Here is a 144,179-nt window from a genome sequence, read left to right on the forward strand (position 1 = left end):
AATGAGTATAAAGTGTGTGATTATATATATATATATCTTTTTTTTTTTTTTTGGACCGATGAAAAGGGACTTTTTTTTTGCTGATCTGAAAATGATCCGATCCGTGACTCCTGATCCGAGGATCGATCCGATCCGTGAGTTTTTTGATCCGTTGCACCCCTACCCTGAATGGTAGTTTGGAAATGTGGTCACCCTATCTGCAGTGAGATCTAGCTGCACACTGTGCACAGGATACAGTATACTGAATCAACTGCCTGCCTGTGGTATATTAGGAAGAGAACAACAGGAACAGTCTGCAGTGAGATCTGTGCCTTGCCATCATTCGGCCAGCTGAATAGTGGGCGGCAGCGGCGAAAATATATAGATTCATACAATGCATGAATCTATATATTTTAGTGGCTGTGCGAGAGCTAGAGGGGGCGGCGCTCCGGCGCCCTCTATGGACCAATCGCTCCTGGCTGCAACTAACAATTATTTTCATAATCGATTAGTTGGCCAATTATTGTTTCGACTAATCGGATAATAACCTTAAAAAACATGTGATGTATAATTTAGGTAATATGTAAAATTAAAATGTATTCTTAAATATTTATATGCAGTGGTAAATATAAATACCGTATTTTCCGGCGTATAAGACGACTCGGCGTATAAGACGACCCCCTAATTTTCCAGGAAAAATTTTGATTTTGGGATATACTGACCGTATAAGACTACCCCCTTCCTTCTAGTCTTTCTGGAAGCTGAGGGGGAGCCAGAACCGCTGACAGAAACAGGCTTTTTCAAATCTCACTGTGCCATTACATTCCTCACTGTGCCATTCCATTACATGCCCCCACATTGCCACTGTGCAATTACATGCCCCCACATTGCCACTGTGCCATTACATGCCCCCACATTGCCACTGTGCCATTACATGCCCCCACATTGCCACTGTGCCATTACATGCCCCCACATTGCCACTGTGCCATTACATGCCCCCACATTGCCACTGTGCCATTACATGCCTGAACTTGTTGCCCCCCCAGTGCAATAACACTCACTTTTTTTTCCCAGCGGTGACAGTCCCCCATGCTGCGAGCGTGAATGATTTCAAAGCCGCGCCTTCACTTCAGAGTGTTCTGTGATAGGCGGCACACAAATCTTCCCAGCAGCGCCTCTGTTCTGTTTCCGCCTATCACGGACGTCTTCTCATCTCGTCTGAGGATGAGAAGGCATCTGTGATAGGAGGAACACAGAACAGAGGCGCTGCTGGGAAGATTTTTGTTCCTCCTATCACAGAACACTCTGAAGAGAAGGCGCGGCTTTGAAATCATTCACGCTCGCGCTCGCCGTATGGAGACTGTCACCGCAGGGGAAAAAAAAGTTAGTACTGAGACCGTACCTGGCGTATAAGACGACCCCCGACTTTGGATGCATTTTTTGGCATCCAGAAAGTCGTCTTATACGCCGGAAAATACGGTAACCAACTAAATGGTTAGGGAGCAAAATCTCTAATCCACTCTGAGAATAACAGACAGGCGAGATATTCTGTATATACTATTAGAGGTTGAATCTGGTAAATATCATCAGACTCAGAAATCTAATTTAACCACTTAAGACAGCTAAAGGACCCGGACAGTTTTTGCGATTCGGCACTGCGTTGCTTTAACTGACAATTGCGTGGTCGTGCGACGTGGCTCCCAAACAAAATTGGCGTCCTTTTTTCCCCACAAATAGAGCTTTCTTTTGGTGGTATTTGTTCACCTCTGCGTTTTAAATTTTTTGCGCTATAAACAAAAATATAGCGACGATTTTTTTAAAAAATGCAATATTTTTTACTTTTTGCTATAATAAATATCCCCCAAAAATATATATTTATATTTTTATATATATATATATATATATATATATATATATATATATATATATAAAATTGTTTTTCCACAGTTTAGGCCGATACGTATTCTTCTACCTATTTTTGGTAAAAAAAATCGCAATAAGCGTTTATCGGTTGGTTTGCGCAAAATGTATAGCATTTACAAAATAGGGGATCGTTTTATTGCATTTTTATAAAAAAAAAAATGTTTTACTACTAATGGCGGCGATCAGCGATTTTTTTTTTCGTGACTGCGACATTATGGCGGACACTTCGGACAATTTTGACACATTTTTGGGACCATTGTCATTTTCACAGCAAAAAATGCATTAAAAATGCATTGTTTACTGTGAAAATGACAATTGCAGTTTGGGAGTTAACCACTTCAGCACCCCCTTGTGGTTATGTGTGATCTCATGTCCTGTTTCTAACTTTAGGGGGGTGTGGCTGTAGGTGTGACGTCATCGATTGTGTTTCCCTATGAAAGGGAACACACGATCGATCACGGCGCCACAGTGAGGAACGGGGAAGCTGTGTTTACACACACAGCTCTCCTCATTCTTCAGCTCCGGGGACCGATCGCGGGACTCCAGCGGCGATCGGGTCCGCGGGTCCCGCGGTCACGGAGCTTCGGACCAAGTCGCGGGCGCGCACCCGCGACCCACGGCTGGGCACTTAAAGAGGACATACCTGTACGTGCTTGTGCCCAGCGTGCCATTCTGCTGACGTAAATGTGCAGGAGGCGGTCCTTAAGTGGTTAAAGAAATAAATAAAATAAAGACTGTTTTGCCAATTTTCAGACAAAACTGTAATAAATAATGTATGACAGACGCCCTTGTCATAGGCAGGTGGCTTGATAAAAGCTACCTGCGCCTGCTGTCACTTATGTTGGCCATACAAAAACAATGTCTTCCTTCAAAAATAAAATCATTTTAAGAACGTTTGTTTGATTTTCTAATCGTTAGTTGGGTCAAAGCGACATTAATTTTCGACCACAGAGATGGGAAATTTCTCATGAGCAGAATAAAAAACTTCTTGGTCAAAGGAATTTTCTGACATTCATTCAACTAATGTACAAAGATTTTTCATATGAATATTGTTCTCCGAAAATCGATACATGTATGGCCAGCATAAGGCTCGGTTTACACCTATGCAGTTTGCTTTTGATCTGTTTATGCAGTGCTCTTTACTGTTCATTTTTGCACACACAAATTTTCTGCGATTTTGCATTTTTTTATGTTTTTTTGGGGCCAATTTGTTGTTGGGCAAATACAAAAATGCAACTCACTGCAAAAACGCACTGCATGCCTTTCAGCCGCTTCTCCATTGAAAAAAAGTCCTTACATTTTTTTTTAAATACACAGCGGCTGAAAAAAAGCACAGATGTAAACATGTCCCATAGAAAACCATGTTAAAAGAACTGTAGTGAGTTTCTGTAAAAAGCACCAAAAAACACATGTGAACCAGGCTTAAGGCATTTATAATAGGGTTAAAAATAGTGGGGTTAACGAGACTAAAATTAGCCCTTTATAGTACAAATAGAGCAAATCATTGCTACTATAAGGGGTTCATGTATACTGTGAATCAGTGAAAGTAATAATATATACTGTATTACTTATATCATATATATATAATAATAAATACACCCAGAAGAAGGATATATGGGCATTTTAACTAGGAGTCAGACATGAAGGGTGCAGGGGGATATACCGTATTTATCGCGGTAAAGCGCCCACCGGCGTATAATGCGCACCCCAAACCTAGCAGGAAATTCTAAGGAAAAAAAAAGAAATACTTAGTTTGAATGCCCCTCGTCGGTGTCTTGCCCCAGGCGTCCATTGGCGGCCTTGTCCTGTCCGGCGTCCGTCTGCGGCCTTGGTGGTGTCCTCCCCGCTTCTCCGGCACTGTCCTCCCCGCTTCTCCTGCGCTCCCACGTGGTCTCTGAACGCCGCCGCCGACATATACCGAGCGCAGTACACTCGGCTAGGCTCAGCCATGCTTGGCTCCTCTCGCATAAAGGCTTGGAGGCGGGACAGGGCGTGACCGCGAGCAGAGCCAAGTGTACCCGAGTGTACTGCGCTCAGTATATGTCGGCGGCGCTCAGAGACAGCGCGGATCGGCGTATAACGCGCACCCACGATTTTCCCCTGATTTTAAGGGGAAAAAAGTGTGCGTTATACGCCGATAGATACGGTAAATCTTTTATAATAAAGTAGTAATAAAAGCTGAGACTTTACTGGTAAAAGTTTACTTTAAATGTAATTATAATGCCTTATATTACCTCCACCTTCTCTGGGTTCAGTGTTGCTGATCTTCAAAACACAGATAGCCAGATTCAGGTAGAGATACGATGGCGTATCAGTAGATACGCCGTCGTAACTCCGAATCTGCGCCGTCGTATATTTAAGCGTATTCTCAAACTGAGATACGCTTAAATGTTGCTAAGATACGAGCGGCGTAAGTCTTCCTACGCCGTTGTATCTTAGCTGTCTATTTATGCTGGTCGCTAGGGGCGTGTACGCTGATTTACGCCTAGAATATGTAAATCAGCGAGATACACCTATTCACGAACGTACGCACAGCCGTCGCAGTAAAGATACACCGTTTACGTAAGGCGTTTTCAGGCGTAAAGATAAACCACCAAAAAGATGGCGCAGCCAATGTTAAGTATGGACGTCTTAACCGCGTCAAATTTTTCAATTTTTTCGTCGTTTGCGGAAGTCGTCCGTGAATGGGGCTTGGCGTAATTTACGTTCATGTCGAAACCAATGAGTCTTTGCAGCGTAATTTGGAGCATGCGCACTGGGAATACGTCCACAGATGGCGCATGCGCCGTTTGTTCAAAACGTCATTTACGTGGGGTCATGCTTTATTTACATAAAACATGCCCACCTCTTTACAATTTGAATTAGGCGGGCTTACGCCGGCACATTTAAAAAAAAAGAGGGACCCCACAATCAGGAGAATGTCAGTGTTTGTAAGTCACCACATCCCTAGAGTTATGGAAAAAACATGAAATACCCCCTCAAGGGTGGGACTTTATAAGTGACACAAACACGTGAATGAGTAGAAAAATATATAGCAAATTTATTTAAATAATTCAAGTCAGGACATCGTACAGTGTCCTGGCAAGGATAAAAGACCACATGCAAGTGGTATACAGATCCTATTTGTAAAGCAATAAAACAGACATGAGACAAAAATTGGTCCAACCCGACAGCCGTTTCGGTATCTGTGATCTTTCTTCAAGGGGTATTACAGACGATCATTGTGTCAGCCATACAACTATGTCATTTGTCAAAACAGATATAAGCTACTTACAGTCAATAAGATCTGTAGATAGAGTCCTGTCTCAGTGTGAAAGTACGCCAAAAACAAGGGGAGAATGCTGTATATGGAGATCAATGTCTGTGTGTTCATGGGGAGGATATACAATCATAGTCTACCAAAAAGGTCCACGCCTAGGGAAGGAGGGAAATTTTTTTTTTTTTTTATATAAATATGTATGTTTCATTATTTGTTGCATTCAAAGAGCTGAATGCAAACACACATTTATAGCAAGGAGGAGTAACCCCATAGAGCTGGTAATCCAAAAAAGGAAAGTAACTTACCAGATATGGAAATCCATATAGGAGAGGGTATGCATGTACCAGAGAACAGAAGTTCAGCCACAAGGAGACAAACTACCCAGATTATCCTATAATTCAGGAAGGGTGGATTGCTGGGTGATCGCAAGCAGAGATCACTGGAAAAATGAATTTAAGAGTATATATAAATAATATGTATGGCTTGTCTGGTGAAGTGTGCATAAAGGCACAGCACCAAAAACAAACAATAAGCCAAACATCAACAACCAGTGGTCCTACCTGCATGTGAGAAGTCTCCATAAGTCCAGCAGACGCCATGACAGTCAGAGACAGTAGCGTCTGCAATGGGCTTAAATAGAGCCCATTGGTGGCTATGGCGCATGCGCGCGCGCAAGTGCTCCGTAGTGACGCAATTGCGTCTTGGGAAAAAAAAACGGGATGGGCTTGAATAGAGTACATTAGCGGCTTAGGCGCATGCGCGCGCGCACGCGCTGCGTAATGACGCAATTGCGGAAATGACGCAATTGCGATGAAGTCCGCAGGTGGACACCAGTACATCAATATCAGTGCGGTGACTACACTCGAACATTAATGCCTATACAGTCCAAATAAATTTAACAGACGCCATGATAGTCAAAAAGCATGGACGTCTACAAAGGGCCCAAATAGAGCCCATTGATGGCACAGGTGTAATGCGCATGTGTCGATCAGCATGGTGACACCATTGCTGCAATGACACATATAATAGCGTTGGCATGATGACGCAATCTCGACAGACGGGCATGAAGTCCGCAAGTGGACACAATTATATCAATGTCAATATGGTGATTCCATATATGACATTGATCAAAAAATGAAAATAAAATAAAATAAAAAATTGAAAATAATAAAGGGAGGAAATATCACTTAAATAAGTGATGTTGCCAGTGCAAATCCACCCTTACACAAGTATATAACCCGAATTAGGATGACAATGCCATCAATACGGGACAGGAAAAAAAAAAAGGGGGGGGGGAGGAAGGAAGGAAGGAAGGGGGATGGAGAGGGCCTTTCGCACAGGGCATGCCGGATATCGCCCAAAGGTTGGGAAGCAGCCGGCATGGAGTGTGCGCTGACGCACGAAAGCAGAAATGACTGCAAATATGGGGGGCAAACATAACAAAACCCAGGTGGTGAACCGTAGGTGCGCATGAAGTGCCCCCCACGTGCGTCAGGTGGAGGCCAAACAGATACCCTCACCCGCGAAGTATAATACAGCAAATAAGTGTACAAAAAAAATGGTCGTACATAGTTGAGCATAGTCAGAGGTCAAACAAAATGGAGAGGAGGGGGATGGATGTGGAGAAGTCTATTCTTCCCATCCCCCGGAGGAGAACCCCTCCAGAAAAGGGCGATAGCTAACTATTTCATTAAGGCCTGGTTTTCTGGTAGCATCTAGCATGGCTATCCATCTTGTCTCCCTCTGCAACAAAGTCCTATTCCAGTCGCCCCCTCTACTGTTGGGGTGTATTCTATCCAAAATAAGGAATTTGATTTTAGGGATCATCCCACCATGGGCGTCTCGAATATGGTGCCCCAGGGGGAGGTCCGGGTCTGCTTTCCGCATACATGTAATATGTCTGGAAGCGCGTTTAAAGAAAGGTTGTTTCGTTTTTCCAACGTAAAAAGCCCCACAGTAGCATGAAAGTAAATATACCACTCCAGGTGTTTTGTAGTTCGCAAAGTGGGAAGTTCTGAAAGGTTTTCCATCAGGTAATAGGATGTTGTCCCCAATGTTCATATATTGACACAGATTGCACCCTCCACATCGGAAGGTGCCAGGTCTTTTACATGGATCTGTGCGGAATTCACCCACGTATTCACTCTGGGTAAGGCTATCTTTAAGTGACTTGGTTTTACGGTAAGTGATCAAGGGTCTTAGTGGTACATAGGGGGCTAGTAATGGATCTACACTTAACAGGTGCCAGTGTTTAGAGATAATCCTGCCCACATGTTTGCTCTGCCTATTAAACCTAGTAATGATCCGAAGGGTATTTGGATTTGCGTCGGTCAGTAATTTCTTACATTGTTTCTTCTTGATAAGTAGGTCATTTCTTGGTCTGGCACTGGCTTTCCTAAAGGCCTTTTTGAGGCAGGTTACGCCGGCACATTTACGCTACGCCGCCGTAACTTAGGACGCAATTGCTTTGTGAATACAGCACTTGCCTCTCTAACTTGCAGCGGTGTAACGTAAATTACATGCGCTACGCCCGCATAACTTTAAGCCGCCGTACGTGAATCTGGCTATCAGTCTTTAAAGTGTTTTTTTTTTAAAACAAACTTGTTATACTTGCCTGCTCTGTGTAATGATTTTGCACAGAGCAACTCTGATTTAACTCTTCAGTGGTCCCCCACCGACACTTCTGGCTCCTCCTGTCTTCAGAGTGCACCAATAGCAAGCTGCAAAGTATAGTATAGAGTGCCCCTATAGCAAGGTAAACAAAAAAAAAACTTCTGCCTTTAGAGCCACTCACTTCCTGCCCAGGACTATATGTTCCATGAGGCATTGCTCCTCACACATTCACATTTAGAAATTCTCAGACACTTACTAACATGTATGGATGGTGTACTGACCTGTATGCTTCACTGTGTTTACTGATATGTAACCAAATAATACATTCTATATGCAGGCCAACTAATCAATTATGAAAATAGTTTTTCATTTTCATAATCTATTTAGTTGTCGATTAATCGATTAGTTATTTCAGCCATACTGTTTATCAGTCTGCAGAAATTAACAGGTAAACTCGCCTAAAACAATGCAACACTGTGTTGTGGGCCTCAGATGATGTAGTAGCTGTTTAATTATTTTACTTAACGTGTTACTAAACCCAGGATCCTGCATTCACTATATCTAGTCTCACACAGTACACAGAACATATAAATGCTATTATTTTAGTAAATATAAACTGCTAAATACCCTTTCTCATTAGCAGTATATAGCCGTCTTTTGACTTCTATCAGTGTCTGGTTAAAGCATGTAGGGGGAGTTTTCATTCTACTCTGACTTGCCTATGAGGCTGCAGGACCCCTGACCCTCTGCACAGTGCTGATTGGCCCTGTGCTGATCACATTCACCCTCTCAAGAAAAAAACAAAAACTCTGTTAGACAAACACACCAAGCAGAGCATGTGCTGAGTAACTCCAAAGGCTCTGTCTTGTCAGGAGATGGATTGGGAACAGTGGAAGAAGGGGATTATCAGAGAAGACAGGATCAAACAGTCTTTTTACACAATGCAGACGATTAACCCCTTAGGCTCTACAGTGAGTGTAACAAGCATGGTTTACTGCATCTACAGACTGATTTTAATGCTGTGTTACTGTTTCAAAAAGCTTAACATTTTACAGGGTAGCCTTGCTACTAAGTGATTAGAACTGTTCACATGCAGCAGGAGGAGTTCTGGGTTTAATTGCTACCATAGTTCTATCTGCATGGAGTTTGTTACTGGTTTCCCCCAGTTGGCCATTGACCAGAGGGAGTCTCTGTCATGACTACATTTTGAAGAGGAAATTCTTCTCTTACAGATCACTTTCTGAGAAATTATCAGTCAGCACATTCCGTCCTCCATGTACCAACCACAAATCATCAGGAGAATTGCAAATATTTTCCAGTGTCTGGACTGCCTATCGACTGACCAGTTAAAGGAACAATAAACATATAAAAAGCACTATCATTTATGGAGGGCGTGAGTATTCTGAGCTGGGCTTTCTATGGCCACACTGTAACAGAGACTTGACTGGGGTCTTACTGGAATTTCTAAATGGAACATCATCAGCATGAAGTAGAAATCCTGCTGAAGGAATAATCTTTAGACCTGTTCAGTGATCACCTAAACTGGCCATAGATGGAGCGATTTGCTTTCCTGCAACTACGGCTGCAAAAAAAGAAAATAATTTGAATCCCCCATCAACACAGTGTTGATGAGGGAATCCATCCTGCTGCTGAGCTATAGTATTCTCCTGGCAAGGGGAGCCATCCCGGCCGGGAGAACACGCAGTGATTAAGCTGCTGGCAATAGTCTCATGAAAAATCTGACAGGCTGGTTGTTCCTAAGTTGATCGATCAGTCAACGTTGGTACAATCAGCCTGACAATAAATAGTTTGAATCTGGGCCAGTCCCTGCTGTACCGGACAAGATTCAAACTATAGCCAGCTTTAGCCATTTACATCAGTCTTGCACAAGAGGAACATACACTCTAATGTACACCCGACAGTTATAGTATACAGTATTTCGTATACATAGCTCTGACATATTAAACAATTCTGTATATAGAACACTGAGCCAGTCACATCAGTCTCTGCACCAGAAGAGCTTCTACAACAGGTGGTGCTGTTTTGCTAGGTGCTGTTTGCTCACTCTGCTCTAAGCTGAGAGAAGCAACAAGCTTCGGCCTGTCCTGCAGGCTTCTCCCCCAACCACTATGTGGGTGGGGGAGGTGAAGGTGGATCCTCTCCAGAGGCACTCAATGTGCTCAAGCTGCAATGAAGCCTGAGCCTGTCCCTATGCAAGTGGAGTTCTTACCAGTCTTCCAGAATAGAGTGGTGACCAGACAGTCTGGTGACCAGACCGTATTGCTAAGGAGGAACAGAAACTCGCTGTCATGAAAGAAGATCCCAGGAAAAAGAAATCCCTGCATAGTAAGTCTGGAAACATTAACCACTTAAGCCCCGGACCAAAATGCAGCTAAAGGCCCAGGCCAGGTTTTGCGATTCGGCACTGCGTCGCTTTAACAGACAATTGCGCGGTCGTGCGACGTGGCTCCCAAACAAAATTGACGTCCTTTTTCCCCCACAAATAGAGCTTTCTTTTGGTGGTATTTGATCACCTCTGCGATTTTTATTTTTTGCGCTATAAACAAAAATAGAGCGACAGTTTTGAATATATATTTTTTACTTTTTTCTATAATAAATATCCCCCAAAAATATATAAAAAAACATTTTTTTTCCTCAGTTTAGGCCGATACGTATTCTTCTACATATTTTTGGTAAAAAAATACGCAATAAGCGTTTATCGGTTGGTTTGCGCAAAATTTATAGCGTTTACAAAATAGGGGATAGTTTTATTGCATTTTTATTAATTATTATTTTTTTACTACTAATGGCAGCGATCAGGGATTTTTCACGTCAAAACCAATACGTCCTTGCGGCATACTTTGGAGCAATGCACACTGGGATATGTACACGGACGGCGCATGCCGTCGTAAAAAAACGTCAATCACGTCAGGTCACCAAACATTAACATAAAACACGCCCCCCCATCCTCATTTGAATTATGCGCGCTTACGCCGGCCCCATTTACGCTACGCCGACATAAGTTAGGAGGCAAGTGCTTTGTGAATACAGTACTTGCCTCTCTGACTTAAGGCGGCGTAGCGTAAATGCGATACGCTACGCCGCCTTAAAGATACGCGCCCCTACCTGAATCTAGCTATAACAGTGCAGAGCAGGAATGTCGCATGAACATTGAAACTGCAGAGCAGGAGGGCCGTATGAACACTGAGACAGTTTTTTCTAAACAGAAGACTGTACTTGATGATGGGACTGCTGGTAAATGTGGTACTTCTGGGATTATGGTGAGCGGGACTGTTGTGCCGGAGAGGTGGGGGGAGGATCAAGTGGTGGGTAATTTACCAAACCACATTTCAGAGGTTCCTACACAGCCAGCCCTTTCACATGGACAGATAGACTGGTGCTTTTAGCTGCGGATTCTCAAGTTATCTACCACAGCTAAAAGCACACAATGCTTTCCTATGGCCCCATTCACACACTGCGTTTTAGCTGTGGTTTGGTTACATGCAGTTTGGTGCAGATAGAAAAAATAAAATTGTCTGCGTCCAGGAACGAGTTGGCGCAGCTATCTGCACATAACCACAGGTAATCACAGTGCACTGTGTCAGCTGCGTTTGGTATGGATCATGAGGGGGAACTCCACGCCAAATTTTAAATAAAAAAACGGCATGGGTTCCTCATCCAAGAGCATACCAGGCCCTTGGGTCTGGTATGGATTTAAAGGGGAACCCCTACGCCAAAAAAATGATGTGGGGGTCCCCCCAAAAACGCAGCCTGGTCAGGAAAGGGGGTGGGGACGAGCGAGCGCCCCCCCCTCCTGAACCGTACCAGGCCACATTCCCTCAACATGGGGGGTGGGTGCTTTGGGTCATTTTAGAAAGTAGACACCCCAAGCTATTTGCCGAAAGGCATGGTGAGTATTTTACAGCGCTCATTTATTTTTGAAAATGAAGAAAATGAAGAGGCCTACACGTTTCTGAGCATGACAGATAGTGAGGAGGAGGTCACGCATCTGTCAGATTCTGTCTCAGAATATGATTCTGTAGACAACAGCGGCTCCCTGACAGATAGCTCTGACGAGTTGTGGTCCCTGCCAAAGTCAGGCATACCAGACCCCGATCTTCTGCTGTCGATGAGGTGCAAGAACCGCATGGCTCTCGTATGGAGCAGAGAAGTACTAGCGCCGCAATTCCTTCTGGGGAAATGTTGTGCATAAAATGCCAGGACAGTTCAACCCCCCCCAAATTACCCCATTTTGGAAAGTAGACACCCCAAGCTATTTGCTGAGAGGCATGTCGAGTCCATGGAATATTTTATATTTTGACACAAGTTGCGGGAAAGAGAATTTTTATTTTTTTTGCACAAAGTTGTCACTAAATGATATATTGCTCAAACATGCCATGGGCATATGGATACCACATGTGTGAGACTTTTTGAGAGCCTAGCCGCGTACGGGACCCCAAAAACCAAGCACCGCCTTCAGGCTTTCTAAGGGTGTAAATTTTTGATTTCACTCCTCACTGCCTATCACAGTTTTGGAGGCCATGGAATGCCCAGATGGCACAAAACCCCCCCCCCCAAATGACCCCATTTTGGAAAGTAGACACCCCAACCTATTTGCTGAGAGGTATAGTGAGTATTTTGCAGATCTTGCTTTTTGTCACAAAGATTTGAAAACTGAAGAAAAAAAATATATATATATTTTTCCGTTCAGATACTATACCACTAAGGGAGGCGTATGGTGCGTGCATGGGTGTTAGTGCTACTGGCACTAATCTGACGCTGCCTGGGGCGACGCAGACCCTATCTGGCGCTAAAACCAAACTTTGATCACCCGCCGGGCGATCAGGGGGTTAAACCTTTATTGGGAAAAATATGGCGGGTGCCTTGACGCTATAAAAAATAAACTAGCTAAACTGCGTCACCCGTGACACTTATACTGTGATCACTGGTGACAGGGGGTAACCAATGGGTTAAACCTTTATTGGGGGGGGGGGGGTTAGGGGGGGTCCCTAGACCTATTAGGGCCTAAGACTAATTACCCTAACACTTATTTTAGTCACTAATGACACTAGTACAGCGATCAAAAAAAAATCTGATTGCTGTACTGGGTGAAACAGTGACAGGCAGTGAAGGGGTTAATTAGGGGGGTGTTCGGGGGTTAATTGTGTGCCTGCGTGACCTGGTCAGTGTAGTGTTGTGCAACTCACGTTTAGATGTTCTCTCCCTTTCGGTCTGGAACGAAAAGACCGACACGAGGGAGAGAACATCACTTCCCCTGTCAATGTTTACACTTACAGAGACAGGGGAAGAAAACCATTGGCTGGGAGTGATCACCAGGTCCAGGCCAGATTTCATTGGCCTGGGTCCGGAGATTGATCAGTTCTAAAACTAATCTGATCGGCGGGGTGGTGCGAGGCGTAGATTTAAGTGATCTCGCGCAGGGGAGCCGACCTGCCGCCGTAAAACGGCGGCTGGTCGGCAAGTGGTTAATAAAGGGGCCCCCAGATCCCGTCCCCCCACCCTATGTGAATGAGTATGGGGTACATCGTATCCCTACCCATTCACCCGGGGGAAAAGTGTCAATAAAAAAAAAACACACTACACAGGTTTTTAAATTAATTTATTAGGCAGCTTCGGGGGTCTTCTTTCGAATTATCCACTCTGTGGTTCTTTTTGCCTTCTGCCGGGCTCCTCCGCTATCTTTTTCCAGCTCTTTTACTAGCGGTGGCACGGTCTTCTGTTCTTTCGACTTCTGGGGTCTTCTGCCGACTTCTCCCGCTCTCCGGTTCTTTCTGCGTTCTGCTGGGCACCTCTATCTTCTTTCAGCTGGGATATCACCCATGGACCACGCCCCATACCTATATAAATCATTGCGCACCCGGCATTACAGCAGGAGGAGACATTGAACAAGAGAAGAGGGAAGAAGATTACGGAGAAGACCGGGCCATTTGACGGTGTGCGGTTGACAAGCGGTTAAACTTTAGTTTCACTTGTTGAACTCGGCTGCACTGTAATCTCCCAATATCTCACGAGATTACAGGCAGCCCACCCACTTTTACACAGATCTCGGCCGTTTTCAGAGGAAAAACTTCTCCTCTGTTCTCCCTCTGAGAACTTCAGTTCTCAGTTTATTAAACCGGCTGCAGAGGAGATAATTTTCCCCTGAGAACTGCCGAGAACTGAACAGAGAAAAAACGTCACAGTTTATTAAACGGACACCTGTGTGAGGGCTGGGCTCACTGGAACACCACAGAGATCGCTGTTCCCGATCACCAAGAACAGCAGATCTTCATTGATGTCTCCTGTCAGAAGGGGGATTCACCTTGTTTAAACAGGCAGATCCCCTTTCTGCCTCTGTGTACCATGATCACGGGTCAATTTTACTTACTGGCCTTGTCCCTTGCGCACCAAGATTTCTCCAGATTCTTGGAAACTTTTGATGACATTATGTACTATAGATGATGATATAATTAAAATCTTTGCAATTTTACCTTGAGGAACATTATTCTGAAATTGTTTGATGCAGCTTTTCACAGATTGGTGAACCACTGCCCACCTTTACTTCTAAGACACCCTGACCCTCTGATGATTACCTTTTTATACCCAATCATGTTACAGACCTGTAGAGCAGATCAACTATTACAGGACAGTTGTCAGGTTAAATACCGTATATACTCAAGTATAAGCTGACCCGAATATAAGCCGAGGCACCTAATTTTACCACAACAAAATGGGAAAACTTATTGACTTGAGTATAAGCCTAGGGTGTCCATCTGCATGCCTCACTGTGTCCATGTGCATGCCTCACTGTGCCCATGCCTCACTGTGTCCATGACTAGACTGATGTTTAACATGGGAGTCTATATAAGGGGTGCCCGGCTTTGAAAAATCGGTGCTCCCCAGCCCTAGGTCCCCCAGACAACAAACTTTGCACACATGTAGAGGAGAAATGGTGCTACATGTGTGCCAAGTTTCGGGTCCAGGAGACCTACGACTGGCCGGTACCAGGGTGCCCAGCTTTGAAAAATCGGTGCTCCCGACCGTAGGTCCCCCGGACAACATACTTTGCACACTTGTAGAGGAAGAGTGGGGCTACATGTGTGCCAAGATCCGGGTCCAGGGGACCTACGACCGGCCAGTACCGCGTCCCCAAAATCACCAGAGAAATTAACGTTTAACATGGGAGTCTATGGAAGGGGTGCCCAGCTTTGAAAAATCGGTGCTCCCGACCGTAGGTCCCCCGGACAACATACTTTGCACACTTGTAGAGGAAGAGTGGGGCTACATGTGTGCCAAGATCCGGGTCCAGGGGACCTACGACCGGCCAGTACCGCGTCCCCAAAATCACCAGAGAAATTAACGTTTAACATGGGAGTCTATGGAAGGGGTGACCAGCTTTGAAAAATTGGTGCTCCCCGGTCGTAGGTCCCCCGGACAACAAACTTTGCACACTTGTAGAGGAAGAGTGGGGCTACATGTGTGCCAAGTTTGTGAGCCAGGACTGGGTCCCCAAAGTCTGTGAGATCAGGCGCAAAAAGGTGACTCGAGTATAAGCCGAGGGGGGGCATTTTCAGCACAAAAAAATGTGTTGAAAAACTCAGCTTATACTCGAGTATGTACGGTACATCAGAAATGATGGTCAAAAGTCATGCAGAGAAAGTATAAAGTCTGAATGGAGCATGTTAAAAAAGGAAAAAGAAAATAGAACTGCTTTGAGACATAACAGTATTTTAAGTGGCCGACAGCCAGCAGTGTCAGTCACTTCCTGAGATAATGAGCAGAGTATCAAGTACAGAGGCTGACTACTCAAAGGCAAGACTTATGCCACATACACACCATCACTTTATGTGATGAAAAAAAACGACATTTTCTGTGAAGTAAAAAACGACGTTTTTGAAACTTCAATTTTCAAAGACGAAGTTGCCTACACACCATCGTTTTTCTCACAATGTTCTAGCAAAGCAAGGTTACGTTCACCACGTTTTTCCATTGAAGCTCGCTTCATAACTAGCTTCTGGGCATGCGCGGGTGTAAAAACGTTGTTTTAAACGACGTTTTTTGCTACACACGGTCAATTTCTGTGAAGTAAAAAATGACGTTTTGAAAAACGACACATAAAATTGAAGCATGCTTCAATTTTTTTTTGTTGTTTTTCAGAAGACATAAAACGACGTTTTCCCCCACACACGGTCATTTAAAGTGACGTTTTTAAAAATGTCGTTTTTTTTCATCACATAAAGTGATGGTGTGTACGCGGCATTAGAGGCACTCTTCATACCTCATCTTCCCTGATGTCACACCACCAACCCTCCCTGACTGACAAAAATATGCTGCACACTGTATACTAGTTTTCTGTAAGCAGACAATCTTCCTGTTACTGGTCACAGTGCAGTAAGCAGAATATAGTTAAATTGTATTATTTATTATATTCATGCTGCCACTGTATGTAATCACAGTGGAAATTCAAGTGCATTTAAAGTGTTCCTAAACCCATAACAGTAAAATCAGTCTGTAGATGCAGTAAAAAACCATGCTTGTTATATTCACTGTGGAACCGAACGGGTTAATCCTCTGCATTGTGTAAAAAAAGATGTTTGATCCTGTGTTCTCTGATCTATTGCTTCTTCCACTGTCCCCAATGCATCTGCTGACAGTACAGAGCCTTTGGGCCACTCTGCACATGCTCAATCGTCACTGTCCAGACATAGGGTCAGGGTCATGCCGCCTCATAGGACAATCAGAGGAAAATGAAATCTCCTCTTACAAGCTTTAAAAGAGAAGTATGGGTTGTTGTTTATTTATTTGTTTGCCTATTCATACTTGCCTCGGTGGATGCAGCATCAGACTGATGCTGCATCTGTCCCCCACCGCCTTTTGACTGAGAACTGAGTCACCGAACATCGCCAATGGCTCGGTTCTCTTGCCTCCCTGAGCTGAGAGATGCTGCCTGTCAGTCAGTATCTCTCCTGCTCTGCTCCTCCAAGCTCATTGGAGTGCTGAGCTGTGCGAGGTGCGCCTGAAGAAATGTTTAAATGTCCCCTATGGAGATTTTTAGGATAAAAGTTCATTCCACGAGCGGGCGCAATTTTGAAGCGTGACATGTTGGGTATCAATTTACTCGGCGTAACATTTTCTTTCACAATATAAAAAAACATTGGGCTAAGTTTACTCTTTTCTTATTTTTGAATGAAATGTTTTTATTTTTTCCAAAAATAAAGTGCGCTTGTAAGACCGGGGTGCAAATACTATGTGACAGAAAGTATTGCAACGACCGCCATTTTATTTTCTAGGGTGTTCGGGAAAAAAAAATATATATATATATATATATATATATATATATATATATATATTATGTTTGGGGGTTCTAAGTAATTTTCTAGCAAAAAACACTGGCCCAGATTCTCGTATATGGGCGTAAAACTGTGCGGGCGTAACGTATCTCATTTACGTTACGCCGCCGCAAGTTTTACAGGAAAGTGCTTTATTCACAAAGAACTTGCCTGTAAAGTTGCGGCGGCATAGCGTAAATCACCCGGCGCAAGCCCGCCTAATTCAAATTAGCTGGGTAGGGGGCGTGGAGCATTTAAATTAGGCGCATTCCCGTGCCGAACGTACTGCGCATGCGCCGTCCGGAAAATATCCCAGAGTGCATTGTTTCAAATGACGTCACAAGAACGTCATTGGTTTTGACGTGAACGTAAATGGCGTCCAGCCCCATTCACGGACGACTTACGCAAACAACTTAAATTTTAAAATTTCGACTCGGGAACGACGACCATACTTAACATTGGTTGCCCCTCATATAGCAGGGGCAACTTTACACGGCGCAAATCTAACGTAAACGTCGTAACTTCACTGCGTCGACCGCGCGTACGTTCGGGAATTCGCATATTTTGCTAATTTGCATACTTGACTGGGAAAACGACGGAGGCGACATCTAGCGGCAAAAAAAAAAATGCATTTAAGATCCGACAGCGTAAGAGCCTTACGCCTGTCGGATCTAATGGATATCTATGCGTAACTGATTCTAAGAATCAGTCGCATAGAAAAGATGGCCCAGATTAGGACTTACGACGGCGTACATTGCGTTGCGCCGTCGTAAGCCCTTTGAGAATCTGGGCCACTGATTTTAACTTGTAAACACTGGGCCGAATTCAGATACGAGATATGACGGCGTATCTCCAGATATGCCGTCGTATCTATGCGCCTGATTCAGAGAATCAGTTGCGCATAGATTTCCCTAAGATCCGACCGGCATGTCTTACACCGTCGTATCTTAGGCTGCATATTTACGTTGGCTGCTAGGTGGCGCTTCCGTATAGTTACACAAGGAATATGCAAATTAGGTATTTACGCCGATTCAGAAACATACGTCCCTCCGGCGCATTTTTTTACGTCGTTTATGTTAGGCTTTTTCCGGCGTAAAGTTACCCCTAGTCTGTAGGAAAGTTATAGAGTCCACAAACTATGTATATCTGACAATTAAAGGGGCTGTAAAGGCTCGTTTTTTATTTTCTAAATAGGTTACTTTAAGCTAGTGCATTGTTGGTTCACTTACCTTTTCCTTTCATTTCCCTTCTAAATGTTTTTTTTTCTTTGTTTTCTTTGTCTGAATTTCTAATTTCCTGTTCCTCCTCAGTAAGGTGTTCAGTAAGCTGTTCTGACTGACTTTCCACCGCTCGGATGATGGTGGAAAGCTTACTGAGGAGAAACAGGAAGTGAGAAATTCAAACAAAGAAAAACAACATTTAGAAGGGAAATTGAAGGAAAAGGTAAGTGAACTAACAATGCACTAGCTTAAAGGAACCTATTTAGAAAATAAAAGACAAACCTTTACAACCCCTTTTATCATTCCTGATGTATCGACAGCCTTATTTCTTGAGACCCGAAAATGCCAGGACCCTACAAATGCCACCCAAATGACATTTTTGAAAAGTAGAAAGTCTGAGGTATTTAGTAAGAGATATTGCTAGTTTTTTTAAGTTGTAATTTTTTTGTCACAATTTTTTAGATTTTTATTTTTATTCACTTGTTTAAAAAAAAAACATACTGTTACCAGTGCAGTACAGTGTCATCATATAACTGGTGTGGTAGTGACCAAGGACACTGACTGGTAACAGTATGTAAAAAAAAAAAAAAAAATTCTAAAAATATTTGTTCAATTTTAATAACTTTTTTTTTCATATTGTGACCAGTTACCTTAGCAACACTGTACCACTCTGGGGAGTTGATCAGGATTTTTTTTTTGTTTTTAACATACTCTGCTTGCTTACAGCAGTGAATTGCCCTGCTATAAGCAAATATGTTTACTGAATGACTATGTAGACACTGTGGGCCAGATTCAGGTACATCTGTGGCGGCGTAACGTATCGCATTTACGTTACGCCGCCGCAAGTTTTAAGGGCAAGTGCTTGATTCACAAAAGGTATGATTGTTCAATGCAAACTATTGATTGAACTGTACTGCCAGTCAGTCGGAGACTGACAAGCGTTCACACCCCCATGGAACAGAATATCTATGCATAAGTAGATTAGAGCCACCACATAGAAAACAAGTCAGCAGTTGTTAGATTTAAAATCTAGGCCTGCAATGGTGCTGGGGGGAGGGGGCACAGATAGGAAAATATCTCTAAATGGCTTAATATTTTAATTGTGCATCTACTCTATGAACGGAACAACACCACTAAACTTGCTCTAGCTTTCTGAGCCCCTGTTGGGTTGTTTTTATTCCCACTTTCTAGGTGATACAAAAGGGTATTCGGGTAAAATCTCTGCAAAAGAAACAGTTTAACTGACCTAAAAAAGGTTTCCTTGTAGTTCCACTTTTAGTGTTTTCAGTTCTAATATGCTGTTATAAGCTCTTTCCATAAATAAGGTTGTTATATGCAGCATCCTTCTAAACATGATGACATTTTCCATTAACGGCATACTCAGGCTGAAAGATCCACCGCAGTGCTGGGCACCCATCGCCACGTCACTAGCTGACATGGAACACGCCCTCTACATCTGTTACTGCTGCCTGTTCCCACAAGCTGTAGTGTAAGATCTGTTCTAAACTTCCCCTTCTGGAGCAGCAATTTGATTGGCGACTTGGTGGTGATCATAAACATCTGCAACATGCAAATCTTTCCCAATCCAAACACAGCAACATTAATAAAACAATGGGCCAGCTGCAGGGTCTAAACTAAATGTTAGTTTCTCTGAAGAAATACATTTATAAATCTTGCATAATGAGGCACATACAGCCTGGGATCTCCACAAATCCATCAGCATAGTTTTCCTTCCAGAAGAGTCATCTCACCGCATAATGAAACATACATATCATGCCTGACCTCAGAGCTCCATACAGGATGACATTTAAAGCAAGACCCCAGTCTCACAAAAGCTTATAAAACACTAAAATGGCTACTCAAGCCATTTTGTGTATTAATGTTCTTCCCAAGTTTATGTACTGTAAATGTAAAAAAGTCTCTTTGCAATAATGGCTAATTTATACTGACACAAATTGTAGAACAATGCATCTGTTAAACTGCAGAATAATGAACCCGTTATACTTCAGGATTATCAGTTACCAATTATCAGTGTCAGCTAATCTTCATGTTCAGAAAATTTCTGAGCAGGAAATGAGAAAATCCTCTATAGAAGGTATCCTCAGAAGGACTCTAGTAAAAAAAAAAAAAAACTGAGGCTGGCTAGGAGTGGGAGGGGTTATAGAGGGATGTCCCTGCAGATTTTCTTTCTTGATCATACATCACGGGACATGGAGCCTTAATTACTTAATGGGTTATGTAGTCACCACAGGTGATTAGACACTGGCAAACCCAATTAAAATTGAGTTCCTCCCCTATATAACCCCTCCCAAGTGGAGAGTACCTCAGTTTTTTTGCCAATGTTTAAGGTGGTTGGTCACGTACAACATGTGCCAAGAACAAAGTGCTCTTTTGATGGTCTGTCTGCGGAGACCTAGGAGCTATAACCGGATCCATACCTCGGGCCAATATCAAAAGCCTAAGATGGGTGGTACCCGGGCCTTGTGTAATTAAGAAACAAGGTTTGCCTGTAATGTCTCTCTGCGGAGATCTGGGATCCAGACTCTGGTGTGCTAATACAACTGTGGCACAAAAAGTTTCTGGCAGAGTCTTCTACGGGTCCAGGTATGAGGTTTCTCTAATGGAACCCTTGATAAACCTGAAGGTTGGCACAACTTGCCCGCCGTGATGGGTGAAAGCTGGAACTACTTTTAGTAGCCTTTCCTGCAGCGTGGATAAGGTAAGAAGAGGATAATTTAAAGTTTTATATCTTCTGTGAGTAGGATGTCTTTCCTGGTTTTCGCCACTGGAGGGAGTAAGTGCATGCCTGGTGTATTCTTATATAGCTATCCAGGAACAAGCTCAGTGAAGTTGGTCAATTTAAACACCACTCACCTACTTCCGCTGCAGGCTCTGCCACAAAAACGCATACAAGGGTCCCCAATGATGCCCCCAGTAATCTCTCCCCCCTTTCCTCATTCTCCAGGGCGTGGCTATGACAGCGGCGCACACGCTTTTAGCTGTCTTAGTGAGACATGGATAGGGGGAGGGCCGTGGTTGCTAGTGCCTGTGTGCAAACGCGGAACACTTGTGTGCAGGCACCAAGAGGCTGGTTTAAAAGCCCAGCACGCCAGAAGCCTTCTGTAAAGGGGTATGAACACAGAGCTGTGGGCTGTAAGCATCCCTGTGGATTGAACCAGGCAAATCTAATGCCACGTACACACGATCATTTTAATTGACAGACTCAGAGACTTCTACAGGAGGACAGCCATGCAGTGAAAAGCATCCAGCAAGACGCCACATCTGCATGTGTAGGATAGCTGTCTCATATGGCAACAGTCTTTAACAGTTTTTAACACAATGGCCCAGATTCAAGAAGCACTTGCGCGGGAGCAAGTGTGATTTGCGCGGCGCAAGTACTGATTTGCTCCCATGCAAATTTGCGGCTGATTCTGTAAACCAGTTAAGCCTGTTTTGCGGCCATTTTCCCACGCACGCAGCCTAGCTGCTCCGGCGCAATTTGCGCGCAATTTTGCGCGGGGTGTAAGTTGCGCCTTCATGGAATTCCCTCATCGAATATGCAAATTAGGTACTACCGATGATTCAGAAACATGCGCGTGTGATGCGCATCTTGCGCTGGAAGCGCGCAAGCTCTTTTTCCCGGGCAAACTTGCTCCTGCTAAAAGCAGGGGCAAGTTAGCAAAAGATGGCCAAATGTCATCTGAAGGAGCGCGCAACTTCAGCAGCACCTAGACAGACGAGCTGAACAAGCAGAGCACCCACATTTTCGGGACCTCACATCTGTGCACCAACATGCCAGGGGCAGCTATGGTTCTTGATATTCTATTGACTGAGCCGACTCGTAGGAGGGCACGGGAGAGGATTTACAGAGGGCGCTACAACCTTTTTCATATGAGTGATAATGAGGTGTATCGCATGTTTCGCTTCAGCCCTGAAGTCATCCTTGAGTTGGTAACAATCCTGCAGGATGACATCAGCAGCCCGACCCATCGGGGACAGGCAGTGCAGCCACTGGTGAAGGTAGTGGCAACCCTTCATTTTTTGTCAAGTGGCTCATTTCAGCGCACAGGTGGAATGGTGGCGGGGATGTCCCAATCCAGCATGAGCAGGTGTGTGCACCAAGTGATCCCTGCAATACTCAGACGCATGGGCACACAATTTATCAAACCAACCACGGCTGACCTGCGGCAGAAGGCAATCAGTGATTTTTATGCAATAGCCAGATTTCCACGCACTGTGGGTGCAATAGATTGTACCCATGTGGCACTACGCCCCCCCCCCCCCCGGCTCCTCGAGCATATCTACTGCAACAGGAAGCATTGGCATTCGATAAATGTGCAGATGATTGTGGATGCACATGGCCTCATATGGCATGTCCGTGCCAAACACCCAGGGTCAAGCCATGACAGTTTTATTTACCGACACAGCCCCATCCCAACCGAGTTTGACCAGAACATGTATGGAGACAGCTGGCTGATTGGTGAGTGACATGGGTGTCAGGTATGACTGCCCCCCCCCCCCATGATGCACACATCACAAGGGGCACATGCACGACTAACACCCTCCTCTCTTTTCCCTTCCAGGTGACTCTGCATATGCCCTGGGACCTCACATGATGACCCCATTTCGTAACCCTCAAACACCAGGAGAGGAAAGATATAACGAAGCCCATGCACGTACCCGTGCGGTGGTGGAGCGCACATTTGGCATCCTTAAATCTCGATTCAGATGTCTGGATAAATCAGGGGGGACCCTGTTGTATTCACCCAACTTTGTGTGCCAAATCGTCGGGGCATGTAGTATTCTCCACAATTTAGCTCAAAGAAGGGGCATGCACATTGAGCTACGCAATGACCTTACCCCCGAACCACGCAACCCCCCCCCCAATAAACACTACCGGATCTTCTGAGGGAAGAGCAATCCGGAATGGTCTTGTGGAACGTCTCTTTGCACATTAAACACACCCTGATCTTGTCACAAGTATAATGCATGTATGCACACCACTGTAGTCCCTAGCACACACCCGACACATGCACCCCAAATTGGATTAGACCCAACAATACCCCATGGTATTAGGGAGCAGCAACGCCGCGTCAAGGCTCCAATTATGTTGCTGTCCATTCATACACCTTTCACATGGCAGAGGGTGACACCCCTTTTCCAGCATGAGTGCCACCCCCCCCCCCATTCACACACCAGTCACACTGTAGTATACACTCCTCACCGTGTGTAGGGACTACAAATAAATATAAAAGCTCATATCCTGAGCATATCTCCAAAAAAAAAAAAATCATATTCTGTGCATAAAATAAATGTTGAAATTATATTATTTTTTTGTTTTTTTCTTTGGGCCAAGGGTGCCCCGGCTCTGGCTCCTCAATCTCCGTGGTGCGGAGGAGGCATGGGGTGGGGATTGAGGGGGGGGAGGAGCATCAACCCCTACTTCCAGACTCCGCGCAGGTGGTGGCTGCATGCCCTCCATGGCGTTGGGCAGGCGGGCGAGGATGGTGTTGGTCTGGGCCAACATCCTCATTTGGCGGGTGGTGGTATCCCGCTGATGACGGCGGGTCATTCTCCCCTCCTCCCGCACTGCAGCGGTGTTGGCCTGCACAGCAGCGGTATTGGCCTCCACCGCAGCTGCCATCCTGCTTAATAAAGTGGGTGTGGTCTACTGAGCCACCAAGCAGGTGACTATGGCCTTGGAGTTGCCACTTATTTCCCCCAGGCTCTGTGAGACATGTTTGTCCCGGTCCGCATGCAGGGTGAGGGCATGCTGCACAGAGGTGGAGGTGGATGCCATGCTGTCCGCCAGACGACGCACCTCTCCCACCATGGCCCCTATATGGCGGGTCTGCAGGGCCTGCTCCTCCAGCAGACCGTCACGGAGGCTGGAGGATAAATGCCTCGTTTTGGACTGAGCCTTCCTGGGAGGAGAGGCTCGGGCACGGACAGAGGGAGAAGGGGAGGGGTCCACAATGGAGGGGCTTGCCCTGGAGGGGCTTGCCCTGGAGGGGGATGACGTGCTGGGCGGGGGGGTGGTGGGTTGCCCAGGGATGGTGGTATCCTCCTGGAGGGAGCCAGAGTCCTCCTGGATGAGGAAAAAGGAATCCTCCTCCAATGCCACTTCCTCCACCATACTTGGCCCCGGTAGGATCTCCGCCTGGACCAGCATAGACAGAATGTCCATGGGGCCTGACTGGACCCCTGGCTCTGGTATGGATGGGCTGGGTCGACCCGCAGCCGAAGACGGCCCAGCTTCATCTTCCTCATCACCACCTGTGGATGACACCAAAACGAAATATTTTGCTGGTGCAACACACTGCTCACATGTTCATTTCTACCCCCTCCCATGATGCACAGCAGATATGAAACAAAAATAATAGTTCCATCTTCACTTCTACCCACAAATATGTTCACTTCTACCCCCTCCCATGATGCACAGCAGATATGAAACAAAAATAATAGTTCCATCTTCACTTCTACCCACAAATATGTTCACTTCTACCCCCTCCCATGATGCACAGCAGATATGAAAGAAAAATAACTTACCAGTCCCCAAGTTCCCAACAGTGGAGTCGTACCCTTCAAGTCCCTCCACAAGTTTGGGCAATAAGCTCCTCCTCATGATTTAGCCGGATCTTACATCGCGGCCCACCTCCCGTGCCACCGGTATATTTTCTGATAAGAGCCAGTTTATCCCGGACCCTGCGCCTCATATCGTTGAGTTTTTTTTGGATGTCATCCCAGGTACGCTCTTCATTACCCAGGGCATTGATGTCCAGGGCTATGGCTTCATATATAGCCCTCCTTTGGGCAACGGTGGTGTTTGCCCGCTGGGCACCATATAGAACTTCTTTATGTTGCTGGAGTGCAGCAATTAAGATGTCCATCTCCGCAGCCACAAAGTTGGCCTTCCTTTTTTTTGTCCCTTTGGGAGGTGCCATCTCTTGAAAATGGGCTGAATTTCCTTGCTCAGGGGGGGTAGGAAAAAGCAGGATGAAATTCAGCAAAGAACCTGCGCAAGTCTGCTCCTATTTATTTGCTCAGTGCAAGCAGCTGAGCAGGATTTGCCCTGAAATTATGCTAGGCGCAGTTTGACGCATGCGCAGACGGCAGCGCTCTAACTGCGCGTCCGGCGCAAACCTCTGCTGAGCCGAAAATTCCTCATTTACATAGGGGCACACCCACTTTGACTTGCACGGCCTTGCGCCCTCAGCTTTGCCTTAAACAGGAGCAAATTAACTGAACAAACGATTCCTGAATCAGGTGGCAATTTGGCAAAATTGCTCCAGCGCAGAGAAATTCAGCTGAGCAGCTCATGTGTAAGTAATGGGCAAATCTACCTGAATCTGGGCCAAAGTGTAATAGTTCCATCACTTCCACTACAATCACTTCTTGTAGTCTCTATCACTAGATTCACTGCCACTGAATCCCTTGAGCTCCTTTAATCTTCACAGTAGTATCTACCACAAGCGTCCCCCCCACCTCTCTGCTCGGTCCCTAGCTTGGCACTCCAGATACTTCTCAAGCTTCACCCCACTGGCTTGCTAGGTCCCTGGCTTAGCAACCAAGGCTGCTCTGCAAGCGTCACATCCGCTGGCCGGGTTCCTTGCTTGATACCTTCTAAAGTTTTCTGATTCTGCTCCGGTAATTGCTTCAGCTACTCACTGTGGTCCCTGGTAATAAAGCAGATGGTTCCTTAGTGGCGACAGCCTCCTCTCTATCTCCAACCACGACAGGTTCTCCGGCCAGCTGAACCGTCACTTCTGGTTGGACTGCATGCCACAATCCCAACCCTGTGCCGCTCTCTTGGTTCTGTATAGGCCCTCAGACAGCCTAGCAGCCACATGTGCCCGGGATAGGCCCAAACGCTGGCTTAGCAGCCCTGGCAATACGACACACGTCCACCCAGACAGCCGTCAAGGTGGCACAGAACACTAATCACCTGACTCCACCCAAATATATAGGTTCTCCCAGCAAGCCAAAGAATTTAAGAAAACATCTGCCCATTGGCTGAGATACCCCATATACTTGTAATTTGTCCTTGCTTTGCCCTTGTCTTATCTAATGTCACCAGGTACCCGGCCACTTAGCGGCAGAAGAGAGAAGCAGTTCTAGACTTGGGTGAAATCAATTGATCCCTAACAATGAGCCACGTTAACTACACCTGGCAGGTACATTTAGGAGCAACCCTGCCTAAACATAAGGGTGCTACATGATGAATATTGATAATAAGTTCTGCATGGTTTTATTTCACCAGGTCCAGCAGAGCATCATTCCTAGTCGGAGCCTCAATAAACTGCACCATAAGATTGTCTTGTAATAGGTTTATACAATTTTACCTTTTAAAAGTTCAAGCAGTGCCATTACTCCAGTCAATTTCTCCACCTCCTCATTAACACTGGAAGGTATATAACAAACTCCAATGATAAACTTTGTAGTATGCACACCCATGTATATTTCCACCCATAATGCTTCAGGCTCATCACACTCTTCATCAACTTTCAGAGTTTACCTTCATCTATACCTTAGATTTACTTTCATCTATGTAGTGCAAGGACCTGCCTGATTGCATATAAATTGAAAGTGTTTAAGTCTGGCCTCATATGGTTTTGGTAAATCTAAAGGAACATTGCACTAGAAAATTGTATAATGTATGGCCAGCCTAAGGCTATAGGTTCACACATGTCTGGCTTTGCTGTCTGGAGCGATTTTGTTCACCGGTTTAGGTGCATATTTTTACTTGCACCTAAACCGGACCTATAATTCCACATGACCCTATTCAGAAATGGAACGCCGCCGCCCCCCACCCAGAAATGTGTGAACCGGGTCCATTGCAAGTCGGTTCGATACACATTATGTGAATTAGATGCAGTTAAAAAAGCATCCAAATTCGTATATAAGTGAACCAAGCCTAATGCCATGTATACACAAACTGATTTTCCGTCAGAAAAACCTTGACTGGTTTTTCAGACGGAATTCCGCTCAAGCTTGACTTTCATACACACGGTCACACAAAAGCTCCCTAAACTTTCGACCGTCAAGAACGCGTGACGTACAACACTACGACGAGCCGAGAAAATTAAGTTCAATGCTTCCGAGCATGCGTTGATTTGTTTCTGTAGCATTTTGCGCGTCAAAATTTCTACAGACGAACGGAATTTCTGATAGGAATATTTTCCATCTGAAAATTTAAGAACCAGCTCTCAATCTTTTGTTGGCAAAAATTCCGTCAGCAAAAGTCCGATGGAGCATACACGGTCAGAGTTTCAGACCAAAAGCTCACATCTGACTTTTCTTGTCGGAATTTCTGATCGTGTGTATGCGCCATTAGGGTGTTAGCTCTCTGTCTAAATTATTGGTGCTGAAAAGCATATGTAATGGAAGAGTTTTATTTTGTTAAATGATTATGCTAAGGTTTAGGGCTTCTTCACTCCATATACATTGAGCTGTGCTGGGTAGCTTTGCCCAAAGCAGTCCTAACGCATAAACAAGGCAACATTGCTTTGTGTCCTATGTGTTCTGTTCATACCACTGTGCTGCAGTAGTGTGCACTTAAAACAAAAAGTAGGGCATGAACTACTTTTTTCAACTGCAGTCAGGGCCGCCATCAGGAGGGTACAGCCGTCACAACTGTAAGGGGCCCCCGAGGGCCCGAAGAAGGCATGACGGGTGGAGTGGAGCCATGCTGTGCAACTGCATTACAGAAACATTTTCACAGTTTCTGCCATTCTTGTGTCACTGAGCTCAGACATCAAGCTCTTTACTGCCACCTCTGGCTACTATGTGTATGTGCACCCTTTGTGGGATCTGTACTGTGCTTCTCAGCAACATGTCAGCTTTGTGAAAACAAGCTGGGACCAGGTAGGAAGACCTTCTTTGCAAGTAGGGGCTGTGAGGGAAAGGGAGAGGGGCTGTTTGTGTACAGGGAGGAGACAGAGCCTTGTATATTTAGAGGTTTGTGTATGTGAGGGGCTGCCATATATATACAGGTGTGTGGGGGGCTGACATATATACAGGTGTGTGTGGGGGGCTGACATATATACAGGTGTGTGTGGGGGGTGACATATATACAGGTGTGAGGGGGGGCTGACATAAACACAGGATTAGGGGGGGGCTGAGTGCGTACAGGACAGGTGAGATGGCCGGTGGTCAGGCTAGGGGGGGTGGGCCTAAAACTGTGTAAGGGGCCCAAAAATTTCTGATGGCTGCCCTGACTGCTGCATGTTGTGACACACCACATTGCAATGCTCTACTGTGAGTAAAGTAAATTAAATTCACGTTGCAACAGTCAAAAAAGTAAAGATAAGATCTTATACCTGCTCCTGCTTTCCTATATCTCAGTTTCCTCCATTGTCTCCCAAGAAAAACAGCAGAATCTCCAACAGATCCTTTAGACATTTTAGCAATGGCCCCAGCACAGTGCACTGCTGTGTAATCGGCACATTACCACACTAGGGATGAGCTCCAGCATGTTCGCATAGTACACGGGCAGAGCCCGCCAGGAAATCTGCACGGCGCTGCGCTAATCACAGCCAGGGAGACATTTCCCGATCTCTGCAGCCGAGCATCGGGATAATGTCTCCCTGGCTGTGCAGATTTCCTGGCGGGCTCTGCACGTGTACTATGCAAACACGCTGGAGCTCATCTCAATACCACACTACTGAGCGCACACCAGCAGATAAGACAAGACCACTGGTGTGACAATGCTTCATAACTTGTTTGTGAGACTTTTGCTTTTGGCATAGTAATTGAAACATCTTTTGTAGGTACATAATCTGCTTCATGAGTGCTATGCATGCAGTGAATGGGCGTATGTTTTAGTTTACTATGCCCTTTCAAGCTCTTCCCATTGTCAGTGCAGTGTGGCCTGACCCATTTTTTGCTGTGATGCGCCATGCGCGTCACTTTATTGTTCTCTCTTGGGTGATCAGCAGTGTTCCTGGTCTTTCAGGCTGCATTCACACCTGAGCGTCGGTCGTTCGGCGTTTTTTTCCGGCGTTTTGTCGCGTGTATTCATGCTTATTTGCGCGTTTGCATACAGCGTTGTCCGACGTTTTTGTACTTTGACGTTTTTTATTTTAGCCAATAGGAAAAACTATCATCTTTTCATCACTTGTTGCTATGTTGGTAGATTTTTTTAATCTTCTGCATGGGCGACAAGTTCTATTGATTAAAGCGATGAAACGCCCGTAGCAAACGCCCGTTGTTGCGCAAGTCGCTTGAATCGAGCGTTTCCATTACTTTCTATGGGAAATGGAAAAGCTCAAATACGCCCAAACCGCCCGATACGCGCGACAAAAAAGGGTCCGGAACTTTTTTTGGCGATGGGCGTCAGGCGCATCAGCGTTCAGATGTGAACCATCCCCATAGACTTTCATGTATTTTGGTCCCTCTGGCGTTTGTGAGCGTCGCGCTACAGGCGACAAAACGCCTAGGTGTGAATGGGCTCTCACTGTCCTAGCAATACCCCTGCAAAGGCTAAAGCCCCATACACACTATCAGTTTTCCTGCAGGTTTTTCTCTTCAGGTTTACCGAAACCATGTAGTGCAAGGGCCTGCCTGATTGCATACAAATTGAAACTCTTAGACCCCATTCACACCTGAGCGTTTTGAAGCCTGAAGCTACAAAACGCTGGAGGGGAAAAAATCCATTATTCTCTATGGAGATGGTTCACATCTCCACTACAAAACGCCTGAAGCCAGAAGTTCAAAAACGCCTGAAGCTCAAACAAGTTCTGGGACTTTTTTTGGGGGGGATTTGGGGAGTTTTTCTGCTTTTAACATTGGTGACCCTAGACCTGTCCAAAATCGCGGTAAAAAACGCTGCAAATATCGTGGGAAAACGCGGTATAAACCGCCGCAAAATCTCGGCAAAACGCTACGCTCAGGTGTGAATGCAGCGGTAAGGTTTGACCTCATATTAGAAAAATCTGCAGGAAAACTAATAGTGTGTATGGGGCTTAACAGTATAATTCCAGCCTTAGGTTCCATGCACACTGGGCTTAAAAAAATGTCTGTTCTTTTTGGAGTAAAAAACGTCCATATAGAGCATTTTTTGTACAAAGTTTAGGAGAGTTTTACATTTTTTCTGCCAGTGAGCTCCAATCAGAAACGCGAACGAGAAGGTTTTGTTTTCCTGCCTCTAAACGTTGTGCTCAAAAATATGCCTGTAAACGTCCTAATGTGTATGGACACAAAGGGTAACATTGAGTTGCTTCTACAGGCAGAACACAAAACTCCTGTAGAAGCAACGTTTTTTATTCCAGTGTGCATGGAACCTTACTTTTCACACTAGAATTATTTTTTTATTTTCTGCTTCTTTGTTTTCTATTTTCTCTCTAGATTGCATCTAAAATACATTTTGACAAGACAATAATGCCAATATAAATTTTTACCTGTCCAGAAAAAAATGATCTATGCAGTCTTTTGTTTCATATATGAAATGTCAACAATAAGCCCATAGCTTAAATGTAAAAATGTCTCTGGTTCATAGGGAGTATACTGGAGCCGAACTGCTGTTTAAATCTACACACCTTCCAGCCTGTCCCCTGTCTGCAGAGTGTGGGTGTGCCATGCCAGCTTTTCTAGCTAATGAGCTCTGAGGAATCAGTCTGACAACAGGCCCTCAGAAACAGACTTCTCTCTCCCTGTGGAAAGCGCTAAGGTATGTGGCTGGGGTACAAGTCTAAAGACCTGTTCATGCTTCAATGCATCAGAATATGTACCTATTTTCTCTATTTAAAGTAAAAAAACAAAAAAAAACACTTAACTCTATCTGCTACAGCATTGTAATGAGTTTCTGTGCAGACATGCTGCATTTTTATGCAGCTCACTTGCATTGAAGTGTGAACAGGACACATAGGCCCCTTTCACATTGGGCAGTGGAGGTGCGGTGACGGTATAGCAGCAGTATTTTTAGCGCCGCTATACCGTCGTATTTACCGAGATATTCGGGCGCTAGCGGTGCGGTTTTAACCCCCGCTAGCAAGCGAAAAAGGGTTAATACCGCCCGCCATGCGCCTCAATGTGAAAGGGGCCATAGAGTACTGTTTTTTTTTTTTTTTTTTTTTTTTTTTTTTTTTGTGCACGTGTTTTGACCAATGCAGATCATTGGTGTGGATAACTGGTATGAATGAATCCTAAATATGCTCATGTATCAGGCCGAGTGAGCTCCTCCAGAAAATGCTGGTTCACACCATAAATCACACAGTAACACACAAGATTCTGGTTGGTCTGGTTGTAGTGCGATTTCAGCTCATTCATCTGAATGCGTAGAAATCGCTCTGTACCACACCAAAAGTAGTGCATGTACTACTTAAAAAAATGCACAGCAACCAGAACGCATTGTACTACTGTACCATGCAATCCGCTGCAGGCAAACACACTGCATTTGCAATCCTGCATTTGGGATGACGTTGAGGTAACACTGACATCCGCTGTAGATCGCAAGTACAGTGCACTTTGAAAACGGTACAGGAAACACACACGGAATGCAGGTTTCCCACATATTCTGATATGAACTTTCCTTTAGGTTGATAATGCCTGTTTGGTAGTGTAGCGCTACCCCCTCAGGAGCCGCTGATTGTCTTGGGATCGGCTTATCAAGTTACCCCTATGTGTTGTCTAGGGGTGAAGGTAGTGAGTAGAGCAATAAGCGAATGTCCAGTTTGTAGATAAGGTTTTCTGAATGCTTTATTTCTTGGCCCAACACAACCAACATCAACCCGAGGTAGACAGAAAAGGCTGATGAAGTAAAGAACTTTGCGGTATCAGGCTTGGATGAAGAAAAAAGCAATCCTGCTTTCAGCAATAGTAGTACAGTTCGTCGCCACTCCAGCCAGAGTGGGCAAAGTGCCCCTGGACAGACCCCTGCCATAGGCCTGGCAGCCGAAGCGCCACCTTAAGGATGCTGGGAGAAGCAGGTCTCCGCCACAGACCTGGCTCTGATGGGGCCTCTGCCACAGGCCTAGAACTTGGATGAGCTAAATAGTTGAGCTTATCCTCCCAATAAATTTGCGCTAGGGTCACCGGTTGACAGTGAAAGTGTACCTGTCAATGTCCCGGTCACCAGATCCCTGATGGTTCGTTCAAGCCCCTTTGGATAACCTGCCTCCGGGTTCCCCTCAAGCCGATCCCCCGCACACAGCCTGGGATCTTCTCAATAGAAGGGGGACCCAGTCAGTCACTGGGGCCCCTCCGCGACATCAGCCGCCCCGGGCCAGGAACCCTGCGCAGCCCCAGGCCAGGCAGGCCACATCGGTGGGGCCCGCGATGTACGCACACCCCAAAGGTGGGCACCGCACCAGGAACCCGCAAAGAACCAAGAACAACGGCCTCCGCCACAGAAACACTCCTTCCCAGCATGCCCCGCGAGGGAAAACTCCCCCAATTGGCTGCTGAGAAGAAGCGGCTCGGCCTGGACCTCTCTGGCGCCACCTGCCGCCCAGGGATGGCACCGCATCCCTAGAACGCAGTGTGACCCACAGAACAATCCAGACTTGGCGACAGACAAATCCAACACAATCAGGAATGAGAGCAACTTACCTCTCTCATTCCCCCACTAACTTTAGCGTAGTGCCCTTACTGAAAGTAAAGGGGGCGCTACAGTAGGGATTTGGATAACCTTAGGCATGTTCGGATCCTAGTCCAAACTCACCTGATCGATACCACTAGGTAACTGTCACCTGTACAGAGCGAAACATAACTGGCTATACGTACCTTGCAGCTACACACTCCTTGTATAGCTGCGGGAATACCCCAGCCACAGATGGTTGGCCCAGTACAGGTGACAGCTTCCTGGAAGGCTTGCTCAGGTGGGTTTGGACTAGGATCCAAACATGCCCCGGCTCATTCCTAGTATTTTAGCTCAGTATGGACAATGTACATTGCTGCTTTCAGGTATCTAGAAGTGTCTTTGCCCCAAACTTCCATCACCAATATTGATTATATTCTATGTGTCTTCATGACCCAGCCGATCTCTACTAGTACTAGAGTATAAAGAGTTAATTACATTAATAAGGGTGCAGAAACCATAGATTGGGTTTCCACAAGAAAGATCCTGGAATAATGCACTAAATAAATAATAATAGGCAGCTCTCCAAACAGCTCTTTTCAAGTTTCATATTTTTATGAAACAAAGCATTGTATAAAGACATAACACTAAATTGTAGTACATGCACAAAAGCTCCCCTAGTTTCTCTATCTAGACCAGTGGTCTTCAAACTGCGGCCCAGGGGCCGGATGTGGCCTGTTGCTTGTCTTTAACTGACCCTCATGGCACTATTCCATCAACTGACAGTTATGATGGGGCACTTTTCCCCCTACTGACACTATCAATGGGGCACTGTTGTTCCATTGATGGCATCAATGGGGCGCTGTTGTTCCATTGATGGCATCAATGGGGCGCTGTTGTTCCATTGATGGCATCAATGGGGCGCTGTTGTTCCATTGATGGCATCAATGGGGCACTCTCCTTCCATTGATGGCAACAATGGGGCACTCTCCTTCCATTTCAAATGACAAAAAAAAAAATGTTTCTTTTAAGACGCTGGGCGGGACTGACGTTTTGACGTCACTTCCGCCCAGAAGAGCTATGGGGACGGGTGGGGGCGATTTTTCCCTCACTCGCATTCCCCAGTCTGCTGCCGAACGGACCCGACCTCTACAGGCAGCTCCGGAAAGCGGCGGAGGGCGCAGGAGAGCGGCGGCCTCTCCCGCCACCGATAACCGCGATCTTGCGGCGAATTCGCCACGGAGACCGCCGTTATCGTGTACAGGACCGCCCATTGAAGAGATGAATATCTCGGTTGTGGCAGCAGCTGCTGCCGTTACCGAGATATCCATCTTTAAAAAGAGGACGTCTTTTTGACATGGGGCGGTGGTCAAGAGGTTAAGCTCATGGTACACTAGTGTAATGACCACTGGGCAGCATGCTCCTTACATTTGTGATGATTGGGAATATTTCACCCTTACAAATAGCTAAAAAGATCATTGCTATTAGTGGCTAATTATCTGAGAGACTGGAATTGCTCAAGGAACCCCTAGCAACCTTTGGAGGCACCCTGGTTGAGAAAGGCTAATCTAGATCAGCCTAACTCTCAGCTACAAGCGCCACATTTTCATTAGAACAAGAAGGAGATCCAGGCTAAAGTTACAGCAATTAACAAGCATCAACACACATTGATAGATACCAGAACAAAAAAAACTTTAGTTGGCATGCAGACTCCCACTGAGATCCACCACCATACACAGAGTGGACCTCTCTTGAGAAAGGGCTTTTCACTCCAAAACGTAAGTCCCACCTCAACCTGTTTCCGCTTGGCAGGTGAAGATTTTTTTCCCACATCGGCTCTAATGCCGCATACACACGGTCGTTTTTTGTGATGAAATAAAACAACGTTTTTCATCATGAAAAAAAAAACGACGTTTTTCTAACTTCATCATAAAAACCAACGTTGCCCACACACCATCATTTTCTGAAAATGCTCTAGCAAAGCGCGGTTACGTACAACACGACGGCACTCTGTTCCATTTAAGCTCCCGTATCATAACTTGCTTCTAAGCATGCGCAGGTTTAAAACGTTGTTTTAGCCCACACACGATCATTTTTTATGACACAAAAAACGACATTTTGAAAAACGACATAAAAAATTTAAGCATGTTCGAATTATTTTTTTGGTCGTTTTTTAGAAGACAAAAAACGATGTGAAGCCCACACACGATCATTTTAAATTACGTTTTTAAAAATGTTGTTTTATTTCATCACAAAAAACGACCGTGTGTACGCGGCATTAGACTGAGAACTGAGCGATCACAAGACACTGGAAGCAAAGAGCAGTGACTGTCAGTCACTGCTTTCCCCTTTGCTCCTCAGGCGCTCACTGGAGCACCAGGCTAGGGCGGGCGGCAGGCACAGCTGGCTCTAGCTCTCAGCTGTCACTGTCAGTTGAATTTAGTTCATAGAAGAACAAAAGTGAATGTAGTTGACCCTCGAAGTACAATCAAAAAATCTTTGCCCATATTTCTCTTTTAAAGCGGAGCTCCACCCGAAAGAGGAAGTTCCTCTTTAAGCACGCCTCCCCCCAAATATGCCACATGTGGCATGTAATTTTTTGGGGGGGAAGGGGGGGCAGGTACCCCCCCCTCCCTCCTTGCAGTCTTCTCGGACAAGTCACAGGTCCCAGAAGATTGTCCAACCAATGGGGAGGCTCTGCGCATGCACAGAGTGCACCTGGCTATAAAGCCGCAAGCTGTCACAGCCGGGTGCCCACACTTGCAATGCTGGCACCACAGAGAGAGAAGTGAGGCTTCGGGCAGCTAGATTGGTGAGTTTGTGTTTATTTAAAGTCAGCAGCTACACTTTTTGTAGCTGCTGACTTCTAATAAACACAAAAATGAGTGGAACTCCCCTTTAAATCCCCACTCCTATTGTGCATTTTTGGAGCATTTAAATAAAAATGTCCCCCTTATCATAAAAATTACAACTAAGGCAACTTTAGAAATGTTTAGTAATGGCAATCTGCAAAAGATACTTTTAACTATTTTCAGGCTTTTTATTCTTTTGCATACCTTATTTTTCCTTTCCTCCCCATTCTTCTCATAGTGGCAATTTTAACTAAAGGCAGAGGAACCCATCTTCTCTTACTTCCTGGTTCTTTTGATGTGCCTCCTTGAACAAGTGACATGAATTTCCCAGGATGCAGTGGTGAGGCCAGGGTTACATCACCAGTGCCTCACTCAACCATAAAGTGGGGAAACATTGTTATTGTAAGTAAAAGCAAAAATGTTTGTTTGCGGTTTTTGTTCAGAGCTGCATGCCGATGCAATTTTTTGTAAAAGGGGCGGGAATGGTGTAAAGCTGAAAAATGCATAATGGTCAGTATGATAGTTCTCATCTACATATTTATGATGATCTTTAGACTTTGATGCCAGTGGTGTTACTATTTAAACTGTGTGCATTTTCACATGCATTTAGCTGTCCCAAAGTACTTGTTACTGTAGCGGCCTGCTACTTTCTAGCTGGCGCTGCTTTAAATTTAAAGGGTAGTCTGAGAGTTAGTTGACTCAGACTGTATGATTTTTCACTAAATTTGGGCCTCTGTTCCAGCCATGGCTGTACTGTGAGTGACCACTATTGTTGTCCGGGGTGTCGTTATCACTCCAGGCTGAGGGTGGCAGCAGTCAGGTGAAGGTGTTTTGGGTGTTTCCCTTCAGCAGCCAATAAGAGGGAGTTGATCGTCCCGCTGTGCATGCTGGGGAGGAGTACTTAAGGGACAGACGTCATTAGTTCGGGGTCGTCGTCGCCGCTCCTGGTCTGTCGTCCCACCACCCCCCGTGTGTGGCCCTCCTGGCCAGGGGTGCGTGTTCAAGTGTTCCTGGCTCGGGGACCATGTTGGTCCGGGGTTGTGATCTACTAAGTAGGCCTGGTAGTCAGACTGGGTCTACGTTTGCAGAGTGGTCCTGTGCTGTCCATCCTGAGGGAGGAAGCCACTCGATGAAGAACCTACCTTGAAGAGCACCGAGCAAGAGGCTGGTAGTATCTCAGGAGAGGCCTTGAACTTCATCAAAGGATGCACTATTAATGAAAGGCTGAATGATGGTCGTCTGTCAGTTCTGAGTTATCAAGAATTTATTCAGGAGAGACCTGGGTGCTTAATCCTGTGCTGAGAGGATTCTGGACCAAATATATCTCCATCTTTGGGAAGGTATGTGGCAGAGACTTTACCAAGTTTCCGTGTGACATCCTGGCTGCTAGGTTAGTGAGAGAGGCCTATCCAGGAGCACAATACCCACTCTGGCTAGAGTGGCGACGAAAGCTACGTTGCTGGATGTAGGAGTGTTTCCGAACAAAAGTTATACACCTGAACCTTTTACCATTCCACTTCTTCAACTACTACTTTTATTCTTTTACCACGTTGGGTAAATAAAGCTAAGAAAAAGAAGCTTAAAGTGTGGAAGTTTTCTCAACTCTCATCTGATACCCTAGACGGCGAAGAAGTAGAGGTAACATGCCGTCCAAAACAAACCAGCAGCTCCTTCGGGGGTAGTGCTACATTACATTTATGGTGCTTGTGCTGAGTTATCGGCAGCGGAAAATGTAAAGCTTGTTCAATTTCTGACTCTAAACCCAGAGTGAACTTGGTGTTAATTTATGCTATTAGGCTAAGTTTGCATAGGCGTTTAATTTTAAAGCAGCTTCTAACGCACATGAATGAGCTTATAGCATTAATGTGCTGCACAGGCTTGAAGTTGAGTCAAGTGATGGTCATCAAACACTCTGTGAATTTTTTTTTACAATGCTAAAATGGGAAAGGATTACTTTTGACACTTTTTCAACAGCACTTTAATGCCTAATTTACAATGGCAGTTGTGGACCCGTGATAAAGACTCCCCCAGAGATGCAAAGGCAGCTTTACAGGGTTATACACATGTTCCCTGCCGTGTTTGGCAGGCAACACTGCCTATTGAAAAAGCCCATTCAGTTGTAAATAAAAAAAAGAAGAGGATAAAAAAAACATGTATTCAGGGCGTGGCAGTATCCCCTCCTTTAACCTCCCCATGTTACAGCAAGAGTTAACAAGCCCTAAATATGCTGTCAACGCCACAGACACATTTCAATAGATGTAAATAGAGACAGTTTAAAGTGTCAACTCCTGCTGAACTTTGCAAACAGCATTATTTTGGCTTCACCACAGTACAAGGCAACACAATGCTGTGTGTACACTTCCATCTGCTTGCTGTTTTACAATTATGGGAGGCATTGATAGGCAGTCAGGAATAGGTAAAACCACAGCCCAATTGCTTATTTTAAAACCTGCGCGAATGAGGCCTTGGTGCACTGCTGCACATCCAGGTACCCATTGCTTACTGAAATATTTAATTTAAGTTCACTTTAAAGGCTCGTTCACACCAGAATACAGTGTGGGAAACCCGCATGTTTTCAACACTGCATTCAATATGCACTGGGTGTGCAATCTGCTGCAGTTGTCAATGTAAAAATAAAAATGGAGCGCTATAAATGCAACTAGTGCGATGTGAGACAGTTCCAAGGTCCAGAAGGTGCCCTAAGGCAAATTTCTTGTGCTGCTGGAACCAGACCTGTATTAAAGGCTCTGGTCTGTGTCCAGTGTAGGCGGCCAGTTGTGGAGAGCAGCAGTGACTCTATATGCATGGGAAGAGCGAGAGAGAAGCACCACTCTGAGTGCAGTAAGTAGGTTAAAATCCAAGTTTAATAATCGTTGGTTCAACTCACATTTGAGTAGATAAAAACGAGCATAGTTGTAGGCTTAAGCTTCTATAGTCCGGCTGGGAAGCGGTGCTGTACAGTCCTCGGTTTCCAAGGCTGAAGACGATCACACGGCAGGCACGTAGACACTGGTGGACAGGAGGCATGGTTGTGCTCGCGTTCGGAGAATGCATGCTCCTTCATCCGGAAACCACTGGAGCCACCGGGGACTGCACAGCACTGCCGTGCAGCCGAACTATAGGAGCTGAAGCAACTTGGCTTGTTTTTAGTCACCTAAATGTGAGTTGAACCAACGCTTATGAAGCACTTCAGCCCCGGAAAATGTGGCTGCTCAATGACCAGGCCATTTTCTTGCGGTACAGCACTGTGTCGCTTTAACTGACAATTGTGCAGTCATGCGAGGCTGTTCCCAAACATAATTATACGTCTTTTTTTTTTTCCCCAAACATAGAGCTTTCTTTTGGTGGTATTTGATCACCTCTGCGGTTTTTCATTTTTTGCGCTATAAACAAAAGAAGAGCTACAATTTTGGAAAAAAAAAACAATATCTTTTACTTTTTGCTATAATAAAACATTTAAAAAAAAAAAAAAAAACACATTTCTTCCTCAGTTAAGGCCGATATGTATTCTTCTACATACTTTTGGTAAAAAATCGCAACAAGCTTATATTGACTGGTTTGTGCAAAAGTTATAGGGTCTACAAAATAGGGGATAGATTTATGGCATTTTTATTATTATTATTATTATTATTATTTTACTAATAATGGTGGCGATCAGCGCTTTTTTTTTTTTTTATCGGGTCTGCAATATTGCGGCAGACAAATTGGACACTTTTGACATGTTTTTGGACCATTGAGATTTATGGAGCAATCAGTGCTATAAAATGCACGGATTACTGTATAAATGTCACTAGCAGGGAAGGGGTTAACACTAGGGCGATAAAGGGGTTAAATGTTTTACCTATGTGTGTTCTAACTGTAGGGGGGATAGGACTGTCTAGGAGGAGAGATAGATTGGTGTTCATACTTAGTTTGAACACACAATCTGTCTCTACTCCCCTGAAAGAACCGGGATCTGTGTGTTTACACACACAGATCCCGGTTCTTGCTCTGTCACGAGCGATCACGGGTGCCCAGCAGTCATCGCGCCCACCGGACACTCGCATCGGGCGAGCGCGCCCCTAGTGGCCAAAGAAAAAGCAACGTAAGATAATGTTGATTTGCCCAGCCGAGCCAACCTGCCACAGTAAAGCTGCAGTGGCTGGTCGGCAAGTGGTTTAACTTGGATTTTAACCTACTTACTGCACTCTGAGTGGCCTCCCTCTCCCTCTCTCTCTCTCCCATTCCCAATGTGTTTCTAATGACACCCCAAATCCAGATCGTAAACACAGTACTGCTGTCCCATGCGATCCAGTGCAGTGCATTTTTGAAAAGTAGTGCATGCACTACGTTTGGTATGATCAAGTGCATTTTCAGCCTGTTCAAATAAATGGTCTGAAAATCATACTGCACTGAATCGCACAGGACCGCGTTCCTGTGGGATTCAGTTGTGAACCAGCCCTAATGAAAATCACTTGCGTAGCAATTTAAAAGCCATAGTAGTCAGTTGGTGTTGTGAGTGGGCAGCACTTTCCTGTCCAGCGCTTAGGCGATTTACACTTTGTAGTCTTAGGTGGGTTGACTTGGAGGTGGAATTTTAACTTAGGTGAGCCCTCTGTACTTCCTGTGAATGGATAAAATGATGTAGAATGTATATTACAGATAATGGGGAACATTTAGCAATTTTGTTGCACAACTAGATAATGCTAAGGCCTCATGAACACTGGGTATTTAGCCCTCTGCATGAGATTCTGGCATTTTCAAGCACATGAAAGGTAGAGGCGTACTATCCATCTCCAGCAGCTTGGATGGCATCATTAACACTGGCACTATTGGCTTAACTTTTCTAAATGCACATATATAGATTCTTTCTGCCATGGTGTCTCAGACCCTGTTCATATGGGCAGCATTCATTGCCAACCTTCTGAAAAGTTATCTGCAGTGTATTGTAAATGTGCCTAAAAAAAATGTGTTTAATGAAAACATGTGGTTCAAAAAAAGCGTGGTATAGAAAAAATTGTGATTAAAAAAATGTGTGGTTGGGCAAAAAAAAAAAATGGCACAGTTAGGAAAAAATGCTCCTGATATTAACCACTTCCATACCAGGTACTTACGCAGCTTCCCGCCCAAGCCAATTTTCAGCTTTCAGCACTGTCGCACTTTGAATGGCAATTGCGCGGTCATGCTACACTGTACCCAAACAAAATTGGCGTCCTTTTTTCCCCACAAATAGAGCTTTCTTTTGGTGGTATTCGATCACCTCTGCGATTTTTTTTTTTTTGCGCAACAACTAAAAAAAGGCTGAAAATTTGGAAAAAAAATTACGTTTTTATTTTTTTCTGTTAATTTTTTTGTAAATACGTTTTCTCTTTCAATTACGGGCACTGATATGGCGGCACTAATGGGCACCGATGAGATGGCACTGATGGACATCGATGAGGTAGTACTGACGGGCACAGATGAGGTGGCACTGATTGGCGGCGCTGGTATGCGACACTGATGGGCACACATAGGCGGCACTGATGGGCACACATAGGCGGCACTGATGGGCACACATAGGCGGCACTGATGGGCACACATAGGCGGCACTGATGGGCACACATAGGCGGCACTGATGGGCACACATAGGCGGCACTGATGGGCACTCATGGGCGGCACTGATGGATACTTATGGGTGGCACAGATGGGCACTGATAGGTGGGCACTGGGCATGGATGGGCACTGTGGGGTGGCACTGATGGACACTGGGGTGGCGCTGATGGACACTGGGGTGGCGCTGATGGACACTGGGGTGGCGCTGATGGACACTGGGGTGGCAGCACTGATTTTTGCCAGGTTGCCAGTCAGTGCCCATTTGTGGGCACTGACTGGCATCTTTTTTCTTTGTTTTTTTTTTTATTTTATTTTTAGACTTTTTTTTTTTTTTTTTTTTGTCATTTTTTTTTTTTTTGCCCACCCTGGTGCTCCAGGGTGGGCATCCCTGGTGGTCCAGTGTGGCGATCCGAGGGGGGGCTGCGCTGATAAACAATCAGCGCTAACCCCCCCTGTCAGGAGAGCCGCCGATCGGCTATCCTTTACATCGTGATCAGCCGTGGTTGGACACGGCTGATCACGTGGTAAAGAGTCTCCGCCGGAGGCTCTTTACCGAGATCGGAGATGCAGGGTGTCAGACTGACACCCCGCATCACCGATCGCCGCGATGCGCGGCATAAAATCCTGCAGGACGTTCTAGAACGTCCTGTCAGGATTTCATAACCACTTCCCGGACGTAAATCGGCCATAGGCCGGGCGGGAAGTGGTTAATGATGAGGACGACGTGGAGGATCTATGGAATTACCCCTTTTCACAACTTGTGGCATGCAGAGACAGGTTAATTCAATTCAAGTTTCTGCACAGGATTTATTTGACACCGCACAGGCTACATGGGATATACCCAGAGGTTTTTCCCCATTGTTGGTGAGCCTAACAATTTTAACCATATTTTTTGGACATGCCCAAAAATTCGAATTTTCTGGTCAGAGGTCACCAGTTTTATTACTCGCCTGACAACTATTGAGACTTCTGTTTGTATGGTCTGGTGGGCTCTTTGGCCTTCCACCAGGTTCTTATTGGTTTACTACTTTTTTATGGACACAAGGCACGGCTATCACCTTGAAATGGAAGTCCCTTCTTTCACTTATTTACTGATATTATTTCTGAATAATCCTTTACATAGGCCTGAGCGGATTTTGGTTAAGAATGTTTGTTTTACTGTTTTGTGTTGCCTTGGAATGAGGAATGCCGATCATTTTTCGGCATGAAAAAAACGTTGTTTTTAAAAAATGTCATTTAAAATGATTGTGTGTGGGCTTCACATAATTTTTCGGGTTCTGAAAAACGACAACATTTTTTTTCGAACATGCTGCATTTTTTAACGATGTTTTAAACGATGTCGTTTTTCGGGTTGTAAAAAATGATCGTGTGTGGGCTAAAACGACGTTAAAAACCCGCGCATGCTCAGAAGCAAGTTATGAGACGCCGCGCTTTGCTAGAGCATTTTTTTTAAAACGATTGTGTGTGGGCAACGTCGTTTTAATGATGAAGTTGGAAAAAACAAAGTTTTTTCTACATGCCGAAAAACGTTTTTTTTCATGTGGAAAAATGATCGTGTGTTCGCGGCATCAGGCTCTGTTTTGTACCAGTTACCTTTTAAAAACTATAAAAAAAATCACAGTTCACAAACCTATGGTTTGTTTTGGAAAAAAACACACTTCAAAAAATAGATGGTTCAAAAAAGCACAGATCGGAAAATGTGTTTCAGTGCATGGTTTGGATAAAACACAATTCACAAAAAATTGAGTTTTGAAAAAATGTGGTTCCCCAAAAAGTGTGATACAGAAAAAACCTGGTTAAACAAGTGTGCTTTGGAAAATAGCAGTTGAAAAAAAAGTGTGGAAAAACAAGGAAAGAAAAGAGTACACCTGTGCAAAGGATGGTGTTTGTCCGCACAGGATGCACAAGTGTTCAGTACATCCCTGTGTTGGCTGTCCCATTTATGTCAATTGGAATACAGCAGCGCGGACACAGTTAGACATCTGTGAGATGCGTGTCCCCGAACTCAGCCTTTGGAGAAATGCACGCTCACTCACACGAATGTCAATGTGGGAGCACCGGCTGTGTTCGTGCAGCTGCTGCATTCTGATTGACATAAATGGGACTGCCTGCACGGGGATTCATAGAACACCAGTGCATCCTGTGCAGGAAAATGTAAGCCCTTCACATAGTTGTACACTTAAAGCATTTGTTACCCTAAAAAAATGTATCCTCTCTAGGGATCGACCAATATCCGTTTTTTCAGGGCAGATACCGATACTGATTTTTCAGCCGCCTTTCAGGTCGCTAGCCGATATTCTTTAGTCTTCATGTACACGGGACATTGTTCAACCTCTCCTGAACAATTTAACTTGACAGCTAAAAATCAGTGTCTAAAAACTGCTGTTTAGCCACGTTTACATGCTGCGTTTAGCCGCGTTTGCATCTAGAAGCAGTTGAATGTTTTTTTATTAATTTTTTTTGTTAAAATTAAAAACGCCTGTCAACGAAATGCTGCTAAACACAAGTTGCCACGTTCAGCGCTTCAACTGCCTCTAAACACAGCTTTTGAACACATTTTTGTTGGGTTCAAGAAAAAGCCTCTAAACATAACTGCCTAGAAATGACTATAAATGAACCAGTGTACATGTACTGATAAGATAACGTAGAGGAAAGTTCAGGAGCAGTTGGAAAAAAATGCCCAACTGCTCCTAAACGTCTGTTTACCAGTAGCAGTATACATGAGGCCTTAGGCCCCATGCACACGGGGGGCTGTTAAACTCGTGTTCAGAGGCAGTTGGACACCTTTTTCAACAGCCCCTGAACTCATTCAATGTTATCCTATGTGTCCATTAGGGGCGAAAATGGATCAAAAAACTCACGGATCGGATCGATCCTCAGATCAGAGTCACGGATCGGATCATTTTTCGGATCAGCAAAAAAAAAAAAAGACTAATCTTGTTACACCCACCGGAGTTTAAGATTTCACGGTTATTTTCAACACAAAATGGAGCTTATGTGCTTAAATACAGTATATGTAAATCTGACGGACTGTTTACATGTAACATTTTAAAAGCAGCAGCAAACCTGCTGACCTTGCATGCTTGCTAATGTGACAGAACACCTCTGATTTTCACATTTAGTTAAATGTGAAAATCAGAGGTGTTCTGTCACATTAGCAAGCATGCAAGGTCAGCAGGTTTGCTGCTGCTTTTAAAATGTTACATGTAAACAGTCCGTCAGATTTACATATACTGTATTTAAGCACATAAGCTCCATTTTGTGTTGAAAATAACTGTGAAATCTAAAACTCCGGTGGGTGTAACAAGATGTCTGCTTGCCACCTAATCACTATCATTACTATAGTATCACTGGTGTCCCCCCTCCTGTCTTCTCCACTCTGGTGTCCCCCCTCCTGTCTTCTCCACTCTGGTGTCCCCCCCTCCTGTCTTCTCCACTCTGGGGTCTCCCCTCCATTCCTCTCTGGTGTCACTGGGGTCTCTCCTCCATTCCTCTCTGGTGTCACTGGGGTCTCCCCTCCATTCCTCTCTGGTGTCACTGGGGTCCCCCCTCCACTCCTCTCTGGTGTCACTGGGGTCCCCCTCCCTCCTCTCTGGTGTCACTGGGGTCCCCCCTCCACTCCTCTCTGGTGTCACAGGTGTCCCCCTCCTCTCTGGTGTCACTGGGGTCCCCCTCCCTCCTCTCTGGTGTCACTGGGGTCCCCCCTCCACTCCTCTCTGGTGTCACAGGTGTCCCCCTCCTCTCTGGTGTCACAGGTGTCCCCCTCCTCTCTGGTGTCACAGGTGTCCCCCTCCTCTCTGGTGTCACAGGTGTCCCCCTCCTCTCTGGTGTCACAAGTGTCCCCCTCCTCTCTGATGTCACAGCTGTCCCCCTCCACAGGTGTCCCCCTCCTCCGCTCAGTACAGACAGCCATGCTCCCCGGGTGATGGTGTCTCTCCTACTGGCAGGTGCAGATCTCACAGATACACTGTCTCCACATGTCTGCGGTGGGTGGTCCCGGGTCTGTAGTCAGCGCGGTGAGGAGTGTCACGCTGTGCACTGGGCTCTGGCAAGCACACTGTCTCCAATGGGGTGGAGAAAGATGACGGCAACGAAACGTCACTTCCTGACGAGACAGTCGCCGCCGGGTGTCCCAAGATGGCCGCCGCTCCGGAGCTAGGCCGAAGCGAGGACTTTCCTACGGCTGGGGAGCGCTCCACGGATCGCGTGGTGTGCCGATCCGAGCGGCGTGACCCGTTCGGATCACGGTTCAGTGACGATCCGATGCACCACTAGTGTCCATGTACACAGTCTCGTTTATTGCCGTTTATATGCAGTTGCATTTAACCACGTTTTTCTGAAAGCAAAAAATGGGTTCAGACGCAAAAATTTCCACGTTTTAGATGCAAAACACGGCTAAACGCGGTACCGGTGTTTTGCCACAATTTCGTTTTTAAAGGTGACCTATTTTTTTTTTTAATAAGAAATCTCAAAAATGATGGCAAATGATGAAAAACCATTCAAAATATAAATAAAAACTGTAATTGCTAGCATTGCATTGTGGACAATCCACAACTTGTGGCAGGTTACGTGGCAAGTGGACAATTCACAACTTGTGGCAAGTGGACAATCCCCAACTTGTGGCAGGTGACTGGCCAAAGTGGACAATTCACAACTTGTGGTAAGGTCATGTGGCAGGTGACATGGCCAGGTGACGTGGCAAGTGGACAATCCACAACTTGTGGCAGGTGACGTGGCCAGTGGACAATCCACAACTTGTGGCAGGTGACGTGGCAAGTGGATAATCCACAACTTGTGACAGGTGATGTGACCAGGTGACGTGACCAGTGGATAATCCACAACTTGTGGCAGGTGACGTGGGCAGGTGACATGGCAAGTGGACAATCCATAACTTGTGGCCAGGTGATGTGGCCAGTGGACAATCCACAACTTGTGGCAGGTGATGTGACGTGGCAAGTGGACAATCCACAACTTGTGGCAGGTAACGTGGCATGTGGTCAATCCACACGTGGCAGGTGACGTGGCCAGGTGACGTGGCCAGTGGACAATCCACAACTTGTGGCAAGTGACATGGCCAGGTGATGTGGCAAGTGGACAATCTGCAACTTGCTGCAGGTGATGTGATTAGGTCAGGTAATGTGGTAGGTGATATGGCCAGTGGACAATCCACAACTTGTGGCAGGTGACGTGGCCACTGGACAATCCACAACTTGTGGCAGGTAACGTGGCCAGGTGACGTTGCAAGTGGACAATCCACAACTTGTGGCAGGTGATGTGGCCAGTGGACAATCCACAACTTGTGGCAGGTGACGTGGCAGGTGGACAATCCACAACTTGTGGCAGGTGAGGTGGCCAGATGACGTGGCAAGTGGACAATCCACAACTTGTGACCATGTGATGTGGCAAGTGGAAAATCCACAACTTGTGGCAGGTGACGTGCCAGGTGACGTGGCCAGTGGACAATTCACAACTTGTGGCCAGGTGACGTGGCAAGTGGAAAATCCACAACTTGTGGCAGGTGACATGGCAAGTGGACAATTCACAACTTGTGGCAGGTGACGTGGACAATCCACAACTTGTGGCAGGTGACGTGGACAATCCACAACTTGTGGCAGGTGACGTGGACAATCCACAACTTGTGGCAGGTGACGTGGACAATCCACAACTTGTGGCAGGTGACGTGGACAATCCACAACTTGTGGCAGGTGATGTGGCAAGTGGACAATCTACAACTTGTGGCAGGTAATGTGGCCAGGTGATGTGGCAAGTGGACAATCCACAACTTGTGGCAGCTGACGTGGCCAGGTGACGTGGCAAGTGGACAATCCACAACTTGTGGCAGGTAATGTGGCCAGGTGACGTGGCAGGTGATGTGGCAAGTGGACAATCCACAACTTGTGGCAGCTGACGTGGCCAGGTGACGTGGCAAGTGGACAATCCACAACTTGTGGCAGGTGACATGGCAAGTGGACAATCCACAACTTGTGGCAAGTGGACAATCCACAACTTGTGGCAAGTGGACAATCCACAACTTGTGGCAAGTGGACAATCCACAACTTGTGGCAAGTGGACAATCCACAACTTGTGACAGGTGATGTGGACAATCCACAACTTGTGACAGGTGACGTGGGCAGGTGACGTGGCAAGTGGACAATCTACAACTTGTGGCAGGTAATGTGGCCAGGTAATGTGGCCAGGTGACGTGGCAGGTGATGTGGCAAGTGGACAATCCACAACTTGTGGCAGCTGACGTGGCCAGGTGACGTGGCAAGTGGACAATCCACAACTTGTGGCAGGTGACGTGGCAAGTGGACAATCCACAACTTGTGGCAGGTGACGTGGCCAGGTGATGTGGCAAGTGGAAAATCCACAACTTGTGGCAGGTGACATGGCAAGTGGACAATCCACAACTTGTGGCAAGTGGACAATCCACAACTTGTGGCAAGTGGACAATCCACAACTTGTGGCAGGTGACGTGGCCAGGTGATGTGGCAAGTGGAAAATCCACAACTTGTGGCAGGTGACATGGCAAGTGGACAATCCACAACTTGTGGCAAGTGGACAATCCACAACTTGTGGCAAGTGGACAATCCACAACTTGTGACAGGTGACGTGGACAATCCACAACTTGTGACAGGTGACGTGGGCAGGTGACGTGGCAAGTGGACAATCCACAACTTGTGGCAAGTGACGTGGCCAGGTGACGTGGCAAGTGGACAATCTAGAACTTGCGGCAGGTAATGTGGCCAGGTGATGTGGCAGGTGATGTGGCAAGTGGACAATGCACAACTTGTGGCAGCTGACATGGCCAGGTGACGTGGCAAGTGAACAATCCACAACTTGTGGCAGATGACGTGGCTAGTGGACAATCCACAACTTGTGGCAGGTGATGTGGCCAGGTGACATGGCAAGTGGACAATCCACAACTTGTGGCAGGTGACATGGCCAGGTGACGTGGCCAGTGGACAATCCACAATTTGTGGCAAGTGGACAATCCACAACTTGTGGTAGGTGAGGTGGCCAGGTGACATGGCAAGTGGAAAATCCACAACTTGTGGTAGGTGACGTGGCCTGTGGACAATTCACAACTTGTGGCCAGGTGACGTGGAAAGTGGAAAATCCACAACTTGTGGCAGGTGACATGGCAAGTGGACAATCCACAACTTGTGGCAGGTGACGTGGACAATCCACAACTTGTGGCAGGTGACGTGGACAATCCACAACTTGTGGCAGGTGACGTGGACAATCCACAACTTGTGGCAGGTGATGTGGCAAGTGGACAATCTACAACTTGTGGCAGGTAATGTGGCCAGGTGACGTGGCAGGTGATGTGGCAAGTGGACAATCCACAACTTGTGGCAGCTGACGTGGCCAGTGGACAATCCACAACTTGTGGCAGGTAATGTGGCCAGGTGACGTGGCAGGTGATGTGGCAAGTGGACAATCCACAACTTGTGGCAGCTGACGTGGCCAGGTGACGTGGCAAGTGGACAATCCACAACTTGTGGCAGGTGACGTGGCCAGGTGATGTGGCAAGTGGAAAATCCACAACTTGTGGCAGGTGACATGGCAAGTGGACAATCCACAACTTGTGGCAAGTGGACAATCCACAACTTGTGGCAAGTGGACAATCCACAACTTGTGGCAGGTGACGTGGACAATCCACAACTTGTGGCAGGTGACGTGGGCAGGTGACGTGGCAAGTGGACAATCCACAACTTGTGGCAAGTGACGTGGCCAGGTGACGTGGCAAGTGGACAATCTAGAACTTGCGGCAGGTAATGTGGCCAGGTGATGTGGCAGGTGATGTGGCAAGTGGACAATTCACAACTTGTGGCAGCTGACATGGCCAGATGACGTGGCAAGTGAACAATCCACAACTTGTGGCAGATGACGTGGCTAGTGGACAATCCACAACTTGTGGCAGGTGATGTGGCCAGGTGACATGGCAAGTGGACAATCCACAACTTGTGGCAGGTGACATGGCCAGGTGACGTGGCCAGTGGACAATCCACAATTTGTGGCAAGTGGACAATCCACAACTTGTGGCAGGTGAGGTGGCCAGGTGACGTGGCAAGTGGAAAATCCACAACTTGTGGCAGGTGACATGGCAAGTGGACCATTCACAATTTGTGTCGAGTGGACAATCCACAGCTTGTGGCAGGTGATGTGGCAAGTGGCACGCTAAATACAAGTACACTGCTGCTCTCTCAGCTGCTACTCACTCTAGTCTCACAAAATGGCTGAAATGGTTAAATAATACTGTTTTTTGAGCTTAGGGAGGGTCTTATGATGTTTCTTAGCTAAACGCTTATAGACGCAAACGTGTTAAAACGCCGGTAAAATCGCAGCAAAACGGGCGTTTCTAAACACCGGTTTTAGCCTTAAAAAACGTGTGTTCAGCAGAGTTTGCACCGGAGTCCTGTGTGCATGGGGCCTAACATGAAACGTTTTTATTTTTAATTTTTACACTTTTTTTTATCACTTTTATTGCTGTCACAAGGAATTTAAACATCCCATGTGACAGGTACTCTTTATGGAGGGATCTGGGGTCTATAAGACCCCCAAATGCCTCCTCTGCACTTTAAAGTATTCAAAACATCAAGATCTGCATTTTTAATACTTTCTATTTTTTTAAAACTGGCGCCTTTAAACCGGAGGTTCCGCCGTTTAAAAAAAAAAAAAAAAGCCAGCAGCTACAAATACGGCAGCTGCTGACTTTTAAAAAATGGACACTTACCTGTCCAGTGCGTCTGCGATGTCGGCAGCTGAGGCTGAGCAATCGCTCGGTCCTCTGCTGCTTCCGCCGCCATCCTCGGTGAGGGAATCACCCTGCTCTCTCCTGGGAACAGTGTTTCCCAGAAGACAGCAGGGGGAGGGGGAGTGTGACGTGACAGGACGGATTCCCTGCAGGGATCAGATCCCGAAAGTGGTGCAATAATAACTGTCTCAGACAGGTATCTGCACCAAAAAGGGATCCAAAGCGGAGGATCACATTTTGTGTGAACCTCCGCTTTAACCACTTCCATTCAGGGCATTTTTACCCCCTTCCTGCCTAGACCAATTTTTAGTTTTCAGTGCTGTTGCACTTTGAATGACAATTGCGCGGTCATGCAACACTGTAACCAAATGGAATCTTTGTTTTTTTCCCCCCACAAATAGAGCTTTCATTTGGCGGTATTTGATCATCTCTGTGTTTTTTATTTTTTGCACTATAAACAATAGAACAGCGACAATTTTGAAACAAAAACAGTATTTTTTTACTTTTTGGTTTAATAAATATCACAATTAAAAAAAATATATTTTTTTTTCCTCAGTTTAGACCGATAGGTATTCTTCTACATATTTTTGGTAAAAAAATCGCAATAAGCGTATATTTATTGGTTTGCGCAAAAGATATAGCGTCTACAAAATAGGGAATAAATTTATGGCATTTTTATTTTATTTTTTATACTAGTAATGGCGGCAATCAGCGATTTTTATTGTGACATTGCGGCAGACACTTTTGACACGTTTTTGGGACCATTCACATTTATACAGCGATTAGTGCTATAAAACTGCAAATTACTGCGTAAATGTGACTGGCAGGGAAGGGGTTAACACTAGGGGGCGCTGAAGGGGTTAATATGTTCCCTATTGAGGGGGTTCTAACTGTAGGGGTTGTAAAACTGTAAAGTAAGAACAAAGTGCTTCCAACCTCATAGCTGAATACATGCAGTGTGAGATCTCAGGCACTGCTGCCTCTAACTTCCAGTCTCAGCAGAATTGGTAATGTCACTGTAAAAGTCTATACATTTCTGACAGCTGCTTCGGATGGATAGTGCACTGAGTGGCACTTCCATTTAGAGCAGCATGCGCTCAGGGATGAATGCCCCAAATGCAGACTGCTTCCATTGTGATCATTTGTCCCTGGGCGCATAACACATGTTTTTGTTCTGAATTTCTTTCTACGTTTTCTGTACTTTTCTCGCTTGTTTTAACTTTTTTTTTTTTTTTTCATTTTTTCCCATGTTTCTTCTTTTTTTTTTTTTATGATTATTTATTTATTTTTACTTGAAACATTGTGTGTTGCAAAAAATGCAAGCTACTGTTCTTTTCAGAACTGAATCTACTGGTTTGAAATTGGGCGAGTAGAAGATCTTGATTTTTCTGTGTATGCGTTCTGGATGTGTTTTATAAAATGCACCTAAAAGTGTCTGATGTGAACAAGCCCTCGGTGACATCAGCTCTGAAATATTCCACAGCCATAAAATTCTGCTCTATCGGAGAGTCTCAATTACCAGTGTATAAAGTAGAAAAAGAACGGGCTTTGTCCTCCCTGACTTTTGTTTGCTTTGCTGTCACCTCAGTAAAAGTAACAACTAATTAACAAACAATGGCCAGTTTGATGGGTGAGTTCATCCTTTGCCTGCTGGACTTTAAACTTTTATGAGCAGAAAAAGTTTGTTTGAGTAAACCCTTTTTTTTTTTTTGTACTGGAATGTCTCCAACATGAGACAAGAGAGGAGGGAGTTTGATCAGCTGTAATCCAGATGGGAAGCCCAAAGACTAGCAGGAAGGTTTGGCCAAGTCAGATATTTTGGTTCCATTGGGGTTAAAAAGTAGGTCGATGCTTTTATTTTCTCCTGCCTCCTTATTTTACTGCCTTGTTGAAGGTTTTTCAGTTGAGAACACCACACAATCACCTCCCTCCGACTGGACCATGTTCTGTCATCTAAATATTGCCTCAGCCAAAGGCATATGGTTCTTGTAATGAGCGTTAGGGCCACAGCCCTGTGTACAGAACAAAAAAAATGTTGAGCGCCAGCCCCCTCTTCCCTGCTCTCTTCCAGCAGTGTTTCGCTCACTTTGGGGAGTGCTCCTGGCCTGCACCCAAAACTGAGCCAGCTGTGTTGCAGCAGCAAAAGAATTTAGAAAGAAAGAATTAAACATACTGTTGAAATTTTAGAGTCCTTCCGCCGAACCTCCTTTAACATTTATCTTTTTTTCTGCATGTTCACTGTGACATGTCTGACTAAGCTGAATCAGTGCTAATTTGTCCTGTGGAGATAGTAGATTTTTGCAATTAGGTTTTGGAGATCGTAGTCTTGGAGCTTTTCCAACTTTTGCAAGCATCGTATTTTATGGCACATTAGTACCAAGAATCCGTGTAATTTACTGATTCCGTAGTATTCCGTATTTTCCATATATTATAGTGTGGTTCCAGCCAGCTGTGAATTCTCAGGGATGAGCAGCAGAAGGGTATTAAAGTAGACCTAGCATCAGATACTGTATATGTTCTCATAAGGGTATGCATTCTAATGCCCTGTCCACACGGTTGAAATTTCCAATGGAAAAAGTCTGATGGGAACTTTTCATCGGATATGCCAACCGCGTGCATGCCCAATTGGACTTTTTCTGTCGGAATTTCCGACGGACTTAGAGAACATGTTCTCTATTTTTCCGACTAGAAATCCGTTCATCTGTATGGAATTCCAACGCACTAAAAACCATGCATGCTCAGAATCAAGTTGACACATGCTCGGAAGCATCGAACTTAATTTTTCTCGGCTCGACGTAGTGTTGCACGTCACCGCGTTCTTGACGGTCAGAAATTAGTGTGACCGTGTGTATGCAAGACGGCTTGAGCCAAATTCCGTCGGAAAAACCATCCGCGTTTAATCAGATGAAAAAAAAAATGGTCGTGTGTACAGGGCATTAGGCTTCATGTACACTAGCAGCTCCTAAACTTGAGTTTAGAAGCTTTTTTTTTTTTTGCCAGAACTTGCTCCTAAACTTGACTCCCATAAAAGCCTATGTGTCCATGTACATATATAGGCTCTTGCCAGAGTTTAGGAGCTGCTGTGGTTAGGGGAGCTTCAACCTCCCTCTCCTGAACGAGCAAATATATGGATATGTTCAGGATATGCATGTTTCAACCGGCGGCTACCGTGCTGAGATTTTGAGTTTTCCCATGGCTGGTGGTCAAAGTGGGCAGTGTTTACATGAAGCTTAAAGGAACATTAAAGGAATTTTTTTTATTTTTTTTAAATAACAAACATGTTATACTTACCTCCACTATGCAGTTCGTTTTGCACAGAGTGCCCCCGATCCATGTCTTCTGGGGTCCCTCGGCGGCTGTCTTTGGTCCTCCCCGCAATTAGTCACCACAGTCATGCGAGAGCTCGCATGGTGGTCAGTACGGGCTCCCTCACTGTATCACTCGGCCCCGCCGCGTCACTGGATGTGATTGACAGCAGCGCCAGCCAATGGCTGTGCTGCTCTCACTCCATCCGCTCTAGCCAATCAGCGGCCAGGCTGAGTGGTGAAGAGGATATCGAGACCGCGCGCGGGACTTCGAAGGGGTCAGGTAAGTATAACGGGGGGGCGCAGCATCAGATGTTTTTTCACCTTAATGCATAGATTGCATTAAGGTGAAAAAATATTTTCCTTTATAACTCCTTTAAGTGATGTGTAACACTTTCAACCATTTATTAACTCTCACATAGGTCAGTTCTCCCACTAACACTGCCTTCATCCTCTTTGATCCCCCAGAAGAACAGTACCAGCTTTGTTCTGGCATCAATGATGATCAGCATCTACTTTCTGTACTGATATGGTGGCTTAAACCTCGTACACAGGATCAGTCCATCCGATGAGAACGGTCTGAAGGACCGTTCTCATCGGTTAACCGATGAAGCTGATTGATTGTCCGTCGCGCCTACACACCATCGGTTAATTAACCGATCGTGTCAGAATGCGGTGACATAAAACACAACGACCTGCTGAAAAAAACGAAGTTCAATGCTTCCAACCATGTGTCGACTTGATTCTGAGCATGCGCTGGTTTTTAACCGATGCTTTTGCATACTAACGATCGGTTTTGACCTATCGGTTAGGCGTCCATCGGTTCAATTTTAAAGCAAGTTCCTATTTTTTTGACCGAAGGTTAACTAACCGATGGGGCCCACACACGGTCGGTTTGGACCGATGAAAACGGTCCATCAGACCATTCTCATCTGATGGACCGATCATGTGTACGCGGCCTTACTGCAAAGTTATAATGTACAGTTTATATTCCTGGAGCTGAACCCATGGCACATGGGTGGTCTTTGTGTGGCTGGCCCCAAGGGGTAAGGAGTGGGTTTAAAATCAATGCCACTTACCATCAATAAAGGGGGGTTATTACTATGATCACTTTCACCAATGCTAAGCTTTATTGTTATGATATTCTGCAAGACAGATTGTCATAAATGGGTTTGTGTTTTTGAAATTAGGGTGTATGGTATATAACAGGGTAATAAATACCTTATGTTAAACAGATCTTATTGGTAATATTTTGCAATGCACTTTCCTGTATACCCTTTGATGAGTATGTTGTAATGCTGATATGTTTCATAAACTTTTCTGTTAAAAAAAAAAAAAAAAAGTTTATTATTGCATACATTGACACAAATACAAGTTTTTTTTTTTATGTCACTGGTACAAATGTTGGAGATTATTCTTAATCAAGAAAATAATGCACAGGTAGAAGTCATTGCTTATTTTATAGTTATTTTAGGAAAGAGAAAAACAGTTGTTTGAGGGTCTTGTTGATTTATTTTATTAGTTCCTGGCATTTAAGAGCTTCTTTCATGTGGATAAATAGTATAATGTGGTTGGGAGACTTCCATGTTTTTGTGACCTGTAAAGCTTTGCAGGTGGTAGATGGGGTTCCTGGTTGGCCAACCTTTCAAAACGCATCAAATGGCGGGAAAAAAAGTGTAAGCAGTCTCTGTGGGCTTTCAGAATGGAGGCGCTGGACCATCATTACATTATTGGATAGGGTTGCAATATGGTTAAAGGAACACTAAAGTCAAATTTTTTTGGTAAAATAACAAACATTTTATACTTACCTCCACTGTGCAGCTCGTTTTTGCACAGGGTGTCCCCAAACCCGGTCTTCTGGGGTCCCTCGGCAGTTGTCTCGGCTCCTCCTCGCAAGAGATTTCTACCTTCATGCGAGCTCCCTCGCTACCATGATACAGCGGCGACCATAGCCGCCAACTGTATCACTCGGCCCCGGCGCGCCGCATTATTGGATGTGATTGACAGCAGCGCCAGCCAATGGCTGCGCTGCTATCAATCCCTCCAACCTAGCCAATCAACGGCCAGGCTGGGAACCGAACAGGATGACATGGACGCGCGCTGGACTTTCGAGGGGTGATGTAAGTAAAACGGGGGCTCGGGGGGGGGTCGGTGCTGTCGGATGTTTTTTCACCTTAATGCATAGGATGCATTAAGGTGAAAAAACATTTACCTTTACAACACAGTGATCACATGGGCCTCTAGTGCTAAAAAATAATCTGCAACCTCGTTGTACAGTAGGTGTTTGTGATATTGTGTTTTTAGCACGACAGCATCGCGCTAAATCTCGGCGACATGGTGCCGAGATCTCGCCGACACTGGAATAGTGACAGCACATCCCAGCAAGCGCGTCATAGAAGCGACGGGAGATCCGACTTGGATTCCCGCCAATTCTACACGTGTGCGGCGTTTGTTATGAATCCTGAGGGGGAAGTCCCCGCCGGATTTTAAATAAAAATCCGGCATGGGTTCCCCCCTCAGGAGCATACCGGGCCCTTAGGTCTGTTATGGGTTGTAAGGAGAGCCCCCCTACGCCGAAAAAAACGGCGTAGGGGGTCCCCCTACAATCCATACCAGACCCGTATCCAAAGCACGCTACCCGGCCAGCCAGGAAGGGAGTGGGGACGAGCGAGCGCCCCCCCCCCCTCCTGAGCCGTACCAGGCTGCATGCCCTCAACATGGGGGGGTTGGGTGCTCTGGGGCAGGGGGGCGCACTGCGGCCCCCCCACCTCAGAGCACCCTGTCCCCATGTTGATGAGGACAGGGCCCCTTCCCGACAACCCTGGCCGTTGGTTGTCGGGGTATGCGGGCGGGAGGCTTATCGGAATCTGGGAGCCCCCTTTAATAAGGGGGCCCCCAGATACCGGCCCCCCACCCTAAGTGAATGAGTATGGGGTACATCGTACCCCTACCCATTCACCTGCAAGAAAAGTGGTAAAAACACAAATAAACCACACAGGGTATTAAAATATTTTATTAGTCTGCTCCGGAGGCCGCCCCCTGTCTTCTTTATTAGCTCTTTTACCAGGGGGAGCTTCTTCTTTGACGTCTTCGGGTGGGTGGGGGCCGCCGTCTGGTTCTCTTCCACCGCCGGGGGGGGTGGCTTTTAAAAAAGCCCCCACCCCCCGGCGGGTTTCCTCCGGCGTCTTCGGCGGGGCTCTTCTTCTTCCGCTATCCCGACGGGTCTTCTCCGCTATCCGGGGGGTCTCCTTCTATGTTCGCCGCTCTCCGCTGTTGACTCGTCGCACCCCGGTTCTTCGTCTCGCAGTCCGGTCCCTTCTTCCGTGCTGTACGTCTTCTTCCGTGCTATGAGTTCTTCTTCCGCGCTGTGACGTCATGTTCTTCACTTCTCTTCTTCTCCCGATGTTGACACGCCGGTTCCTCTCGCTGAAATGACGGATGCGCGCCTTGCATCGGACCTATATAGGCCTCACAGTCCCATCATGCTCTGTACCTACCCATGTGATACCTACCCACGGAAGAAGAACTCGCAGCACGGAAGAAGACGTACAGCACGGAAGAAGGGACCGGACTGCGAGACGAAGAACCGGGGTGCGACGAGTCAACAGCGGAGAGCGGCGAACATAGGAGACCCCCCGGATAGCGGAGAAGACCCGTCGGGATAGCGGAAGAAGAAGAGCCCCGCCGAAGACGCCGGAGGAAACCCGCCGGGGGGGTGGGGGCTTTTTTAAAAGCCACCCCCCCCGGCGGTGGAAGAGAACCAGACGGCGGCCCCCACCCACCCGAAGACGTCAAAGAAGAAGCTCCCCCTGGTAAAAGAGCTAATAAAGAAGACGGGGCGGCCTCCGGAGCAGACTAATAAAATATTTTAATACCCTGTGTGGTTTATTTGTGTTTTTACCACTTTTCTTGCAGGTGAATGGGTAGGGGTACGATGTACCCCATACTCATTCACTTAGGGTGGGGGGCCGGTATCTGGGGGCCCCCTTATTAAAGGGGGCTCCCAGATTCCAATAAGCCTCCCGCCCGCATACCCCGACAACCAACGGCCAGGGTTGTCGGGAAGGGGCCCTGTCCTCATCAACATGGGGACAGGGTGCTCTGAGGTGGGGGGGCCGCAGTGCGCCCCCCTGCCCCAGAGCACCCAACCCCCCCATGTTGAGGGCATGCAGCCTGGTACGGCTCAGGAGGGGGGGGCGCTCGCTCGTCCCCACTCCCTTCCTGGCTGGCCGGGTAGCGTGCTTTGGATACGGGTCTGGTATGGATTGTAGGGGGACCCCCTACGCCGTTTTTTTCGGCGTAGGGGGGCTCTCCTTACAACCCATAACAGACCTAAGGGCCCGGTATGCTCCTGAGGGGGGAACCCATGCCGGATTTTTATTTAAAATCCGGCGGGGACTTCCCCCTCAGGATTCATAACAAACGCCGCACACGTGTAGAATTGGCGGGAATCCAAGTCGGATCTCCCGTCGCTTCTATGACGGCTCTGTCTCCATCGCGGCAAGCCAGCTCGGCGCTGGCTCCCGCGATGGGGCTCGTAGGTGCTCAATCTCGCCGAGAAAGAGAGCGAGATTGACACAAAATCGGGTTCACCTACTGTATTTGTCTTTCGATCATGTCAAATCATGAATTGTGCCTGAATATCATTTTATGTTCACAGTAAATCCTAGCAAGAAAAAAGCAGGCAGGGCAATCGTCACATGCTTAAAAATATTCTTTCTGTTATCACACGTCAGATGCGGCCTCCCCCCACATCTGCTTCTTGTCTCTCTTTTCTTCCCGTTTCCTTTAATAGCTAACAAAAATCTAACAGCAGATGTAGTAATGAAGCAGCAGAGAGAGGGGGAGAAGCCTACAGACTCTGGGCTGGATCAAACATGGTGTGTTGCAGCCGGTCCCCAATTACAGGGACAGAACTTCCATCACTGAGAATTTCTCACTTTAACACTGATCAGAATGCACAGTCCTGCATTCTGTTTTGTGCTTATCACTTTTTTCCCCACTAAACTATGTGGGGTGATTTTTATGATATGTATATGACTCATGACCAAAGATTGTCTGCAGTGAATCCTGAAATTCTGAACAGGCCACGTAGGCTGCAGCCAAGGGCAGCAAAGTTACTGGATGGGAAGCAGACATTTCCAAATCTCACTTTTGGCACATGAGTGGTGTGGCTGTGCCCAGTGTGCATGTTCTCTCAGAAATTACAGTATGTGGGCTCCCTAGGGTAATCTGGTGGCATAGTAGCCAGCACTGTGATCGTGCAGTATTGGTGTTCTGAATTAATGTACCACCAGTCTAGGTGAAATTTGAATTATCTTCCCACATTTGTAAGTGCTTCTTCTTAGGCTGGCCATACACAATACAATTTTCTTGTTTAACTTTCCTTTAGATTTACCAAAACCTAAGGTTGTCCCGATACCACTTTTTTAAGACCAAGTACCGATACTTTTTTCCAAGTACTAACCGATAATGATTACCGATACTGTTTTTAAATGTCATGTGACAGTTTCTCAAAGCACAATACAGATTAGGTGGCACTGATCTGCAGCACTGATAGGATTAGGTGGCACTGATATGCAGCACTGACGGCTGACGTGGCACTGGCAGATGGCACTGATGGCTATCTGGCACTGGCAGGTGGCACTGACGGCTATCTGGCACTGGCAGGTGGCACTGACGGCTATCTGGCACTGACAGGTGGCACTGACTGCTGGCACTGGCAGATGGCACTGAAGGCTAGCGGGCACTGGCAGGTGGCACTGACAGCTGGCGGGCACTGGCAGGGGGCACTGACAGCTGGCGGGCACTGATAGGTTGACATTATGGGCAGGCACTAAAATTCCATTAGGGAAGGCTGCCTGTAACACCCATCCTGGTACTCCTTGCACTCGGCCGCATAAAAGCAGCAGTGGCCATCTTGTTACACCCAGCCCAAACTATATGGGCTGGATGTAACAAGATGTCCTCTGCTGGCATAGTGTGGCCGAATGCAGGGTGTGCCAAGATGGGCATCTCTGACGACAACACAGAGCGTCACTTCCACGACCGAATGTGACGGCTCCGGTTGCTGATCCCAAATCATGATGAGGCTGCGCCCTGAACTCTGCACTCCCTGTGTCAGGGTTGAGTTCACCTGCTGGTGGCACTAGGATTCACTTTGCAGATGGCTGCAGTTCCAGTGTCCACCAGCAGGTGTCTCCCAGAAGCCAGCAGGTTTTAATTGGCCACCCCTGGCTCCAGCTGCAGGTGGATATTTAAGGCTGCTGCTCCCTTCCCCCAGGGCGTCACGATTCTGATCCCTTCCTTGCTTTCCCTGTACCCTTGTCCTTTAGATAGTTTTGTATTTAGTTAGTAGTTAGGTTCTTTTGTTATTAGTCTTTTGGGGTTTGTTTATGTTCACGTTACGACGGCTCAATGCGTAAGATGTGAACGTAACTTACGCCCAGCCCCAATAACGTACGACTTGCGTAAACAAAGTAAAATACGACGGCTTTTCCGACGTTTCCGACATTCATATCTTAACATGACTTACCCCTGCTTTATGAGGGGTAAACTTACGCCGGACGTACGCCTTACGTAAACGGCGTAGATTACTGCGACGGGCGTAAGTACAATCGTGAATCGGCGTATCTTGCTCATTTACATATTCACAATCAATGGAAGCGCCCCTAGATACGACGGCGTAGGAGACTTACGTCGATCGTATTAAGCCAAAATTCAGGCATATCTTGTTTCCTTAATACGGCTCATAGATACGACGGCGCATCCTAGAACTTGCGTGGCGTATCAATAGATACGTCGGCGTAAGTTGTCTCTGAATCCGGGCCTATGTGTCTAGTCACATTAGACACTGACCCTGACATATTAGTGACGCCCCCCTAACGACCAGATCAGCTACACTTGAAAAATGAGAGCCAGTTACTTGACTTTTTTTGCCTTTGTCAGAACGCTTAGAGTGAAGGTTATTTGCTGTGTGCAGCTTGCAGTAGGGGATAAAGATTTGTTTCGTTCACTGTGGCAGGATCTAACTGAGGAAGAGCTGTTGGGAAACATTCTGACTGCACATGCCTTAGCTTTTGAAGGCAGGTTCACTCTTGGTAACGGGCAACCCTTGATTCAAGTCTGTTCTGAGCTGCTATTTCAGGTTACCTCTCAGGGCCATGATGATTTCACTCCCCCATTTACTATGTACCAGGCTGGATTTTTGGGATGGTTGCTGAAGCATTGTGCAGGTTCATTTTTCCAGCAGTATTCAGTCTATTCACAACAGGTGCTGTTGGATTGTATTGCTGATGTGCACTGTTTAATTGAGCAATGTGAGCAAGGGAGAGACAAACAGACTTTAGTTCAACCTCTACAACAAGCTTGGTCATCTGACCAGTGCAAAATGAGTCACATAAGTACCCTGCCACCAGAGGGCACACTTCCCCTGTATGCAATCCATTGAAAGCTCCCCCTGCAGTGTCCGTTACCCATGGCAACATCTCAGGCCTCTTCCTGTATTTCTAAAATTCTTCATTCTATTCTTCCTAGTACTGTTACTACCTTCTCATCAGCAGTACAGTCTGGTCAGCACAGGGTAACTACATGCAAAACAACAATATCTAAGCCAAAGAAACAAAACCTGTCTCCTGCTCTTATAACTCTGCCACTATCCATGTTGCCTGCTTATCCTGTTCCCACCGATCCAGTGCCTAGTGCGATCCAGTCCTCCTCCATGCCGACTGCTGATACGATCCAGTCCTCCTCCATGCAGACTGCTGATGTCCATGCCTCCTCCATGCTGCCGCCTGCTGCTGATGTCCATGCCTCCTCCATGCTGCCGCCTGCTGCTGATGTTCATGCCTCATCTATGCTGCCACCTGCTGCTGATGTCCATGCCGCCGCCTGCTGCTGATGTCCATGCCTCCTCCATGCTGATGCTGCCTGCTGATGAGGTTCATTCCTCTTACAAGCTGCTGCTTGCCGATTGTGTACAATCTTTCTCCATGCTGCCGTCGGTTGCCAAGCCTGCCGCGGGTAATCTGCCATCTGTTGCCAAGCTTGCCACGGAGGGTTCCCGGGCTGCCACTGTCCTGCTGGTCTATGCTGGTTCCCGGGCTGCTACCCAGTCTGATGTGCCCACTGCCCAGCCTGTTGATCTGGTGCCCACTGCCCCTTTGGATTATGCTGATTCCGGGGCTGCCGCCTGTCCGGAATGTGCTGATTACAAGACTGCCGCCCGGTTGGACTGCAATATATCCAGGGTTGCTTCCCAGTTGGACTCTGCCGATACCTGTGCCACTGCCCAGTCTGATGTACCTCTGCCTGTTGCCCAGCCCGCTGATCCGGTGCCTGCTTCCCAGCCTGCCTCTGGATGTTCTGTGCCCAAAAACCTGCCTGCCTCTGAGGGTCTGACCAGAAGAAAACCCAGCCAGTTTTGGGACCCCGGCGGTAGGGTTCTCACCAAGCCTTTGGACGTTGACAGTGGGGTACTCAGTCGGCTTGCAGACCCCAGTGGCAGGGCCTTGTGGAGCACTCGGAGAACGCTCCCTAAGGGGGGGAATATGTTGGGGTTGAGTTCACCTGCTGGTGGCACTGGGGTTCACTTTGCAGATGGCTGCAGTTCCAGTGTCCACCAGCAGGTGTCTCCCAGAAGCCAGCAGGTTTTGATCAGCCACACCTGGCTCCAGCTGCCAGGTGGATATTTAAGGCTGCTTGTTTCTTCCCCCAGGGAGTCATGATTCTGGTCCCTTCCTTGCTGCCTGTGCCTGATCCAGTTTGTACCTCTCTGCCTTGTTCCTGCCTTGCTTCTATTCGAGTACCCTGTTGAGATCCCACTTCCTTGCATTCCCTTGTCCTTTAGATAGTTTTGTATTTAGTTAGTTAGGTTCTTTTGTTATTAGTCTTTTGGGGTTTGTTTATGTTCACGTTTACTATGTGCTGTGTTTGTTGTTTGCTGTGTTTCACTGTAAATAAATATCACTTCAATATATATATATCCTTTGTTTGGTCTCAGTTCCTCTGTGTAGCCAACGTGTCTGGTCACCTTAGACACTGACCTTGACACCCTGCCAGCTTACTTCCTTCAGGACTTGCTCGAGGCTCCGCCCTCCACTCCACCCGCTGACCCATTCCAGGTATCGGCTAAGACATCGGGAGCATTTGTGCAAGTACAAGTACTCGCGAAAATGCTCGGTATCGGTCCCGATACTAGTATCGGTATTGGGACCACCCCAACCCAAACCATATAATATGAGGTCAAACCTAAGCCCTTTCAACTTGTATTCTACCAGGCAGCCCCTTGCACTAGATAGTTGAAGGTAAATCTAAAGGAAATTGTATAGTGTATGGCCAGCCTTAGAATACAACAAGCTGCATGTATGAGTGGTTGGAAGTTTTCTCCTCTGGTGCACTAGTGGGAAAATTACACTTTTCTTTAAACAGCACTCTGAGTTGTACAACATGTATACAGTTAGTGGGTGACTATACTGGCAAGCTAGTGTAAGCTACTCTGGTGCAGAGACTGGTGTGAATGATTTAGTGTTCACTGTACACCGCTTTATAGACTTTTTAAATTAGTAATAAAGAATTAACTTTTTTTTTTTTCCACAAAGAATTTACTTTTATAGTTGCACTACTTCTAAAAGTTGCATGGGCCTTGTAGATTACAGTACCTTGGTGGGAATATTAATGTTGAGTAAATCCTGAAGTAATTCACTGCAGGCTATGTGCAAAGCTTCAGGAATATATTGATTTTTAGGTTCATAGGTAATGCTGGGTTCACTAACAAGAAAATGTTAAACAAAATCCTTCATTCAAGGAAAAGGGCCGTGTGGTGAGATTTCTGTGTAGAATTGGCTGTGGGGTGAAAGGTCACGGCAGCTCAGGTTTAGTAGACAGGAATGGCAGGAAATTAGGGTCAGGTTTCTGTGACAACCACACCAGCAGCAACAAACTGACCCGCCAAGAATGATGTCAGAGAATTTATAGATGTGCACATGGGATGACTGTACAGGACCACCTCTATCTGCCTCCCCTCTTCCTTGTGTTACTATGTTGCTGCTGTTACAGAAGACGTCGGTCATGCATGAATCAGCATTCAGCCAGTTCAGCAGGAATCTGCCGAATTTCAATCTATGTATATGTGGGGTGGCTGAACACAAGTCAATCGATCGATCAACGTGTGTGCAACCAGTCTGTCATTTTTTCTCAATCAATCAGCGGCAATAGAAACACTGACCGTTGTATTCTGATGGCAGGGCAGTCTCCCCGTTGCGAGAATACCATACCATGGAATTCTTTTTCCACGTTGAGTGCGTGAATGGGGGACTCAAGTTGATCGATATTTTAACTTCAGTGCAACCAGCCTGCCCATAGATGGATCGCAATTCAGCTGGTTCCTGCTGAACCAGCCAAATGTGGATTCATCTATGGCAGTGGTTCTCAACCTGGGGGTCGGGACCCCCTCGGGAGTCAAATTATTATTGTTCAGGGGTCATCGAATCCTGGGCTGTTCCTGAAGCCTGCACCACTCTCCCAGCCTCTTTGTGGCCGCCCAGCAGGGCTGTCACTGGAGTCTGTGGCTGCCCACTCAGTCTCTTTGCAGCCGTTCAGTTCACGGCATGGCTGGGGGGCAGAGACTAGAGGCCAGCTGACCATAAGTGGTTTTAATACTGTACGACTGGAAGGGAGTCAGGGAGCGCTAAATGTCCGTGGGTTAGGGGCGCAAATTACTTGTCTTGGGTGCCGACAATCCATGCTACAAAATAAAAACAAATTTTTCTGTTAGGGGTCCCCACAACTTGGAAAATTGTATCAAAGGGTCACGGCACTAGAAAGGTTGAGAGCCACTGATCTATGGCCATCTTAACACTAACAGCAACATTTGTATGCATAATCTCCTCTTGCTACCTATCCTGCCTAACCAGTGTAAAAAAAGATCTGTATACCTAAAAAAAAAAAAAAAAAAATTGTCTGCTCAGGTCCAGGCTTGTGTTGTCTGCTCAGGTCCAGGCTTGTGTTGTCTTCTCAGGTCCACGCTTGTGATCATTTATGTCAGTGAGCGGTAACTGTAGGGGAGAGGAGGGATCTCTCAACAACAGCTGGGAGTTCCAGAAGCTGTGACACTGCTCCCTCCTCTCCCCTGCAGCTGCCGCTCATTGACACAGGGCACGCTTTATCTGTGGGATCACGGGACCAGACTAAAGACTAAGGGCCAGATCCACGTACCTCGGCGCATCTCTAAGCCCGGCGTAGCGCATCTCAGATACACTACGCCGTCGTAACTTACAGCGTATTTTCTATATCCACAAAGAATTTGCGCCGTAAGTTACGGCGGTGTAGTGTAACTGTGTCGGCGTAAGGGCGCGCAATTCAAATGGATAAGATGTGGGCGTGTTTTATGTTAATGCAACTTGACCCCACGTAAATTACGTTTTTTTTCCGTGGGGGTATCCCAGTGGGCATGCTCGAAATCACGTTGCAAATAGTCAATGCTTTCGACGTGAACGTAATTTACGCAAAGCCCTATTCGCGAACGTTTTACGCAAACAACGTACACAACGGAAAATTCTACGCTGGCCCGACGTCCATACTTAACATTGCGTACGCCTCATAGAGCAGGGGTAATGTTACGCCGAAAAAAGCCTTACGTAAAAAAATGCGCCGGGCAGACGTACGTTTGTGGATCGCCGTATCTAGCTCATTTGCATACTCTACGCCAGGGCTCAAAATTTCAAGTCCTGAGCTACTAGCCAGGCCTCAAGAGTTACTCGCCACCAGTTGCCCCACCTAATTCATACACTGCCCTGCGCCTAATTGCACCTGTAAACACGCCCTCGTAGATTATCTCATGGAATGACAATGTTTTATGCAGAATCAAGTTACAAAATTAAATATTACCAACAACAACTTTAACAAAATGGGACAGGGCACTGGGGACAGGGCACTAGAACTGGATCTCTTCCCCATTCTCTTGCTGTCTCCTCTGCAACTCCCATCCATCCATCCTCTCTCTCTCCCTCTCCCATTCATTTCATCATCAGGAGCCTGTGTGTGCGGCTCCACGCTTGCATGTCCCCACTTCCCCCTTTTATTCAGGCTGGCAGTGAGGAGAGGAGCTGCAGCACAGCGGGAGGGAGTACAATCCAGCGCCGAGATCCACACAACTGCACAGCCATTGACACCATAGCACAGCACACACTGACAGCGCACAGCACACATTGAGACCAGTCTGCTCACAGTGCTTAGGCTGAACTGCTGGACACCTACATAGAGCACAAGGAGAAAAAAACTGCACAAACTGAAAGGCTGCCACTCTCATGTCAGGGCAACTTTCAATGAGCGCTGCACCAGAGTGGTAATTTTCGCAATCCTCCACCTCACTCATTACTTTCTGCTCTCCAGCTACATTGGTCGGGGCCTGGGGGGAGAGAGCAGGCTCAGAGAGGTCATACTGTTAGGTCCCATGGCTTAATGAGAATTGTAAGGAGAGCACCTGTGTACTGCTCTGCCTGTGCGCGGCTCACCAGACTACTTTTCCTGAGCATGCACCTTTCCTCTTCGCCCGCCAATCTCATCAGGACTCTAAGTGTAGGCACAGATTGCAGGGAGATTGCTCATGCAGCCCTGGCATCGCTCGCCCCCAGCTTAAATCCACTCGCCAAATGCTAGTAGGCGAGTGGAAATTTTGAGGGCTGCTCTACGCGCAAATGAACGGAAGCGCCACCTAGCGGCCAGCGTAAATATGCAGCTAAGATCCGACGGCGTACTAAGACGTACGGCAGTCGGATCTAGCCCCCATTCAGTCGTATCTTGTTTTGTGGATACAAAACAAAGATACGACGGGGCATCGTAGAAATTACGCGGTGTATCAATAGATACGCCGGCGTAATTTCTTTGTGGATCTGGGCCTAAAATTATGCAAGTATACATAATTTTTTACACATAGATTAGACCGTATAGGTAGAAGCAGGGGAAACATTTTAATGCAACTAATTGTACCAGTGTGTTTATAATGTTATAAAAACCCATTTTTATTTCTGGATAGCAGTCATAAACGTATACCATTATATTTGCAGATTAGTTATATGGGGTTGTTCCTCTAGCTTGGTAGTATTGTACAGGGATTGTGCTTTGCTGTTCATCACTCAGTACAGGTTTTTCAGCAGATCAAACTAACTGAAAAAAGTGACCGTTATCTCGGTGATCATTTAGCAGGGCTGCTGGCTACACTCCCTGTTTTGAATGGAGTTGGGAAGGGTTAGAGCCACAAGTTTTTTTTTTTCATGTTCCCTTGTAGGTGGGGTGCAGTGTGGTGCTGCAGGAATAACACACTCAGTACCAGAGCAATGAAAGAACTTTTGTATTGGAATAATGTAGAGACAGTTCATAAATAAACCAGTTGGTAGGCAGCCCAATCAGTAAGACTCACATTTCTATTAGCGTGTAGAGAGCAGAATGCAACCGAGCCAACAGCATCTGGAAAGAGGGGAAGAATTCAGCATGGTCGTCTTGTGTCCAAACAGCCAAGTGTCCAGAGAAGTTGTGAGCCCTAAGCATTCCCTCCTCATCAGGAACCTTTCCCTGATGCTACTTCTGTCCCTATCAGGCGGGGTACCTGTCCATACTCTACCAACTTTCAAATGTGAGCCCAATCTGGGAGCCAGGGACTTAAATAGACGCTGTCTGATCCAAGATGGCTGCCAGTCACATGTAGCAGCAGCATCTAATTGGATGCTTCCCCCAGTTACCCATGAAACCATAGAGAAACTATATTACTCTTGACTTCCTCTCCAACTGCAGTGGAAGAGCACCTCCCGCAATGGAGAACGCAAGACTGCACCTGCCTATACCTTCAACTTTGTCCTTAAAGGGGTTGTAAAGGTTTGTCTTTTATTTTCTAAATTGGTTTCTTTAAGCTAGTGCATTGTTGGTTCACTTACCTTTTCCTTTGATTTCCCTTCTAAATGTTTTTTTTTCTTTGTTTGAATTTCTCACTTCCGGTTTCTCCTCAGTAAGCTTTCCACCATCATCCGAGCAGTGGAAAGTCATTTAGAACAGCTTACTGAACACCTTACTAAGGAGGAACAGGAAGTGAGAGATTCAGACAAAGGGAAAAAAAACATTTAGAAGGGAAATGGAAGGAAAAGGTAAGTGAACCAACAATGCACTAGCTTAAAGGAACCTATTTAGAAAATAAAGAACGAACCTTTACAACCCCTTTAAATCATAATATGCAGTGAGAGGAAATCTTTCCAAATTAAAGGGAATCCCCCATAAAACACCTCTAGAGATAGCATTGTTGTGGATGATTATTTGCGACCACATGTTGAAAGCCTGCCCACTTACTTCAAGTATACCATATACTTAACATCCTTGATGGCCTCCACATAGACACCAGTACTTTATTGGTGTCTATTGATGTTAAAGCCCTCTATTCCAGCATCCCCCATCATCTTGGATTATCAGTAGTGAGATCCTTTTTGGATTTGAAGAGCAGTATCCATCAGGAATATAATACATTTATTTTGGAACTTCTGGAATTTATCTTGACGCACAATGCGTTTATTTATGATCGTTCCCACTGCCTCCAGATGCAGGGGGTGGCTATGAGGACCACATGTGCCCCCTCATTTTTCAACCTGTATATGGGGGAATGGACTATTTTTGGAGCTGAGGACCTGTCAATGTACTTCCGCCACATATCTCTGTGGCGGAGGTACATCGACATCCTCATCTTCTTGAATGGCCCAAGGGATGTGCTTTTGGAATTTGTGAACAGACTCAACATTAATGATTTGAATCTTAATTTCTCATTAAATGTTGAACAAAATGTGTTACCATTCCTGGATCTCAACATCATGAAGGGCTCGGATGGAGGCATGGCTACAAGTGGACAACTCCCTTCTCCATGCAGGGAGTGCTCACGACCGACACCTTATCGGGGCATACCTGTCGGTCAATACCTACGGATTTGTAGAAATTGCACTAGTGATAATGATTTTAAAATACAAGCTCAAGTGCTAAAGGAGAGATTTTTAAAGAGGGACTATAGCCATAGGGCCCTGAAACAAGCATATAAAAGGGCATTCGAGAGCTCACGTGAATTGCTACTCTTCCAGGGGGATTACCGCCCGGAGGAGGTAAAGATTAGACCAATCCTTAAATACAACAAACAGCATAATAAGATAATGGGTGTCCTGGGGAAACATTGGCACTTGCTGATGGAGGACAAAACAATCAAGTGCCTACTCCACAAGTTACTTGTAGAAGAAATGGATCAACCAAAGACATTCTCACATCCAGTCACTTTTGATAGATTTGGGGGTTCTGATCCATGTGAGATACGATTTGTGGGGACCTACACATGTGGCCAATGGGACTTTTGTCACTACATACGTGTAGATAAGGACCCTGTGGTGGTTGGATCGACCACCATTAGACCTAAATATTTTACAAATTGCCAAATTAAGGGCATTGTATACCTCCTTATGTTGGCAAAATGAAACGCATGTTGTGGCAACGTGTCAAAGAACATGTTGAGGATATTAGGAATGGAATCCCTGAGAGTCCTCTTACAAGACACTTTGAGAACTGTCGGTCTTGCAATTTGGATTATTTGGGGTTCCTGGCTATTGACATAGCACACACTCACTCCAGGGAGGCCGACTTTGATAATGCCATTTTGCGCTCTGAATCATGATGGATCTTTACTCTTAGGCCCCATACACACGAGAGAATTTATCCGCGGATAAATCCTCTCGAGGATTTCGGCGGATTTTCATGAGATGGAGTGTACACACCATCGCATTGAAATCCGCGCCGAAATCCTCTGGCGATGACGTGTCGCGCCGTCGCCGCGATTATGACGCGGCGACGTGCGCGACGCTGTCATATAAGGAATTCCACGCATGCGTCGAATCATTACGACGCATGCGGGGGATCCCTTCGGACGGATGGATCCGGTGAGTCTATACAGACCAGCGGATCCATCCGTTGGGATGGATTCCAGCAGATGGATTTGCTTGGCATGTCAGCAAATATTCGATCTGCTGGAATCCATCCCAGGGGAGAAATAACCGCGGAAACAGATCCGCTGGCGTGTACACACCATAGGATCTATCCGCTGAAACCCATTTGCTGGGATTTTTCAGCGGATGGATTCTATGGTGTGTACGGGGCCTTAAAGCTGATCACCCTCCTGGGTTAAATGGATTTGTCAGCTATGCCCCCTTTCTTCATACCTGATAAGGATTCCGATGCTCTTTCCTGTCCCATGTTTCCTTTTCTCTAGTGATACTTCTGTTCATATTGCATATTATTGTGAGATTGTGCGCCCCTCTAATCCATTTATCCTTCCATTGTGCCCCCTCTTTTTTTTTTTCTTTTGGGTTGGATGGTCAGGCGGCCGTTTGTTGGTGTGGTCCTTTTTTTTTTTTTTTGCGAGTACCTTGTCCTTGGATGTGTTCTCGATAGGTCTCATTTGGCCTTGGTATATTTATCCATTTGGACATTATGTCTTAGATAAGGATTTTTTAAGGTCTGCCCATTGGGGGAGACTGTGATGGATACCAGTCTCTAAGGTCAGGGACCTGGGGGTTATCCTTGATTCTAAGTTGGCATTGCGTAGCCAGGTGAATCAAGTGGTAAGTGTATGCCACTTCCACTTGAGACTCCTGAGATCTACGTTTCGCTTTATCGAGGACTCTGACAAAATCTCTATGGTCAATGCAATGGTTGGTAGTCGACTTGATTATTGCAATGCCCTGTATATGGGTGTGTCTAAGAACATCTTGCACAAGCTTCAGCTGGTGCAGAATGCGGCTGCCAGGTTACTCACGGGCGTGGGCCGGTACGATCACATCACTCTATCCCTACAAGCCTTACACTGGCTGCCCGTAGCACAACGGGCTCAGTTTAAGACGGGGTGTCTTGTGCATAAGGCCATCCATGGTTTTGGACCTGGCTATCTCAGAGAAAAATTCATCAGACATGTGCCTACTAGATCGCTGCGGTCTGAGAATTTGGCTTTGTTGAACATCCCCAAATTTGCTAAAAACAAATGTGGTGGGAGGACCCTGGAAGTTCAAGGAGCTCAGTTCTGGAACTCCTTGCCCCTTCATATAAGACTGGAAAATTATCTCCTAAAGTTTAGGAGATTGTTAAAAACATGGCTATATATCCAGGCTTTCGGGCTGACTTAAATATTAAGTATTCTGATAGCTCAAAAATTTTATATATTTAGCTTTGTATGTTTTATATTTTCTATTCGCTGATTGTTATTGTTTTATTGTCACTTGTTTGGTCGATGTAGTTTTTGCCCCTTTTCTGTTCTGTTTTTATCCCGCCAGCGCATCGAGGCACGTGTGTAAGACTGTGCTGTGCTTTATAAGCATTTTAATAAATAAATATAAATAAAATGGATGACTGGCTTATATGGACAGTTGCTTTGTTCTTGGTTTTCTCAGGTTTTGCGGGCCATTTCCTGCAGGTGGGGCACTGATCTGTTGTATTTTGAGGCTCATACCGCTTTCTTTTGCCCTGGATGGGGATTGATGCTGGTACACTGAAGTTTATCTTTCTGGGTTGAATTTACATGGGCCACTACCCCATCGACCCCTGGGGGGCGTCTTTTACATCCCAGCGTGATGTCGGACCTGTTTGGCATCTGGTTAGCCTTTGACAACCGTCTCCGCCCACTGAGCTCCGACATCATTACTTCCAGCCGGCACACCCTGATGTCAATTCAGCTTCCCGAGTGGAGGGGAGGGCATTCCTGGTATTGGGCCTGATCATTCTCTGGCAGACAGAATTTACTGTATGTTATTTACAAAGCCGGTCATATCATTCAGGGTGCATTTTCTTCTGAGCTATATACATATTCCTTAACCCTGATTTGTTCATGGTGCCACTACTGCCGGAATCATTCATTATCCAGATGGGAGAAGTGCACTATATAAATCATTTTGTGTCAGTTATTTCCAAATACTTAATACCCATAAATGAGAATGAAGTTAGATTAAGCAGGCTGACCTACATACTTATTAATGCATTTACATTTGCTGAAAGGCTTATCTACGACATACAAATATGTCCTTGGAGGAAAAGGGGCAAATTTAACCCAAATGAGGTCCAAATGTGCTTAATAACATTAGACAATAGTTTGATGATCGGAGATGCTCTCTTGTATGCGGGTCACAAACATATGTTGCTGGCCTTGGATTTTCAGGGGTAGAAGTGATTGCGAATGGGTCAAGGTTCTCCAATTGTCCAATTTTTTTCCCCCTAGTAAGCCAATGCTGGAAGTGTCTGCATAATGTGACTGTTGGTTTTTGGGGACATGGTAGTCAACATAAACACCTGAGGGAGGATGAATCGTGTCTGCATATTTGACTGCTCTCCAATGCCAGTGTTGGTATATCTAAAGCCAATTTTTTATTTTTTTTTATTTTGGGGGGGGGGGGGGGTTTCATTTTGGATATTGCACAAATGATTGGAATGCCCGTTGAGTTATGTTTTAGGTTGTCGCACATTGTGATTAAGACCCACTGGAGGGAAAGTAAGCTAGTAGGATGTAATCTTTGATTGTTCCAATAAGGCCATGTTCACACTACCTTGACCTAAAAGGTGGGCGACTTGGCCGCGACTTTGAAGCAACTTCAGGGAATGTTTCTTTAATCTTCCTGTAACGTTGTATCCAAATTACATCAATTAAGATGAGGATCTGACTTCGATTCGACTTCCATTCAATTCTATGGGCTGAAATCGGACAGAAGTTGGACCAGAGTAGTGCAGGAACCTTTTCCAAAGTTGGACTGGCACAAGTCGGACAACTTAATACGGCTCTCATAGAGAAACATTGATTTTTACATGTCATGCAACATGTGCTCTCAAAGTTGGAGCACATGTCGCACCAGTGTAAACCAGACCTAAATCCCCTTTTGAGGCGTTGCAGGTGATCGGTGTGCTGATACTATTACTTTCCCTGCAAAAAAATACCTGTTTATCCTGCCCAAAATGTTTGTGCTGATTAGGAAGTGTGTAACTGAAAAAAAAAACGAATTCAGCTCCACAGTTAAAGAAATAGTGAATTGCAATATATTCTATTTTGTTCTTGGCTTTAGATACACTTGGTTATAACTTTTTTGGGTCTGATTACAGCCTTGCTGATGCGTTTCTTGTCATGGCAGACATAGATGAAATTTACAGTGGAACAGGATGACCTGGCCCCGGGCCCCTGACTCCGACTCCATACAATAATGCTGACATTATGCACATCTTTGCTGGACAATTAACCTAGCAGATGGTTACTTTGGACGTCATATTTGCATCGTCTTACTTCCAGCATAATTCTGGCTAAAATTCCAATTTGTGCCAGATGGATTCAATCAATGTTTGGCAAGTCTGTAAAATTTACAGTAAGAAATGTAAATGTTACCTATAGGGATTTTGGGGGTGGTTCTATGAAGTTGACTTGCACAACACTTATATGTACATACTCAGAAGCCATCTATGTGTAATAAAGTGTTCAGTAGTGTAATAAAATGTTTTTGATAAAAGTCACAGTTCAGGACACTGGAGTAATCCAAATCCAATGCTTGACAGCTACAGCCAAATTACTTGAAGATTAATAGCAAATCTGCACCACCCACACCCCCATAGCGACGCCACTGCGGATTGGGATTAGGCTCCATGTACACGGGACGTTTTTACAAATGCTCCTAACTGATCAAACTTGACAGATAATAACCCACATTTTACGCGTCTGAAAAGTGGAAATCTTCTGCGTCTGAACCCATGTTTTTGCTTTCAAAGAAACGTTGTTCGCAACTGCCTAAAAACAGCAATAAACGAGACTGTGTACATGGTCACATAGAATAACATTGAATGGGTTCAGGGGCAGTTGAAAAAAACGTCCAACTACCTCTGAACGTACATTTAGCAGCGTCCCGTGTACATGGGGCCTAACTCTGCATCAGAGCAGTGCTGGGTAACACAGCCAGCAGGAGAGGTAAGTATTCCTTTCCTTTGCAAGTACAATCATTTTACAAAAAGTTTTGTAGGGGGAAAACATTTTTGTTGTTTCTCTTGGCAGAACTGTTTAGTATTCTGAATAGAATGTTTACCAAATACAGGCAGCACTCCAAACAACATATTGCTATTTAATCGGATCAGAGTTCTAGTTTTTTGCTTTTGCAACGTGTTGTGCCAATTGCTGCAAGCATCAAGTCTTTTAACAAATGAATACAATATTTAGTTCAGATTAAAAATGCCATGTTTGTGGAGATAATACCACTGAGAAACACTTGTTAAAGCTCTGATAATCTTGTCAGTAAACTGCACAACAGCCTACACAGACGGCTTGTATTGGGTAGTGGTGGCACATACACAGACAAACTTCTTTAGTGGTGGCATACACAAACAAACTTCTTGGCATGCACCAATAGGTGAATGGGCAAGCCTGGTGCATAGTAACAAAATAAACCTTTCTATTTACAACGATAAATGCCAGAGATGACTAAAAATTGCTAAATGAATGTGGATGTTAAATAAATTAAACAAACCTGAATATTTAAAAAAAGGGTGAAGTTTCCATCATAACATGGTAACCTTTCCTTCCAACATTTGAGACATGCAAAGGGGGCACAATTTAGGCAAAAGCTCCACACCCAGGCATCATTCTCCATTTGGACAGAAGCAGACAGACCACCTGTATTTTACACTCAGTGGATAAACTTTTCTCATTTTATAGACAGTGCTGTTCACCGTTAGTAAGAAAAACAGTCCCACAAAATCAAAATATTCATGTCACTTACTATTTAATATTTGAGCTATCCAAAGCAACCAAACCCATCATGTTTTCGTTAACCACTTGCCGACTGTATAACTTAAATATACGGTGGCAATGTGGCATTGCTGCGTCGGATCATGTACCTAGTATGTGATCCGACACTTCTGGGTTGGGGGCGCACATGCTGCCGGCCTGCTCCCACTGTGATTATGCACAGCGGAATCTGATCTGCTGGTACTGTAAAAAAAATTATAAAAATATCCCAGTAGACAGTATAACGTTTGCGCAAACCAATCAATATACGTTTATTGTGATTTATTTTTTACCAATAATATGTAGCAGAATACATATTGGCCTAAATTGATGAAGACATTTTTTTTTTTTTTTTCAATTTTTGGATTGGATTTGTTTTATAGCAGAAAGTAAAGAATATATTTATTTTCATTTTCTACATTGCCGTTTTTTTTTTTTTCATTTATAGCACAAAAAATAACCGAAGAGGTGATCAAATGCCACCAAAAGAAAGATATTTTGGGGGTGGGGTACATACATTTTATTTGGGTACATCGTTGCATGACGGCGCAGAGGTCAAGTGGTTAAAATGAGCAATACAGTCTTTCTTATCCACTTCAGCCCCAGAAGAATTTACCCCCTTCCTGACCAGGCCATTTTTTGCGATACGGCACTGCATCGCTATAACTGACAATTGCACGGTTTCTTTTGGTGGTATTTGATCACCTCTGCGGTTTTTATTTTTTGTGCTATAAACAAAAAAATGTAAATTAAAAAAAAACAAAACAATGGGCCAGATCCACGTAGCACCGCGCATTTTTACGTCCGGCGTAGCGTATCTCAGATACACTACGCCGCCGTAACTTACAGCGTATTTTCTGTATCCACAAAGAATTTGCGCCGTAAGTTACGACGGCGTAGAGTAAATGTGTTGGCGTAAGGGCGTGCAATTGAAATCACTAAGTTGTGGGCGTGTTTTATGTTAATACGTCTTGACCCAAAGTAAATGACGTTTTTTCTGAACGGCTCATGCGCTGTCCGTGGGGGTATCCCAGTGCGCATGCTCCAAATTAACCCGCAACAAGCCAATGCTTTCGACGTGAACGTAATTCTACGCAAAGCCCTATTCGCGAACGTTTTAAGCAAACGACGTACACGACGGAAAATTAGACGCTGGCCCGACGTCCATACTTAACATTGCGTACGCCTCCATAGAGCAGGGGTAACGTTACGCTGAAAAAAGCCTTACGGAAACGACCTAAAAAAATGCGCCGGACGGACGTACGTTTGTGGATTGGTGTATCTAGCTAATTTGCATACTCAACGCGGAAATAGACGGAAGCGCCACCTAGCGGTCAGCGTAAATATGCACCTTAGATCCGACAGCGTACTAAGACGTACGCCAGTTGGATCTAGCCCAGCTTCAGGCATATCTTGTTTTGTGGATACAAAACAAAGCTACGCCGGAGCAACCTAGAAGTTACGCGGCGTATCAATAGATACACCAGCGTAACTGCTTCGTGGATCTGGCCCAATATTGTTTACTTTTTGCTATAAGATCCCCAATTTTTAAAAAAAATATTTTCTCTTATGATCCATGGATGGACACAGCCTTCTCAAGTCTTGACAAGTGGGTTATGTTCCGGTTCACAGGAGAGGACTAGGCAGAAACATGTTAGATATTTAAACACGTTACTTTAACAGAGTTGAACAGTCCCACCCAGGGGGCGGTCCCTCCGGACATAACCCTCCTCCCTGCAGCATGCAGCCTCAGTTTTTTTCTGCCTAGCAAAGAAGGACGTATGGCTCCCTTTGGGCCCAGAGCCCTGAGGAAATATTTCTTTCATTTTGTTTTCTTATTTGAGAATCTTCTATCAACTGTCGGCTGAGAGACAGGCTGGATATTATAGATCCTTGTAGTCTCCTCGGTCCGGCCAGCGTGCATGAGCTCACCATTGCAAAGAGGCTTGGTCTGCCACGACATACCCAATGACTCCTGGGGTGGCCGGTGAGCTTTTGCTCCAGGGTCCACATATGACTGGGCTGTGGTGTTGTCTCACTCACAGTGGACTGGGCCGAACAGCTACTCCAACGCGGTTGTATGCCTGTCAGGAATGCATCAGTGGGTCCTCGTATGGACGGGTAAGTACAGTCCTTCCCGACTCGGCGGGTCGGTATGGCTGGGCATTTCTGGGGTTTGGGGGTTTCTCCTATCCTCCCTTACCTGCTCTCTGTCATTTTTCCCTCTGCTGCTATAATTCCTGCTGCTGGGGTGGACCCGTGGGGGGGCTCCTCACCAGGGGACTGTGGGGTGTTTTAGCCTGCTGTTTTTTCTTTTCTGTGGGGGTGTTTTTTGCCACTGTAAGGCCCCATTAGGCCTTCCCATCCTCGTTACAGTGTTTCGCCGCCATTTTGGCAGCACCGTCACCATTGTATTTTACTTTTCTTGCTTACATTGGAAATCCCATTGGCGGACATTTTGTTGTGGCCGCGCTATTGCGCAGATAGCTATTGCGGTCGGCCATTTTACTGTGGCTGTGTCTGGCTCTATCTGAGGCATCCGGCGGCCATCTTGGAGGTGGTTTTGGCCTCTAGTGCTGGCTTATACGGCGCGCAGCATGGGTCTCCTCACGGTTACCTCACAGCTTTACCTCACAGCTTTTTTCATCTCACAACACGCTGTGTACTGAGGGCGGTGAGCGGCGCTGAACAGTCTCCTCCTGTGGTTGGTGAGTCCCCTGGGTAACCCCCCGGTCAGCGCAGCAGGAGGGTGGGCTTTTATTCAGGTCTGAATAGGTCCCTGAGAGCTGTCTAGATGGAGTTAGTATCTGGTTATTCTTCCCCAAACTTGCCTGAGGTGGTAGCTGGTGCCCCTGCGGTTCACTTTGTCAGCAGTCCTGGAATCATTTGTTGCCAGGGTGGAAGCAGCATGCAGGCGTAAGGGGGGTAAAAATCAACCCCGCCTTCCCCTGGGGAATGCTCTGACTCAGACCAGGACCTGGCTGCAGCTCAGGTCCCTGGTTCTGTGTAGTCTGAGGATGTGTACCAGGACTTTCCTTGTGAAGAAGACTTCTCACTCGGGTCAGTTCATGACAGGGCACTTGTCAGTGCACTTATCAATGCTGTAAGGGACTCCCTTAAGTTTGGTAGTGCTACTGAGGTAACCTCTGAGGCATCAGTCTTTTTTGGGTCACACAAATCAGACCGCTCCGTGAAGGTTTTTCTCCTTGTGTTTCTTTCTTTGGCAAATTCATTGATAAGGAATGGGAAAAGCCGCAAAAGGCTTTTGTAGTTCCTCAGCACCTGGCGGTTCTGTACCCCTTTGAGGAGAGCCACTTGAAAAAATGGGCCTCTCCTCCGGTAGTGGACCCCCCGGTGGCCAGGTTAAATAAGGTGACCACTCTCCTTTATAGAAGGGACCCCTGCCTTCAAGGACCAGACTGATAGGAGGTCCGAAGCACTGATTACCATGTTTACCATGCTGGGGTCTGCCCTGCAGCCTATTGTGCCCGCAACCCTGGTGTCTTAGACATTCACTGAATGGGCAAAGATTTTGCACCAGACTGTGATGGAGCACCGACTCCCTCCTGAAGTTATTAGGCAGGTGGACTAGCTGGTCCAGGGCCTTTTATTATGTCTGTGACGCTACACTGAAAGCAGCCCCCTTGATATCCAGAGCTTCTGTTTCAGCGGTGGTTTTGCGCTGCATGATTTGGCTAAAATGCTGGTCTGCTGACCAAGCTTCCAAAAGAGCCCTGGCAGACTTGCCCTTCAAAGGTGGGAGGCTTTTTGGTTCCTCGCTGGATGACATCAAGGATGTCACTGGGGGTAAGAGCACTCTTCTCCCTCAGTCCTCTAAGGGGAAGGAGCCCTGCCGTAAGCCGGGTCCTTCTTTCCCCACGCAGAAGCGGTCTTTCCGTCAGTCAGGGCCCGTGGGTAAACCCTTCCAGGCCGACAAAGGCTCAGCTGGGGGACTGAAACGTCCCTGGGTGCGTAAGCCGAACAAGCCGGCATCCATGAAGTCTTGCCCCCCCCCCCCGACTCATGGGTGGGGGGACGGCTTCGCAGGTTCACAACTCGGAGGAACTCCCTGCTCTCCGACCAGTGGGTCTGCGTGGTGGTCTCTTCGGGGTACAAGATAGTTTTTCTTTCCTATCCACCGAACAGATTCTTACCCTCAAGTCTCCCTCTCCTTTTGGTTCGTCAGTCTGCCCTACTAGGGGCCGTGCAGGACTTGCTAAGTTGCGGAGTGATTTTACCCATTCCGTAGGATGAGAGGTTTTCAGAGATTTTATTTGAATCTGTTGTGGTCCCGGAGAAGAACAGGGTCCGTCTGATCTTGGACCTCAAAGCCCTAAATACCTTTGTGAGAGTAAGAAAGTTCCGCATGGAATCCATTAGTTCGGTGGTAGCTGCGCTCCCTCCGGGGGACTTTCTGGCTTCCTTGGACATTAAGGACGCATAATTGCATGTCCCAATTTGCGCAAGTCACCAGAGGTTTCTGCTCTTCGCGATAGGGGAGGACCACTATTAGTTTGTGGTCCTTCCTTTTGGTCTAGCGTCAGCACCAACAGTTTTCACCAAGGTGCTCGCGCCGATCCTAGCTTTACTGAGACAGCGAGGCATTGCCATTGTGGGCTACTTAGACGACCTTCTTCTGAGAGCAGCTTCTGGCTCACAATTGGAAGAGGATATAGCCAACCAGACCCAACAAGATTTCGGGTGGGTGTTAAACATTCAAATGTCGGTCCTGGTTCCGACTCAGCGTTTTAGAGTACCTAGGGTTGATCCTGGACTCCTTGGAAACCAAGGTCTTTCTTCCCCTGGAGAAATTGCGGACTCTTCAGTCTGCAGTGAAGGTGTTGGCATCACGCAAACGGTCGTCTCTTCGTTTTTGCATGCAAGTCCTGGGCCTGATGGTAGCCTCCTTCAAGGCGGTACCGTATGCCCAGTTCCACACTCGTGTTTTACAGAAGGAGATCCTGTCCAAATGGAACAAATCTCCTTTGTCTCTGGATCGTCAGATTCAGGTAATCCACCTAGTCAGGATCTCTCTGAATTGGTGGCTGAGATCCCCGACTCTTCCATCCGGGAAGTCGTTTCTTCCCTTCCAGTGGACGATGATTACGACAGATACCAGCCTCACGGTTTGGGGGGGCGTCTGGGGGGTCCAGTCGGCCCAGGGTCGCTGGAGTCTGGAGGAATCTCTTCTGCCAATCAATGTTCTGGAACTTCGGGCGATCAGGCTATGCCTCTCCTCGTGGTCGAGGAGGTTGCAAGGTCGCCCAATCAGGATCCAGTCGGACAACGTCATGGCGGTGGCTTATGTCAACCATCAGGGGTGAAAACGGAGCTTGGCTGCAGTGTCCGAGGTCACTCACATCCTAAGGTGGGCAGAAAGAAGCGTTCCGGCTCTGTCGGCCGTCTACATTCCGGGCGTGGAAAACTGGCAGGCAGACTACCTGAGTCGCCAGATGCTGAACCAAGGGGAATGGTCGTTGCATCCGGAGGTGTTTAAACTCCTTTGCAGGAGATGGGGCACTCCAGATGTGGATCTCCTGGCCTCTCGTCTCAACCGCAAGGTGTCGAGGTTTGTGGCCAGGTCCAGAGATCCCTGGGCAGACGCGTCGGACACGTTGGTGGCCCCGTGGGGTCAGTATCGGCTGATTTATGCCTTCCCCCATTGAAGTTGCTTTCTCGGCTGCTCCGCAGAGTATAGGCCGAGGGGATCCCATTGATTCTAATCGCTCCAGATTGGCCTTGGCGTCCTTGGTACGCCAATCTCGTACGCCTAGTAGCGGATGTACCCTGGCGGCTGCCAATACGAGAGGACTTCTTCCTGCTTTACAGTCACTGGCTTTAACAGCATGGCTATTGAAAGGCCGGTTTTAAGAGACCGGGATCTTTCCGACTCGGTCATCTCAACCATGCTAAGGGCACAGAAGTCTTCTTCCAGGAAGATCTAGCACCTGGAAGGCCTACATCTCTTTTTGTGTGAAGAGATGGGGTGGTGTCCACGGACGTATTTGGTTTCCAGTGTCCTGCTGTTTTTGCAGTGTAGAGTGGATCAGAAACTTGCCTTAAGCACCATTAAGGGACAGATTTCAGCCTTGGCTGTGTTCTTTCAGCGGCCATTCTCTGGTGGGTACCTTTGTGCAGGGGGTTCGTCATGTACTTCCCCCTCTTAAACCACCTCTTCCCCCATGGGTTTTGAATCTGGTGCTTTCGGTTCTTCAGAACCCTCCCTTTGAAAACATCAGAGAGATTCCTCTCTTGACACTATCTCAGAAGGTGGCCTTTTTGGTGGCCATTACGTCTGTCAGACGTGTTTCTGAGTTGGCGGCCTTGTCTTGCAAGTCGTCATACTTGGTCCTCCATAAGGATAAGGCGGTGTAGCGCCCACAACCTTCCTTTCTTCCCAAGGTGGTTTTGTCTTTTCACCTTAACAAAGACATTGTACTTCCATCCTTGTGTCCTCGGCCGGCGCATCCTAGGGAGGTTGCGCTTAATTTTTCAGCCATGAATAAGCACTAAGTCAGTGCGAAACGCCGGTTATCCTCCTGTTTCTGTTGCTGTGATCCGGTATGTTTTTGCTGTTCGTTTAAATAAAGACAACCTGTTTGGTTTGGAGTGCGGCCATCCATCCTTCATTTTACATCAATAATTTTTTAGACGTGGTACGCACTCTGCTGGTGTACCTGTCTGCTACGGCTCCGCTTCGGACCACCATTTCTCGGTGGATCAGGCAGACCGTCGTACAGGCCTATGCTCTTAAGAGGCGGGTGCCCCTCTTTCCGGTCACAGCACATTCAATCAGGGCAATTGGTGCTTCCTGGGCTTTCCGACATCAAGCGTCTGTCTCACAGGTGTGCAAGGCGGCGACTTGGTCGTCCGTTCACACTTTTTCTAAATTTTACAAGGTTGATGTGAGTGCATCTCCTGATGCTTCCTTTGGCCACAAGGCTTTGCAGGCAGCTGTTTAAAGTTGCACCTCCTTCATTGAGGAGCTCATCTTGTTTGGGGTGAAGTTGTTTGTTTTTTTACTGATACTGTTCCCACCCCTCGTTTTTTTTTTTTTTTTTGACACTGCTTGGGGATGTCCCACTTGTCAAGACTTGAGAAAGCTGTGTCCGTCCATGGACGATAAGAGAAAATAGGATTTTTTGTACTCACCGTAAAATCCTTTTCTCTGTCGTCCATGGACAGACACAGCCCCCACCCCTCCTTTTTAGGTTTGTACTGCTTCTTACAAACTGAAGCTGCATGCTGCAGGCATGAGGGTTTATGTCCGGAGAGACTGCCCCCTGGGTGGGGCTGTTCAACTCTGTTAAATATCTAACATGTTTCTGCCTAGTCCTCTCCTGTGAACAGAAACATAACCCACTTGTCAAGACTTGAGAAGGCTGTGTCCGTCCATGGACGACAGAGAAAATGATTTTACGGTGAGTACAAAAAATTAATTTTTTTTTCCTCAGTTTAGGCCGATAAGCAATCTTTTGCATATTTTTGGTAATAAAAATCCCAATAAGCGTATATTGATTGGTTTGCGCAAAAGTTATATAGCTAGATTCAGGTAGGGTGTCCTAACTTTGCGGCGCCGTAGCTTAGCGTGTTTAGGCTACGCCGCCGTAAGTTAGCGAGGCAAGTACTTGATTCTCAAAGTACTTGCCTGCTAAGTTACGGCGGCGTAGTCTAAAGCGGGCGGGCGTAAGGGCGCATAATTCAAATTTGTCTGAGGGGGCGTGTTTTATGATAATGAGGCTTGACCCGACGTGATTGACGTTTTTCATGAACTGCGCATGCGCCGGGCGCCTACATTTCCCAGTGTGCATTGCGGCTAAGTCCGCCGCACGGGCCTATTGATTTCGACGTGGACGACGTAAATCCCTATTCACGGACGACTTACGCAAACAACGTAAAATTTTCGAATTTTGAAGCGGGAACGAACGGCCATACTTTAACATTACTATTCCATCTATAAGATGGCATAACTTTAGGCCTCATAAAGCGTTACGTAAATGGCGTATCTGTACTGCGTCGGCCGGGCGTACGTTCGTGAATAGGCGTATCTAGTGATTTACATATTCTACGCCGACCGCAATGGAAGCGCCACCTACCTGCCAGCCTAAATATTGCACCCTAAGATAGGACGCCGCAAGCCGTCCTATCTTAGATAGGTTTAAGTGTACTGTATCTCTGTTTGAGAATACACTTAAACTTAGGAGGGCATAGATTCCGAGTTAGGTCGGCGTATCTACTGATACGCCGACCTAACTCTACCTGAATCTAGCTAATAGTGCCTACAAAATAGGTTATCGATTTATGGCATTTTTATTATATTTATTTATTTTTTTAGTAGTAATGGCGGCGATCAGTGATTTTTTTTCTCTGGACTGCAACATTGCGGAGGACAGATTGGACACTTTTGACACTTTTTTGAATCCATTGAAATTTATACAGCGATCAGTGCTATTAATATGAAAGTGGGAAAAAATAGTGCGCTAGTCAAAAAACAAACAGTATAAACCAGAAAACTGCTACAAAAAATGTGACTACAATTCAAAATGTGACTATAATAGGAAATGTAGCGCTAAAAAATATTAAGAGGGACCAAATCTCAAGTGAGAAAAGCCCCAAGGTGAATAGTAAAGCCCAGATTCACAAAGCACTTGCGCCGACGTATCTCGTATACGCCGCGTAAGTGCAAATATGCGCCGTCGTATCTGTGCGCCGTGCCCACAAATCTAGATACGCCTGAAAATAGGCTTTATCCGACCGACATAACTTGCCTACACTGGGGTAGAGTGGGCGCCTATTTATGCTGGACGTATTTGGCGCTCCCATTGATTTTCTATTCGCATATGCAAATGAGGGAGATACGCCGATTCACGAACGTACGGCCGTCTGACACAGTACGCATAAAGTCATACGTCCGGCGCAAAGTTATGCCCCATAAAGGAGGTGTAACTCAGCAGCATCCATGCAAAGGGAACACAAGCCGACGTATTTTACATAGGATGTGAATATGACTAGGCGTAGGTTACGTTCACGCCATAGGCAGTGATCCAGCGTATCTTAGGGAGTAGTTCCAACGTGATTGTGAGCATGCGCACTGGGATGCGTCCACGGGACGGCGCATGCGCAGTTGGCGAATCGTATCTGTCTGGCGCTCGGCCCATCATTTGCATGGGGTCACGCCTCATTAGCATGGCTCACACCCACTTCCACTTCCGCCGACTTACGCCTGAGAAACCCAGTGCAGATTTGGGAGGAAGTGCTTTGTGAATCCAGTGCTTGCCTCTCTGCGCTGCATCGGCGTAGCATAAAGGAGATACGCTACGGCGGCATAAATATGCGCCGCTGTATGTGAATCCGGGCCTAAATGTGTATATAAATGAATAAGTCCACATAAATGTACATGAAAATGGCAATAAAATGAATGGTGAAACCAGACATGTAACGATGTAGGTCATCACATAAACCTTCTTGGGGAAGAATGGGGAAAGATGGAATACTCTTACCGGAATGTAAGGATGTGTAAAATCACGCATCCAACATGAAAGTATTTAGTAACAGGCAGCTTACTGCAGTGACCCACTTTAAGATCAGTTTATCTGTTGTGACAGTTTCTCTTGCACGTTGCATTGGTGAATGTTGGTGTGCAAACTGTCCATATCTGAAAAAAAAAACCTTGTACAGTATAAGCACTATAATCCTGTTACTCTCCTGGGGCGCCTGATCTTGCTGTGTGTGGTCAGTTTGGAGAAGAGCAAGGAAGAATGAGTAGTATTAATTATTAGGACATTTGGAATGTATTTAGCAAAGGTGCTGGCCTGGGCATTGTGACGTGTGAATGCTCATTCCGAGGTCAGAGGGAGGATATCCTGACAGATGTTTCTGTGTTTAACATTCTTACACCAAAAGCAACAGACGACTTACATTGGATATAAGTAAAACGATTGAGGATTTAGTCATTCATGAAATTAGTCCTGTTTTAAATGTACAAAACAGAACTGGTAAATATTTTCCAGCCTGCCTGGACATCAACGGAAAGCCTTTTTACTGTCCGTCACTTGATTGCACAAGACTCCCCTGGATTGTTCGGCATTGTGTCTGTGTATGGACACACTTCATGAGCAGATTTGCAAGGGATGGCATCACTGAAAGCCGAAATTAGGAAGTGCTTTTAACAAAATGGGCTTCTCACAAAATTAAACCTTTTTTTTATTTTTTTTAGGATAAAAAGCTTGTACTTCCCTTTTTCCTCCAGAAAAGGGGACATTTTTTAAGTATTATTTGATTGTCCAGTTGCATAGGATCATCTCCTTTAAAGGGGTTGTAAAATAGAATTTTTTAATACAGCTTACCTGTAAAATCCTTTTTTGGAAATACATCAAGGAACACAGAGCCTTAATTACTTAATGGGTTATGTAGTCACCACAGGTGATTGGACACTGGCAAACCCAATTGAGTTCCTCCCCTATATAACCCCTCCCAAATGGAGAGTACCTCAGTTTTGTAGCAAAGCAATAATTGTTCTACGTTAACTCCGAAGAGGGGTGGGAGCTCTGTGTCCCATGATGTATTTCCAAGAAAAGGATTTTACAGGTAAGTTGTATTAAACAAATCATATTTTCTTGATCATACATCACGGGACACAGAGCCTTAATTACTTAATGGGATGTCCCATAGCAATGCTAAAATTAGAGGGAAGGTAGACACAGATCAGAATAAGACCACTATCGAGCCAGAGGATTTATACTGCTGCCTGCAGCACACTACGCCCAAAGGTGGCATCCTCGTAACCTCTTACGTCTACCTAATAGAATTTGGTAAATGTATGGACCAAAGACCAAGTAGCAGCCTTATATCTGAGCCATGGAGGTCTGGTGATGCACTGCTCATGAAGCACCAACTCCTCTAGTCAAGTGCGCTTTCAACTGAAAAGGAAGGATCTTCTTTTCTAAATCATAGGCCTGAATAATAACTTGTTGAATCCACCTTGCAATAGTGGATCTTGACGCTGCCTGGCCCTTCTTTGGCTCTTTCGCAGAATGAACAGTCAATCAGTCTTCCTTATCTGAGCCGTAGCTTGCAGATAAACCCTTACCGCTCTTACAACATCTAGAGAGTGTAGACTCTCTTCCTCTGCAGACTGCAGATTTGGAAAAAGACGGTAGGACTATATCTTGGTTCAGATGAAAACCAGAAACCACCTCAGGTAAGATATTCGGGTGAGGCTGTAGCACCACCCTGTCTTCATGAATAATCCTATATGGTTCTTTACACAAAAGAGCTGCCAATTCTGATACCCTTCTAGCCTAGGATATGGCTACAAGAAAAAACTGTTTTGTCAACAGACTTGGAGAAATCTGGTGTATAGGTTCAAAAGGTAGCTTCTGCAAAACAGACAATACCAAATTCAAATCCCATGGGCCCACGGGAGACTTAATCGGCGGATTTAATCGCAGTGCACCCTGAACAAAGGCCCTAACAAGGGAATGAGAAGCAAGCGGTTTCGGAAAGAATACAGACAAAGCCGAGATTTGGCCCTTGATAGTGCTCAAGGCCAATCTCATATCTAAGCCCAACTGAAAAAAGGCAAGAATCCTATTAATGACAAACTTCCTAGGATGCCCCTTTCTGGGTTCACACCAGGAAACATATGCCTTCCAGATTCTGTAGTAGATGAGCCTGGAGGCCGGCTTCCTAGCATTAACCAGGGTGGATAGGACTGGTCCCGAGAGCCCACATTGTTCAGAATTTGGGTCTCAACAGCCAAACTGTCAAATTTAGACTTTGTAAGGCAGGATGGAATATTGGACCCTGTGTTACTAGGTCTGGACGTAATGGAAGAATCCAAGGTCTTCCTACTACAAGTATGAAATATGGGGGGAACTAATGCGCAAAACCAACCTAATCAAGATAAGAACAGAATAAATGAAAATGCAGCAGCCACCACTAATAGTGCTCACACACTGACAGTAAATGATAAAATGGGGGATGTGGTGGCGCTTGCAACTAAAATCACTAAAATATTATATATAATAATTATAATAAATTCAGCAAAATAGACTCCGCCTCCTGGCAATGATTAAAAGTGTATCACTCTAAACCGGAATACCATCCAACAAAAATAACCAAGTGGAGGATATTGAGAGTGAGAAAATAATGAAATATGTGTGACCAACGTGCCACTGACAGCACAATAGTCTTAATTAAATAGCAAACTTCAAAACCTGTGCATACAACATTTTCTTCAAATATAATTGTGATAGTCCATACAGTGCTTCATCCAACAAATCGTGCAATGTGCAACTATGCAAATAAATAAATAAATATCCAGTGACTGACTGTCCACAAAATTATAAATAATATAAATAGACTGTGAATAATTCCGATGATAAAAAACAATCCAAAAAGTGCTAAAAGTGAAAAATATATAAAATAGTCCACACGGGGATCCCTAGAAAAAAGTGTAAGAAAAAAGTCCCAATGAAACTTTAAAATTTAAAATCCATGTCCAGTGCACAAATCGTGCAAGAGTGAAAAAAACTAAATTCCAGTGGCTAATAAATATAATGAGTTTCTAAAGTGCATCTGTGCTCAGGTTGCTGTGACATGCAGAGTAATGTGATTGTAGTCAGCCCGATTCTCCACGGTGACCAGGGATGTAAGTGCTAGCCCTAGCTCTGCGGCCGCAAGCGGGTGACGTCACCAACAGCCCTCCAACGTCCTCACACCCGCTTGCGGCCGCAGAGCGGGAGACACAGGATTACACACACGCCGCTTTACATGCTGTTCTTACAGCACTGCTTGTAAGTTACTACTTTTTTTCATTAAAATATTGTTTATAATCGTACACTATGGAGGCATTCCTGTGCTTTATTTTGAGAATCATCGCGCTGAGCCTGTGATTTCATTGGAGCGGATCGATCGGCTGATTGTAGGAGATATTGGGAAACATTCTTATAGGCTATTTATTAGCCTCCCTGAGGTAAGGGGCTAGCACTTACATCCCTGGTCACCGTGGAGAATCGGGCTGACTACAATCACATTACTCTGCATGTCACAGCAACCTGAGCACAGATGCACTTTAGAAACTCATTATATTTATTAGCCACTGGAATTTAGTTTTTTTCACTCTTGCACGATTTGTGCACTGGACATGGATTTTAAATTTTAAAGTTTCATTGGGACTTTTTTCTTACACTTTTTTCTAGGGATCCCCGTGTGGACTATTTTATATATTTTTCACTTTTAGCACTTTTTGGATTGTTTTTTATCATCGGAATTATTCACAGTCTATTTATATTATTTATAATTTTGTGGACAGTCAGTCACTGGATATTTATTTATTTATTTGCATAGTTGCACATTGCACGATTTGTTGGATGAAGCACTGTATGGACTATCACAATTATATTTGAAGAAAATGTTGTATGCACAGGTTTTGAAGTTTGCTATTTAATTAAGACTATTGTGCTGTCAGTGGCACGTTGGTCACACATATTTCATTATTTTCTCACTCTCAATATCCTCCACTTTATGGTTATTTTTGTTGGATGGTATTCCGGTTTAGAGTGATACACTTTTAATCATTGCCAGGAGGCGGAGTCTATTTTGCTGAATTTATTATAATTATTATATATAATATTTTAGTGATTTTAGTTGCAAGCGCCACCACATCCCCCATTTTATCAAGGTCTTCCTACTGCTATCCTTACGACTTCTGGGTACCAGGGTCTCCTGGGCCAAGCCGGGGCGACCAAAATGACAGACTTTCCTTCCTTCTTGAACCTCTGAAGGAATCGTGGGAGGAGTGGTACTGGAGGGAACACATAAATCAGGGAATAACGATCCCATGGGATTGTCGGGGCATCTGAGCCTTGAGCATAGGGATCTCTTGATCTTGACACAAAACTGTCCAGTGTTGCGTTGAACCTGGAAGCCAACAGTTTCACATCTGGGGTTCCCCATTTCAGACATATGATTTGAAATATGTTGGGGTGTAGAGACCATTCTCCTGGACTCAGTTGCTGGGGCTTAAAAAACCTGTGTGCCAATTTTCTACCCCTGGAATGAAGACTGCAGATGTGATTCACCTCTTTTTGGGCATCCAGACTTCTGGTGCCTCCATGGTGATTGATATAGGTTACGGCCGTAGCATTGTCAGAACAGGACTGGAACAGGCCAGCCTTGCAGTCTGCAAGACCAAACTTTGAGGGCCAAATGAATTGCCTGAATCTCCAAAATGTTGATTGGTAGGAGCTTTTCGGCCCCGGGCCACTTTCCCTGGGCAGATGCTTCTTCTAGCACTGCCCCCCAGCCTTGAAGGCTGGCATCTGTGGTTACCACTTTCTAGGTAACTGGAGTGAAGGATTTCCCTTCCGACAGATTTTGGGGGAGCAACCACCAATTGAGACTCTGGCGAACCCCTGGAGATAAGACCATAGGAAGATCCAGGACCTGAACATCCTTGTTCCAAGCTCACAGAATCCTGCCCTGTAACGATCTTGAGTGAAACTGGGCGTAAGGGACAGCCTCGAATGAGGCTACCATCTTTTCCAACAATCTCATGCAAAGACGGATGGAAGGCCTTCTCTTTGCCTTTACCACTTGGACCAAGTCTCCTATGGCTTTTGCCTTTGGCTTGGGAAGGAATACCTTGCTTAGGGGTGTGTCTATGATCATGCCCAAGTACTCTAGTCTGCTTTTAGGCTGCAAGGAGATTTCTCCAAATTGAGGACCCAGCCTGTAGGTACTCTAAATATTCCACTGTGCTCTGCACATAGTGGTCCAAGCGAGCAGCGGACTGATCTATGATCAACAGATCGTCCAGGTAGGCTGTTAGCGCTATGCTTTGTGCCCTTAGTCTTGCCAGGGCCGGGGCCAGTATCTTTGTGAATAATCGAGGTGCTGTAGCCAGCCCAAAATGAAGGGCTGAAAGTGGCATTGATCCACCGCAAACCTTAGAAATCTTTGGTGAGCGGGAAATATTGGCACATGCATATATGCATCTTTGATGTCTATTGATGCCAGGAATTCTCCTCCCTGAAGGGTGGAACTTATTGAACAAACAGACTCCATGCGGAAGGAGCAGATGTTCAGAAACTGATTCAGACTCTTTAGATCTAGGTTAGGTCTGACATCCCCATTTGGTTTTGGAACCGTAAACAGGTTTGAATAGAATCCTGACCCCTGATCCTCTGGGGCTATTTCCAAGATTACCCCTTGGGACAACAGGTGTTCCAAGGCCAGTAGTAGAGGCCTTTTTTTTCCTGGATCTTTGGTAATTCTTGATCTCAGAAAATGGGGTGGCGGAAGTTCTCTGAATTTCAGCTTGTAGCCGGAGGACACTGGAGGTGACCTGAATCTCGTCCTGCCTGGCGTTTGCAAAAGCAGCAGCCTTCCCCCCCCCTACTCGGCCCCTAAACTTCCCTTCATTTTTTTAATAAGATATAATGTATATATATGGAATACATCTCTATGTAGCACCTCCAGTAGTCCAAGTAATTCCTAACCTACCATTCATTTCAATTGGCAGGGCATTTTGGGAGCGATGTATACTGCAGCACTCCCAAACAGCCTCTAAGATGCTGCTTGCAGGACTTTTCCTAACGTCCCACAAGAGCACCACCCCAGTGTGAAAAGTCGCACTGAAATGAATGAGAGGCGGTTTTCAGACCCTTTATAGATGCTATTTCTAGTGCTAAAATGCCTCAAAACCGCCTCAGTGTAAAAGGGGCTTTGAAACATTGTTCAATCAGCAGCTTGCAACAAATCGGCTGTAGCACTAATCGGTGTATACTGACGGTGGAGAGTCTCCGCTGTCAGTCTTTGCATCCACATGGCTTGTGTAGATGCAAGAACCTGTCAGCTAGCAAACTGAATAAAAAAACCTGTGCACATGTACCAACTTTAAAGCGGTTGTAAACCACAGCAGTTAAAAAAAAAAAAATTCCCCTGGATTACAATTGCACAATGTCCTAGTATGCATCGCATACTAGCACATTATGAAATGCTTGCCTTAGAAGGAGGCACTCTAACAGGGCATTCCTTCTGGGTTTGCAGGCTCTGGCTGTATGAGTGGCTGGAGCACAATGACGTCACTCCCACTCATGCAGAGAGCATTTGAGAGGTGGTGAGAAGACGTTGTATCGGCTCCACCCAACCTGCTTTAACCCCTTGAACTCCATGCTGCACGCAATTGTGGGCTGCTTGCAGAGTCATGTCTCACTTGAATGGGTCACTGTCAGTGGGTGCTACACCTGCTGAAAGCAACAGGGGGTATAATTGCAGCCGCGGCATGTGAATATGCCCAGCTGCTGCCTCTAAAGCTAAAAAAAATGGTAGTGGTTAAGGGCAGTAAAAGCACAGCTCAACAGCAGGGTTTTACTGCACCTCAACCACTAGTGTGAACAATTAAATGTTTTAATACATTTTAAAAATATATGTTTTTCTTTTTTTTACTTTGATAAGTGTTTATTAAAGCGGAGCTCAACCCAAAAATGGAACTTTCGCTTTTCAGTTTCTTCCCCCCTCCGGTGTCACATTTGGCACCTTTCAAGGGGGAGGGGGGAGCAGAAACCTGTCTAATAGAGGTATTTGCTCCTACTTCCGATAGATCGCCGCAGATTCCCCAGCGATCTACGCCAAGTCTGGCCCCTCCTTTGTCCCCCCCGCTGTCCTCTGGGAGACACACAGGTCCCAGAAGACATCAGGGACCAGTGAGGACACGCAGCGCGACTCACGCATGCGCAGTAGGGAACCTTACCGAAGATGCTGGTGCCTCCACCCAGGAGCCAACTTCAGGTGTTTTCGCTTTGGGTTGCACACCCTAATGTTTTAGGCTGCACACGTCTATGATCAAGACCCTGGATTTGTCATGTCACCGGCTGTGGTAGTAAATAGAGACTCACACAATATCAATGAAGCAAACCATATATATTTACTAAAATGTAAAAGACACAGAAAATTGCATAAGTAAACTCCGCTTTAGATTAACACTTAATATGGTTCCGTGTATTAATATGCATGAATACGAACACAGACACTATGTGGACAGGTGAGCAGAGGAGTAAACACCTGGCACTATATCTCACTTGTCAGATCTCTCCCCTCTGCCTCCTCAGCACTAGTTGGACTCAAATTATCGGAATTTGGAAGCCCCCTTTAACAAAGGGGAACTCCAGATCCCGCCCCCCCTTATGTGAATTGGTAAGGGGTACATTGTACCCTTACCATTTCACAAAGTAAAAGTGTGAACATTTTAAAAATGACAGGAGACGGCTTGGGACAAGTCCTTTATTAAAACAATAACATAAAAAAAAACATTCCAGCGATGTAATCCAGTCTGTCAAGCATTGTAATCCATTCTCGATGTCCAGTGATGATCCATTCTCCAGCGATACTCTCCACCCCAGCGAGGAACAACGCACAATCCTCCCGCACTGGAGGCACCCTGGCCTAATGACGCACTGTTTGACAGTTCTTTTATAACCAAGGGTGGGGCCACCTGTGACGTGTGACCCCGCCCCCTCTGACATGTCACAGGAAAACCTGCAACGTGTTAGAGAGGGCGAGGGTCACCCGTCTACGTCACGGGTGGCCCTGCCCTCGGTTATAAAAGAACTGTCAAACAGCTTGCGCATCTTTAGGCCGGGTGCGGGAGGATCGTACGTCCTTCTTCGTTGGAGTGGATAGCATAGCTGGAGAATGCATCATTGATGGACATCGAGAATGGATTACAATGCTGGACAGACTGGATTACATCGCTGGAATGTTTTTTTTTTTTTAAAGGACTTGTTAAAGGGGGCTTCCATATTCCGATAAGCCCCCTGCCCACAGATCCCCACAACCACCAGGCAAGGGCTGTGGGGATGAGGCCCTTGTCCCCATCAACATGGGGACATCCTCCCCATGTTAAGAGCATGTGGCCTGGTATGGTTCAGGAGGGGGGCTGCTCTCTCATCCCACCTCTTTTTTTTGCGGCCTGCCAGGTTGCATGCTCGGATAAGGGCCTGGTATGGATTTTTGGGGGGGAACCCCACGCAATTTTTTTTTTTTTGGCTTGGGTTTTCCCTCAATATCCGTACCAGATCTGAAGGGCCTGATATGGAAATTGGGGGGGGGGGACCCCACACTTTTCTTCTTTTTTTGGTTTGGGGTTCCCCTTAATATTCATACCAGACCCACAGGGCCTGGTAATGGAGTAAGGGGGGAAACCCAGGCTGTTTTTTTTCAATGACTTTGATCTGTATTGCTGGGACCCGACAATTCATTATAGCCATGAGTAGTTTTAAATTACTTTTTTTTCTTTAGAAATGTCATTTTGTGCAGGGACTTTTCTAAGCACGGGAAACATGCACTACTTTACAGGCATACTATAGACCCCCCCCCCCCAGGTGTTTCACTTTAAGCATTATTAAAATCACTGCTCCCGGAAAAAATGCAGTTTTTAAAACTTTTTTTGCATTGATACATGTCCCCTGGGGCAGGACCCAGGTCCCCAAACACTTTTTCTGTCAATAACTTGCATATTAACCTTTAAAATGAGCACTTTTGATTTTTCATGTTTGTGTACGGCTTATCCCTACAGCACCCAGACCAGCAGACTGTAAAATGTCAACAACAATATAAACCATTATAATATCTTATAGGGTGGCTCCCTGTAATAGTTAAATGCAATTTGTGCAAATTAGCAGAGGAAGTTGTGCACAAGAAAACAAAAAATGTTCCTTCAGTTCCAGATGTCTTCAGCTAGCCCTTTTTTTTTTAGTAGTGTAGCGCTACCCCCGCAGGAGCCGCTGGTTGTTGGGGTCGGCATACTAAGTTACCTCTTACCGTTGTCTAGGGGTGAAGTGGATGAGTAGACCAGTGAGCGAATGTTCAGACAATAAATAAAGGTTTTCTGAATGCTTTACTCTTGGTCCAACATGACCAACATCAACATGAGGTAGAGAGGAAAGGTTGATGAAGCAATAGAGAACTTTGCGGTATCAGGCCTGTATATAAAGCGAGCAATCCTGCTCTCAGTAGTAATAAACACAGTTCGTCGCCACTTTAGCCAGAGTGGGTGAAGTGCCCACAAACAAACTACTGCCACGAGTTTGGCAGCCAAAGTGTCACTTTAGGTTGCTGGGAGGAACAGGTCTCTGCCACAGACCTGGCTCTAGGGACCTCTGCCACAGGCCTAGTACTTGAATGAGCTAAATGGATTGAGCGAATCCTCCCAGTAGATTAAGTTGGGGTCACCGGGTGACAGTTGAAGTGTACCTGTCAGTGTCCCGGTCACCAGATCCCCGATGGTTCGTTAAAGCCCTATTGGACAACCTGCCTCTGGGTTCTCCTCAAGCCGACCCCCCACCGAACGGCATACAGCCTGGGATCTCCTTAGTAGATGAGGGACCCAGTAAGTCACTGGGGACCATTAGTATCAGTTGCTCTAGGCCAGGAGGGCCCAAAGTCCGGAACTCCATGGAGAAGCAGAGTGGAGAGCTGCTAATTGGCAGTCAGCAGCTCTCTGCTCAGGGAACTGTGAGAACCGAGCCATCATCGATGTTCGATCACTCGGTTCTCAGTGTAGAGGCAGTGGCGGCCCATCCATAGGGGGCGCCCGGGCGCTCCCCCCCCCCAAGTCAGTTAAAAATAATAATACAATTAAAAAAATATTTTTTTTTTTTTTAAACCTGTCCCTTTAATAAAAAAAAGGTCCTTATGTGCACTGTGTCTGGCGCCGGGCGCAGTGCAGTATGAGTAGCGCCACGTTTGTGCAATCACAAGATTGCAGACGAGGCACTACATTGGCAGGAAAAAATGCCTTTGTGGCGGAGCCCATCGCGCCACAGCTTCCGGCACGCGATGGACTATATTGTGGCCGGGCGGGTATATTGCTGTGCATAGAGCCAACATCAGGAAGTGACGTCGGCACTCCAACTCTAAGGGACGCATCCCGTGAGCCAGACGATAATCTAAGGTAAAGAAGCCGGCTCCCCGCGCTTATTACACTGTATTATTTTTACGCCGCCCCCCATAGTGGCCATTCGGCGGCAAAGCAAAAGCATGTCCCCCCCCCACACCCCGTTTTTTTGTTTTTCAATGTTCGGCATCAACGTCAAACCAAAGGTCCCCCACCCTACCCCCCGCTTATTAACTTTTTTTAAAATAAAAAAATTGTGGGCGTTCAGCGGCAAACCAATGCCCCCCCCCCGCTTATTTTTTTATGTTCGGCATCAACGGCACCACAAATGCATCCACCCAACACCAACATTTTTTTTTCATGAAAATAGCGACAGGCATCCAATTGCAAGCCCCCTCCTCCCCCCGCCACTTATTGCGTTTTTTTTTTATGTTCGGCGCCCGTATCACCCCCCTAATGCAGTATGACCGCAGCCTCTGTTAATCTTGTGCAGTATGTCCGCAGCCTCTGTTAATCTCGTGCAGTATGTCCGCAGTCTCTGGTAATCTTGTGCAGTATGTCCGCAGTCTCTGGTAATCTTGTGCAGTATGTCCGCAGTCTCTGGTAATCTTGTGCAGTATGTCCGCAGTCTCTGGTAATCTTGTGCAGTATGTCCGCAGTCTCTGGTAATCTTGTGCAGTATGTCCGCAGTCTCTGGTAATCTTGTGCAGTATGTCCGCAGTCTCTGGTAATTTTGTGCAGTATGTCCGCAGTCTCTGGTAATCTCTTGTGCAGTATGTCCGCAGTCTCTGGTAATCTCACGCAGTATGTCCGCAGTCTCTGGTAATCTTGTGCAGTATGTCCGCAAACCTATACTTTTCTTTTAAGAAGATCTGTTAATAGTCCAAAGATTATACCTATATAAGCTTTAACCGGGGGAGTTCTTCTGCTACCTCTGTCCAGAAGTACTGAAAATGAACTGTAATTTTTAGAACCGGTATGACCCGAAACGTATTGTTTAGTGCAATTTATTTTTGTAAAGACTGAACAGAAGTAATTGTTTTTAATGGTTAAGTGTTGTGCCCACTCCTCATTTTCGTAATCCTATTGTATTTTTTCCTTTCATCGCTGATGTACCTGATAAAAGTTTGGACAATGGTCATTCATGAATTACATGGATCCCCTAGATTGTACACATGCACCAAAAAATAAATAAGTTTCACATATTCATGAAATGGAAATTGATGTGCTCATTATTTGCCACGAGCACTGGCTGACAATTTATACTGCTGGTTTTATAAAAGTGTCTAAGTTCCCTATGACACCCTGCCCTGGTTTGCTGCTGATGAGGGCTGCACTGCCACCTAGTATCCTCTGACGCAATGCAAGAGCTTTGTAGTGTGCCTGTCAGCTTGCTACAAATTGTATATGATGAGTGCTGATGATTGCTCCTGACATGCAGGAGACTCCCCCTAGGTGCCTGTAGGTATGAAGATTTTATTTAGAAAATCGAAGACGCAAAACATAGATGCAAGTGCAACCCATGCACTGAATTAGTAAAGATTAACAATTTTCTGTTACACAAAGATTCATTGTCTACCCAAATTATATCCAGCCATCCATCCATCTGTAAGAAACCAGCTTACCAGCATCAGTGTGTCATGCCTGCCTTTTTCATTTGTCTCTTATTGCATTTAGCCCTATGATACTACGTGTCATTATTCACTCTGACAATGTGGAGCTCATTGTTCTCTTATTTCTGGAAAGTGTTTTTATTTTATTTTTTTGGTGCACAGCATTCCTGCTGTGCCATATGTCAGGCTGTGCAGACAATATACAGATGTTACTGATGTCATACATCAAAAATGCTCAGAGAGTGAACTCGCACCTTTACAGGGGTTTCAGGCATAATAGACTAGATTTTACAAGAATTGTTATGACCACTTAATGCCCGGGAATCCCCTCTTATTTTGTACAGCTGTCACCCATATTGTAAGGTTTCTGTATGCTGTCCCCAAAATAATTTCTCCACTTACCAGTATAGCAGCTTAGTAGTTAGTACTTTTGCCTTGCAGCACTGGGGTCATTGGTTCGAATCTTGGCCAGGACACTGTCTGCAAATAGTTTGCCTGTTCTCTTTGTGTTAGCGTGGATTCCACAGGGTACCATGGTTTCCTCCCAAGCTCCGAAGGCATGCTGGTAGGTAAATTGTTTACTGTCCAAATTGATCCTAGTATATTCTACTGAGCGTCAATTGATAAGGGCTTTGAGTCTCCCAGAGAGAAAAGCACTATAGAAATATAAATGACTAATCAAGGTACAGTTTATTAGGCTGTGTCTATAGGCTGCTTACATCCAGTCATTTGGGAATGCAACATCTGTGTAAATAGATGAAAAGCAGCAGGCAAAGCTCCACAAAAAAGTATTATTGATATTAAAACTGAAACAGCTAAAGTTAGAGGTTAAAAGTTCATTTTTTCTCACTCCTGTAATGCTTGGAGTGAGTATCCAATAGTATGTCTTAGCAACAAGGCAGAATACCTGGAAGTTTTTCAGCCAGGCATCCAGGGGGGCCAAAATGTCTTGCATATATGACCGTAAAATGAATGAACATTTTACAAAGATGCAGTTTTTTTCCCCAATTCTGCTGGGTGCCTTGACTGCTATTCCATTCCATGTTTTCTGGAAAGGGTTAACTTTGCCTTTAAATTGGCACACAGCAGAGCTGTAGCTGTAGTCGCATAACATTTCTGCAAGAGGATAATGCAGCTAAACCACCATGACTGTTTCCTCATACTTAATTCACATACTCCTGGGTTACTGCAAACATGGCACTGCTACTTTTCCACTAAAAGACTGTTGAACTCTTTTAGACAAAAGCACTTATTTCTTAACTGTGGCCAAAATGTTTTCTGTACATAAATTATTTCTACCAATTGACAAGTCTAGAATTGGCATCCCTGTGAATGGAGGCAAAATACTGAGCTTGGGGTGTCTAGTTGCTTTTCCACTTCACTATTTTACGCAGACATATGTTAAAACTATTATGTTGTAAGAGCACCGAAGGCTGCTAGAGCTACTGTGGGTCTGGTTGAACTAGGAACTAATGAAGAGGAAATGACTAAACATTACTCCATGTATCATAAAGCAGGTGTAAAATATAAATGGGTTTTCAGTGGTCACTGAATTCATTCTTCAAGCTTGGATTTTACTGAGTGAGTCACAATCTCTGTTCCCACTGACCTCATCAAAGGAAAATTACACTTCTTATATGTGGCTCTTTACCCCCCAAAATGAGCTCTGGAAACATAGCAACTCAATTATTAGATGCAATCCTATGTCTGTGTCCAGGTTACAATATAACATGAAATTCACCATGGCTGCCGATTTAGAATAATTATTTACAGGTCCAGAGCACCATACAACTTTTTGTTGTAGAGACTAAAATAAAAGGTACTGATTTTCCACAACTGACGACGTTGGTAATAAAAAAAGGCGTGAATGAAAGTTTGTGAATTCTATTTTTTTTCCAGATTGCTCTGCAACATCTACGGGCCTACATATGGGACAACAAGTAATGAATGATTAAAGTGTATATAAATCAAGAATCTGTTTTTAAGAATGTTTGGCATCGGACCTCGCTCTATAAAGTATTCTTAAGGAATTTTTTATTTTTTTTTGTAAATCTGTTGAAAATGTTGCCTGGAGATCCTACCAGTAACCTCACTACCTGTTGTAGGCTAAGATCACATAGTGACTACCTGCCATGTGATCACCTTCAGTTGGTCATTGAGCTGCCTATCTGGTCTATTAGGCAGACCGAGCTGTTGATTATTGTGAAGCAGTGTTGTCAACTGGGTGACAAAAAGAGGTGCTCTTACTGGCAGGATCCCTTGGTAAGAAACTTTGCAACAGATATACAAAAAACATTTTTGCTTAGAAAAATTGTTTACAATGAGGTAATGTACATTGCCAAACATACTTAAAAATAGATTTTTGGTTTACATACAGTTTGATTCAGAGTATTTGGGTTTTTCACAATAATATATTTGAGCCACTATGGAGGCTTGAACCATACAATTGTCAACATCCACATCTGCCACAGGTTTGCTGATCTCACCATACAGCTCCTGCTTTGCAAATTAGAGTAGTAAAACTTTATTTTTTCATATTGGATAGAGCAAGTAAGGGTTATAACCCCTGTAAGTTTTATTTTTGCTATCTTTGTCCCATTGCAGAGTTCCATAGCCAAACAGGAAGTAATATGAAATTACTGCAAATTAAGGCAATTTCTTGGGGACCCCCAGGTCACCATAATTAGTGTCTTCATTGGAAGATTCCCCCTCTATTAATTTTCTGGGGACAACTCAAAATATGGGATTTCCGTTTACTTTCACTTTCAATGGTAATGATAAACAGGACAAATAGAGAGGATGAATCTCCCTATTGGGAACATAGACAACAATAAAAAAACTGACAGGTGTTCTAATCCCTCTCCCCTCTATCCAAAACAAAAACCTTTTGTGAGCATAATTTGTTCCAGGAAGCATGCTTGTAATCCAAAGCACTTGTATATCAAAGCAAATTTCCAAATAAGAAATAATGGAAACCCAAATCATTTGTTCCACAACCATTTATTCATAAGTCCTTCAGTTTATAGTCCAGTTTATAGTCCATATAAAAAGATTATAGCAATGTGATAGGTTGTGTAACCATAAAATGTCCATCCACAAATGGCAGAAAGGGGATTAGAAGCAAAAACTAGCAGGAGCTACAGAGTATAAAAGAGAAGAGAGGTGACTCAAAGTGTAGCAATATGGTTACAAATTTAATGAAGGTACAACATTTAACAACTCACATGGTTGATGATTAAAAAGGCACATCTTAGTATGCAGGCATCCAGGGTAAAGCAGTCCACATAGACCATTCCCCCACACCACCGGCTCTCACCACTGTCAGTCTGCAATCGTGACTGGGAAGACTACCCTGCAGTAGAGTGTTTTGAAAGCGTGGCTTGAACCACTCATGGAGCCCAGCGTGGAAAGGAACAATGTCAATGGCGGTGAGGAAGGTGGTCTATTTGGACAGCTTTACCCTGGTTGCCTGCATACTTGGATGTGTCTGTTTTAATCATCAATCACGTGAGTTTCTAAATGTTGTACCATCATTAAATGTAACTGTATTGCCACACGTAGAGGCGCCTCTCTTCTCTTTTATACTAAGTTGTGATTTGACGCTACTTGGCTATCGCTTATATATCAAGTCAAAATGTATTACATTTTGCTTTTCTTGCAAAACGCTCTCAAACCAAGTTGCTCTCAAGCCAAGGTTGTGTGTGTGTGTGTGTGTGTGTGTACAGTATCCCACAATCACAGTACATGTTGGCATTCATGGTTCCCTCAATGAACTGGAGCTTACCAGTGCCGGCAGCAATCATGCAGCCCCAGACCATCATACTCCCACCACCATGCTTGACTGTAAGCAAGACACACTTGTCTTTGTACTCCTCACCTGGTTGCCGCCACACACGTTTGACACCATCTGAACCAAATAAATGTATCCTGGTCTCATCAGACCACAGGACATGGTTCCAGTAATCTATTTCCTTAGTGCTTATTTTCAGCAAACTGTTTGCGGGCTTTCTTGTGCATCATCTTTAGAAGAGGCTTGCTTCTGGGACAACAGTTATACAGGCCAATTTGATGCAGTGCGCGACGTATGGTCTGAGCACTGACAGGCTGACCCCCCCAGACACACACCTTCAACCCCTGCAGCAATGCTGGCAGCACTCATATGGCTATTTCCCAAAGACAAACTCTGGATATGACACTTAGTACGTGCACTCAACAACTTCCTTGGTCAACCATAGCGAGGTCTGTTCGGAGTGTAACCTGCCCTGTTAAACCACTGTATGGTCTTGGCCACTGTGCTGCAACTCGGTTTCAGGGTCTTGGCAATCTTCTTATAGCCTATGGCATCTTTATGTAGAGCAACAATTCTCTCTTTTTTTTTTTTTTTTTAAGATCCTCAGAGAATTCTTTGCTATGAGGTTCCATGTTGAACTTCCAGTGACCAGTATGATAGAGTGAGAGCGATAACACCAAATTTAACACACCTGCTCCCCATTTACACCTGAGATCTTGTAACACACAAGCCTCGTACACACACTTGATTTTCTCGGCAAGAACCAGCAAGAAAACTGCTGGCCGATTAAACCGAGCGTGTGTACAAAGCTTTCAGGTTTCTCGTCTGTAAATCTGGCCAGAATCTCAACGAGAAAAATCGAGATCCTGCTCTCTATCTTTTCGTTGAGATTCTTGTCGGCCTGTTTCCCGGCAAGAAACCAAAGAGTGTGATTCCTGTCGCTTTGGAAACCTGCGCATGCTCGAAATGACTGACACATGTGCGGTAGCTTCCACAGCATAGGTAGGGTTAAGTAAGATGGCGGCGACGGCATCGAATGTGACGAATGTATACGCAATGGCGTCACCGCGTTCTTGCCTTTCAAAAGAACCGCGGTTCTTTTGAAAGGACTGTGTGTACACTCGGGCGGCAAGAGATTCTTGCCAAGAATCTCGTCAGGAAAATTGACGTTTTTTTTTCCTGACGAGATTCTGGCCCGTGTGTACGAGGCCTGAGTCACATGACATTGATGAGGGGAAATGGCTAATTGGGCCCAATTTGGACATCTTTACTTAGGGATGTACTCACGTTTGTTTATTTTGAGGGGACAACAAATTTGTTATACAAGCTGTACACTCACTACTTTACATTGTAGCAAAGTGTAATTTCTTCAGTATTGTCACATGAAAAGATATAATAAAATATTTACAAAAATGGGAGGGGTGTACTCACTTTTGTGAGATTATGTGTGTGTATGTGTACTGTATATGTATACATGTTTTACTCATGGTGTTCTATAAGTGACCCATATCCTTAAGATAGTGAAATTGACATTCAATGACCACAGCACATAAAACACCATTATGTTTTTGTACTCCCGTTGCTGCTGGAACTGTAATCCTTTCTTTTGGCTGTTCTACTTTTGGCTCTCACTTTCCAAGAAAGACGAGAACCAGCCAACCTGAAAATACTGTACATTACTTTTACCAGTGTGGTCCTGATGTACGAGAGCACTGCCTGTGTGTAAGCTCTTTACAAACTGTACATGCATAATGTAAAAAACAGGATGCAAAAATCTGTTAGTCTAATCAGAATGGCCCCCGTTTAGCTGTACAGACATGTTCAACAAAGCAAATTATGTCAGTGCCCCATTTAACTTAAATTATTTCATGTTTTGGCCTTTGGTCAGCTCCAGACACATGCCCAAATTCTTTGTTATCCCTCATTATCTACTCAGAAAACTAACAGGATGTTGTGTCGGTTCTTCCTGCACTCCAGCTCTGTCCCTCTCATTGCAGAAGATACTGCAGGCAATCAGCTGATTAAAAATTTCAGCTAGTATGCATGGGATGGTAGTGATCTGTGCTGGTATATTATAAAGACACACTGAAATATACAAATATTATAATTAATCTTTTAGTTAGTAAGCTTCATAGTGTTACAATACCCACAACAGTGAAATAATTCTGTATATGCAGTAGAGCATGCTTGTTATACTCACTGTGGAAAATGGAAAAGTGGGGGTTTACTACGCTGTACCTCGAAATTAAATATATGATGATGCTGCAACTTACATGTGAGACACGCACACCAGAATAACAGAAAAATATATAAAGCTGTGCAAAAAAATAAAAATCAGATGGTTGTGTATATGTGTGTATATACGTAAAAATTCAGAAATGTAAGTAGAGGAAACTATCTCCTGTCTCCTCCACTCTATGAAAGTTCACACACACACCTGTATGTTACCTTATGCTCACTACACAATCATTGAATATATAAGTGATTAAAATTGCGGGCCAATTGCCCCTAAATAATATAAACACACTGAAATGTCCACAGCAAAGGTAAAATCCAAACAGAGGGGGATCTCCCAAAGATGTAGATTTCTTAAACGAGAGTCCACAGTGACATATGAATAACACCCAGGAAAGAGTGAATATGTAAAGGAATCCTCCACCACCAGGTACTAGCCGCTTACCAGACTGTATGATCCCTTGGTTAAAAGAGATCACACATGCTTTGTGGCCTATTTCCCAGCCCCTAAATACATGCCTTACTATTAATTATTAATTTCCAAAATTCATTCACGTTAATCATATACAGTAGCATGGCACTGTATTTTAGTTTTATTTTTTATTTTTTTATTTTTCAATAATTTTTATTACAATCCGAGGTTCCACTGTATAAACTATACATATATTTTGCAATTAAATAACATTTCTAATTGTATGAAGTTAACATTTCTAATCGTATAAAGTTAATTACCAGAGTTCCCCTTTTACATCTGAACTTGCAGAATTCCCTTTCACTGTAAGGGGGGACTCTGCAGACTCTGATGTAAGGGAGAACTCTGGGGACTCTAACATATGGGATGCTCTGGGAACCCTGATTTAAGGGGGAACACTGAGAACTCTGATGTATGGAGAAGACTCTGATGTAAGGGGGAACACTGTGGCCTCAAGTGTAAAGGGGAACTCTGATGTAAGGGGTGCTCTGAGAACCCTGATTTACCTTAGTGTACTCAGAGGCAGAAGGGAGGAGACTTCAGTCACAGACAGGGATGGATGGTAAGATCACTCACCCCTTGGCCGTCAGCACCTCTCGTCCAGATGTATCTGAGGCTGCTGGACTTCTACATGACTCTGTTATTATGTCATTTGCAATCTGTGTTATTGGTATACACTGTTTATTGTCAATGTATATTTGTATTCTTTTTGTATTATGTAGTCAGAATAAACAACCATTCTTTTGCCCTCAAGGTGTGTTAGAGAGTGAGGTTTCCACCTAGTGGGAACAGGAAAACCTAAACATCAATGCTACAAGAGCTTGCTAGGATACAGGTAAGAAGCTTTGTTTTTTCTTTGTATAGAGACATACCAAATACCAAGTATTTTCTACAATAAATGCCTTACTATTAATTATTAATTTCCAAAATTCATTCACGTTAATCATATACAGTAGCATGGCACTGTATTTTAGTTGTTTTTTTTCTTTTTCAATATTTTTTATTACAATTTTAATAAAACACACAGAAGCTAAATGAAATTTTGCTCCAGAGTAATTCAGCAATTCCATAATAACAAAATCTCTTTCAGTACTAAAAAAAAGAAGAAAGATCTACTCCATGTCAATCTCTGATGAAACACTTGGGGCGGATGACGTGCTGACGTCATCGCTACCAACTAGTTCCGGAAGCGCGGACGTTCTTGAGTTAATGTCGGCCGGCGACTTCTATGCATTTTTTAACTATGACAATGTGAGTGTTATTCTACTTCTTCTATAATAAATGGCACGTGGAACATTTTTTACCGTTGAGCCCGACATCACGGACACCCCAGAGTCTATGTGCTTTTTATAGTGCATAGCAAAGTGTGTGTGTTTTCTTTGCTGGTTGCATATGGAAATGCGTAAATGAGAATGTAGCCTAAATGGTAATGCAAGCATGACATACATTGTTGCTCATTTTCAAAACACATGGCAAAGCGTGCATTTTTTTTATTGCGAGTTGCCGTGCGTTTGGAAGCAGCCAAATGCGAACGAATGGTAATGCAAATGTGATGCGAATTGCCATGCATGTTTGAAACATGCAGAAAAGCATTTTCTTGCAGGTTGTCATGCATTCAGAAAAGAGCAGATGAGAACATAGCCTAAATACACAGTGTGACTTGCATTGGCACACATTTTGGAAAGGCACAGCAAAGCGTGTGTTTTCTGTTCGGGTTGCCATGCATTTAAAGACACACAGATGCAAACCCTGCCTATGTGGCACAGTGAGAGTGATGCGTGTTTAGTGGGTGTTGCCATGGGTTTTTTCTGTGCAGGTTGCATGACCAAGCATACATGAGTGCCCTCTTAGCAAGCGGTGGTGGGAGAAGAGGAGGATCAGGACTGCTCTCTGCAAAACCATTACACAGAGCAGGGAAGTAATGACATGTTTGTTAATTAAAAAATTAAATAAATTGCCTTTAGAATCACTTTAACTTTATGACTAAAGTTCCACTTCCTTCTTCCCTCTTAACTGCACAGAGGAATGGAGTGTGGGCAGGGGATACCACAATTCCATTCTTTCTCCAATCACCACCCACATGAAGGCCCAGAAACACCCATAGTAACCCTTATGCCACGTACACATGATCGGTCAATCCGATGAGAACGATCTGATGGACCGTTTTCATCAGTCCAAACCGATCGTGTGTAGGCCCCATCGGTTATTTACCTAACCGATAGAAAAAAACCTATTGTTTGTAGGCACGTCCATTGGTTAAAAATCCACGCATGCTCAGACTAAATTAGGGGACGGGAGCGCTCGTTCTGGTAACACTAGCGTTCGTTATGGAGATAGCACATTCATCACGCTGTAATAGACAAAAAAGCGCGAAACGTCTTTTACTAACACAAAATCAGCTAAAGCAGCCCCAAGGGCGGCGCCATTGGATTTGAATTTCCCCTTTATAGTGCCGTCGTACGTGGTTTATGTGACTGCGTTCTGACACGATCGTTTTTTTAACCGATGGTGTGTAGGCACGACTGACCATCAGTCAGCTTCATCGGTTGACTGATGGAAAAATCCATCAGACCGCTCTCATCGGATTGACCGATCGTGTGTAGAGGGCATAAGACTCGCCCACAGCAGCTCCAAGTGACTCCCTAGGCCGGTGTTTCATCACTTATGGCGGACCATTACATTTGGCTAACCGCTGGAGTGCGCATGCGTGATGCCATATGCGTTCCAACACTTTTACAAATGCCAAATTTTCATCGTAAAGCAATTACTAAAACGTTCACAAATTCCTTTCAGCTAAATTCTCTAGCTATATTCTTCGTCACATTTGGCTACCCATCACATTTGTAAAAGTGTTGGAATGCATATGGCAGCGTTGCGCATGCGTACTCCAGCGGGTAGCCATCACAGACACAGAAACCTGCTGTATTCAGTTAAAGTAGGTAAGATACAGATAGAATGACAGTGGGGTTGTGATTCATTTACATGTTGTTTTGGGGAGGAAAGGCTAGAGTTCTACTTTAATTCTGACCTCTGCACTACTGAATTCTGGCTCCTTCTCTCTATGCTTTACACTTTGTTGCCTGCATGTAGCATAGGCTTAGGTTTTATTTAACTATAACCCTTTAAAGCTCCTTAAGACACAATTTGGCCACACCTACAATTAATTTCATAATTTCCTTTCTTATAGTGTCCAGTGTATTCTGTCTTTATGCCTTTAATATCTGCCTCTTGTTCCAAATATTTGTGACCAATTGATTCCTGGTCTTTAAAATAAAAAAAAATCATGATGTTGTGGGTGCAGTCAGTAGGGTGCCCCCAGATTTCATTTTGAGAATCTGGTAACCTTAGCTAAGAGATAGTCATGACTCAGAATTTCTCCAGTACCCCAGATGGTTAAGGACATGTTTATAAAACAGTAAATGTAACTTTCGCCAAACATTTACTAAAGGTGAATTTATCACTTTCTTTTGAAATTATGGGTACCAAGAAGATTTCATTTGATTGAATTAGAATTTTTTTCAGATTTAGTGGTTAATAAATATGCCTCTAACACCCCTTTCACATTGGGGCGTTTTTCAGGTGCTTTAGCGCTAGAAAAAAGCGCTAAATGTAAAGCGCCTGAAAGAAGCCTAATCTGCAATCCCAATGTGAAAGCCCAGGTTCTTTCACACTGAGGCACTGCGCTGGCAGGGAGTCAAAAAAAAGTCCTGCAAGCTGCTTCTTTGCAGTGCTTTAGGAGCGGTGAATACACTGCTCCTAAAGTGCCCCTTCCCATTGAAATCAATGGGAAGCACCTGCAAAGCTCCTTGGCAGTGGCGCTTTGTGGGAGCTGGTAGTGTGAAAGGGCTCTAAAGCTGGGTACACACGGTCCGAATGTCAGGAGACATTGGTCGGTTCAAATAAAACAGACTACACTCAGCCCATGTGTATGTCGGTGTGTTCAGCAGGTCCAATGGCAAAGAGTGTTGTTCTGAGTGTTCTGGCGGGTGTCCCCTGTCAGAACACAACAGCTCAGCGGGGGAGATCAATATACTCATTTTGGATGGTTAGTACAGCGTCTGCAACCAGAGCTGACAGTTTTTTTTTTTTTTTTATGTTCAACCCGCTGGGTTGTACGAGAAAAAAACTTGCAGTGTGTACCCAGCTTAAGTGGGTAGAAGGTCCAAAGACAGGTAAGGATGGTAGCTGCTGTTTGATCATAAGTCTTTGTTCTATTGCTAGAAATAGAAAAAGATCACCTCTGATGGATGTACTAGTTATAGGTAGAGATGTCATTTATAGTAAAAGAGGTTTCCAATCAATGTTTTCAGTTGCCCCTCTTTTCACTGGCAGAGAATTCCAGCCACCTCATAGTGCACTGCAGATTATAGACTCTGAGATTCTTCTGAGTAGGGCTGTCCGTTATCTGTTTATGGCATGCTGTCACTTTGGATCGCTAATAGCGGGTCTTATCTTGTGTCTAATGAGTCATTTGGCAGATTTGTTCTGTTGAAGACAATTTCTGCTATCATTTATCTCTCCATCTTGTGAAACTGTAGGAAATTGGGCACCCACTGATTCTACGTTTCCTGCAAGTGACCCAGAGGGCCCAAGGCAGATGTAAAAACTATTTTAGTTCACTTGAGTGTTCACTGCTCAAAGAATTTCACTTTTTTTTTTGTGTCATTACATGACAGGAAATCATGGGAAATCTCTCCACCAGTGACACGGACATAAAAATTAAAGACTTCAAAGGGGGTCTAACTCTTGCTGCTCCAACTTTTCAATATTTAAATTTAATATTTATTGTACCCTGATGAGTCGCATACTATATTATATACTATAGGAGCCGAACGGCGATGCGCATGCGCAGTATAGCGCCGACTCGTCGTTCGGCTCCTTTCGCCAACCGTGACGCGGCTTACGCGACGGGGGAGAGCTCGTTTTTGGGCAAAACGTCAATCAACAGCATGTGAGGAACGCCCACTCCCGCGGGACTCGCAACCCGGATGCACGGGTGAATATGCTGTAGTAAGGTATGTACAGCAGGAAAAAAAAAATATGTGCCTTAATCGTGATGGAATGTGGGGGGGCAGTTGTTTTTAAGGGGGAACCACCGCTTTAAGTGGATAATACAGAATAAACAAATACTTGTGGAGTCCAGCTATGAGAGTGTGTCTCATTTATTTTTTATTGTAGGAGTAGAGAGAGAGACTTGCAATTGTGGAAGGGGCAGAGACACAAACTACTGAAGGGAAATCTCACCATTGTGGGAGGGCCAGAGACACAAAACTACTTTTTTTTTTTTTTTTTTTTACATGTTCTTTATTGATTTTCTGCTCATTTATAAAAACAACCGTATAAAAAAAAAGTCACAGCCTTATATTTCCAATATTTTTACAATTCTCATTGCATTACATACCTCTTCCCTTTACCCCCATCCCCCTCCTCCCCCTCCCTCCTTCTGTTCTATCCCACCTTTGATATTTCTCTATACCTCTTGTTTCCTAATCTATGAGGTTACTTCCAGCCACTACTCTGATCTTTTCCCCTTTCCTTCCTTCTACAGGCGGGGTATCCCATCTTTTCCAGCCACGGCTTCCACATTTTTTCAAATTCCTTAAAGTTCTCTCTTTTAGTGTAGACTACTTTTCCCTCCATACTGTCTCATTTATTATTCAAACCCATTCCCTTAGACCCCATTCACACCTGGGCGTTTTGTAGCTTGAAGCCTGAAGCTACAAAACGCTGGAGGGGAAAAAATCTATTATTCTCTATGGAGATGGTTCACATCTCCACTACAAAACGCCTGAAGCCAGAAGTTCAAAAACGCCTGAAGCTCAAACAAGTTCTGTGACTTTTTTTAGGCAGATTTGGGTGTTTTTCTGTTTTTAACATTGGTGACCCTAGACCTGTCCAAATTTGCGACAAAACGTGGTAAAAAAACAACGCAAAAATCGTGGCAAATCGCTGCAAATATCGCAGCAAAATACGCCGCAAAATCGCGGCAAAACGCTACGCTCAGGTGTGAATGCAACCTTACTGATGGAGGCTTCACTGATTGCCATCTCTGCGCAATTCTTGCTTGGAATAGACACCTTACTACCACTGCTGGTATGCTTTCCATTTCACAGATTTTTTCCCTGTGTCCCAGTACACAGTCTGGCATCCATTTCCAACGTGGTCCTATATGTTATATTTATGGTATTGAGAACCTCTGACCAGAATCAAAATAATTTTGGCCATCTCCATACAATATGTATTAGATCCCCTGTCTCCTGACACCTGGGGCAATTGGCATCTGATCTTTGGCCAAAAGAAAACAGTCTCTTAGGGGTGTAATATGCTCTGTGTATCAGCATCAAATGTGATGCTTTCTGTGAGGGGGAGACCGATAACAAATGCACCAGCTCCAGTATCCTCTTCTACTGTGCCTCCGTTATTTCCCTCACATCCTCTTCCCACTTCTTCCTAGTTTTAAGAGACTCTGGCCCTTCGATACTTCTACTGCGTATATGTATATATAATTCAGAGATAAGCCCCTTGCTCGTGCCCGGCTTAATTACTGGAGAAGGGGAGCTTTACTCCATTCCAGCTTTACTCCATTCCAGCGTGTCTTAAACTGGACCCCCAGCACATGTCTAATCTGTAAATATTTGTAGAATGATTGATTGGTTTGATATATCATAATCTCTTCTCAGGTCTGCAATTTTTTTTAAGGAACTCCCCTCATATAAATGAGCTAGCCTAGTTATACCCTGTATTTCCCATTCTTTAATCTTTCCCATAACTGCCAGCTCCTGTAGGTTCCTATTATTCCAAAGAGGGGCATATTCTTATTACCCCCCTCGTACCCCATTAGTAATTTAACTACTTTCCATACTTTTATGACCGTCTTTATTGTTGAGTTTCTACGGAAAAAAGAATGCACCTCCAATGCCTCTACTACTGTATTTTTCGGAGCCCCTAGCAACATTAATCCCCCACACGTACTTCCTCCTCCCATGACATTACATCCCCCTAGATGCTGCAAATGTGCCACGAAAAAATAACTCTGGGCATGTGGCATCGCCAGTCCCCCCTCCCTTGTTGGTAGCTGCAATGTGGCCTGACCCTTTTTATGTTAACTCTCTAAACAGGGTTTACATTTTTTTTAAACCATTTCTTATATATCCACACCAGGGAATTATGCAGCAGGTATAGCAATTGTGGCATCCATAACATTTTGATCAAATTACATCTCCCCGCTGCTGATAAAAGAAGCCCGTGCCAGATGTCAATTTTACTTTTAAATTTAGTCAGAAGTGGGATTATATTATTGCTTATGTATTAATTGGGGTCTCTCGTCCGATATATACCTAGGTATTCCATTTTTTCTACTACCAGCAGTTGGGGCATTCCGGGCAGTATAGGGCTCCTAACAGGATCCACCGGTATAAGTGCCGACTTCTCCCAGTTTGTGACTAATCTCGAGTCTTCCGAACCCCTCCACTATATTCATTACCTGCCTAAGACATTGTTCAGTATCCACTAGAAAAAAGAAGAAAATCCTCTGCATATAATGCGATCCTTTCCTTCCCCGTCTTCCTTAAAAACCCTTTTATACCAAAGCATAATCTGATTGCTATTGCCAATTGCTCTACCGCAAGGGCAAAGAGCAGGGGTAAAAATACCACTCCTGTCTCGTCTCCCTTTCCAGTTGAATCTTTCCAGAGTATTCATTGTTAACTTTAACTTTAGCACTTGGGCCATTATACAACGTTTTTATCCACCTAATAAAAAGAAGGTCCAAACCTGAATTCCTCCAGAACCCCGCCAGACATAGCCCCACTCCAGACTGTCAAAAGCTTCAATTACATCCAGGGGCATAACAGGTCGTATCAGTTTGATCTGGGTGTATAGGTTTGTCGATGATTTTATTCAGCCTAGCTGCCAGTACCCTTGCCAATATTTTGGCATCAGAACACAACAGGGATATTGGTCTATACGAAGATGTGTCCAACGGGTCTTTCCCCTCTTTATACAACAGCACTATAGTCACCTCTGTCATTGAATTAGGCAGTTTCCCCTCTACCACCGTCCAGTTCAACACCTTGAGTAGCTCCGGGAACAATACTTTTCCATAGTGTTTATAAGTATCCACCAAGAGTCCATCTGGCTCAGGAGATTTTTGGTTGCCATCTCGGCTACTGCTTGTTGTAATTCCTCAAGAGTTATTGGTGCCTCCATTCCCTCTCTATACCCTGCTGTGAGGGCCGTTATCTCCATATTCTTGAGAAATGTGTCCACTTCCTCCTCCCCAACCATCCTCTGTGATCTATACAAATTTTCATAGTATTCTCTAAATGTGTCTGTGTTCTCTGACACATGAGAAGAGATCTATCCCTTTATCGTCCTAATCGCTGGTATAGCAGAGGGGGAGGAATTGGTTCTCACCAAATAAAGCCAACATTCATCCCACACTTTCCCCTTCTCCAAAAGCGGCTTGCTTCTGAAAAATTCGCTTGTTCTCCGCTTTCCTTATCACTGCTATTCTATAATCTTGTTGTTTATTTAACCATATTCTTTGCTTTTTGGGGGTTGGATCCTCCTCATATTGATTTTCTGCCTTTACCAATGCCTTCTTAATACTTTCCTCCCACTCCCTAGATTTATTCTTAATTTTTGCCACCTGCTGGATCAGTATGACCTAAGGAATGCCTTCAAAGCGTCCCACATCACCCCTGTCATCACTGTACCTTCATTAAACTCCACAAACTCTTAGTTTTAAAAACACCCCACCTTGGAAAACATAGTCAGAGAAATTCTAGGACTGCTTGCAACAGCGATCATTGAGATCGATCGTGCCCATAGAGCCCTTAGACCTCCCTCCCAGGATGTAGACAATCCTAGAGATATAATATGCAAGCTTCACAAGTATACATTGAAAGACCGGATCATGCAAAAAATGCGAGGGAGGCAGTATTTTGACTTTGATGGGGCCCATCTTTCTTTCTACCATGACATCTCCAGGTTCACACTTATGCAGCGCAGGACCCTCCGACCACTGTTGGAGGCTATCCACAAGCCCTATCACTAGGGATTCACCTTTTACCTTCAAGCGACCAAAGATGGCAAGCAAGCCATGCTGCACAACAAAAACAACCTCCTACATTTTTTGGACACCCTGGGGCTAGAACTAGTAGATTTCCCAAATTGGAGAGGACCGTCGGAGCACCCCCACATGCAGCTTTCCCAACCCTGGATACCAGTTAAACGCAGGAGTCTCAGACGAGACCGCAGGCGCCCCTCTTCTGCCTCCCCCCGAGGCCATGTGCTCCCAGGTAACTGAAGGAACTTTTCCATGCATCTGTTGCTGCTCCCCAGTTACTGTTATTTTTCCCTCCTCCCCAGGTTTTTCTTGTCTTTTTTTTGCGCTTTGAGAAGGACCCAGGCCTTTTGAACTTGTCTTCCTGCCTGAAGGGCAGGTATTGACTCTGTTGTGCTATGCACCATCGCATGCCTCCCTACAGGGACTGATGGCTTTATTAGACCAATCGAGCCTGACTTCCCGCCATTGGCCTTTGCAGATGACTTGAAGCTGAGGCCTCAACCCCTGCCCAACTCGCCCCCCTGATAGCTTCCCTGCCTTCCCAGTTAATCGTTTTGGTTTAGCACATTGATTTCCCCTCTTAAACAATTGTTGACCGCTCGACGGGCGGTGGTGGATGAGAGCTGACCCCCGTGTCCCTCCCTCTCACGTTTGACCACGTTCCCCCCCGTAGGCCGTACCTCACTAGGTATATTTCCTTTTTGGAAATAGGGATGGGTTCTGGGGGCTCCCCCCTTGTAGGGCCGAACCCGGTGCTCACCCTCCAGTTATTTAAAGATGGGGTATTTCCCCCCCACGTTACAATATGTGTTACATGTTTGTTTTGATGTCTTTCACTGTTTCTCTTTCTTCCCCTTCTGCTCTTTCTCACTACAAGTTTTTTCACAGAAATGGGCTCTGCCCCCCATGCTACACCCGTCATCCTGGTGCAAGAACCTCCCGCCAAAAGGATTCCCTATGGCGTCAATTAAGTTAATCTTGTATAACGTCCGAGGTCTCTGCTCTCCATGTAAGCGTAGCAAGTTATGGTGGGAACTGAAACGGTCCGGGGCACAGGTGGTCCTCTTGCAGGAAACACATTTCACCCCCCGGTCAATGCCTAAACTGCCAACTCACCTATATAATCAATGGTTCCTAAGCAACTCACCGGCCACAAAATCTAAGGGCACATCTATTGCCATACATAAATCTTGCCCATTCCAAGTCACAGAGAGCAAAGTGGACCCCCTGGGAAGGTACATCTTCTTGAAGGGAGCTATAGCTGGCCAGAAACGCAGTGACTATGATTTACAGCTCTAATTCTAATCAACTTGCGTTCATTGACAGCACCCTAGATTGTCTGGCAGACTTCAGGGAAGGCCCCATGAGGGGGATTATCTGGGAGGGTCACAAGGCGGTAGTGAGGGACGAACTGATCTGTCAGGGATCCAGGCTCAAAAAAGCCCAGCAAGCAGACTTCAATAGGGTGCTACAGGCACTCCAACAGGCGGAACTCAAACACAAACATACTGGAGACCCGGAGACTCTGCGGGAACTGACTGACCTGAGAGAATTATTCCTACGCTTACTGGACCGCCTGACACGTAAACAGTTGCGCTACATGTCGCACAAGTATTATGAGCATGGCAATAAGTGTGTCCGAATGCTCGCCAGAGCTCTCAGGGGGAAACGTGTGCAAATGCTTGTTCGTATGCTGTGCCTGCCCTCTGGTATACTCACGGTCAAGTCCTCGCAAATAGCCTCTGGGTTCCGGGACTATTACGCCACTCTTTTTGACATAGGTTCAGCACAATCCTCGGGAGTTCGGGACACAAGACTGACTGACATCCAAACCTACCTGGCCTAGTCTGGCCTTCCCCCGCTGACGGACTAGCAATGTTCCACGCTGGAATCCCCCATTACCCCCGCAGAAAATGATGTAACGGTGAAGTTTTTGCCTAATGGCAAGAGCCCTGGCCCTGACAGGTTCACTAAAGCTTGCTACAAGCTATTCTTGCCTTTGCTTTCAGAGTCGGCTACTTCAATGCCACAGCAGACGGGAACATTATTCCAGGGGAGGCATTATTGGCTCATATCTCAGTTATCCCCAAAGAAGGGAAATACCCAACTATGCCCCAAAGCTACCAACCCATATCCCTCCTCAATGTGGTTATAAAAACTTTAGCAAATATTCTCGCCTCCAGACTAAAACACCTAATCCAACTTATTGACCATCCCGACCAGACCAGATTCATCGGGACAACTTCATTAGAGAGAGCCATACAGCTAATTCATTGGGCGCGTGCCTCCCCTGACCCCCCCCCCAGTCCCTGAATATCTCTACCGACACAGAGAAAGCGTTTGACCGGGTAGACTGGACCTACTTACATGCTGTACTTCAGACCATAGGACTACGCATGCACATGTTGGCCTGGATCATGGCATTGTACTCGGATCCAAGAGCACAAGTCAAGGTTAATGGATTCCTCTCACCCAGATTCTCGATCAGAAATGGCACAAGTCAGGGGTGCCCGCTTTCGCCTATTCTTTTTTCCCTGGTGCCCAACAATTTGGGTTGCTTTTTAACCTCCTGGGCGGTGTTCCCGAGTCTGACTCGGGGTGAGATTTTTGGGCAAGGATCGGTAACCCCGAGTCAGACTCGGGCTCGCCTCGCTGGATGTACAGGGAGTTTCACTTACCTTGTCCCTGGATCCAGCGATGCCACCGCGCTGTGTGAGCGAGCAGGACCTCGCTCGATTCACACAGTGCCTCCGTGTGACGCCGATCTCCGTTCCCTGCGACGTTACGACGCACGGGGACGGAGAACGGCGCCAAATTCAAAAAAGTAAACAAACACTATACATACAGTATACTGTAATCTTATAGATTACAGTACTGTATGTAAAAAAAACACACCCCCCTTGTCCCTAGTGGTCTGTCCATTGCCCTGCATGTCATTTTATATAATAAAAACGTTTCTTTCTCCCTGCAAACTGTAGATTGTCCATAGCAACCAAAAGTGTCCCTTTATGTCAAAAATAGTTTTAGATCAGCTAAAAAACAGCGATAATAAATTATAATCACTTGCAGAATTGTGCGATAGCGATTTGTGGGGAAATTCGTCATAAAAAAAAAAAAATAATGACAGCAACAATTCTGCAACTGAGCAAATTTCAGTGATTTTGATTTGATTACATTATTGAATAATTTTTATTATAATTATATTATTATTTGTTATATTGATTTATAATTATTTATTATATTATAATTTATAATTTTGTTTTTAAAAAAATTTCATACCCGGGATGCCTATTAGAAGCTTGTTTGGTCAGATTTAAGTGAGTTATTTCTAAAAATGACAGACCTACAATATAAAACGCCAAATTTCCTTGCAAATAATGGTACCGCTTTCAGCATGTTTTTTCTGAAAGAATCATACCGCCAGGGAGGTTAACTTTAAAATTGACTACGCAAAATCAGAGATACTTACCATCCAGATACCGCCCTCACTGACTGATAGGTTGCAAACAGTCATCCCTAAAATATCTAGGCATTTTGTTGACAGATAGATTTGACACCCTTAATGCTGCCAATTTCCCCCCTTGCTAGCTACTGTGAAATAAGACTTGGCTAATTGGACAGCCTTTACTTGGATGGGGAGACTTGTTGTAAAGATGAACGTCCTCCCACGCATACTGTTCTACATGGAGATGTTACCCATGTCCCTCCCTAGAGGTTTTTTCACCCAAATGTCCAGTATGATATCAAAATTTATATGGCACAACCAGAGACCGAGAATTGTGCTTAGGGTGTTGACACACGCAAGAGAAGCAGGGGGTCTGGGCCTCTCAGATATTCAAAGGTACCATAGGGAAATTGGCGCTTCCACACTAACTGCAAACTCTGGGTTTCCCTAGAGAAGTATATGGTGGGCAGGAACCTATCTTATGCCCCGTGGCTGATCCGGGAACACAGGGGGCTGTCAGACTTTACTTCCCCACTGACGACTCAGGCCTTAGGAACCTGGGATCGATTTTAATGCTAGACTGGCTTCCCCCCCCCCCCCACCGTGTCCCCATTGGCCCCACTGGGAGGCTTTTTGTGGTTCCCACCAGTAGAACAAGTGGCCTTTTTCAGTCCCTGGGTCGAGGATGGTAGCGCTAGGTGTGGTAAGCTTCTGCAGGATGGTAAACCAATACCCCTGGAGACGCTTTAGAGAATGAACCGGGAGCTTCCCCATGGACTTTTGGCGCTACAGGCAATTACACCATTTCTTTGTGACCCACGGGGCGCCATACGAGATGTCTCTACACTCTTTATAACAGAGGGGAACTTTACCCCTTACTTACGCTGAAACCTACATTCGACCTGGGAGCAGGATTTAGAGACAGTGTTTACCCGCACCTATACCAACTCACCCGATCCAGCTCCATTGATTCCAAAACCAAGGAAACTAACTATAAAATATTGTCGCCCTGGTACTGAGTACTGGCAGACCTAGCAAGGATCTACCTATCCACGTCAGACCGGTGCTGGAGGGGCTGTGGCCACAGAGGTACACTCCTGCATATTTGGTGGGACTGTCCGGTTATCAGACTTTACTGGGAGGACGTACAGTCCCAGATCAAGGAAATTCTAGACCTGGACATCACTCTTTCCCCGCTTCACTTTTTGCTACACATCCCTCCCATGCCAGTGGGCCAGTACAGAAGAAGTGTACTTCCACTTACTGAACACAGCAAAGTGGCTACTTCTATATATTGGAAATGCCCACAAGTCCCTAGCAGGGAGGAATGGAGCTGTAAGGTTAGTGAAATAAGGGAGGCAGAGGATTGGATCGCCACCTGCAGGAATACCCTGGAGCGCTTCTCCAGCACCTGGTCGGCCTGGGCAACATATATCTTAGACCCAGGGCACGTGCCCTCAAGCCTGGACATAGCACTGCTGGAACTGGCGGACACTTCCCTTAAACGAAGACCACGTGCACACTAATTTGACACAGAGTCCTAAGCTAGACTATCTTGGCCTAATTAAGCAACTAGAGGGGGGGGGGGGGCGGGAAGGGACGTGACTTTTCCTTTTCAGCTACCTAAAATGCAACGATGTGATGGAGGAACGTGTTGTGGGGGCAGAGCTGGACGTGTGATTCCAGGTATGTTCCAACTGATCATATTCCCTTTCTCTCTTTCTTTGATCTTTTATTTTTACTGGTTTTCCTATATTAGTCGCCTGACCACGAATGACCCAGTTGTTGACACACCAGGTAGTGAGGGGGACTTGGGAGAACCGGCCAGTCTGATGGAAATAGACTCCACCACCAGGGGGCAGCCTGATCCCTGCAGGGGGCAGGCACTTTTTTTTTTACACCTTGGTGCGGACGTTTTCGACCTAAATGGGGACTGTAGTAGGTGTATCTTAATCAGTGAACTCAAACAAAGGCTGCTTGGGGCCAGGTTGATTGACCATAGATCAAGAGAAGAGGGGGAGGGGGGGAAAAAAGGGGAGGTTGTGTGGGATTTTAAAGGCACTACCATAAAACAATGTAAAAAAATATATAGATATTTATTTTGACATATTATAATAATACAAAATATACAAAAATTGCAAGACAATTGGGACAAACCCCACAAATCAGGTCGATCACAAGATCGTTTAGTCTAATCGGTGGAGTCGTGGTCTCGACCCGTTTCGCAGTGTAAAACTGCTTCTTCAGGAGAATGTCTATAGGGTATACAGGTAAAATAAATGAGAAGATAATAACAACAAGCAATTATATACAATGGTTTAATAAAGAATTCAAGATCTCAGTGTTGCGTCTTGTAGGAGAGTCAAGGGACTACTCACCTTAATGCCAGAGCGATCGTAGGTCGGCCCAGGCAGTGGCCCCCTAGGGCGCACGTGGGGGATAATAAGAACGGGCTCTGATGGAAGAGGTTTATTGGTTAATCCTAATAAATGGTGTATTAAAGGACGGTTGTGCAAGAAAACGGAAAAAGGGGGGGAAAGAAAGGATAAGGACAGGGGGAAAAGACGACAAAGCTAGGAAAACAAAAGAGAGAGGAAAATGGGGAATGGGGGGAGGGGAAGGAGGGGGGGTTTTGGTGAGGTAAGTGAAAGGGTGCAAAGGGGATGTGGAATGGGGGAGGAAAAGGATAAGGTAAAGAAAGAAGAAGGAGAAGGACAGGGCAGGGGGAAAAAGGGAGAAAAAAAGGGGGAAGAGGAAAAAGAGGGGGGTAAGGGGGGGGGGGAAGAAGGGAGAGGGAAGAAGAAGTAAAGAAGGAGTGGGAAATAGAAAGGGAGGGAAGAAGATTGAAATTAAAAGAATGAGAAGAGCTAGATAAAAAAGCAATGACAAGAGAAAAGGGAAAAAGGGAAGGGAAGGGGGCGAAGGGAGGGAGGAAAAAGAGGGGGGGGGGAATATAGAAATAATGAAAAAAGGTAGGGAGAAGGAGGACGAAAAGAGGGGGGGGGGGGGTTTTGGGGGGTTTTTTGTTTGTGAGGTAGTGGGTAGTGAGGATCAAAAATACCCAGGCAGCAACTGAAAAAGGCAACCAGAAAAACTAATAATTTAGCAACGGGACACCAGGGAGTGAAAATAAGTGCTGGGATTGAGCGGGTTGAATTAAACTAATGCTTACCGTCCAGGATAATGTGATCAATTTAATCGATACTGGGGTGGTGGACACAGGATGGTAAGAATTATGTAAATCAGCAAGCAATGAGCTAGTGTAGTTAGGCACCGGCAAAAGCCAATCTAGGAAAGATACAATACCAACCAAGTAGTTGGGAATAAATATCTGCAGTAATCGATTGGCCAAAGGTTTAAATGCAGGATCTGTTTGCATGGTGTGTACTTACCAATTGGTATGGAGTGTCAGTCCGTCCCCAGGGAGAGCTCCGTGCAACTCACTCAAGCCGCTCGTTAGAGCAGCTTAAATGAGGAATCCCAAGACACGTCATGCGTCACGTGGGCGTGACGCAGACGTGACTCACCGTCCAGACGGCCGCGCATTGGTCAATGCGTGGCCATGCAGACATGACACCCAATGGCTGGAGGCCGGGTTCAGTACTGCAAACAGCGGGCTCCGATTGGAGCCCGTGGTCTGGAGGGTCCAACGTGCGCCAATCAAAGAAGAGGGGGCGAGACCACGGCCGGCCCGATCACATGACAGAGGTCAAAAGCTGACAAGGCACAGCACTGAGACGTACAAGGGGAAGTTTACAATGTAGTCAATGATGAACAGATATCACAAACATTTTAATTATAAATACATACAGGGGGATATACCTGCAGTATATATAAATGTGGAGTCATTAAACAACAATAATTCAAAAAATCGGGGAAAAGACAGTCAGAACAAGAAGATTCAGGTGAAGTATAACAGACATCTATAGCATATGTTAATAACATTAAAAGGGGAAGAAGGATACAGGCAGTGATAGTATTAATGAATAGAGTTGAGGGACAAAAATGGATTTGTTTTAATAATAATGACATTGCAATGATTTATCAAGCATGTCATATGTAGGTGAATGAATGATCAATCCATCAAAATCCCTCCTATATGAAGGATTTGTATGAATTGACCTCATTCAAACCTGGGTAAGTCATAGCGTTTAGATGTTCTATCCATAAACATTCCTTTTGGAGAATGGATTTGTCCCAGTCACCACCACGTGGATGTGGTGGAATGACCTCTAATACAAGAAATCGTACCACTGTCAAGTCATACCTATGATAAAGTCCTATATGACGTCCAATAGTAGTCAATTTACCCACCCTTGTGTCATATAGGTGGTCACCAATACGTTGGCGAAATTCTCTAATTGTTTTTCCAACATAAAAAGCATTACAATTACACACCATTAAGTAAACCACACCTTTCGTACCACAATCAGCGTGAAAAGAAGGAGAGAAAACTTCATTATTTGGTAAAATAAACCGTTTGCCCTCCATTACCCATGGGCAACGCGGACAATTGCCACATTGATAAGTTCCCTTGAGTGCTGGAGGGGACGGGCGTTCTTGTGTGTAGTGACTCTGAGTAAGTCGGTCTCGCAGTGAAGACGCACGGCGATAGACCATTTCAGGATGTAATTTCACATGTTTGGACAAGGTACTGTCATCGGTGAGAATATGCCAATGTCTGTTGAGGATATCACGTAGGACATTGTGGTGGGCAGAATAAGTGGTAATGAAACGTACAGGATTGTTGACTGGAGTGGTTGTGTTTCTCTGTTTGGGTGTGTCGTATAATAATGAGTTCCTAGAGCGTAAGCAGGCCCTATTGTAGGCTTTTTTAAGGTTTGTCCGGGCATAGCCACGGTCAAGTAGGCGTAACCTTAATGCATCTGCTTGTTTTTTGAAATCGCTAGGTAGTGTGCAATTCCTGCGTAGTCTTAAATATTGGGCGAAAGGAATACTTCTAATTAATGGTTTGGGGTGAGCACTGGTGGCAAATAATAGAGTATTTCCAGCCGTAGGTTTACGGTACAAATCCGTGTGTAAAATGCCGTCACTTTGTTTGATGACAGTCAGGTCAAGAAATGGGACCCGAGTGGCATCAAATTGGACGGTAAATCTAAGGTTAAGTTCATTTATGTTGAGTGAACGTACAAATTCTAGTAGGGACTCGGAGGTACCAGTCCAAATAATAAACAAATCATCTATAAATCTATACCAAAGTAAAACCTGATCCAAATATCTTCGAAAAATATCATTAGCATGTAATGAGCGTTCCCAGCCGCCAAGATATAAATTGGCGTAAGCTGGGGCGCAGGATGTACCCATCGCTACGCCCTGGTTTTGCAAAAATAATTCGTCATTAAACGTAAAATAATTTTTAGTAAGGATAAATGATAATAACTGTAAGATAAATTTGACCAGTGACCATGAGGTGTTTTCCTGTTCATATAAGAAGGACCCAGCCATTCTGACACCCTGCTCGTGGGGGATGCTCGAGTACAAGGCCTCGACATCCAAGGCCACGAGCAGGGCGTCAGGAGGGACTTGGGTCCCATCTACATGCTTCAGAAGGTCAGAGGTGTCGCGAATGTATGATGGAAGACTCGTAACATGAGGCATAAGGAAGGCATCTACAAATTTACTAGCGTTGTCTGTAAGGGATCCCATGCCGGACACAATAGGTCGACCGGGGGGATTTTTTACATTTTTGTGCGTTTTAGGCAAAGAATAAAAGGTGGGTAGCCGGGGAAATTTGGGGATCAGGTATTCTAGAGTATCCTTATCGATCAGTCCTAAAAAATAAGCATCAGTACAGAGAGACCTAAGTTCTGCAGTAAAGTTGGATACAAAGGTGGAAGGGATCCGGCTGTACCAGTCGGTGTTGTTTAATATTGAGTAGCACATGTTTTGATAAAGTTCATGTGTCATAAGTACAATATTTCCACCTTTGTCCGATTGCTTGATAACAATATCGGTACATTTTTGCAGGGATTTAAGGGCTCTAGTCTGTCTGATGGTTAAGTTGGGAGCTATTGTATGCCATTCCTGTCTTTTAAGATCTCGGATTGTGGCTTGTGGGGACTGGCTGGTGTCGTTGTGTGAGGGCAAAGTAAGCGGGAGGTCTATAGTGGCCCCCCTCCCCTCGTGCCCGCCTGGCCGACTTACCCCTCAATCTGCACACTACCCTGTACTTTAATTACCGTCCGGACGATTGGCTGGCCTGACTCCAAATTCTCACTCCTCTTCAGAGGACACTCGCATTTACTCGTGGATGAGAGGTCAGGAGTGATCTCTCCCCCCTTTGTCTGTTTTTCTGCTATGCTGTTCTTTAAGCAGAAGGAGACCCCACCCCCGGCTCGCTACCTGATTTACGAGTCTTACTTATGCCCATTTGGACATTGGGCCACAGTGTTACTGTTTGTCTTGTATGTTTTAAATGTTCTACCTGTTTTTACACTATTTAGAAACATGATTGGCGTACTGTTTGCTGAAAATGCCTTTGACAATGTGTGTTGTGAAGTACTGCCTTGCCTTTGACAAATAAAGATTTTACAAAAAAAAATATGGATACATCGAGATCTTGATTCCGTTATAGAGGAAGTTTCCCATCTCTCTAGACTTACGCAGCAGGATCACTTTATCATTATATTTTAAGAACTTCTGCAGTAATGATCTAGGATATCCTCCTAGGGGTGGGGCCCTAAAAGGTACTCTATGTGCTGTTTCTATTGAGAAGTTTGATGAAAAAGTCTCTCTTCCAAATAACTCTATAAACCACCTTTCTAGAAATTCTATAGGAATGTGCCCCCATCACTCCTTTCAGGGAGCCCCACCAGCCTCACGTTGTCTCTGTGGAGCCTATTTTCCATTTCATCCATTTGTGCAACAAATTTGTCCGTTTGATGTTTAATAATTTTAACCTCCTCTTTTAGTGGGTGTAAATCATCCTCTACTTGACTTATCCCCCCCTCCACAGCCGTTGTTCTTTCAACTGTCTTTTACAACTCATGCCGCACCAAAAATAGTTCCTCCTTAACACCCTTCAGTTGGTCACATAATTCCCCCAGCGAGCGCTTACATGCATTAACTGCTTGTAGTACGTAACTTATGAGCTTTTACTACTCATTTTTTGTCCCTGGCAACGCTGAGTTTGCTGCTGATTGTCCATGAATCTTCCTATTTGATGACGCTTTTGCTTGTGCCTGCTCTCCCCCTTTAGTTGGTGTCTGATCCGGGGTATGGGCATACCTCCCAAGCTTGGCTGCTGCTGACATGTCCGCTCTTCAATGGTCCTTTAGGGGATTTATCAAAAGCAAGGACAAGGGCACTAGGTCTGGGCTGGTGATTTTGAGTTATGTCCAGTATGTTTCCGGCTTCCTCCTTGGGCAGACTGCTAACCTCATGTATGTGTGTGTGTGTGTGTGTGTGTTTTTTTTGTTTTTTTTTTAAAAATGCCTCCCTGGAGGGCAGGCTTTCTCTCCGGCGTCTTGTGTTACACTGTTCCCTGCGTCCTCTCACGGTAGCTGCCCGAAGTCTTGCAGGATTTCACTTGGGAGCACTCGCTCACTCGGAAACACTCAGCGCTGGGTCCGTGTAGGTCTTCTTTCTCCGTTCGGGACGACTGGTAGGACCGAAGCCTCTGCTTTCACCACCGTCTTTGTCACTGGGCATCACATGCAGCGTTCCACAGGGGAGCAGGCAGAGAGCTCACACACTTTCTCTCACTCCTCGCATTCCCACATCCCTATTAACATCTGGTCACGCCCCCCTCACAAAATTATATAGTTAGCACGTTGAGGTTTGGCAAGTATGCATTATCTATAATTATTCTTAAAATATAAACTCCAATGATAATGAGGATAAAAATTGGAAAAGTGATCAATTGCTATATTTTTTCTACTCAGCACCTACATACCTTTATAGTAAAAGAACCCCCAATGATAATGAGTTGCATTTAGACTGACTCTGAAGATTTGCTTGCCTGCTGGTGGCTGTAATATATAGTGCAGGATAAATCTTGTGCACCTGGCATCCCAGTTTGATAAACCGCCATCACTGCCTGTATCATGATATGTGAGACTGTGAAAATGCAGCCATGGTCTTTCCTGGTTCCTAGCTCAGAATAACATGTGACATGAATATGCAGTGCTGGACACATCCAAGAAAGAAAGCCCCAGGTGGGAAATACAGAATTAAACATAAGAAAGGAAACTGTAAGCGCAGGGATGAATTAACTGTAAGCATATAGCAATGAACCAATAGAAAAATTACAATAAAAGTCCTTTAATCACTTCTGGACCGCCCGTCGTCGTTTTTCGTCGCTAATTTGAAGAGAAATACCATTGTTATGGCCACAGTTAGCTGCCATAACCCCAGTATCATCTTCAAGATTGGGCAGTCCACTTTCATATAAAAGTGGATTCGCCGCGAGATCGCTTTTATCGGCGCCAGGAGAGGGCCCGCCGCTCTCCAGTGCCCTCCGTTTACCATTTACCGGAGCCGTCGGTAGCGGTGGAGGCGATCGGATCCTCTCACGTCGGTTGTATGAAGATGAGTGAGGGGAAGATGGCCCCATCTCAAAACGTCACTTTCGCCCAATGCTCTTAAAGAGGCTTATTTTATTTTTATTTTTTTCATTACGTTTCATTTTTATTCATTTTGTATTGCATTTTAGTGTAAATATGAAATCTTTTTGATCCCCAATCTCATATTTAAGATGTCCTGTCATGCTTTTTTTCTATTACAATGGATGTTTACATTCCTTGTAATAGGAATAAAAGTGACACTTTTTTTTTAAAGAACAGTGTAAAAAATAAAAGGAAAAATAAATAAGAATTAAACACACCCCGTCCCATGTGCAGAAGCGAACGCATACGTGAGCAGCGCCTGCATATGAAAACTGTGAGAGTGAGAGCAATAATTCTAGCACTAGACGACCTCTGAAAAGCGAGGATATGATGTCACCGGAAGTGATCAGGCACAATGGAGAGACAGTATACCTGACCATCCAGAACTGTCTCTCCATGGTGCCTGATCAAACGGATGAGCTTGACATTCATTTACTCTGAGTGTTACATTTACTTTGCGATTAAAACTTTGCTTAAATACTACACTGAGGTGGCGCTTCCTGTGTTTTCCCTTCCTCCTGGGAAATACAGAAGATGCAGGTTTTTTTTCTTTTTTCTTTTAACTATGAGCCAGCCTAGGAACACCTTTTCAATTACCAAAGAGTCGGAGGCCAGATAGCAAGGAGTGTGGACCAGCATGCTCAACGATCTTGTCTTAAGCCCCTTTTGGAAGAAGCTGCTAAAGGATGAATGGTGATGAGTTGGTGCCAGGATATGGGCAGTTTTGCAGTGTCACCACATGAAAGCTGGCTCTTCATATAATGTGGAAAATCCCTTTAAACCAGAAGGCTTCCATGTAGAATCATCTGTGAGCTGTGTTATTCTTTACAGTAATGTAAGAATTTCCTCCTGGAGAGATTTCTGTAGTTATACATTGATATAACTGTTGTTCTCTGTCTTCATATTCCCCCTTTTTTTTCCCCTGTTCCTACTCTGTGGTTACGGCGTTGCTGCCAGCAGACCTCGCTGCACATCTCGTTGAAATACTTGGCAGCGTCTCAGGGTTTGTTTAATGTACAGTGGAAACAATAGGACGTGTCGTGGGTCGTCTGATGAAAGCATATGTTACAGATCAGGCCTTCTGCCGAGTGAGATTTTCTCCTTTTTTGGAAATCCCCCCTTTCTCATCATACGCAACCTTCTGCCCTGCAGTTTGTGTCCCTTGTTTTATAGTGATGGACTTTAGGTGAATATGAAAAAGGACGTCAGTGTTTGCTCTTTTTAAAACATGATGATAGCAGAAACTACCCAAATGACCCTGATCAAAAGTTTTACCCCAGTTCTTTATACCGTGTATTGCCCCCTTTCACATCAATAACAGCTTGAAGTCTTTTGTGGTATTTTGTGGATGAGGCTCTTTATCTTCTCAGATGATAAAGCGGCCCATTCCACTTGGTAAAAAGTCTCCAGTTCCTGTAAATTCTTGGGCTGTTTTGCATGAACTGCACGTTTTGAGGTCTCCCCAGAGTGGCTTAATAATATTGAGGTCAGTAGACTGAGATGGCCACTCCAGAACCTTCACTTTATTCTGCTGTAGCCAATGACAGGTCGACTTGGCCATGTGTTTTGGATCATTGTCATTTTGAAATGTCCAAGTACGTTCCGTGTGCAGCTTCCTGGCTGATGAATGCAAATTTTCCTCTGGTATTTTTTGATAACCTACTGCATTCATCTTGCCATACATTTTGACCAAATCTCCTGTGCCTTTGTAGCTCACACATCCCCAAAACATCAGCAATCCACCTCTGTGTTTCACAGTAGGAATGGTGTACCTTTCATCATAGGTCTTGTTGACTCCTCTCCATATGTAGAGTTTATGGTGGTGGACAAAAAGCAAAATGTTTTTTTCAATGCTCCAAATGACTTTGTGCCAGAAGGTTTAAGGCTTGTCTCTGTGCTGTTTGGCGTATTGTAAGTGGAGTACTTTGTGGCATTTGAGTAGTAATGGCTTTCTTCTGGCGACTCGACCATGCAGCCCAATGTCTCCTTGTTGTGCACATGTTTTCAGAGAGTCCTGTATTTCATCTAAAGTTATTTGTGGGGTTTTCTTTGCATCCTGAACAATTTTCCTGGCTGTTGTGGCTGAAATCCATGGTTTGTTTTCAACAGAACCCCTCATTTTACACTTATTGATTAGAGTTTGAACACTGCTGATTGGCATTCTCAATGCCTTGGATATCTTTTTATATTCCTTTCCTGTTTTTTACAGTTCAACTACTTTTTCCTGCAGATCCTTTGACAATTTTGCTTTCCCCAAGACTCACAATCCAGAAATGTCAGTGCAGCACTGGATGAAAGATGCAAGGGATGTCAAAAGTCCAGAAACTCATTGACCTTTTAGGCTGGGTTTTCACTGATACTACATGACAGTCATATGACTTATTTTACTTTACTTTGCTCTGCGACATCAGTCCTACAGTATGAACAAGATAAGATTTTGCTCTGACTTTGAGATAGTACAACTTGTCATTTGACCAATAAAAACAATCCAGTGTGAGATAAATTCCTTTTACTGCTGCTGTAATCACCATGTCGGATGTCACAAGTCAGATGGTTAGGACAAGGATCCTACTTCGATTCTACTTCAATGATATTCAACGGGCTGAAGTAGGATCAAAGTAGTGCAGGGACCAGTTAAGTTGGCTCTCATAGGGAATCATTGATTTGCACATGTCATGCGACATGAGCTCCTAATGTCGGAGCGTATGTCGTACCAGTGTGAACTTGGCCTTATACACATACATTAATTACAAACAAACAGATCACAGGTGATGATGGTTACCTTTTAATAGCCATTCAAATCCCTTTATGTATACTTGTGTGCATGTTATCAGGCCAAAATCACCAGGGTATGTAAACTTCTGATCATGGTCATTTGGGTAGTTTCTGCTATCATTATGATTTTAAAATAGAGTGAAAAAAAGAGTAAACACAATTGATTGATAATAAATGGGTTTAGCCAAACACTAACCATGAGTGAAAGAACATAAAAAAACATATTCTCTGAAAAATGGCCAAGAAATCATAAATTCTGCCAGGGTATGTAAAGTTATGAGCACAACTGTATATGCAACATTCTGAAAAAAATCCATTATTTGTGTGACAAAGAGAGGGACATTCATCCCTTATTTTTTTATTACACAGGAACATGAATTACATGCACTTCATTGCTTATTTGGTGAACTTGTATAAATGTCGCAACCTGCACTATTTTAATGGCACACTGCCAGTAGTTTACCCATTGTTTTAAAACCAGGATCTGTTTAAATCATGAAGTACAACAGATGATCACTTTCGCTGCCTCTCCGTGATTGACCGATCCCTATTGCTGCATGTCTCGGAACTGCTCTGGTCTCTCGTACATTAAAGCGGAGGTTCACCCATACCTTACACATTTTCCCCTTCGCTTCATGCTCGTTTTTTCTAGGGGAATCGGCTATTTGTTTTAAAATATGATCCGTACTTGCCCGTTTACGAGATGCATCTTCTCCGCCGCTTCCGGGTATGGGCGTTCCTTCTTGATTGACAGTCTTCCGAGAGGCTTCCGACGGTCGCATCCATCGCGTCACGATTTTCCGAAAGAAGCCGAACGTCGGTGCGCAGGCGCAGTATAGAGCCGCACCAACGTTCGGCTTCTTTCAGCTACGAGTGACGCGATGGATGCGACCGTCGGAAGCCTCTCGGAAGACTGTCAATCAAGAAGGAACGCCCGCTCCCGAAGACCCATACCCGGAAGCGACGGAAGAAGATGCATCTCGAAAACGGGTAAGTACGGATCATATTTTAAAACAAATAGCCGATTCCCCTAGACACAACGAGCAGGAATCTAAGGGGAAAATAGAAAAAAAAAAGGAATTGGATGAACTCCCGCTTTAAGGAAGAAGGTTGCAGTGGATTGCATATGAATGCTTTGTGAAATATGTTTTTCCATGATCTCCACACTAAGATTTTTATTCCAGGATGACACCATTCTCATTTTAATGAAGACTTTGTGAGTGCATGGGTATAAGTCTACAGCTGTAATTGCAAACTGTTTTTCTGGGAGGCTGCAAGAGGAAAATAACACTGACTTGCCATGACACAATGCTGTATGGGAAATACAAGCAAATTAAATGTTGTTTTTTTTTAAGACAAATTTGCAACACCCTTAAAGGGATCTGTTTTTAGTATGTGTAGCACTACCCCCGGAGGAGCTGCTGGTTGTTTTGGGTGGCACATTTACCTTGTGGCTCTTCCGAATTCCTAGGGGTTAATGGTGCATATAGCAATAGTAAAAGAATGTCCGCAACAAGTGTCTTTTCTGTGCTCTTTATTACCCAGCCGGGGAAAAACAATGAACTGGTGATGAAAGGGATAGAGTTTGCAGAAAGAAGGAGAAGGAGAACAGCAGATTCAGGAGTAGTATTTGGAACAGTCCTGTTCCCATATATAACACTTTCCGTACCACTCCTACCTGAGTGGGTTTAGTGTACCCAGTCTCTCTCACTGACCTGGCAGCCGGAGTATCACTCAAACCTTTGTAGGATAAAGTCTCTGCCACAGACCCTCCTGAAATAGATGTCAGGGAGACACCCTGTCACAGGCCCTCTCTGATTGCAGTTACGGAGGTAATCCTCCTTGGGTGAATTACACCTGAATCTCCTTCTTAACGTCGCCCAGGTACCGACTGACAGGTGATCAATCCTTCAGTGTCCGGCTACCTTGATCCCCGGTGGTTTGTCGAAATCCTTTTGGATCGTCAGCTTCTCATTGGCGCTCCTCAGACGGACTCCCCACCGAACAGCTATACCGCTTGGGATCCTCAAAGGTGGGATCCCAGTCGATCACTGGGTCCCCGTCGCTGCTCAAATGCTCTGAACCAGGAACACCGCGTGGCACGCACGCCCCGGCCAGGCAGGCCATAATGCCGGGGCGCCGTGATGTGGTCACCCTAAAGGTGGGTGCCACACTGGACGAAGAAGAACCAGAACCAATGGCGTCTGCCCCATAAATACCCTCCCCAGCATGCACAGTGAGGCTCAACCCTCCTGATTGGCTGCTGGGGAACAGCACCCAAACCTTGACTCCACTGCTGCCATCTACTGCACTGGGGTGGGAAGAACACCCCAGCACAACAGAATGAGCCCACAGCACAGCCAAGCGGAGACAGAGACCCTGTTTTGAACATAACAATTTGGATCAGAGTTTAACTACACTCTGATTCCCCTCTAAATGTAAATAGCACTGGTACTCTAAAGTAACCAGGTGCTACATATGGAAATCTAAGAGATTAAGTTACGAACTCCAACACTATACTTGCTTCAGTCCTGACTGAGATGCTGACCATGAATACGTCTTCTCTGGCTGAATGCCTATTCCAGGTCAAGGACTCTCTAGGTAGAGTAAAGAAAGAATAACATGACATAAAATGACAGACTTGAGGCATTTCATTTTAAAATACAGTATATTTTGTAGTGGTAGCTCTGGTATTTAAATAATGACAGATTCCCTTTAATAGGCAAAAGTAACATTTAATTTCCCTTCCCAATAGAATTCAGGCTTTGATGTTCTTTCTCACCACAAATGAGGCCCTACACTTTTTCCTGTGTTTCTTTGGTCAGTAGTGGGAAGGCAAACAGAGTTTGCCATGTCCTGGATCAGCTTTTTTTCAACCAGGGTGCCTTCAGGTTTCTTCAGAAGTACCTTGAAAAAATGCCTAAGAAATGCCGACAAACTGTATCCAAGCTTGCCGATAGATGAAGCCTGCCTTTTGGTTACACAAAAACAATGGTTTTCATTGTGCACCAATACAACCTTCTAGCTGCTGGCATCAAAACATCCAATGACGTCATTGGTTGACAAGGAGGACATTGGGCGGCTGCACAGCATCCTTGTTTGTCCTTCTACTGCCCCTCTCCATCAGCACTGGGGTCACAGTAGCTGAGTGAGGGAGAAAAACTGAGGGAAGAGAAACCTTGGAATACTAGTCCGTACCAGTGCGAAAAGGTGTATTTGCTTTGGAAGAATAAATCACCTATTTTCCAATAATTTTTATTAAGGTTATAAACCGTACAAGTGAAAGGCTGACCGCAGGTCAACCTAAATTTGTATAAGGAGTCGGGAGGTATTTAAACCCGCCCTCCATCCTCCTTCTGGGCAACGTTTTTTTTTGTGTCCCACCCACCCGTCCCCTTTTTTCTTGCTATTTCTTCTCTTTTACTTCTACTTGGGTATGCCCCCTTTTAGGCATACTGACCACATGACCCCGGTACACCTCAGGCCACTGTCCCTGTTTTACCCTCAGATCTTTCCCTAGCACGATTACCTGAGACTCTGAGTACAAATATAAAACGGTACAATACAAAATAAAAATGTACCGGTACATAATAACAGTAGTAATATACACCAATGGATGCTAAAGAACCAGAATTGCACTATTTTGGGCTATGACCAGGATTCTTAAGAGCAGAGAAGGCATCCTCCAAAGAGGAGCTGCATGGCTGAAGGACACCCCCATCGTAGATGAGGTGTCATCACATCCATGGTTTGTATACACAGTAGAGGTCGACCGATATATCGGTCGGCCGATATATCGGCCGATATTTGGCCGTTTTTAAGAAATCGGCATCGGCCGATTATTGTAAAAAAATCGGCCGATTTTCGGCTGTCGCGTTAAAACCCCGCTCCACCTACAGCAGCACGAGAAATGAATCCTTCAGCCACGCTGCTGGTAGCCTGCGCGCCGGCCCCGCCCCCCTTACCTCGGCGGGCTGTAGCAGAAAGCAAACTTGTCACAAGCCTGAGCAGCTGCAGTAGTTGTCTGCGCGAAGAGATCACAAAAGCTTCCTGCATGCTGGGACGGTGGCGGGATTACTGAACATGGGCTCTAGGCTACGGGAGCCGTAGCCTAGAGCCCATGTTCAGTAATCCCGCCACCGTCCCAGCATGCAGGAAGCTTTTGTGATCTCTTCGCGCAGACAACTACTGCAGCTGCTCAGGCTTGTGACAAGTTTGCTTTCTGCTACAGCCCGCCGAGGTAAGGGGGGGCGGGGCCGGCGCGCAGGCTACCAGCAGCGTGGCTGAAGGATTCATTTCTCGTGCTGCTGGAGACTGGGGTAATGTACAGTATTCCTATCATCTCTGATAGGTGCCTCGGCTCTCTAGTGATTGTACTCCAACTCACGTGGGAGCTCACAGGTGTCATCCAATGGACAGTGCTGGAGGGAACAGTGTGTACATGTTAGAGCACACCCCTCTCCTGTATACACACTCATTTTATATATATCCATCCCCACCCACGGCCAGCTGCATCCATCCACCCCCCTCTACAAAGCATCTCCCACCCACGGCCAGCTCCATCCATCCATCCCCCTTCACAATGCATCCCCCACCCACGGCCAGCTCCATCCATCCATCCCCCTTCACAATGCATCCCCCACCCACGGCCAGCTCCATCCATCCATCCCCCTTCACAATGCATCCCCCACCCACGGCCAGCTCCATCCATCCATCCCCCTTCACAATGCATCCCACGGCCAGCTGCATCCATCCATCCCCCTTCACAATGCATCCCCCACCCACGGCCAGCTGCATCCATCCATCCCCCTTCACAATGCATCCCCAACCCACGGCCAGCTTCATCCATCCATCCCCCTTCACAATACATCCCCCACCCACGGCCAGCTGCATCCATCCATCCCCCTTCACAATACATCCCCCACGCACGGCCAGCTCCATCCATCCATCCCCCTTCACAATACATCCCCCACCCACGGCCAGCTCCATCCATCCATCCATCCCCCTTCACAATGCATCCCCCACCCACGGCCAGCTGCATCCATCCATCCATCCCCCTTCACAATACATCCCCCACCCACGGCCAGCTGCATCCATCCATCCCCCTTCACAATACATCCCCCACCCACGGCCAGCTTCATCCATCCATCCCCCTTCACAATACATCCCCCACCCACGGCCAGCTCCATCCATCCCCCTTCACAATACATCCCCCACCCACGGCCAGCTCCATCCATCCATCCATCCCCCTTCACAATGCATCCCCCACCCACGGCCAGCTGCATCCATCCATCCCCCTTCACAATACATCCCCCCCCACGGCCAGCTGCATCCATCCATCCCCCTTCACAATGCATCCCCCACCCACGGCCAGCTGCATCCATCCATCCCCCTTCACAACACATCCACCGCCAGCACCATCCATCTATCCCCCTCCACAACACATCCCCCACCCACACCCAGCACCATTCATCCATCCCCCTCCACAATGCATCCCCCACGCACAGCCAGCACCATCTTTCCCCCTCCACAACGCATCTCCCACCCACGCCCAGCACCATCCATCCTCCTCCACAATGCATCCCAATCCAAAAATCGGCCCAAAATATCGGCCGCAAAAATCGGCCTCATATATCGGCCATCGGCTGCCCCAATTTCTAAATATCGGCATCGGCATCGGCCAGAGAAAAACCCATATCGGTCGACCTCTAATACACAGCCTTCAAACTGGCAGTGAAATCGATGGATGCCGATCAGCAACCCCACACCACTCTCCAAACTACCCAAAGGTATAGTAAGTTAGAAGAAAACTAACAGGTAAGAAAAGAAAAAAGAGATGAGGGGTGCAGACAAAGGGGGGGGGGGGCAGCGAGCCTCTCCTAAGGCACTATGAGGCTAGACTCAGGTCTGGCAAGGCCATCCACATCAGATAGGGGATCCAGGTTTTTTCGAATCAGGGAAGCTTGTCCTGCAGAGTGACAGAGAGGCGTTTGTTTAACATTATCCAGGACAATTTGTGCTTTAAGAGGTCAAAGGATAGCAGCAGGGATTTCCAAGATCTTGCGATTGTTATTCTTGCTGCCAAAAAAAAGAAGGCTATTAGGCATTGGGTGCATCTCGAGGCTCCCCCAACAGGGTCTCTGAGAAGATCCTGTTGCGGGGACTTAGTCAAGTTAGTGGGAATAAATAAAATTGTAGACTCGAATCTAGAATCTACAAACCTTTGGGCACTTCCACCAAATGTGATGTGCTGTTCCCTCTTGGCTGCACCCTCAAACACGGGGGGGGAAGACCCTGGCATCCATTGGGCAATTCTAGTGGGGACTAAGTATCATCTTATCAGTACTTTGTAGTTGGCTTCTATGAGGAAGGTGTTTATAATTGATTTTGCAGCTCCTTGTGCCAGTGTGTGCCATTCCGCAGGGTCAATGACCTCCCCTATATATTGTTCCCATTTTCCCATATAATGGATATAGAATAAATCACCTCTAATGTTGGGTGTCCTATGTGTTTGAATGTTGCTGCGTTCTGTAAAAATATTTGTTTGGTTATTTTTATTTTTTTAATGGGGTACCATAAGATTGTGCAGAATTTTAAAGAGTGCATTGACTGAAAAAAAGTTGAGAAACACTGTCCTGGATTATAGACCCTCAGAGATCTGCACAGAGCCAAGGATGCAGATAGAAATACAACTGGTTAATACATCCTTTATCTAATAATGTACTTATTGTGAAATGTTTGCTTTTGGCAGGTTTATGTGGGAAGCAAAGACAGAGATGTCATAAGCTAGAATTCCTATTATCATCCAATTACAGTGAAAACTTGTTTCTGTTTCTTTGGTGTAACAGTAAAAGGGTTAATGTCTGCCATTAGTATTGCTGTCTTTCCTATGTGGCACTAGAACAGCAAGTGAGTGGTATCTTTACAACAGAATCACATACCACAAGAAAAACAGAGGCTCTGACCCTTCCCTAGTTCATGTTGCCCCTTATTTTTTCAAGCCATGTAATACAGTGAAGATCAGTTCTTTTACAAACCACCTGGTAGGTTATAAACTTCCTGAGCATGTAGCTACTTTGAGTTTTAATGGATTTTCAAAATAGTTTTTCTCACATTTCACATTCCAATAAGGTTATGTTTGTGATATTTTCAAAGGTTCAGTCTGGTCAGAAATAAGATGATAGTAGGGGCGTGGCGAACGGACTCTGAGATGGATGCTTAACCTAGGAGCTCCGTAGCCCGCCGGAGATATTCAGCCACCAGCAGCGCCCACCGGTGACATCCGAACACAGAACCGCACCATCTGACCTGTGAAACCCTGCTGGACGGACCAGGGATGGGAGGAATCGCAAGAAGCCTCTGCAGCCACAGAAACTGGACAGTTTCTTCTCCTTCACAGCGCGCTAGCTCTCACAAAATGGCGGCGGCGCAAGTGCCAAGCAGCTAGAAAGCAGGCCCGAGACGCAACATGCCAGCCGCGACTCACCGCCCAGTAACTCCCGCCCGACTGCACCGCTGAGCGGATCGTCCTCAGGGACAGCCAGCCCTACTACCAGGAGCCCGGTCAAGTCTAAGCCGAGGAGAGACTCCCCTCCCAGGCCGCGGATCGAACAAGACATGGAGGTGAGCAGACCTTCTCATGCCATTGCAGGCACTTGGGAGCAAGGGGGGGATCCCATAACTGACTTCCCCACGGCTGACAGACACGGTGTCAGACGACTGGCAGGTAGTGCCACGTAAGCGGGCCTCCAAGAAAAAAGCCGGTGGTAACGTACCAATTTGAACTACATCCACACATTGCTATCTCCGGGGCTGAGATGTTACATGCTAACTCTTTCACCCTCCATTTGCTCGATAGCAGCTACGACTGCTCTAGGATCCTTTGATGGATCAATTTTTTACATCTACATCTATATGCACAGACTCTTCCGATTCTACAAACCGACAGATGCCGAGGTGTATAGGAAACAGTGTACCTCGCCGTCCAACATGGTCGCACGGAGAATGTCCCTCAAACGAAATGCGAGTACCAAAGCTCTACCACAGCACACAATGCCTTATTACTACCGCTATGACGATTAAAATCCTCTCACTTAATGCTAGGGGCCTAAACCACCGCGCAAAGTGGTTCTCCATGTGGAAAGAGGCCTGTAAGTCAGGACATACTATGCGTACAAGAAACACACTTCCTAGTAGACAAAGCCCTGTACTGTACGCATAGGGACTTCCCAACTATTTATATGGCCTCCAACCCCGGTACCAAGAGCGGCGGAGTTCTACTAGCATTTAAAAACTTGCTTGCTTTCCAACCCAAGGAAGTGGTTATAGATGAGAGGCAGGTACGTGATAGTCTCTGGTGACATCAATTCCAAGCCATACACAATTGTCACGTTGTATGCCCCGAACTCACACCAATTGCGCTTCATACGGAAAGTCCTTAAGAAAGCGAATTCCACGAGATATGGAAACCTCTTGGTGTGCGGGGATTTCAATGTCACCTCTGACCTGTTGTTGGATACTTCCTCAGGCAAAGCAAAAGGCGCACTGGCACTCCAACCACTGATTCACTCCGAGGAACTATTTGATGCATGGAGGTGCCTCCACGGGAATGAGCGATCCACGATTTTACGGCACTGGAAATCCAATAAGACTATAAACGTATCTGACGTAATAACAGGGACTCATAGGAACTACACATTTGAAAGCCTTATTGCCATCAACTCTTTGAGATGCAAACAATTTGACGACTGCTGGTCTATATGGCCCAAATGCTTTTGATGTTTTCAACATTTGTTACGTTGTTTTTGACTATTGATTTATTCTGTTTTCTGTTCTGCATATATGACGGAAGATGTGTATATCATTTTGCCCTGTGTATGTCTTTTCCCCCTCATTTCCCATGTTATCCCTTGAAAATGCTCAATAAAAACCATTGATTTAAAAGAAATATGATGCTAGTGTTTTGTTTGCTGTGTACTTTCAGGAAAGTTTACAGTAAAACACAAAAGTGTTTATCATCTGCTCCATAAGGTGCAAAAAAGGAATCCTGGCTCTAATATCATAATGGCCTCTATTGGCATCAGCAGCAAGCTTCACCCTGTGCAATGTTCTGAATGGTGTACATATAGCCACATCACTCCATGTTGGGCCCACTTGCTTCCAAACATCTGGATGTCCAAGGCTCCGGAAATGAAATGAGCATTTCAGCAGAGACGGGCTCTGTCTTCCAGATTATTGTCCAGTGAGGCCAAAAATGTATTTTTATTTTTTTCTATGAAGAAGCTAATGAACTAAAGTATTGTGTCTCTGGTGCTGTGAAGATGTACAATATGATTTTTCTATCATGTGGAAGTGTCCATTCTGTATATAAGAAGCTGACCTGAGTGGGTGGGATTGGGGAAGTACACAAAAAAGTTTTCATGCAGAAACTTGGCAGAGAAAATGCCTTTCATTGTGGACATGCAGCACCTGTTGTATTAGTATTGGAAAGCGAAAACTGAACTGCAAGATTCTCCTTTATTGACCACTTCAGCTCAGGAAGGTTTACACCCCGCTTTATGACCAGGCTATGTTTTCGATATGGCTCTGTATTACTGACATCTGCGTTAACGTGCAACGCTGTACCCAAATAAAATATTTGTCCTCTTCCCACAAATAGAGCTTTCCTTTGATGGTAAATGATCACCTCTGCGGCCTTTATTTTTTGTTATAAACAAAAAAATGATAAAAATCTAACTTCTCCATTAATTTATGCCAATATGTATTCTGTTACATATGTTCACGTATATTGATTGATTGGTTTGTGCAACAGTTATTGCTTCTACAAACTATGGGATATTTTTTTTTTTTTTTACCCTTAATGGCTGCGATTAGCGACTTATAGCGAGACTGCGATTATTGCATTGGACACCTAACTGACTGACTTTTGACACTTCTTGGGGACCAGTGACACTACTACAGTACTCAGTGTTTAAAAAATATGCACTGTCACTGTACTAATGATACTGGCAGGGATTGGGTTAATAGGGGCGATCAAAGGTTAAAAGTGATCCTACGGAGTGCTTGCTAACTGTGTGTGTGTGTGGGGGGGGGGTGCTTTGACTGGGGGAAGGTAATGATTTGTGTTCCTGCTCAGCAGAAACACAGGATCCGTACATTCCCCTCTCACAGAATGGCGATCTGCCTTGTTTACAAAGGCAGATCGCTGTCCTGCTTGTCTCCCCAATGATCGGTGGGTCCAGGCAGACCCGCTGATTGGCTCCACACCCATGCACACCGCTCAGACCTGGAAGTACTAGGTATATGTGCGTGGGGCGGTCAACATGTGGTTAAAGCTGAACATTGCATTGGGGTTGACCCCACACTACACTTGGTGAACACTCGTTTAGGTCTAGGAGAACAAGAAAAGTATTGTGTCTCTGGTGCTGTGAAGAAGTACCATGTGCCTTTCCTGCAGTCTTTTTTTTCCTTATGCCCGAGCGGTCACAAGTCCTCTGAAGTTATCAAGACCAAGGCAGGCCTCATAGTCCTGCATTGGATGTAAGGACACCAGGGAAAAGTCCACCCTTAGAGAGTAGGGGGGGGGGGGCATTGGTTGTTTGGGAGCAGAGAATCAGATAAAACTGCTTTTCCTGTCCCCTAGACCTAATGGACTTTTAACCCTTGCAGTCCGGGGGCAGTCAAACTGCAAACAAGGATTTTTTTTTTCTCTGCAATGGTGCTTTAATGTCACAAGTGGCACCAACATTCAGCTGGCTTAATGTGCGGACCGCTGTTCATATCGGCTGTGAGGAGCCAGCAGGAGGGGAGGTTTAATGCACGTTTCAACGTATCACACATTTCCATTTATTTTTGCAGTGAAGCTTCATTTATATCACCACACAGCAGCACGGTGTGTTGTGCTGTTGTATGGTAACATGTAGTGCACATTGTGATAAAATGCATGCTTGCACCTCTGCGCTGCGTTGCAGTATGAACAGGACAACTAGGAAACAAATGTTTCCTAGTGGCGACTGGTATTCTTCCACTGCAGAAAAAAGTCAGTCACCGCAGACTGTGTGAACAGGCACTTACCATGTCAAATATAACATGTTCAAATTTATTGGTTTGATATTTCGATTAAATAATTATCCTTCACTTTTAAGTAAGCAGACTGGGTGACGAAGGTGTAATGCTTAACTACACTACACTTAAGAAACGTGTAGCCACCCTACCATTTGCTATCTGATAGTTGTGACTGGATCACAGTACTGAAAAATAACTTGAAAACATCCTAATCAGAGGGAAGGCAACTTGTCATTCTTTTCAATACTCAGAAATACAGAATTCTGGTGTTTGTGTCATAATTGTATGTAGGCAGTAGTTTAGAGCTGGGGTCTCCAAACTTTCTAAAGAAAGGGCCGGTTTACTTTCCTTCAGACTTAAGGGGGGCCAGACTGTGGCCATTGGAAGTAGAAAGGGTCCCTGTCACGTACCTGGTGGAGGTCGAGCTGTAGAGAGGGCTTCTCTTGCACCTCTTGTCCAATGCCCCTGATAGAGATGACAGGAAGTGAAGGGCACAGCGGGGCACAAGGGCAAGTTTAGCAGGTGACCCCAGCTGAGGCTTGATAGGAACCCGATGGCTGTAGATCACCGGACATGTACTGGAAACTGAAACGCCATGTCGCTGGATGAGCAGGCAGAATCATTGCCGGAACATAAGCCAGGGGGCCATCAACAGCTGAACAGAGCAGGTACAGGAATGTAAGGCTGAAGCGGAGACAGGATACATGCTGGGTTTCGTACACAATCGGGCAGCGAGGTACAGGGAGCAGAGTCAAACACAAGCCAAGGTCCCAGGTAGGCAGACCGAAGTCAAAAAGAAGGTACAAGGGAATTGCCGGGTCAAACACAGGTAACTGGAACAGATCAAGGTACAGGTTAACAGGAACAAGCTGAAGGACCACTCAGCAATGTGTGTGTGTGTCATTGCTTGGTTTAAATAGGCTGACTCGTGCCAGTGTGTGCACGTTTATGCATGCGCCACGTTTGGGCCGCATCTGGCCTCCACGCCGCAGTTTGAAAACCACTGGTTTAGAGAATGTATTGAGTGTGGTAGGAAAAGGGAAGAAGCGGAGGAAAAAAAGAGAGGGGGAGCCATGTCTTGTTTTCTGGGTAGAGAACTCTACAGATCATAATTGTGAATCAGATTTTAGTTCTAGTTTTGGATAAGCATATTCTTTTCACTATTGTGTATATCCAGGAACTTTGTATGCTTGTCGGTGAGAATGCTTGCCAATTTCTAATTTCCCATAATGCTATTTTGTCTTGTTTTCATCCCTAGATAAGAGACCAATGATCCCTCTTGCCAACCATATGTCCCTACAGGTTAGAGAATTTCACTCTGCCATAGTTACATTTCCAGTGCTTCTGGAGTGAAATTTGAGGATTCATTTCTCCACAGTACCTGGTCAGTAAAGGCTTGTTTTAACCACTTTTAGATCAGACCTTTTTTGACACTTTTTATTTACATGTAAAAATCTGTATTTCTTTAAAAGAAGTTTACTTGTAGCCCAGGGGCGGACTTACCATTGAGTCACTCGGGCACTGCCCGAGGGCCCCATGCCACTAGGGGGCCCCATCAGGGTTGCCAGGCTCAGTAAAACCAGGGACAGTATGTAAAAATTGTTTTTTTTTTTTTTTTACATCTGTCCCTGATATGTCCGAAACCGACATGCTTTTGATGTGAAAATCCTGAGATTTTAGATGCCCCACCTCTGCACTGCCTCCTAGCGTGGTGGCCATCTGTAAGCCCAGGGGCCCCATAATCTTCTATTGCCCGGGGGCCCCATGAGTTGTCAGTCCACCTCTGTTGGAGCCCCTAAACGTATATATATATATATATATATATATATATATATATATATATATATATATATAAATAGAAAGCAGTTTTTGGAGACATTTGGGACTTTCTGGCATTAAAACATGAATATCACACAGTGTGTGCTAAAAAAACTACTTTTATTTACATAAAAATAGGTTTAAAATCATTGCATACAATACCTGCGCATCCAAATGTCTGAATGCATACAACCGACCGTGATGGTTAGCCCGGATATGCCAGATCTCCCGCAGGGATGGGTATACGTAGAAATGATATGCACTACTAAAAAGGTGTGCCCTAGTAATCAATTAGAAAGAATAGTGAGTGTAAGTAGGTTCCTGTTCTCATTCCAGAGCATATAAACAGACAAATATTCACTAATCTAAGGATTACTTTCAAATTCCTATCAAACCAGAATACCGGGAGTCTCAAAGTATTTCAAACGGCATCAGTTATTTGTTAAAACGGCAGGCAAAAGTGCAGCTCTGTAAAAGACCCAGGTTTATCCTATAGATAGAAAGAATCCTTCCTGCATTACTGTGCATTACACTGCATATTAATAGCTTGATTTTATCTGTACTTGCCTCCATGCATCAACATTCCATGGGTCAAACAACGCCAAGGGGAGAAGGAGCCAGGTCCATTCAAGGACGTTGCAAAAAAGGAACCTACAATCATAAAGTTAAGCTGGCTCAAAGAGGTACATATAAGGCACCAAACCATGATCCAAGATCATTTGTGTTAAAAGCCTACTGTACCTGTTTGCTGTCGTTTCAAGTGTGAGACTCCCAGTGACACCCATATGGCTTCCGCCACATGGATCCTTAAATACCCCGCCCCGTTGCACCGCCCTGGCGCAACGCAGATGCAAAATGGGAGGGGCCACAAAATATGGAGGATCAAGCACAGGGCCAAACTTGCACGCTGCGGCAACTACCAATGAGTGGGATTGTCATCCCTCCAATGTCCCTGGGAGTCTCACACTTGAAAGACAGCAAACAGGTAGGCTTTTAACACAAATGATCTTGGATCAGCATTTGGTGCCTTATATGCACCTCTTTTAGCCAGCTTACACTTTATGATTGTAGGTTCCTTTTTTGCAATGTTCTTGAATGGACCCTGGCCCCTTCTCCCCGTGGAGTGTTTATGCATGGAGGCAGGTACAGATGGAATCAAGCTATTAATATGCAGTATTCTGTGCAGATTAACGGACCGTAATGCAGGAAGGATCCTGACTATCTATAGGCTGAAACTGTGTATTTTACAGATCTGCACATTTGCCTGCCGTTTTAACAAATAACTGATGCTGTTTGAAATACTTTAAGACTCCCAGTATTCTGGTTTGATAGGAATTTGAAAGTAAGCCGTATAATAGCTTGAATATTTGTTTATATGCTCTGAAATGAGAACAGGAACCTATGTACACTTACTATTCTTTCTAATTGATTAATAGGGCACACCTTTTTAGTAGTGCATATCATTTCTATGTATACCCATCCCTGTGGGAGATCTGGCATATCTGGGCTAACCATCACGGTCGGTTGTATGCATTCAGACATTTGGACTTTACTACTATTTCACGAGTTATCCAAAATCTGGTCCCAATCTGCATTCATCAGAGGTAGGAACCAATACACAGGGATATATCTGCCATGTATGCAGTGCATCCATCTTTTAAATACATGTTCTGTGATTTTTGAGGTATTGTTAACCTGTATGTGAAATGTACTTTATTGATGTATATCTTTTATTTGTTTAGTAGTTTAATTTCCACACCTTTCCTGAAGAAGCCGTATGGCGAAACATGTAGGAAAAAGTAATATAACATCATACAAAAGCATCCTATTCACATAATCGGATGCACATGCATTGTATGCAATGATTTTAAACCTATTTTTATGTAAATATATATTTTTTAACACACACTGCGTGATATGCATGTTGTAATGCACCCAGAAAGTCCCAAATCTCTCCAAAAACTGCTTTCTATTCATAAATTAGGGGATATTGGTGCCTTCTTACTAAATTACTAGATTCTGGTACTGACCACAAACTTTTTACTGATTATATATATATATATATATATATATAATCTCACCGGTCACTTTATTAGGTACACTTTGCTAGCACTGGGTTGGACTCTCTTTTGTCTTTAGAACTACCTTCACACTTGTACGACTCCAAAGTTTGGAGTGCAATTTTGACGCAACTTGAATACGACTTTGGCTTTGACCAGTGAGAATGGACAACTGTTGCACACAAGTTGCATCATATAACATTCAGGTACAACTTTCATTCAACTTCTGAGGATTAGCATTGAAGTCGATGTCCCTCAAGTCAGACCAAAGTAGTGCATGCAACTTTAAGGCCCCTAGTGCTGCAACTTTAAGGCCCCTTTCACACTTGTGCCACTTGTCCTGCGACTTGGGACTGCAAAGTTGCATGGCATGTTGTACCCCATGATTTCTAATGCGTACCATTCTTATCTGTGTGACTTCAAATCGCATCGACTTCAAAGTAGTCATTGTACTACTTTGGTCCAACTTTGTGAGTTGAGGTCCACAGACCTCAAGTTTACACAGACATTCTCTGAAATTGGCGCTGTGAAATTGCGCTGAAATTTTGCGACTTTGAAGTTGCAGTAGTGTGACAGGGACCTAAGTCACACATATATGAATGGGTATCATTGGAAAACATGGGGAGCAACTTGTCATGCAACGTTGATGCCCAAAGTTGCATGACAAGTTGCACAAGTGTGAATGGAGCCTTATTCTTTATGGCATAGGTTCAATAATGTGTTCAATCAGAGATTTTGACATGATGGCATCACACAGTTGCTGCAGATTTGTCAGCTATACAACCAGGATGTGAATCTCCCATTCCACCAAATCCCAAAAGTTCTCTATTGGATTGAGATCTAGTGACTGTGGAATACAGTGAACTCATTGTCATGTTCAAGAAACCAGTTTGAGGTGATTTGAGCTTTGAGACACGGTGCATTATCCTGCTGGAAGTAGCCATTAGTAGATGGGTACACTGTAGTCATAAAGGGATGCCCATGGTCAGCAAAAATACTCAGGTAGGCCATACTGATGCTCAGTTGGTACCCCACACAATTATTCCACCATCACCAGCCTGACCTGTTGATACATGACAGCAGTGGCGGCTGGTGAAGTTTTAGGATGGGGGGCGCCAGACCCCACCCCTTCCTTTTGACCCATCCCACTTCTCAAAAGCCCCACCCCTTATATAATTCACCCACTCCGTCCCCTCTATTCTACTAACTTCACAGGACAAAGTATACAACTCAGCATCACAGGACAAAGTATACAGCCCCAGCATCACAGGACAGAGTATACAACTCAGCGTCACAGGACAGAGTATACAACTCAGCATCACAGGACAGAGTATACAGTTCGGCATCACAGGACAGCGTATACAGCTCGGCATCACAGGACAGCGTATACAGCTCGGCATCACAGGACAGCGTATACAGCTCAGCATCACAGGACAGCGTATACAGCTCAGCATCACAGGACAGAGATACAGCTCAGCATCACAGGACAGAGTACATACCTCCCAACTGTAAACATGCGGCATGTCATGCCAAAAAGTGGGTGTGGCCAGACTTATCAGTTTAAGGGGCATGGTTAAACAAAACCAATCCCCCCTACCACCACCCCTCTCCCCATCATTACACAGGACCCCTTCCTCAACACCAGCCCTCATTGTTACACAGGACCCCCTCCCTTCTACTAACACCATCATTAAACACAGAGAGGTTATTTGTTTAGGGTGGAGAGGCGACGAGGGGGGTGTTTAGGGTGGAGAGGCAGGGATGGGGGGTGTTTAGGGCGGAGAGATAGGGGGTGTTTAGGATGGAGAGGCAGGGAGTGGGGTGTTTAGGGTGGAGATGCAGGGAGGGGGGTGTTTAGGGTGGAGATGTAGGGAGGGGGTGTTTAGAGTAGAGATGCATGGAGGGGGGTGGAGAGGGGGGTGGAGAGGGTGGAGATGCAGGGAGGGGGGTGTATAGGGTGGAGATGCAGGGAGGGGGGTGTATAGGGTGGAGATGCAGGGAGGGGGGTGTTTAGGGTGGAGATGCAGGGAGGGGGTGTTTAGGGTGGAGATGCAGGGAGGGGGTGTTTAGGGTGGAGATGCAGGGAGGGGGGTGTTTAGGGTGGAGATGCAGGGAGGGGGGTGTTTAGGGTGGAGATGTAGGGAGGGGGTGTTTAGGGTGGAGATGCAGGGAGGGGGGTGTTTAGGGTGGAGATACAGGGAGGGGGTGTTTAGGGTGGAGATACAGGGAGGGGGGGTTTAGGGTGGAGAGGGGGGTGTTTAGGGTGGAGATGCAGGGAGGGGGGTGTATAGGGTGGAGATGCAGGGAGGGGGGTGTTTAGGGTGGAGATGCAGGGAGGGGGGTGTTTAGGGTGGAGATGCAGGGGGGGGTGTTTAGGGTGGAGATGCAGGGAGGGGGGTGTATAGGGTGGAGATGCTGGGAGGGGGGTGTTTAGGGTGGAGATGCAGGGAGGGGGTGTATAGGGTGGAGATGCAGGGAGGGGGTGTTTGGGGTGGAGATGCAGGGAGGGGGGTGTTTAGGGTGGAGATACAGGGAGGAGGTGTTTAGGGTGGAGATACAGGGAGTGGGGGTTTAGGGTGGAGAGGGGGGTGTTTAGGGTGGAGATGCAGGGAGGGGGGTGTTTAGGGTGGAGATGCAGGGAGGGGGTGTATAGGGTGGAGATGCAGGGAGGGGGTGTTTGGGGTGGAGATGCAGGGAGGGGGGTGTTTAGGGTGGAGATACAGGGAGGAGGTGTTTAGGGTGGAGATACAGGGAGTGGGGGTTTAGGGTGGAGAGGGGGGTGTTTAGGGTGGAGATGCAGGGAGGGGGGTGTTTAGGGTGGAGATGCAGGGAGGGGGGTGTTTAGGGTGGAGATGCAGGGGGGGTGTTTAGGGTGGAGATGCAGGGAGGGGGGTGTATAGGGTGGAGATGCTGGGAGGGGGGTGTTTAGGGTGGAGATGCAGGGAGGGGGTGTATAGGGTGGAGATGCAGGGAGGGGGGTGTTTAGGGTGGAGATGCAGGGAGGGGGGGTGTTTAGGGTGGAGATGGCCACTGACAAATCAGTGGCCAGTGGGAGTGTGTGCGGGCGCACAGCTTGCGCCCTGCCCACGCCCTAAACACGGGAAAATCAGCTTCCCAGCTTGCAATCAGCTGATTGCAACTGGGAAGCTTCCCATAGACTGTCGTGTGTCTGGC

At 45.4% G+C, this 144,179-nt stretch overlaps 1 long non-coding RNA gene across 1 annotated transcript; it reads left to right on the forward strand.

Annotated features, from left to right (window-relative positions):
• The first annotated feature begins 30,752 nt into the window (after window positions 1-30,752).
• LOC120913822 lies at window positions 30,753-103,473 on the forward strand. The gene is made up of 3 exons (XR_005743575.1): window positions 30,753-30,990; window positions 102,901-102,981; window positions 103,237-103,473. It is a non-coding gene; the product is annotated as an uncharacterized LOC120913822 (long non-coding RNA).
• The last annotated feature ends 40,706 nt before the right edge of the window (window positions 103,474-144,179 follow it).

The sequence above is a fragment of the Rana temporaria genome, chromosome 9 (genome assembly GCF_905171775.1).
Source record: "Rana temporaria chromosome 9, aRanTem1.1, whole genome shotgun sequence".
Classification (NCBI taxonomy): Eukaryota; Metazoa; Chordata; class Amphibia; order Anura; family Ranidae; genus Rana; species Rana temporaria.